Below are 144,179 nucleotides of genomic sequence, written 5' to 3'. Positions count from 1 at the left end.
TAGGATGGACGTGGATCTGAATGGGAGTCTGAATGGGATGGACGTGGGTCTGAATGGGATGGACGTGGGTATGAATGAGATAGACGTGGGTCCGAATGGGATAGATGGGAGTCTGAATGGGATGGACGTGAGTCTGAATGGGATGGACGTGGGTCTGAATGGGAGTCTGAATGGGATGGACGTGGGTCTGAATGGGATGGAGGTGGGTATGAATGGGATAGACGTGGGTCCGAATAGGATGGACTTGGGTCTGAATGGGATGGACGTGGGTCTGAATGAGATGGACGTGGGTCTAAATGGGATGGACATGGGTCTGAATGGGATGGACGTGGGTCCGAATGGGATGGATGTGGGTCTGCATGGGATGGACATGGGTCTGAATGGAATGGACGTGGGTCCAAATGGGATGGACGTGGGTCCTAATGGGATGGACGTGGGTCTGAATGGGATGGAAGAGAGTCTGAATGGGATAGAAATTGGTATGAATGAGACGGATGTGTTTCTGAATTGGATGGATGTGGGTCTGAATGGGATGGACGTGGGTCTGAATGGGTTGGACGTGGGTCTGAATGAGATGGACGTGGGTCTGAATGGGATGGACATGGGTCTGAATGGGATGGACGTGGGTCCAAATGGGATGGATGTGGGTCTGCATGGGATGGACATGGGTCTGAATGGAATGGGCGTGGGTCCGAATGGGATGGACGTGGGTCTGAATGGGATGGACGTGAGTCTGAATGGGATGGACGTGGGTCTGAATGGGAAGGAAGAGAGTCTGAATTGGATAGAAATTGGTGTGAATGAGACGGATGTGTTTCTGAATTGGATGGACGTGGGTCTGAATGGGATGGACGTGGGTCTGAATGGGATGGACGTGGGTCTGAATGGGATGGACCTAGGTCGGAATGGGATGGACGTGGGTCTGAATGGGATGGACATGGGTCTGAATGGGATGGACGTGGCTCTGAATGGGATGGACGTGTGTCTGAATGAGATGGACGTGGTTCTGCACGAGATGGACTTGGGTCGGGGCCTGCATTAGATGGACGTGGGTCTGGGTCTGAATGAGATGGACGTGGGTCTGGGTCTGAATGATATGGACGTGGGTCTGGGTCTGAATGGGATGGATGTGAGTCTGAATGGGATTGACATAGGTCTGAATTAGATGGACGTGGGTCTGAATGGGATGAACATGGGTCTGAATGGGATGGACATGGGTCTGAATGGGATGGACATGGGTCAGAACGGGATGGACGTGGGTCTGAATGGGATGTACATGGGTCTGAATGGGATGGACATGGGTCTGAATGGGATGGACGTGGGTCTGAATGGGAAGAACATGGGTCTGAATGGGATGGACATGGGTCTGAATGGGATGGACGTGGGTCTAAATAGGAAGGACGTGGGTCTGAATGAGATGGACGTGGGTCTGAATGGGATGGACATGGGTCTGAATGGGATGGACATAGGTCTGAATGAGAAGGACGTGGGTCTGAATGGAATGGAAGTGCGTCCGAATGGGATGGAAGTGGGTCTGAATGGGATGGAAATGCGTTTGAATGGGAGGGACATGGATCTGTATGAGATGGACATGGGTCTGAATGGGATGGGCATGAGTCTGAATGGGATGTACATGGGTCTGAATGGGATGGACATGGGTCTGAATGGGATGGACGTGGGTCTGAATGGGAAGGACGTGGGTCTGAATGAGATGGACGTGGTTCTGCACGAGATGGACTTGGGTCGGGCCTGCATTAGATGGACGTGGGTCTGGGTCTGAATGAGATGGACGTGGGTCTGGGTCTGAATGATATGGACGTGGGTCTGGGTCTGAATGGGATGGATGTGAGTCTGAATGGGATTGACATAGGTCTGAATTAGATGGACGTGGGTCTGAATGGAATGGGCCTGGGTCCGAATGGGATTGAAGTGGGTCCGAATGGGATGGACATGCGTCTGAATGGGATGGACATGGGTCTGAATGAGAGGGACATGGGTCTGAATGGGATGGACATGGGTCTGAATGGGATGTACATGGGTCTGAATGGAATGAACATTGGTCTGAATGGGATGGATATGGAACTGAATGGGATGGACATGGATCTGAACGGGATGGACGTGGGTCTGAATGGGATGTACATGGGTCTGAATGGGATGGACATGGGTCTGAATGGGATGGACGTGGGTCTGAATGGGAAGAACATGGGTCTGAATGGGATGGACATGGGTCTGAATGGGATGGACGTGGGTCTAAATAGGAAGGACATTGGTCTGAATGAGATGGACGTGGGTCTGAATGGGATGGACATGGGTCTGAATGGGATGGACATAGGTCTGAATGAGAAGGACGTGGGTCTGAATGGAATGGACGTGGGTCCGAATGGGATGGAAGTGAATCTGAATGGGATGGACATGCGTCTGAATGGGAGGGACATGGGTCTGTATGAGATGGACATGGGTCTGAATGGGATGGGCATGGGTCTGAAGGGGATGTACATGGGTCTGAATGGGATGGACGTGGGTCTGAACGGGATGGACGTGGGTCTGAATGGGATGTACATGGGTCTGAATGGGATGGACATGGGTCTAAATGGGATGGACGTGGGTCTGAATGGGAAGGACGTGGGTCTGAATGAGATGGACGTGGGTCTGAATGGGATGGACGTTGTTCTGAATGGGATGGAAATGGGTCTGAATGGGATGGACGTGGGTCTGAATGGGATGGACGTGGGTCCGAATGGGATGGATGTGGGTCTGAATGGGTTGGACGTGGGTCTGAATGGGATGGACGTGGGTCTGAATGGGATGGACGTGGCTCTGAATGGGATGGACATGGGTCTGAATGGGATAGACATGGGTCTGAATGGGATGGACGTGGCTCTGAATGGGATGGACGTGGCTCTGAATGGGATGGACGTGGGTCTGAATGAGATGGACGTGGGTCTGCACGAGATGGACTTTGGTCGGGGCCTGCATTAGATGGACGTGGGTCTGGGTCTGAATGAGATGGACGTGGGTCTGGGTCTGAATGGGATGGATGTGAGTTTGAATGGGATGGACATAGGTCTGAATGGGTCCGAATGGGATGGAAGTGGGTCCGAATGGGATAGACATGCGTCTGAATGGGATGGACATGGGTCTGAATGAGATGGACATGGGTCTGAATGGGAGGGACATGGGTCTGAATGGGATGGACGTGGGTCTGAATGGGAAGGACATGGGTCTGAATGGGATGGACATGGGTCTGAATGGGATGGACGTGTATCTGAATGGGAAGGACGTGTGTCTGAATGAGATGGACGTGGGTCTGAATGGGATGGACATGGGTCTGAATGGGATGGACATAGGTCTGAATGAGATGGACGTGGGTCTGAATGGGATGGACATGGGTCTGAATGGGATGGACTTGGCTCTGAATGGGATAGACGTGGGTCTGAATGAGATGGACGTGGGTCTGCACGAGATGGACTTGGGTCGTGGCCTGCATTAGATGGACTTGGGTCTGGGTCTGAATGGGATGGATGTGAGTCTGAATGGGATGGACATAGGTCTGAATGAGATGGACGTGGGTCTGAATGGAATGGACCTGAGTCCGAATGGGATGGAAGTGGGTCCGAATGGGATGGACATGCGTCTGAATGGGATGGACATGGGTCTGAATGAGATGGACATGGGTCTGAATGGGATAGACATGGGTCTGAATGGGATGTACATGGGTCTGAATGGGATGGACATGGGTCTGAATGGGATGGACATGGGTCTGAATGGGATGGACATGGTTCTGAACGGGATGGACGTGGGTCTGAATGGGATGTACATGGGTCTGAATGGGTAGGACATGGGTCTGAATGGGATGGACGTGGGTCTGAATGGGAAGAACATGGGTCTGAATGGGATGGACATGAGTCTGAATGGGATGGACGTGGGTCCGAATAGGAAGGACGTGGGTCTGAATGAGATGGACGTGGGTCTGAATGGGATGGACATGGGTCTGAATGGGATGGATATAGGTCTGAATGAGATGGACGTGGGTCTGAATGGAATAGACGTGGGTCCAAATGGGATGGAAGTGGGTCTGAATGGGATGGACATGCGTCTGAATGGGATGGACATGGGTCTGAATGAGATGGACATGGGTCTGAATGGGATGTACATGGGTCTGAATGGGATGTACATGGGTCTGAATGGGATGGACATGGGTCTGAAGGGATGGACATGGGTCTGAATGGAATGTACGTGGGTCTGAACGGGATGGACGTGGGTCTGAATGGGATGTACATGGGTCTGAATGGGATGGACATGGGTCTGAATGGGATGGACGTGGGTCTGAATGGGAAGGATAAGGGTCTGAATGAGATGGACGTGGGTCTGAATGGGATGGCCGTGGGTCTGAATGAAATGGACAGGGTCTGAATGAGATGGACGTGGCTCTGAATGGGATGGACGTGGCCATGAATGGGATGGACATGGGTCTGAATGGGATAGACGTGGGTCGGAATGGGATGGACGTGTGTCTAAATGGGATGGACATATGTCTGAATGGGATGCACGTGGGTCTGAATGGAATGGACACGGGTCTGAATGAGATGGATGGGAGTCTGAATGGGATGGACGTGAGTCTGAATAGGATAGACGTGGATCTGAATGGGAGTCTGAATGGGATGGACGTGGGTCTGAATGGGATGGACGTGGGTATGAATGGGATAGACGTGGGTCCGAATGGGATGGATGGGAGTCTGAATGGGATGGACGTGAGTCTGAATGGGATGGACGTGGGTCTGAATGGGAGTCTGAATGGGATGGACGTGGGTCTGAATGGGATGGAGGTGGGTATGAATGGGATAGACGTGGGTTCGAATGGGATGGACTTGGGTCTGAATGGGATGGACGAGGGTCTGAATGAGATGGACGTGGGTCTGAATGGGATGGACATGGGTCTGAATGGGATGGACGTGGGTCCGAATGGGATGGATGTGGGTCTGCATGGGATGGACATGGGTCTGAATGGAATGGACGTGGGACCGAATGGGATGGACGTGGGTCCTAATGGGATGGACGTGGGTGTGAATGGGATGGAAGAGAGTCTGAATGGGATAGAAATTGGTATGAATGAGACGGATGTGTTTCTGAATTGGATGGACGTGGGTCTGAATGGGATGGACGTGGGTCTGAATGGGATGGACGTGGGTCTGAATGAGATGGACGTGGGTCTGAATGGGATGGACATGGGTCTGAATGGGATGGATGTAGGTCCGAATGGGATGGATGTGGGTCTGCATGGGCTGGACATGGGTCTGAATGGAATGGACGTGGGTCCGAATGGGATGGACGTGGGTCTGAATGGGATGGGCGTGGGTCTGAATGGGATGGAAGAGAGTCTGAATGGGATAAAAATTGGTGTGAATGAGACGGATGTGTTTCTGAATTGGATGGACGTGGGTCTGAATGGGATGGACGTGGGTCTGAATGGGATGGACGTGGGTCTGAATGGGATGGACCTAGGTCGGAATGGGATGGACGTGGATCTGAGTGGGATGGACATGGGTCTGAATGGGATGGACGTGGCTCTGAATGGGATGGACGTTGGTCTGAATGAGATGGACGTGGGTCTGCACGAGATGGACTTGGGTCGGGCCTGCATTAGATGGACGTGGGTCTGGGTCTGAATGAGATGGACGAGGGTCTGGGTCTGAATGATATGGATGTGGGTCTGGGTCTGAATGGGATGGATGTGAGTCTGAATGGGATGGACATAGGTCGGAATTAGATGGACGTGGGTCTGAATGTAATGGACCTGGGTCCGAATGGGATTGAAGTGGGTCCGAATGGGATGGACATGCGTCTGAATGGGATGGACATGGGTCTGAATGAGATGGACATGGGTCTGAATGGGATGGACATGGGTCTGAATGGGATGGACGTGGATCTGAATGGGATGGACGTGGGTCTGAATGAGATGGACGTGGGTCTGCACGAGATAGACTTGGGTCGGGGCCTGCATTAGATGGACGTGGGTCTGGGTCTGAATGAGATGGACGTGGGTCTGGGTCTGAATGGGATGGATGTGAGTCTGAATGGGATTGACATAGGTCTGAATTAGATGGACGTGGGTCTGAATGGAATGGACCTGGGTCCGAATGGGATTGAAGTGGGTCCAAATGGGATGGACATGCGTCTGAATGGGATGGACATGGGTCTGAATGAGATGGACATGGGTCTGAATGAGATGGACATGGGTCTGAATGGGATTGACATGGGTCTGAATGGGATGTACCTGGGTCTGAATGGGATGGACATGGGTCTGAATGGGATGGACATGGGTCTGAATGGGATGGACATGGGTCTGAACGGGATGGACGTGGGTCTGAATGGGATGTACATGGGTCTGAATGGGATGGACATGGGTCTGAATGGGATGGACGTGGTTCTGAATGGGAAGGACATGGGTCTGAATGGGATGGACATGGGTCTGAATGGGATGGACGTGGGTCTACATAGGAAGGACGTTGGTCTGAATGAGAAGGACGTGGGTCTGATTGGAATGGACGTGGGTCCGAATGGGATGGAAGTGGGTCTGAATGGGATGGACATGCGTCTGAATGGGAGGGACATGGGTCTGAATGAGATGGACATGGGTCTGAATGGGATGGACATGGGTCTGAATGGGATGTACATGGGTCTGAATGGGATGGACATGGTCTGAATGGGATGGACATGGGTCTGAATGGGATGGACGTGGGTCTGAACGGGATGGACGTTGGTCTGAATGGGATGTACATGGGTCTGAATGGGATGGACATGGGTCTGAATGGGATGGACGTGGGTCTGAATGGGAAGGACGTGGGTCTGAATGAGATGGAGGTGGGTCTGAATGGGATGGACATGGGTCTGAATGGGATGGACGTTGTTCTGAATGGGATGGAAATGGGTCTGAATGGGATGGACGTGGGTCTGAATGGGATGGACGTGGGTCCGAATGGGATGGATGTGGGTCTGAATGGGAGGGACGTGGGTCTGAATGGGATGGACGTGGGTCTGAATGGGATGGACGTGGGTCGGAATGAGATGGACATGGGTCTGAATGGGATAGACATGGGTCTGAATGGGATGGACGTGGCTCTGAATGGGATGGACGTGGGTCTGAATGAGATGGACGTGGGTCTGCACGAGATGGACTTGGGTCGGGCCTGCATTAGATGGACGTGGGTCTGGGTCTGAATGAGATGGACGTGGGTCTGGGTCTGAATGAGATGGACGTGGGTCTGGGTCTGAATGGGATGGATGTGAGTTTGAATGGGATGTACATGGGTCTGAATGAGTAGGACATGGGTCTGAATGGGATGGACGTGGGTCTGAATGGGAAGAACATGGGTCTGAATGGGATGGACATGGGTCTGAATGGGATGGACGTGGGTCCGAATAGGAAGGACGTGGGTCTGAATGAGATGGACGTGGGTCTGAATGGGATGGACATGGGTCTGAATGGGATGGATATAGGTCTGAATGAGATGGACGTGGGTCTGAATGGAATAGACGTGGGTCCAAATGGGATGGAAGTGGGTCTGAATGGGATGGACATGCGTCTGAATGGGATGGACATGGGTCTGAATGAGATGGACATGGGTCTGAATGGGATGTACATGGGTCTGAATGGGATGTACATGGGTCTGAATAGGATGGACATGGGTCTGAATGGGATGGACATGGGTCTGAATGGAATGGACGTGGGTCTGAACGGGATGGACGTGGGTCTGAATGGGATGTACATGGGTCTGAATGGGATGGACGTGGGTCTGAATGGGATGGACGTGGGTATGAATGAGATAGACGTGGGTCCGAATGGGATAGATGGGAGTCTGAATGGGATGGACGTGAGTCTGAATGGGATGGACGTGGGTCTGAATGGGAGTCTGAATGGGATGGACGTGGGTCTGAATGGGATGGAGGTGGGTATGAATGGGATAGACGTGGGTCCGAATAGGATGGACTTGGGTCTGAATGGGATGGACGTGGGTCTGAATGAGATGGACGTGGGTCTAAATGGGATGGACATGGGTCTGAATGGGATGGACGTGGGTCCGAATGGGATGGATGTGGGTCTGCATGGGATGGACATGGGTCTGAATGGAATGGACGTGGGTCCAAATGGGATGGACGTGGGTCCTAATGGGATGGACGTGGGTCTGAATGGGATGGAAGAGAGTCTGAATGGGATAGAAATTGGTATGAATGAGACGGATGTGTTTCTGAATTGGATGGATGTGGGTCTGAATGGGATGGACGTGGGTCTGAATGGGTTGGACGTGGGTCTGAATGAGATGGACGTGGGTCTGAATGGGATGGACATGGGTCTGAATGGGATGGACGTGGGTCCAAATGGGATGGATGTGGGTCTGCATGGGATGGACATGGGTCTGAATGGAATGGGCGTGGGTCCGAATGGGATGGACGTGGGTCTGAATGGGATGGACGTGAGTCTGAATGGGATGGACGTGGGTCTGAATGGGAAGGAAGAGAGTCTGAATTGGATAGAAATTGGTGTGAATGAGACGGATGTGTTTCTGAATTGGATGGACGTGGGTCTGAATGGGATGGACGTGGGTCTGAATGGGATGGACGTGGGTCTGAATGGGATGGACCTAGGTCGGAATGGGATGGACGTGGGTCTGAATGGGATGGACATGGGTCTGAATGGGATGGACGTGGCTCTGAATGGGATGGACGTGGGTCTGAATGAGATGGACGTGGTTCTGCACGAGATGGACTTGGGTCGGGGCCTGCATTAGATGGACGTGGGTCTGGGTCTGAATGAGATGGACGTGGGTCTGGGTCTGAATGATATGGACGTGGGTCTGGGTCTGAATGGGATGGATGTGAGTCTGAATGGGATTGACATAGGTCTGAATTAGATGGACGTGGGTCTGAATGGGATGAACATGGGTCTGAATGGGATGGACATGGGTCTGAATGGGATGGACATGGGTCAGAACGGGATGGACGTGGGTCTGAATGGGATGTACATGGGTCTGAATGGGATGGACATGGGTCTGAATGGGATGGACGTGGGTCTGAATGGGAAGAACATGGGTCTGAATGGGATGGACATGGGTCTGAATGGGATGGACGTGGGTCTAAATAGGAAGGACGTGGGTCTGAATGAGATGGACGTGGGTCTGAATGGGATGGACATGGGTCTGAATGGGATGGACATAGGTCTGAATGAGAAGGACGTGGGTCTGAATGGAATGGAAGTGCGTCCGAATGGGATGGAAGTGGGTCTGAATGGGATGGAAATGCGTTTGAATGGGAGGGACATGGATCTGTATGAGATGGACATGGGTCTGAATGGGATGGGCATGAGTCTGAATGGGATGTACATGGGTCTGAATGGGATGGACATGGGTCTGAATGGGATGGACGTGGGTCTGAATGGGAAGGACGTGGGTCTGAATGAGATGGACGTGGTTCTGCACGAGATGGACTTGGGTCGGGCCTGCATTAGATGGACGTGGGTCTGGGTCTGAATGAGATGGACGTGGGTCTGGGTCTGAATGATATGGACGTGGGTCTGGGTCTGAATGGGATGGATGTGAGTCTGAATGGGATTGACATAGGTCTGAATTAGATGGACGTGGGTCTGAATGGAATGGGCCTGGGTCCGAATGGGATTGAAGTGGGTCCGAATGGGATGGACATGCGTCTGAATGGGATGGACATGGGTCTGAATGAGAGGGACATGGGTCTGAATGGGATGGACATGGGTCTGAATGGGATGTACATGGGTCTGAATGGAATGAACATGGGTCTGAATGGGATGGATATGGAACTGAATGGGATGGACATGGATCTGAACGGGATGGACGTGGGTCTGAATGGGATGTACATGGGTCTGAATGGGATGGACATGGGTCTGAATGGGATGGACGTGGGTCTGAATGGGAAGAACATGGGTCTGAATGGGATGGACATGGGTCTGAATGGGATGGACGTGGGTCTAAATAGGAAGGACATTGGTCTGAATGAGATGGACGTGGGTCTGAATGGGATGGACATGGGTCTGAATGGGATGGACATAGGTCTGAATGAGAAGGACGTGGGTCTGAATGGAATGGACGTGGGTCCGAATGGGATGGAAGTGAATCTGAATGGGATGGACATGCGTCTGAATGGGAGGGACATGGGTCTGTATGAGATGGACATGGGTCTGAATGGGATGGGCATGGGTCTGAAGGGGATGTACATGGGTCTGAATGGGATGGACATGGGTCTGAATGGGATGGACATGGGTCTGAATGGGATGGACGTGGGTCTGAACGGGATGGACGTGGGTCTGAATGGGATGTACATGGGTCTGAATGGGATGGACATGGGTCTAAATGGGATGGACGTGGGTCTGAATGGGAAGGACGTGGGTCTGAATGAGATGGACGTGGGTCTGAATGGGATGGACGTTGTTCTGAATGGGATGGAAATGGGTCTGAATGGGATGGACGTGGGTCTGAATGGGATGGACGTGGGTCCGAATGGGATGGATGTGGGTCTGAATGGGTTGGACGTGGGTCTGAATGGGATGGACGTGGGTCTGAATGGGATGGACGTGGCTCTGAATGGGATGGACATGGGTCTGAATGGGATAGACATGGGTCTGAATGGGATGGACGTGGCTCTGAATGGGATGGACGTGGCTCTGAATGGGATGGACGTGGGTCTGAATGAGATGGACGTGGGTCTGCACGAGATGGACTTTGGTCGGGGCCTGCATTAGATGGACGTGGGTCTGGGTCTGAATGAGATGGACGTGGGTCTGGGTCTGAATGGGATGGATGTGAGTTTGAATGGGATGGACATAGGTCTGAATGGGTCCGAATGGGATGGAAGTGGGTCCGAATGGGATAGACATGCGTCTGAATGGGATGGACATGGGTCTGAATGAGATGGACATGGGTCTGAATGGGAGGGACATGGGTCTGAATGGGATGGACGTGGGTCTGAATGGGAAGGACATGGGTCTGAATGGGATGGACATGGGTCTGAATGGGATGGACGTGTATCTGAATGGGAAGGACGTGTGTCTGAATGAGATGGACGTGGGTCTGAATGGGATGGACATGGGTCTGAATGGGATGGACATAGGTCTGAATGAGATGGACGTGGGTCTGAATGGGATGGACATGGGTCTGAATGGGATGGACTTGGCTCTGAATGGGATAGACGTGGGTCTGAATGAGATGGACGTGGGTCTGCACGAGATGGACTTGGGTCGTGGCCTGCATTAGATGGACTTGGGTCTGGGTCTGAATGGGATGGATGTGAGTCTGAATGGGATGGACATAGGTCTGAATGAGATGGACGTGGGTCTGAATGGAATGGACCTGAGTCCGAATGGGATGGAAGTGGGTCCGAATGGGATGGACATGCGTCTGAATGGGATGGACATGGGTCTGAATGAGATGGACATGGGTCTGAATGGGATAGACATGGGTCTGAATGGGATGTACATGGGTCTGAATGGGATGGACATGGGTCTGAATGGGATGGACATGGGTCTGAATGGGATGGACATGGTTCTGAACGGGATGGACGTGGGTCTGAATGGGATGTACATGGGTCTGAATGGGTAGGACATGGGTCTGAATGGGATGGACGTGGGTCTGAATGGGAAGAACATGGGTCTGAATGGGATGGACATGAGTCTGAATGGGATGGACGTGGGTCCGAATAGGAAGGACGTGGGTCTGAATGAGATGGACGTGGGTCTGAATGGGATGGACATGGGTCTGAATGGGATGGATATAGGTCTGAATGAGATGGACGTGGGTCTGAATGGAATAGACGTGGGTCCAAATGGGATGGAAGTGGGTCTGAATGGGATGGACATGCGTCTGAATGGGATGGACATGGGTCTGAATGAGATGGACATGGGTCTGAATGGGATGTACATGGGTCTGAATGGGATGTACATGGGTCTGAATGGGATGGACATGGGTCTGAAGGGATGGACATGGGTCTGAATGGAATGGACGTGGGTCTGAACGGGATGGACGTGGGTCTGAATGGGATGTACATGGGTCTGAATGGGATGGACATGGGTCTGAATGGGATGGACGTGGGTCTGAATGGGAAGGATATGGGTCTGAATGAGATGGACGTGGGTCTGAATGGGATGGCCGTGGGTCTGAATGAAATGGACAGGGTCTGAATGAGATGGACGTGGCTCTGAATGGGATGGACGTGGCCATGAATGGGATGGACATGGGTCTGAATGGGATAGACGTGGGTCGGAATGGGATGGACGTGTGTCTAAATGGGATGGACATATGTCTGAATGGGATGCACGTGGGTCTGAATGGAATGGACACGGGTCTGAATGAGATGGATGGGAGTCTGAATGGGATGGACGTGAGTCTGAATAGGATAGACGTGGATCTGAATGGGAGTCTGAATGGGATGGACGTGGGTCTGAATGGGATGGACGTGGGTATGAATGGGATAGACGTGGGTCCGAATGGGATGGATGGGAGTCTGAATGGGATGGACGTGAGTCTGAATGGGATGGACGTGGGTCTGAATGGGAGTCTGAATGGGATGGACGTGGGTCTGAATGGGATGGAGGTGGGTATGAATGGGATAGACGTGGGTCCGAATGGGATGGACTTGGGTCTGAATGGGATGGACGAGGGTCTGAATGAGATGGACGTGGGTCTGAATGGGATGGACATGGGTCTGAATGGGATGGACGTGGGTCCGAATGGGATGGATGTGGGTCTGCATGGGATGGACATGGGTCTGAATGGAATGGACGTGGGACCGAATGGGATGGACGTGGGTCCTAATGGGATGGACGTGGGTGTGAATGGGATGGAAGAGAGTCTGAATGGGATAGAAATTGGTATGAATGAGACGGATGTGTTTCTGAATTGGATGGACGTGGGTCTGAATGGGATGGACGTGGGTCTGAATGGGATGGACGTGGGTCTGAATGAGATGGACGTGGGTCTGAATGGGATGGACATGGGTCTGAATGGGATGGATGTAGGTCCGAATGGGATGGATGTGGGTCTGCATGGGATGGACATGGGTCTGAATGGAATGGACGTGGGTCCGAATGGGATGGACGTGGGTCTGAATGGGATGGGCGTGGGTCTGAATGGGATGGAAGAGAGTCTGAATGGGATAAAAATTGGTGTGAATGAGACGGATGTGTTTCTGAATTGGATGGACGTGGGTCTGAATGGGATGGACGTGGGTCTGAATGGGATGGACGTGGGTCTGAATGGGATGGACCTAGGTCGGAATGGGATGGACGTGGATCTGAGTGGGATGGACATGGGTCTGAATGGGATGGACGTGGCTCTGAATGGGATGGACGTTGGTCTGAATGAGATGGACGTGGGTCTGCACGAGATGGACTTGGGTCGGGCCTGCATTAGATGGACGTGGGTCTGGGTCTGAATGAGATGGACGAGGGTCTGGGTCTGAATGATATGGATGTGGGTCTGGGTCTGAATGGGATGGATGTGAGTCTGAATGGGATGGACATAGGTCGGAATTAGATGGACGTGGGTCTGAATGGAATGGACCTGGGTCCGAATGGGATTGAAGTGGGTCCGAATGGGATGGACATGCGTCTGAATGGGATGGACATGGGTCTGAATGAGATGGACATGGGTCTGAATGGGATGGACATGGGTCTGAATGGGATGGACGTGGATCTGAATGGGATGGACGTGGGTCTGAATGAGATGGACGTGGGTCTGCACGAGATAGACTTGGGTCGGGGCCTGCATTAGATGGACGTGGGTCTGGGTCTGAATGAGATGGACGTGGGTCTGGGTCTGAATGGGATGGATGTGAGTCTGAATGGGATTGACATAGGTCTGAATTAGATGGACGTGGGTCTGAATGGAATGGACCTGGGTCCGAATGGGATTGAAGTGGGTCCAAATGGGATGGACATGCGTCTGAATGGGATGGACATGGGTCTGAATGAGATGGACATGGGTCTGAATGAGATGGACATGGGTCTGAATGGGATTGACATGGGTCTGAATGGGATGTACCTGGGTCTGAATGGGATGGACATGGGTCTGAATGGGATGGACATGGGTCTGAATGGGATGGACATGGGTCTGAACGGGATGGACGTGGGTCTGAATGGGATGTACATGGGTCTGAATGGGATGGACATGGGTCTGAATGGGATGGACGTGGTTCTGAATGGGAAGGACATGGGTCTGAATGGGATGGACATGGGTCTGAATGGGATGGACGTGGGTCTACATAGGAAGGACGTTGGTCTGAATGAGAAGGACGTGGGTCTGATTGGAATGGACGTGGGTCCGAATGGGATGGAAGTGGGTCTGAATGGGATGGACATGCGTCTGAATGGGAGGGACATGGGTCTGAATGAGATGGACATGGGTCTGAATGGGATGGACATGGGTCTGAATGGGATGTACATGGGTCTGAATGGGATGGACATGGTCTGAATGGGATGGACATGGGTCTGAATGGGATGGACGTGGGTCTGAACGGGATGGACGTTGGTCTGAATGGGATGTACATGGGTCTGAATGGGATGGACATGGGTCTGAATGGGATGGACGTGGGTCTGAATGGGAAGGACGTGGGTCTGAATGAGATGGAGGTGGGTCTGAATGGGATGGACATGGGTCTGAATGGGATGGACGTTGTTCTGAATGGGATGGAAATGGGTCTGAATGGGATGGACGTGGGTCTGAATGGGATGGACGTGGGTCCGAATGGGATGGATGTGGGTCTGAATGGGAGGGACGTGGGTCTGAATGGGATGGACGTGGGTCTGAATGGGATGGACGTGGGTCGGAATGAGATGGACATGGGTCTGAATGGGATAGACATGGGTCTGAATGGGATGGACGTGGCTCTGAATGGGATGGACGTGGGTCTGAATGAGATGGACGTGGGTCTGCACGAGATGGACTTGGGTCGGGCCTGCATTAGATGGACGTGGGTCTGGGTCTGAATGAGATGGACGTGGGTCTGGGTCTGAATGAGATGGACGTGGGTCTGGGTCTGAATGGGATGGATGTGAGTTTGAATGGGATGTACATGGGTCTGAATGAGTAGGACATGGGTCTGAATGGGATGGACGTGGGTCTGAATGGGAAGAACATGGGTCTGAATGGGATGGACATGGGTCTGAATGGGATGGACGTGGGTCCGAATAGGAAGGACGTGGGTCTGAATGAGATGGACGTGGGTCTGAATGGGATGGACATGGGTCTGAATGGGATGGATATAGGTCTGAATGAGATGGACGTGGGTCTGAATGGAATAGACGTGGGTCCAAATGGGATGGAAGTGGGTCTGAATGGGATGGACATGCGTCTGAATGGGATGGACATGGGTCTGAATGAGATGGACATGGGTCTGAATGGGATGTACATGGGTCTGAATGGGATGTACATGGGTTTGAATGGGATGGACATGGGTCTGAATGGGATGGACATGGGTCTGAATGGAATGGACGTGGGTCTGAACGGGATGGACGTGGGTCTGAATGGGATGTACATGGGTCTGAATGGGATGGACATGGGTCTGAATGGGATGGACGTGGGTCTAAATGGGAAGGATATGGGTCTGAATGAGATGGACGTGGGTCTGAATGGGATGGCCGTGGGTCTGAATGAAATGGACAGGGTCTCAATGAGATGGACGTGGCTCTGAATGGGATGGACGTGGCCATGAATGGGATGGACATGGGTCTGAATGGGATAGACGTGGGTCGGAATGGGATGGACGTGTGTCTAAATGGGATGGACATATGTCTGAATGGGATGCACGTGGGTCTGAATGGAATGGACACGGGTCTGAATGAGATGGATGGGAGTCTGAATGGGATGGACGTGAGTCTGAATAGGATAGACGTGGATCTGAATGGGAGTCTGAATGGGATGGACGTGGGTCTGAATGGGATGGACGTGGGTATGAATGGGATAGACGTGGGTCCGAATGGGATGGATGGGAGTCTGAATGGGATGGACGTGAGTCTGAATGGGATGGACGTGGGTCTGAATGGGAGTCTGAATGGGATGGACGTGGGTCTGAATGGGATGGAGGTGGGTATGAATGGGATAGACGTGGGTCCGAATGGGATGGACTTGGGTCTGAATGGGATGGACGAGGGTCTGAATGAGATGGACGTGGGTCTGAATGGGATGGACATGGGTCTGAATGGGATGGACGTGGGTCCGAATGGGATGGATGTGGGTCTGCATGGGATGGACATGGGTCTGAATGGAATGGACGTGGGACCGAATGGGATGGACGTGGGTCCTAATGGGATGGACGTGGGTGTGAATGGGATGGAAGAGAGTCTGAATGGGATAGAAATTGGTATGAATGAGACGGATGTGTTTCTGAATTGGATGGACGTGGGTCTGAATGGGATGGACGTGGGTCTGAATGGGATGGACGTGGGTCTGAATGAGATGGACGTGGGTCTGAATGGGATGGACATGGGTCTGAATGGGATGGATGTAGGTCCGAATGGGATGGATGTGGGTCTGCATGGGATGGACATGGGTCTGAATGGAATGGACGTGGGTCCGAATGGGATGGACGTGGGTCTGAATGGGATGGGCGTGGGTCTGAATGGGATGGAAGAGAGTCTGAATGGGATAAAAATTGGTGTGAATGAGACGGATGTGTTTCTGAATTGGATGGACGTGGGTCTGAATGGGATGGACGTGGGTCTGAATGGGATGGACCTAGGTCGGAATGGGATTGACGTGGATCTGAGTGGGATGGACATGGGTCTGAATGGGATGGACGTGGCTCTGAATGGGATGGACGTTGGTCTGAATGAGATGGACGTGGGTCTGCACGAGATGGACTTGGGTCGGGGCCTGCATTAGATGGACGTGGGTCTGGGTCTGAATGAGATGGACGAGGGTCTGGGTCTGAATGATATGGATGTGGGTCTGGGTCTGAATGGGATGGATGTGAGTCTGAATGGGATGGACATAGGTCGGAATTAGATGGACGTGGGTCTGAATGGAATGGACCTGGGTCCGAATGGGATTGAAGTGGGTCCGAATGGGATGGACATGCGTCTGAATGGGATGGACATGGGTCTGAATGAGATGGACATGGGTCTGAATGGGATGGACATGGGTCTGAATGGGATGGACGTGGATCTGAATGGGATGGACGTGGGTCTGAATGAGATGGACGTGGGTCTGCACGAGATAGACTTGGGTCGGGGCCTGCATTAGATGGACGTGGGTCTGGGTCTGAATGAGATGGACGTGGGTCTGGGTCTGAATGGGATGGATGTGAGTCTGAATGGGATTGACATAGGTCTGAATTAGATGGACGTGGGTCTGAATGGAATGGACCTGGGTCCGAATGGGATTGACATGGGTCTGAATGGGATGTACCTGGGTCTGAATGGGATGGACATGGGTCTGAATGGGATGGACATGGGTCTGAATGGGATGGACATGGGTCTGAACGGGATGGACGTGGGTCTGAATGGGATGTACATGGGTCTGAATGGGATGGACATGGGTCTGAATGGGATGGACGTTGGTCTGAATGGGAAGGACATGGGTCTGAATGGGATGGACATGGGTCTGAATGGGATGGACGTGGGTCTAAATAGGAAGGACGTGGGTCTGAATGAGAAGGACGTGGGTCTGATTGGAATGGACGTGGGTCCGAATGGGATGGAAGTGGGTCTGAATGGGATGGACATGCGTCTGAATGGGAGGGACATGGGTCTGAATGAGATGGACATGGGTCTGAATGGGATGGACATGGGTCTGAATGGGATGTACATGGGTCTGAATGGGATGGACATGGTCTGAATGGGATGGACATGGGTCTGAATGGGATGGACGTGGGTCTGAACGGGATGGACGTTGGTCTGAATGGGATGTACATGGGTCTGAATGGGATGGACATGGGTCTGAATGGGATGGACGTGGGTCTGAATGGGAAGGACGTGGGTCTGAATGAGATGGAGGTGGGTCTGAATGGGATGGACATGGGTCTGAATGGGATGGACGTTGTTCTGAATGGGATGGAAATGGGTCTGAATGGGATGGACGTGGGTCTGAATGGGATGGACGTGGGTCCGAATGGGATGGATGTGGGTCTGAATGGGAGGGACGTGGGTCTGAATGGGATGGACGTGGGTCTGAATGGGATGGACGTGGGTCGGAATGAGATGGACATGGGTCTGAATGGGATAGACATGGGTCTGAATGGGATGGACGTGGCTCTGAATGGGATGGACGTGGGTCTGAATGAGATGGACGTGGGTCTGCACGAGATGGACTTGGGTCGGGCCTGCATTAGATGGACGTGGGTCTGGGTCTGAATGAGATGGACGTGGGTCTGGGTCTGAATGAGATGGACGTGGGTCTGGGTCTGAATGGGATGGATGTGAGTTTGAATGGGATAGACATAGGTCTGAATGAGATGGACGTGGGTCTGAATGGAATGGACCTGGGTCCGAATGGGATGGAAGTGGGTCCGAATGGGATAGACATGCATCTGAATGGGATGGACATGGGTCTGAATGAGATGCACATGGGTCTGAATGGGAGGGACATGGGTCTGAATGGGATGGACGTGGGTCTGAATGGGAAGGACATGGGTCTGAATGGGATCGACATGGGTCTGAATGGGATGGACGTGGGTCTGAATGGGAAGGACGTGGGTCTGAATGAGATGGACGTGGGTCTGAATGGGATGGACATGGGTCTGAATGGGATGGACATAGGTCTGAATGAGATGGACGTGGGTCTGAATGGGATGGACTTGGGTCTGAATGGGATGGACGTGGCTCTGAATGGGATGGACGTGGGTCTGAATGAGATGGACGTGGGTCTGCACGAGATGGACTTGGGTCGGGGCCTGCATTAGATGGACGTGGGTCTGGGTCTGAATGAGATGGACGTGGGTCTGGGTCTGAATGAGATGGACGTGGGTCTGGGTCTGAATGGGATGGATGTGAGTCTGAATGGGATGGACATAGGTCTGAATGAGATGGACGTGGGTCTGAATGGAATGGACCTGGGTCAGAATGGGATGGAAGTGGGTCCGAATGGGATGGACATGCGTCTGAATGGGATGGACATGGGTCTGAATGGGATGGACATGGGTCTGAATGGGATGTACATGGGTCTGAATGGGATGGACATGGGTCTGAATGGGATGGACATGGGTCTGAATGGGATGGACGTGGGTCTTAATGGGGTGGACGTGGGTCTGAATGGGATGGATGTGGGTCTGAATGGGATGGACATGGGTCTGAATGGGATGGACGTGGGTCTGAATGGGATGGACGTGGGTCCGAATGGGATGGAAGTGGGTCTGAATGGGATGGACATGCGTCTGAATGGGATGGACATGGGTCTGAATGAGATGGACATGGGTCTGAATGGGATGGACATGGGTCTGAATGGGATGCACATGGGTCTGAATGGCATGGACATGGGTCTGAATGGGATGGACGTGGGTCTGAATGGGATGGACGTGGGTCTGAATGAGATGGACGTGGGTCTGAATGGGATGGGCATGGGTCTGAATGGGATGGATGTTGTTCTGAATGGGATTGAAATGGGTCTGAATGGGATGGACATGGGTCTGAATGGGATGGACGTGGGTCTGAATGGGATTGACGTGGGTCCGAATGGGATGGATGTGGGTCTGAATGGGATGGACATGGTTCTGAATTAGATGGACGTGTGTCTGAATGGGATAGACGTGGTCTGAATGGGATGCACGTAGGTCTGAATGGGATAGACGTGTGTCTGAATGGGATCGACATATGTCTGAATGGGATGGACGTGGGTCTGAATGGGATGGACACGGGTCTGAATGGGATGGACATGGGTCTGAATGAGATAGATGGGAGTCTGAATGGGATGGACGTGAGTTTGAATGGGATGGACGAGGGTCTGAATGGGAGGATGGACGTGGGTCTGAATGGCATGGACATGGGTCTGAATGGGATGGACGTGGGTCTGAATGGGATGGACGTGGGTCTGAATGGGATGGACGTGGGTCTGAATGGGATGGACGTGGGTCTGAATGAGATGGACGTGGGTCTGCACGAGATGGACATGGGTCGGGCCTGCATTAGATGGACGTGGGTCTGGGTCTGAATGAGATGGACGTGGGTCTGGGTCTGAATGAGATGGACGTGGGTCTGGGTCTGAATGTGATGGATGTGAGTCTGAATGGGATGGACATAGGTCTGAATGAGATGGGCGTGGGTCTGAATGGAATGGATGTGAGTCCGAATGGGATGGAAGTGGGTCTGAATGGGATGGACATGGGTCTGAATGGGATGGACATGGGTCTCAATGAGATGGACATGGGTCTGAATGGGATGGACATGGCCATTCAGGGCAGCGTGCTAGGCGGCGAGAACACTGAAAGATTCTTAAAGCAGCCAAGGCTGCGCGCAGCGTGAGCACGCCGGAGTCACGCCAGAGTCCAGCCCGTCTGTGCCCGTCCGTGCACGGACGGGCCCAGGGGCCAGGACTCTTGGTCGGAGTATCACGTACTCTTCGGATACTCTGCATCGGTTACAATCTAATGAGGTGAAGTTAAGTCCGAGTATTATCGGCAAGTTAAAAGATATACATATTCTAAAACCGCTTAAGGCGAATGCATGATCTCTCCACAAGCACCATCTCAAAATATTTACCCTTCTGCAAGAAGGAGATATAGATATTTTTACTCTAGCTGAAACATGGTTAGATGAAAATTCAGTACCGGACATCATAGCATCTCTCCCTAAAGAATATGATGCGGTCTGGCAAAGTCGCGCCAACATCTCTCGAGGTGGAGGAGTTGCAATTTTATATAAGAAGTACTTGAGAGTTGAAAATCTAATTGCGGAATCGGTGGATCTGGCAGATCTACTTGGAGTAAAGGTGGTTTTTAATAACTCATGTTTTGTGATCCTTACAATCTATCGGCCCCCTAACACTACACTAGCATTTAATGATCTTTTTGACCCCATTATATCAGATATCTGTACCAAATACCAAAAGGTGGTGGTAACCGGTGACTTTATTCTACACTGGGAGAAAATTTCTAAAGACTCGGTATCTCGACAATTGGAGTTCTTTATGTCTTCAATTGGCTTGAAGCAGCTGGTAGAAGGTCCCACGCATAACAGGGGGCACACGCTTGACCTCGTTTGGACCTCGGATCCTGAAGTGACCATTCAAGACGTCTTACCCTGCGTTTGGTCGGACCATTACTTGATCAATTATGCTATCCCTATCAATGGGAAACCTATAACCCAAGCTCCAGAAATGAAGAAAGTTCGCCAATGGAAGAAGGTTGATCTACAAACCTTGACAGACACTCTTCCACAGCGCATCAACCCTCTCAGCGGCAATCTAGACCAGGATTACATGAATTTAACTCAGAATCTAACTCAAGCGATCAATCAGATAGCCCCGGAGAGGCTACAAAAAGTAAAAGGGCTGGGGAAAGGTGCGCCGTGGTTTACTCCTCCTTTGAGAGAACATAAAAAAGAGCTTCGTCGTGTGGAAAGGAATTGGAAGAAGACAAAGGTGGAAACTGATCGTGAATACTACAAAAATACATTAAACGCTTATAAGAAACTGATTCTGGCAGCCAAAGCAGAATACTTTAACACCCGAATAAAGCAGGCGCATAACGTTCAGAAAGAAACTTTTAACATCTTGACAGAATTGACAAAAAAAACGGTCAATACTGATACAAAGATCAACTGTAACACTTTCCAACAGTATTTCTTAGAGAAAGTGGAAATTATTCTCTCTGAGATCAAAAACAACACAGTAAGTGGGTTTATCCCATCGCAGAATGCTGAAATTCCTCAAGACTGTATCATCTCAAGCTTTCCCGAGATCGATTCCACAAAGCTTGAGCAGCTGATGAATGGCATCAAATCAGGTTCACCAGCTGACCCCTGTCCCCCCAGGGTCTTCCGGGTGACGCGTCCCATCCTGGAAAATCATATCATCTCCTTTCTCAATACGTCATTGTCGAAGGGCTATCTTCCATCTAGTCTTAAGGAGGCTCGGGTTAGACCTCTGATCTGCTAATCTAAAAAACTACCGACCGATCTCCCAATTACCATTTGTATCTAAAATTTTGGAACAACATGTACTGCAAGATCTCTCTGCTTTTCTGGAGTCTCACAATCTCCTCCACGGACGTCTGGCAGGTTTTCGGGCACACCATAGCACCGAGTTAGTGATGCTCTCGGTGCTGGATGAGCTTAGAGGCATGGCTGACAGTAAGAAACCAAGTGCCCTGATACTTTTAGATCTGTCAGTGGCATTTGATACTGTCAGCCATGACCTGCTCTTGGACAGATTGGCCAGATCTGGAATAAAGGGCGCGGCATTGTACAGACAGGCTTTTTGGCCCTAGTGGGCAGTGATATAGACTTTAATCTTGCTCACATCTAGGATATGTATTCTTAGCTTGTGTTGGCCCTTTTAAGCCCTTTCTTCCAGACCTAGAAGAGGCCATCTATTGCCTATTGGCTTTGGCCTGTCATTTTTGCTTATAGTAGAGGTTGGATCCTGTGGTCCTGACTTTATATCACACATTGGTACAGAGCTAAGGGTTATTTCATCCTTCTCAGGCGTACAGGCCCAGAACTAGAGGGACTCCATTTTGATGGAGCTGAGAGGCTTCAGGGGTAAAGGTAAAGTTTATAGTTAAGGCTGTTTACTGCTAGAGGAAAACCAGTCAGGACTGCTTCTTATCCGAGAAATGTGTTTGTCTCTTGGGCCCAGACGTAACAAGCAGCTGGCCACTGCGGTTGCGTAAAGAGCTCTGGAGCTGGCACAGGAATTCGGTGGGAGGCAGCCCTTTGTTGGAAATTTCCATGAGGGGAGAGGAATCCATATTAGAGAACTGCAGGAGAGGAGGAGTGGTCAGTTCAGCTTGGAGTCAGAGCAGTGTGGTTCTTGCAGAGGAGAGAACAGGATGTCTGCTGGAGCTGCATTATAGAGTGCAGTTCTGGAATGGAGAAAGAAGGCAGATGATTGCTGAAGCTGAAGAGAGAGCAGTGCAGAGAGCATCAAAGAAGGCTGTCAGCTGGAGCAATTGAACCAGAGGCGTGGTGATGTGGTGACGGAGAGAGAGACATAGAGAGCCCTGATCCCACCAGAGTCAGAGAGAAATCTTCCTTCTAATAGGTGAGGTAGTCTGAACTAGTCCCCTTTACAATTACACCTTAATCTTGTCCTTATTCCCTAGGCTATTGTATGTCTAATCCTTTTCTTTCAGCGGTGTGTTAAAGTTACTGCTAGTCATAGAGACCCCACAGATTTATGTATGTGTACTTCATCATTGTTATAATAAAGAGACTCCATTTCTTAGTGAACTAGTGTGGTGTATATCTTTTGTCCCCATACGGTGGAGGTAACCTTGTCTCCTAGTCAGTTATTACTGTTTGAACAGATGTTACCCCTGATCAGGTAAGTGATAGTGAATAATTAGGGAGATAGGAGACCTGCAACTAAGGGACAGAGATTATAATAATTAATTTGGCCATCCCATAATAATATTGTAGTAGCAAACCCTTAGTGAATAGAGAGAGAGACTTCCCAACATAGAGAGACAGAGAGCTGAAGGTATTCATAGGAAAGTGGTCGTCATTGGTAAGTGGCGTTAGTGAGAGCACTGATTGTGGTTAGTGTGTAGGTCTGCCGGATTGCGGGCCGTGTGTAAGTGAGAGCACCTAAGATAGAGGGGTGTGTAGGTCTGCCGGATTGCAGGCCGTGTGTAAGTGAGAGCACCTAAGATAGAGGGGTGTGTAGGTCTGCCGGATTGCAGACTGGGTATAAATGAGAGCACTGGGACTGCAGGCCCATGTGTGTAGGCACGCCGGATTGCGTGTCGAGTGAGCACTGAGGGTGAGCAGTGTGTATACCCGCAAGATTGCGGCTTGAGTGAGCACTGAGGGTGAGCAGTGTGTAATGGTAGATAATCAGAACTGCCCCAGGGTAGATTAGTCTGGACCCATGAGGTCACAAGACTATGAGGTATGAGTGTGGTGTAGGGCATGGATGTCCTTAGTAATCAGTGAGTATTCTTAGTATCCCTATAGATTTAGTGGTGTTTCTGATAATATGAGCTTGTATATTGCGAGTTCCCCATCCTCAAGTAGGTACCCAGGTGCCTGGATAGATGGTCCTGAGGAGGGAGGTGGTTACGTTCCGACTGGGTTAGAGGGGCTCTCAGGAGCTGATCCCATCTGGTCCGAAAATCCTGTCGGTACATCTGGCGTAGTCGTCTGTTTACGAAGCCTGTGTGACCTGGCCATGTGCTTGGAGAGGTTCCCACGTATTGTGAGGGGGTGCCCTGATCGCCAGTTCCATCTGGCGTAATCGGCTGCTTACGAAGCCTGTGTGACCTGGCCATGTGCTTGGATAGTTTCCCATGTGTTTTGGAGGAGTGCCCTGATCGCCAGTTACATCTGGCGTAGTCGGCTGCTTACGAAGCCTGTGTGACCTGGCCATGTGCTTGGAGAGGTTCCCATATGTTGTGAGGGAGTGCCCTGAGCGCCAGTTCCATCTGGCGTAGTCTTGCAGTTTATGAAGCCTGTGTGACCTATGGGCTTGAACAGTTGCAGTGTGAGGAGATTGCAGTACATCATGGCATTTGGTTTATTCAGGGTGGAAGAAATGGTTTTCGTTTTGGTGTTTGAACTGTCAGGGTTGAAGGATGACATTACATGAGGGAGCCAGTAACATCTTTGTGATGGTCCAATTGTATAAATGTGTGTGAAAAATGCTTTTAAATTGCCATTAAATTGCTTGCTGCGTCTGCTTATGCTGTGCTATGTGAAATGTGTTCAATGTGATGTGACTTGTGGAATTCCTTGTAAATAGCTTCTTGTAAATATGGCTTGTAAATAGCGCCATGTTAATGTGGCTTGTGAGGAGCATGTTCTCATTTTGACTTGCTGTGTTCCTTGTGAATTGCGCCTTGAATATATTCCTTGTGAGGAGCATGTCATTTTTTGAACTTGTTGACTTTCTTGTAAATATGGCTTGTGAATAGCGCCATGTGGTTATGGCTTGGATAGAGCATGTTATTGTTGCGTTAGGTAGGAGAGAGCTGGATCTCTTTCAAATGCTTGGGGGATTTGTTTTGAAGATGTGCGTACGTGTTATGTGAAAACGTGGAGTGATAAGTTCTCGAATTTCCCATGTACTGCAGACATTGGGGAATGTTTGTGTTTGAGCTGCCAAAGGGTTAATATCTTGAATTGAGATGGCAGTATTTATTTTAACATGCTGTTTAACATGCATGGTTATTTGAGCTGACATTAAAAGTCAGTGAGTGTTTAGATGAATGATGGTTTGATTTGACTTTCATTGGTTTCTGGGTCTGCCTATGTGCTTTGTCAGCTTGTTGACGGAAAGGTAACATCTTGCGCTCAGCGTAGGGCTGTGTTCATATAACATCCTTTTTGAAATGCGTCTACGAATTGGTGTGGGTTTGCCTTGGAACTGATGACTTCATGTGTCTGACCCTTAGAGGTCGGTAAGTTATAAATCAACCAGTCGGATTGAGATAAGGGTTTGCACGGAGGGAGCAGTGTTCTTTTAAATGTGCTACTTGATATGCATCCACAGACGTGTGGAGAATTATTTTTGAATGCATGATTTAAAATGAGTGAATGATTAAAAAAAAATGGCCCAGTTAGAGTGCACGCTACGGGCTGTTTTCATTAATTATTTCTTTGAGGGTTTTCCAACTAGAAAGGAATATGCCAACCGGTGTTTTAGAATGATCACAGATTGTGAATAATTACTCTTGCCCAACAGTGCATGGTAACATGTGCTTTTAATTAGTGAACTGCAACCGTGTGCTTTTAAAACAAATGTGTTCTCATTATTATTTTTCCAAATGCAAGCTGAACCTTTTTTCAAATGCAAATGTTTCTGATATGTAGCAGACCATTATGTGTTTTTACCCAGTTAGTTAGAAAAAATGTCTATTTGAAAAAACTGATGAATCTGGCCTGCAATGCAAAGTTATGGTGTTTTACATGTTATTTTCCAAATGTTAACTTCAATGTGTCTGCTAATATTTTTTCCTTTTGCAACTGGGAGCAGTACTGTATTATTTTTTGAAATGCTTGCATGCCACTTAATTACAAAAATATATGCCCTTATTACTTATTAATATTAGGATGCTTTTCGTCAAGTTTTCAATTTAATTTAGTTAGTTTGAGAACAGTGGTTCTCGTGGGAACAGAGTTGTTTTGACTTCCAGGGAATGTGTTTTTTGACCTTGAATTTGCCTAGCTCACAGAGAGAAGCTGCTTTGTGAAGGGAGGGCCTTTCCCTCTAGGAGCACCGAGCAATGCCTGTCTTGTTATCATTGGCCAACATCCAATTTCGTTCCACGCAAGAAATGTTTATGTAAGGGAGGGGTCAAGTCGCTCTTCCTTGCTGTCGGCGCAGACAGCTTCATTGCCTTCAGATAAGGGATCCTTGTACATGCTGGATAGTTGGCAAACTCTTGGCCCTTGGAGTTAGTTAGATACAGTAGGCCTGGGTAGGCTTCCCTGATTAGAGACTAGAGATGCTTGAACCGAGTGCTTGGCAGCGCCTTGCTCCTGCAATGAGATCAGCACTTGGCAGTGATTCAAATTACTTCACACTGTAGCCTGGCTTCTGCGTATTTTTTGGAGCGCATTCAAAACTCTGAGCACGAACATCTTTCTGAAGGGAGGGGCTGTCTCACAGAGGATTAGGGGTGTAGCTTAGCCCCAGCCCTTCTGGCTGTGTATGAAAAAATTAGATTTTGCCCAAACAAATTTCAAAGTATATCATTTTAATTATTTCTTGACTTCAGAATAATGTTTCTAATTAATTAATATATTTCTCTCAACAATGAAAAGCACTTGGGGTGCTTTTTAAATGGAAAATTTTATCTTGCTAGATTAATGATACTGGTTTTCTCGTTCTAGGTTGCTGGGTTGTGGTGTTAGGTGCGTGCGTCGGCCCACCCCCCCTCCCACTCCCTTTATTATTTTACTTTTTTATTTTCATTTTTTTATGTTAGTTTGTTATTTTTGGAAGATGGAACTAGACCAGACCAGACCGGATTGGTGGTGGATGAACGGCGGAAGAAGTGCTTCCTTGGTACCGGATACAGATGAAGATGCAGGGTGGTGACCTACACTGATGTCCCAAAATTGACTGCCTTGAACCCCAACATTATGACATTGGACTTACAACCTGCAATTGGCTGACAAAGCCAATAGTCATCTTTTACAAAAAAAAAATTATTCTAAAAGAACCCATTTTTATTGGATTTTGATAATGTTTCCCACAAAAGGATTTTATTATGTAATTCCTTGGCCTGCATTATTCCCATGTTTTTCTTTGCAATCACCACGAATAGGCCCCACATACACAGATTATAGTCCTGTTCATGTTTTAATATTTATGCAGTGCCACATAACTGAAATGTTTTATATATATTTAGCTTAGTCTGCTGTACTATTTTACGCTGGTTTATCTTTCACCTATTATAGTTTTCCTGTTTTCTGCAAAACAGTCTTGCCAATGGAGGAACGAAGAAAAAAAATAGTGGTGCACACATGTGTTCCACGGTGTGATGCACTGAGAAACTAGGTGCTAACTGTTTTATGCTTTTATGTATGCACCACATTTAGATAATTTTCTTTGATTCAATATGCATAGTGCTATACCAGCTATTTTGTAGGAATGGGGTTGTCTTTATTTTCCTGTTATTACACTTTCACTTTGATTGATCCAAGGGTGGTTATCCTAGACTTTCAGTTGTCCTGGGAGGTGTGTCTTTTAGTATGGCTATGTCCTACATTTATTATTAACGTTTGCCCAGACCTTGAGAACCGTTTGTCATGTTTATTTCTCAGATTTCACCAAATTTTTCCTTAAGTTGACCAATGTCAGTAGGCCTCATTTAGGCCCATTGTTATTTTTATTCCACAAACATGGCCCTACACCAATAGATTTCATGAGTTATCATTAGCTTAAGTTGACCGAAGTAGGTAGGCCCCATTTAGGCCCCTTGCTGTTTTCATTCAACAAATAAGTCCCTATATCACTAGATTTCATCAGTTATCACTAGAAGTTGAGGCACATTTAGTTTGAGGATGCTTTGGTTAGTTTCTGTTGTTATCAGAATCAAATCTTACATATGTTTCAGCATTCAGGTCGAGGGTGCTTTGATTTGTTTTCAGTTGGTTGTTAGATTTCTATTCCCTACATTAAGTTTCAGGTGGAATTTCCTTAAGTTGTCATTCATTTTAGAGTGTCTTTTTGGTTTTTGGTGTGTTGGTAGATTGTGTTGATGTTTGTTTACTTGCACGTTGTTGTTTATAGATGTTCGCAAAATAAAGTCTAAGGGTGGAATGTACAGACAGGCTTTTTGGCCCTAGTGGGCAGTGATATAGACTTTAATCTTGCTCACATCTAGGATATGTATTCTTAGCTTGTGTTGGCCCTTTTAAGCCCTTTCTTCCAGACCTAGAAGAGGCCATCTATTGCCTATTGGCTTTGGCCTGTCATTTTTGCTTATAGTAGAGGTTGGATCCTGTGGTCCTGACTTTATATCACACATTGGTACAGAGCTAAGGGTTATTTCATCCTTCTCAGGCGTACAGGCCCAGAACTAGAGGGACTCCATTTTGATGGAGCTGAGAGGCTTCAGGGGTAAAGGTAAAGTTTATAGTTAAGGCTGTTTACTGCTAGAGGAAAACCAGTCAGGACTGCTTCTTATCCGAGAAATGTGTTTGTCTCTTGGGCCTTGACGTAACAAGCAGCTGGCCACTGCGGTTGCGTAAAGAGCTCTGGAGCTGGCACAGGAATTCGGTGGGAGGCAGCCCTTTGTTGGAAATTTCCATGAGGGGAGAGGAATCCATATTAGCGAACTGCAGGAGAGGAGGAGTGGTCAGTTCAGCTTGGAGTCAGAGCAGTGTGGTTCTTGCAGAGGAGAGAACAGGATGTCTGCTGGAGCTGCAGAATAGAGTGCAGTTCTGGAATGGAGAAAGAAGGCAGATGATTGCTGAAGCTGAAGAGAGAGCAGTGCAGAGAGCATCAAAGAAGGCTGTCAGCTGGAGCAATTGAACCAGAGGCGTGGTGATGTGGTGACGGAGAGAGAGACAGAGAGAGCCCTGATCCCACCAGAGTCAGAGAGAAATCTTCCTTCTAATAGGTGAGGTAGTCTGAACTAGTCCCCTTTACAATTACACCTTAATCTTGTCCTTATTCCCTAGGCTATTGTATGTCTAATCCTTTTCTTTCAGCGGTGTGTTAAAGTTACTGCTAGTCATAGAGACCCCACAGATTTATGTATGTGTACTTCATCATTGTTATAATAAAGAGACTCCATTTCTTAGTGAACTAGTGTGGTGTATATCTTTTGTCCCCATACAGTGGAGGTAACCTTGTCTCCTAGTCAGGTATTACTGTTTGAACAGATGTTACCCCTGATCAGGTAAGTGATAGTGAATAATTAGGGAGATAGGAGACCTGCAACTAAGGGATAGAGATTATACTAATTAATTTGGCCATCCCATAATAATATTGTAGTAGCAAACCCTTAGTGAATAGAGAGAGAGACTTCCCAACATAGAGAGACAGAGAGCTGAAGGTATTCATAGGAAAGTGGTCGTCATTGGTAAGTGGCGTTAGTGAGAGCACTGATTGTGGTTAGTGTGTAGGTCTGCCGGATTGCGGGCCGTGTGTAAGTGAGAGCACCTAAGATAGAGGGGTGTGTAGGTCGGCCGGATTGCGGGCCGTGTGTAAGTGAGAGCACCTAAGATAGAGGGGTGTGTAGGTCTGCCGGATTGCAGACCGGGTATAAATGAGAGCACTGGGACTGCAGGCCCATGTGTGTAGGCGCGCCGGATTGCGTGTCGAGTGAGCACTGAGGGTGAGCAGTGTGTATACCCGCAAGATTGCAGCTTGAGTGAGCACTGAGGGTGAGCAGTGTGTAATGGTAGATAATCAGAACTGCCCCAGGGTAGATTAGTCTGGACCCATGAGGTCGCGAGACTATGAGGTATGAGTGTGGTGTAGGGCATGGATGTCCTTAGTAATCAGTGAGTATTCTTAGTATCCCTATAGATTTAGTGGTGTTTCTGATAATATGAGCTTGTATATTGCGAGTTCCCCATCCTCAGGTAGGTACCCAGGTGCCTGGATAGATGGTCCTGAGGAGGGAGGTGGTTACGTTCCGACTGGGTTAGAGGGGGTCTCAGGAGCTGATCCCATCTGGTCCGAAAATCCTGTCGGTACAGGCATACAAGTGGCTAGAATCCTTTCTAACAGGGAGACGACAGAGGATTCAGCAGGGAGATGGTCTTTCCGATGTAGGTATGGTGGAGTGTGGAGTCCCGCAGGGCTCAGCACTATCCCCACTACTTTTCAATCTTTACCTACAACCTTTGATTGAGTCCTTAGTGCACATGGTTTGTCGAGTGTTTAACTACGCAGACGACTCTCAGTTGCTATTTAGTATTGAGAACTCTACTGTAGCTCAGGCCCATGTGCAAGAGGTCCTCAGGTACACAGTCGGTTGGATGTCTGCCAACTTATTGAAAATCAATCCCGAAAAGACGGAAGTTTTGGTGGTGTCTACTGGTACATCACCTTGGGGTGATCTATACTGGCCGCAAGAACTTGGTCCTACTCTAACACCAGCAGCAAATGTTAAAAGTCTTGGCATAAAAATTGACCGTTAACTATCAATGTCAGCCCAGATTTCTACGGTAGTTGGATCCTGCATCGGCCTCATTAGGCAGCTGCGTAAGCTAGTTACTCTTCTCTCCCAGTCTATGCTTCATACGGTGGTTTCAGCAACAATTATATCACAACTGGACTATGGTAACGTCCTTTACTTAGGCCTGCCAAATAATCTGATTAATAGATTGCAGGTTGTCATGAACGACGCAGCACGTTTAATTTTCAAGCTTCCCAGAAGAACTCATGCCTCCCCCTTATTGCTCAGGCTTCACTGGCTTCCTGTGAAGCAGAGGGTGGAGTTTAAGAGCTTGTGTATAGCACATAAAGCAATATATGGACAAGCACCTGTCTACATAAAGGATCGTCTGAGGCCTTATAACCCTAAACGATCGCTCAGATCTTCTGATGCTCAGTTGCTGGTCTGCCCTCATTTTAAAATGACAACAAAGGGCGGAAGATCCTTTTCCATACAGATTCCACAGTTGTGGAACAAGGTGCCAGACCTTCTTCGTAAAGAGGCCAATCTTCTACATTTCAGAAAGCAGCTGAAAACAATTTTGTTTAGGGAAGCCCTTGGCCCCATTTAACCTCATGTTATCTTATTTCCCTTCTGGTTGGTAGAATTGTTGTGTTTTCCTTGGTCTAAAGCGTCTTGATACCTGTAGGTGAGTTGGCGCTATACAAACTGAAGTAACATAACATAACATAACATGTATATGGGTCTGAATGGGATGGACATGGGTCTGAATGGGATGGAAGTGGGTCTGAATGGGATGGACGTGGGTCTGAATGAGATGGACGTGGGTCTGAATGGGATGGACGTTGGTCTGAATGGGATGGAAATGGGTCTGAAAGGGATGGACATGGGTCTGAATGGGATGGACGTGGGTCTGAATAGGATAGATGTGGGTCTGAATGGGATGGACGTGGGTCTGAATGGGATGTACATGGGTCTGAATGGGATGGACATGGGTCTGAATGGGATCTACGTGGGTCTGAATGGAAAGGACGTAGGTCTGAATGAGATGGACGTGGGTCTGAATGGGATGGACATGGGTCCGAATGGGATGGACATGGGTCTGAATGGGATGGACACAGGTCTGAATGAGATGGACGTGAGTCAGCTGAGCCTGTAACCAGGCGAGGTCGCCCCCACGCACCACTGCTTCCTGCCTCGCCTTGCCTCGCTTTTTGCCGCTTCCAGACACCGGACGACCCAGCCGCCACTGAGCCGCCCTCTGACTACTTTTCCCGCCGCTGCCTCCCTGCGGCTCCACCCCCCTCCAGCCCATTCGCCGCCCTGCTCCCGCCACCCAGCTGCTCCTCCCTCCCGGCTCCTTACTTATGATGCCCTCAGAGCGACCGCGCAGCGGACACGCGCAGCGGGCGCGCCGATTGTGCACCAAAGGTGCGCCAAAGGCAAGCCCGTCTGCGCCCGTCCGCTCCTGGACCGCGCCCAGTGCCAGGAACCCTGGCCCCCGCCGAAGCAAGACCATCCGAAGGACCTACGACGCCGCCATCCTCAACGCACTCAATGCCGGCCGGAACCCCGCCTGCTACCGAGCCACCCCGAAACTCCCCCACGGACCCTTCACCTGCAAAGCCTGCCGGTACACCTGCCTGCGAACCTGCACCGCACCCGCCGAGCCGAGCACCAGTAGCAACCACCTCAAGTGCATCCTGCTCAACACCCGCTCCGTCCACAGACACGCTGTGGAACTCTGGAACCTCCTCGACACAACTTCACCAGACGTCGCTTTCCTCAAGGAAACCTGGATGAACGCCTCCTCAGCCCCCGACATCGCCATCGCCATCCCGGACGGATACAAGATCACCAGGAGGGACCGCGCCAACCAGACCAGAGGAGGCATCGCCATCGTACATAAGAACACCATCCGCATCACGACCAACTCCGACGACACCCTCACAGCCGCCGAACACCTCCACTTCCAGATGCACACCGATCCTAAGACCACCCTCAGAGGCACCCTCATCTACAGACCCCCGGGACCACGAACACAATTCAGCTAAGACATCGCAGACTTCATCAGCCCACACGCCCTCCCCTCAGCTGACTACATCCTCCTAGGGGACTTCAACTTCCACCTGGAGAACAACAACAACACCAACACCACCACCCCACTGTACAACCTCGCCAACCTCGGACTCAAGCAACTGGTGAACACCCCCACCCACTACGACGGCCACACGCTCGACCCCGTCTTCTCCTCCAGCAAGCACATCTCCTTCAGCCACTCCACCAGACTCCATTGGACGGACCACAGCTGCGTCCACTTCAGCTTCAGAAGAACCACGACCCACCACCACCCGCAACAGGCCCCTCGCAGGAGCTAGAACAAGATCACTTCTGACCAGATCACCACCTCCCTCAGCCAGAACCCTCCCACCAACACAACGGACCCCAACGAAGCAGCCCGCAACCTCACACAGTGGCTCACCAGTTGCGCCAATGACCTTGCACCACTGAAGAAACCTCCCAGCAGACCCGGCAGCAAGAAAGCCTCATGGCTCACCTACGACCTCAAAAACTCCAAGCAATCTTGCCGCACCCTCGAGAAAACCTGGCGCCACGACCAGTCAACAGAAAACATGACAGCCCTCAAGAACGCCAACCGCAAACATCACCAGCTGATCCGAACCACCAAAAGGGCAACATTCAGAGAACGACTAGACAACAACACCCACAACAGCAAGGAACTCTTCAACATCAGTAAAGAGGTCTCCAACCCCAGCGCCTGCAACAACGACATCGAAACCTGGGGTCAAGCGTGTGGCCGGCGTAGTGGGTGGGGGCTTTCACCAGTTGCTTGAGTCCGAGGTTGGCGAGGTTGTCCAGCTGGGTGGTGGTGTTGTTGTCATTGTTGTTTTCTAGGTAGAAGTTGAGGTCCTCTAGGAGGATGTAGTCTGAGGAGGTGAGGGCGTCCGGGCTGATGAAGTCTGCAATGGCTTAGCTGAATTGTGTGCGTGGTCCCGGGGGTCTGTAGATGAGAGTGCCTCTGATGGTGGTTTTGGGGTCGGTGTGTATCTGGAAGTGAAGGTGCTCGGCGGCAGTGAGGGTGTCTTCGGAGTTGGTCGTGATGCGGATGGTGTTTCTGTGGACGATGGCGATGCCACCTCCGGTTTGGTTGATGCGGTCCCTCCAGGTGATCTTGTAGCCTTCCGGGATGGCTATGGTGATGTCGGGGGCTGAGGAGGCGTTCATCCATGTTTCTGTGAGGAAGGCGACGTCTGGTGATGTTGTGTCGAGGAGGCTCCAGAGTTTGACGGCGTGCCTGTGGACGGAGCGGGTGTTGAGCAGGATGCATTTAAGGTGATTGTTGCTGGTGCCTGGTCTTGCGGGTGCGGTGCAGGTCTGGAGGCAGGTGAATTTGCAGGCTTGGCAGGTGAAGGGTCCGTGGGTGCGTTTCGGGGTGGCTCGGTGGCAGGCCGGATTCCGGCCGGTGTTGAGTGTGTGGAGGGTGGCGGCGTCGTAGTTCAGACGGGTGGGCTGGTGTCATTGAGGTCCTGGGGTCCTGGTGCTGGGCATGGTCCAGGCATGGACGGGCGTAGGTGGGCTCGCCATTGGCACGCCGGTGCGCCCGCTGCACGTGATCGCTGCACGCTCGCGTGGTCTCCACCATAAATGGCGAAGTGGGAGGGAGGAGCAGCTGGGAGTCGGGAGCGGGGCGGCGACTGGGGAGCGGGATCGGGTACAAAAGAAAAAGGGGGCGTGGTCGCAGGGGAGCAGCGGCGGGGAGCGGGGCGGGAGCAGGAGGGGAAACAGAGCGGGAAAAACAATCACGGGGAGAGCGGCGAGGGGGCAAGCCTCGAAGTAGGCAGTGGCACAGGAAGGACAGTATTTACAAACAGTATAATAAAAAACAATGTCACAGAAATCCACAACCCAACCATAGATCCTCGTAAAAAAGGAACATTCTGAATCCACAACCCTACTATACATCATCATGCACAGGAACATTCAGTATCACTATTCAACCATGCATCATCGTGTGAATTAACATTCAGAATCCACAACCAAACTATACAACATCGTGTAAAGGAAAATTCAGAATCCACAACCCAACTATATCTCATCATGTAAAGGAACATTTAGAATCCACACCCCAACTATACGTCATAGTTAATGGAACATTCGGAATCCACACTCCAACTATACGTCATGGTCTAATGGAACATTCAGGACCTGATTTACTAAAGTAATCTGAGACAAAATCCTAACTTTACGACTTTCGGTATTCAAAAGGGGCATTTAGGAGTAGTAAAGTTAGGATTTTGTCTCAGTTAAACTTAAGTTTTGGTCTTAAGTTAAACTTAAGACCAAAACTTTGTCTCAGTTAAACCCACATTTTGGGATTAAGTTAAACTTAGGGCCAAAACTTAAACTTAAGACCAAAACTTTGTCTCAGTTAAACCTAGGTTTGGCTACTTTCAAGAAGTCCAGATGAGGGATCTGTTCTGTGGGCGTCTACACTGACCAGGACTATTGGCCGCCACACTGGCCTTCGGAATTCTGAAATATTGAAAGTGATTATCCTTTGCGACTCAGCTTTTTTGTGGATACGAAGGATTTGGACTAACATTTTGGGCCATCCTTTTTTGGAAGATTGTGGGACACTGGAATTGAATAGTTCGACAGTCTTTGTTTCTTGCGAACTTAGGCTTCTATTTACCTTGATTGAGCCTTGGGAAATATTGACCCACGTACACAAACTAATCGGACCAAGATTAAGATATTTGAGCCCTGACGAAGTTCCATTTGGAACAAAACGCATTGGCTGATGTCCAATTTTAAACTTCTGCAAAACTACTCCAATTCCAAACTTTAAGTCTGTCTTAAGTTTGTCTTAAGTCAAACTTAAGACAAAATCCTAACTTTACTACTATTAAATGCCTTCTGTGAATACCAAAAGTAGTAAGTTTAGGATTTTGTCTTAAGTTAGTTCTGTGTATCGGCCCCTAGGATATTTTTGGGATATATTTGAAGCTCACTGACTTCTTTCTGGTGAACCTTCCTTCTCATTACAAACGTAATCCCCCGACGCTCGATGTTGCTCTCTCCCTCCTGTGCTTCTTTTCCCCTCCTTCTTTTTTCCTTCTCCCCACACCCGGCTTTATTTTTATTTTATCACTTCTGCTCATCCTGTCCGCTTCTCCATTGATCACCCAGTCATTGCAGTCTTTTTAATATGTATTTAAAAAAAATTGCCATTTCTTGGAGTGCCGCTTAGCTCACATTTGGTGTAGTGCGTAGCGCACTGGAGAAGTTTTTTTACCATGCCACGTGACACCCACTATCTCTGGATCGGTAAATAGATAAAATGGAATCTACATCATTCAGTAGCTGCACGCATGTGTTGTGACACAGACATATGTCATCATGCATGCGTGGGCCTGCTGAGTCACACGGGCGCCAGTAGCGTCATGACACTTGAATGCCACTTCATAATGCTTTTAATAGATGCTGCACAGCATCAGTAAAAAGCATTTTGCTTTTTACGCTATGCTGTACAGTATAGCCAATAAGCATTGTCAAACCCATTAGGTCCCAAAGGCCAGGGCTATTGGCGTTGCCAATACTTGATCCTGTAAAGGAGCATCATGGAAAGCCTGGTTGTCCAAACATTATTTGTTTATGTATTCATTATACAGCGCAACATTCATCCGTGTGGCGATCACAGCGAAAAGGAGAGCCCAACCTAAGTGGGAGTGGAGCACTGAGAGAAGGTCTCTAAGTTACTGATCAGATCTTAGGAAACAGATGGGTTTTCGATGTCTTCCTGAATACCAGGTAGTCATCAGTAAGTCGAAGTTCTAGTGGTAATTCATTCCAGTGAGTTGCTGCTAGATGTGAAAAGGAGCGACCCCCTGCCTTGGTCTTCTTGATGAGATTATTTTTTGCCCGTGCCTGGTACCACGACCTCAGGTTCCGTGTGGGTGCGTAGAATTCAACTCCATCTTGTAGAATTCTAGGGCCAAGGGGGTGTAAGACTTTGTGGGCATGGCCTAACAGTTTAAATCTAGCCCCTTGTTGCACAGGAAGCCAATGGAGCTCCCTCATGCATTCTGATGCCGAGCGGTACTTGCTCTTATTGCGGACCAGCTTGGCAGCCGCATTCTGGACCACCTGCAGGCGAGTGAAGAGGTAGACCGCCATGCCCACATACAGTGCATTCCCTTTAGTCCAATTTGCTCATGAGCAAAGCTTGAATAATGGGTTTCCTACACACCAGAGGGATCCATAAAAAGAGTCTCTTTAGCAATTTTAGTGTCGCAAAGATTTTCCCACAAAGTGTACGGACATGGTCCTGCATGGTTAGTGCGTTGTCATTGAGAATGCCTAGGTTTTGTGCAACCTGTTTAGGTGCAGGTGCGTTACCTAGCGATGGGGCCACCAGGTTGTGTCCCAGATTAAGTGTGCTCCTCCAAAGAGTAGAATCCCTGACTTGTCTGTATTCAGTTTCAGACAATGGTCAGCATCCTGGCCACCATCTCCGATGGACAGCTGGTTAGCCTGATCCTCGGATTTTCGTGTCCATCCAGAGCTATCAGCACTTGTGTGTCATCTGCATAAGAGCAGATACAAACTCCCCTTTTTTTGCTGATCTTGGCCAGTGAAGATACGTAGACATTATAGAGGGTGGGGCTCAAGGAAGCTCCCTGTGGAACACCACATTGAATGATTTTAGGTTTATGGAAAAAGGGCCCAGTTGTATTGTCTGTGTTCTATTGCTTAAGAAGGAGTTAGGCTACTGAAGGGCTTTAGAATGTATACCATTTTCATAAAGAATTTTCAATAGAAGGTCGTGTGAACATTAAACAAAATAAAGGACCACTGGGAGAAAACTCCAATTGCGTCAGGGTGATTATTATTAATCATTTTTGATTATTATTATTATAAGTCCAGCTTTGGGAGTTTGTTACTGAAAAACAAACATGGATGCTGCAATGATCAGGGGTCTTCTCAGCAAAGCTTCAGTGTCATCAGTAGGGCCAATTCTTGGCAGCTCTTCTGAAGGCTGACTGACTCCCCTCCTGCCCGGCTGCATCTCTAAACATCTGAATATTGAGTGTGGTCTTCCAGGAGTGGCGCGGAGGCCGTCGCCTCTGATGACCGGCTAGGACAGCTGGACACTGGCCAGACCCTTCAACACTCCCACGTCTGTAGCTGGACAGAACAAGTTACCCCTCATCGATGAACCAGGTCTGAGAGTAAAGGTATCATGTGGTCCCTCTCAACTGGAAAACCAAATCTGGGACTGGTCAAGCTATAGCACTGGTCCCCTTTCAGTTGACGGACAGGTCTGCATCTGGTCACAAAAGAGGACAGCTTCTTCTGTGAACTGATGACCCAGGTTGCTAAGGGCCCGATTCACAAAAGTAACTTAAGATAAAATCCTAAACTTACTACCATTTTGGTATTCACAGAAGGCACTTACTCATTTTGTTATTCACAGAAGTTGGGAGTCCTAACTTTAGGACTTCTAAATGCCTTCTGTGAATACCAAAAGTCTTAAAGTTAGGATTTTTCTCAGTTAAGGAGTAGTAAAGTTAGGACTCCTAACTTCTGTGAATACCAAAATGAGTAAGTTCCTTCTGTGAATACCAAAATGGTAGTAAGTTTAGGATTTTATCTTAAGTTACTTCTGTTAAGTTACCCGCACAGGCACGAAACCGCGCATGACAGCGCGACTCCGGGAGGTGATGCAAAACATGGGCTTCGGCGACGTGTGGCGCCTGGGTAACCCGACACAGAAACTGTATACGTGTTACTCTCCCACACACAATACGCATAGCCGACTCGACAGGGTGGGTTCTTGCAGCCAATGTTGACGCGTCTCTTTCATTAACGGTCAAGCATCAGGCCCGCTTCCTGTCTGACCACTCGCCGGTGACATGCGTTGCACAGTGGAAGTACCAGCCCGCCCACCCTCGAAACTGGCGGATGCCAGTGGACCTCTTGCAGGATCCAGTGGGGAGGGCTCACGTGGAAACCGCCCTGACCAATTACTTGGATCTGAACTGGGTGGGGGAGAACTTGCCTACTCTACTAAATGGGACGCCCTGAAAGCGGTGATACGCGGCGAATGTATGGGCCTCACTTATGGGGTCCGGAAGCAACTGCTTGCTGAATTGGGAGTAGCAGAAGATGACCTTCTGCGTCGGCAGATGTTGGCAGAACCTGATGACTCAAATCTGGAGTCGGAGCGAGCAGCCCGAGCGTGTGTGCACGATATATTGAATCGCCTGGACAAATACACTCTTGGTCAGTATCGGCAGCGTCTCCACCGTGAGGGGGATAAGTCGGGCCGGTTATTGACCTGGATTCTTAAGCACGAGTCTACCCCGGAGAGGATAGTTGCCCTGAGGAGGCCTACGGGAGGCATGGTACACTCGGAAGCGGGTATTCTCCGAGTCCTCCAGTCCCACCTACAGAAGGTATACGCCGCAGATCCGTCGGTCACGGAGGCTTCCTATCTGTCCTATCTTCAGGAGCTGACACTCCAGACCCTCCCGAAGGAGACCGCAGAGGAGTTGGATGTAGTCTTGTCGCTCCGAGAGGTGAGGGTTGCAATGGCAAGCCTCCCGAGGGCTAAGTCCCCAGGGAGCGACAGGTTCCCCCTTGAATTTTACCAGGCATTTGAGGATGTCCTTGCTCCTCTCCTCTTTCAGGTGTACCTTGAGGCGTTTAAAAGTGACTCCCTCCGGCCTACTATGAACCAGGGCGAAATCTGCATGATCCTAAAGCCGGGTGGGGACAGCCGTGACCCTGCAGCGTTCCGGCCCATAACCATGATCAATACGGACGTGAAAATCCTGACCAAGCTATTGGCCACCCGGCTGGCGCCACACATGGCCAGTCTAGTGCACCAGGACCAATGTGGGTTTATACCGTACCGCAATACCGCCATGAACCTGAGACGATTGAGCCACATTATCCACAAGGTGCGTGGCAGGGAGGATCAACTGGTCCTGGTGTCGATTGACCTAGCTAAGGCGTTCAACACCGTCGACTGGGGGTACCTGTTGGAGGTCCTCCGGTTGGGGGGGTTGGGCCCCGCCTTCTGTCGCTGGGTCCGGATCCTATACAAGGCCCCTCGGGCCAGAGTTCGGCCTGGGTCGGCGCGGTCGGCAGAATGGTCCTTGGGCAGGGGCACTCGGCAGGGGTGCCCCCTCTCGCCGCTCCTTTTTGCCCTGGCGATTGAGCCCTTGGCGGTCTCCGTTTGAACTGAAATGGCACAGTGGGGGATCACTGTGGGGGACACGCAAAACGTGGTCTCCTTGTACGCAGATGATGCCCTCTTTTACCTGATGACCCCGATGGAATCATTGCCCATCTTGCTCCGGCATTTGGACCGCTTTGGTGCCGCATCGGGTCTGCGAATTAATCACGGGAAGTCCTTGATCTTCCCCCTGGTGGGTTGCACCACGGGCCAGCTGACGGACCTGCCGAGTCTGGGGCTGTGCTGGGAGCTGGAGGCCTTCCGGTAGCGTCTGATGCGCAGTTATTGGCTCGTAACATCGACCGGGTTCTCAGATCCCTGCAACAGTCCGTGTTCTTCTGGAACTCCCTGCCACTCTCCCTTATGGAACGGCTGGCTGTCGCCAAGCTGGTGATGCTCCCAAGGACGTTATACGTCCTGCAAAATTCTTTGTGCCCGATCCCTCCGCGAGTATTCCGCACGCTTAACACACTGCTCACCTCTTTACTCTGGGCGGGCCGCCGCAGCCGGGTTGCCCTCCATACGACTGTCCGGAGCTGGGAGGAAGGAGATCTGGAGGCGCCGAGGTTTGATCTGTACTACTATGCGGCACAGCTACTGCGGGCTGCTTGGTGGTTTGCGGACCCAGATAACTGGGAGATGCGACTCCTAGCCGGTAGGGCGGACGAACCGGCATTGCAGGTGGCCCTGATGTGAGGACGGGGGGCGGACGAGGCCCTGCCGTATGTAGTGCGCCACACTGCAGGGGTCTGGCAGCGGTTCGTTGAAAAGATCTTGCGGCGGGCCCCCTTTCATAGGGAGTTGCCGGTGTGGATTTTGGCCCCCATAGTCGCCATGGAGGAGCACATGTCCTTTCGGGACTCGCGCGCGGGAGGCTGCAAAACTTTAGCAGACCTTTATCCCGACGACTCCTTTGTGTCCATGGAACAGGCCACGGAGGCCTTCGGGCTGGGAAGAGGGCAGTATTTGCACTACAGGGGCCTACAAGGGGTGACGAAAGAGACTTACCCCAGTTCCCGGAGGTGCCCCCGCTGTCCCACACCCTAAACATCCTTCTCTCCTGTGGTAGAGGACGGAGACTAATATCTTTGCTGTATTCGACCATGAGGTGGGACTCTGCCCCGCCGGTCCCACCTTCCTGGGAGGCTTGGGAGACAGACCTTGGGGTCTCCCTGGACCCGGGGCAGCGCAAACGTATAGGAACCCTTACGCGCAAGGTGTCGTGCAATGCGCGGTTTAAACTGATTCATTTTAATTTTATGCACCGTACGGCTTACTTGACCCCTGTCTCCTTGCGGCGCATTTCGGAAAACAGAAGAGACGACTGCCCCAGATGTGGAGTGGGGGGAGTGGGGTTCTTGCATCTGGCCTGGGAGTGCCCATTGGTCTGAGGAAAATCAGCCCAGATTACAACCGATGCCCAGGCTGCTGGCACAAGACGCCTCTTAGTTCCCATCTTTGAACAGTTACCAAATAAAGAGACAGGCGCTGGAAGCAGGGACGCAAGAACAGAGTTTTATTTCTCATGAGGAGAACCTGTCATTTCAGACACGCACACAGTGTCTTCAAGAGGTGCTCTAACAAGTTTCTCTGAGGCTTTGTCTTTTATACACAGGTTTATGATGGACAAACATTCCTTATTGCAATAAAAGACACTTTGAAGTCCGTAAAGGCATGTTTGGAATCCCAGCTTCAGGCCTATTCCCATACCAGTCGCTCGGATGTCGTTCCCCCTCCTGAATGTAACAAGCGATTGCAATCTTGCAGCCGGACATTCCAACAGGACACGAGGGCGAGAGGGGGTGATCAGGTCAAAGGTTGGGCAGGCGATAAGATCGGGCACTTCGGTTGGTGCATCACGTTTTGTTATGCTGGGCAAAAAGAGGGGGGGTGTACATCCACGAGGCTCGGTCTTATGACTTGGGACCGGGTCGAGAGGCCAGGTGTAGCCGGGAGGGGGGGGTCATCAGAAGAGGGGAAGGGTGTTCCTGAGGGGAATTACAGGGGGTGTGGGCCAGGCGGAGGGGTGTCACTTCCAGAGTAGGGTCGCGCGGAGGAAGGGTTTTATGGTCTATGCATGAGAGAGCGGGGGGGGGTGTTCAATGCGCGGGGGTGCTGGGGTTTTTAACAAACGGGCAGAGAGGCCATGGTGCCTAAAATGGCTGTTGCGTACGTGCGTGCATGGGCCTACGCGGGCGGGATGATGCAGTCAATGCTTCGCGGTATTCGTTTTGCTTACAGAGAGGGGTATGGTGAACACAAATGAACGCCTATGGTGAACACAAATGAACGCCGCTAATGTACATACATATGTCATTTTCCACAGTCGCCGCTTTTTAACATAAGTTAGTTCATTTCCGTGATTATCCTAACTGACGGGGTGTGCATATAGCCATGTGTGGTCAATGAAATAGTGTTTGTCAATACTGGCGGATCGCGTATAACCATGGGCAGTCGATGCAATAGACGAGATGCAGTACATATGAGGTTACATTTGTTGGGTTATACATACAAGTCTTAGTGATAGGTATATTACTCAGTCGGGGTCAAGCAAGGAAAAGCTCCGACACATTATAGAACCATGTTCTGACTTTCTCTCTGGTGGTATCAACGTACAGTTAAAAGTGACCGATAAACATTTGAAAGCAATACAAAGTGGTAGAGGGAGGAATCCAGTTCACTACAAGCAATTAGTCACATAGAGGGGTGGGGGGTCTTCGTCACAGTGTCTTTTTAGCAGTGATTTACAAAAGGGGGTGGTGATGAACAGAGTGTCTGAATTGAGCAGACCACTCTTACCCAGTCCAAAGATCAGGGCTTGATCCATCACCGTTATTTATCTCACTGCCCCATCCCAGCTCAGAACCTGGCTATATGCAAATCAGTCTGTCCCTGGCCCAGTGCATCATGGGAACAGGGCAGACTAAACTACCAAGCCAATTCTTCACCAGAAAGGAGACAAGCTACCGGGGACCGGTTTCTGGCATTTCAGCCTTCTTCGGCCCGGCTTGCTTGTTTCCTTCCCAGTGTAAGAATTGGCTTTTGTAGTTTGGTTTGCCCTGTTCCCATCATGCACTGGGACAGGAACAGACTAATTTACATACAGCCAGGTTCTGAAACTGGGATGGTGCAGTGAGCTAAAAAACGGTGGTGGATCTAGCCCTGATCTCTTGACTGGGTGAGAGCTTTCTGCTTAATTCAGAGACTCTGTTCCTCACCACCCCTTGTTGTAAATATTTTTGTCCACCCTAAGCGTGGAAGGGTATTCTCAGATGTGAGACCCTTGCTCATTGCACCATCAGGATTCAAGCAAACCGGGCCGAAGACGGCTGTAATGCCAGAAACCGGTCCCCGGGAGCTTGTTTCCTTCCCAGTGTAAGAATTGGCTTTTGTAGTTTGGTTTGCCCTGTTCCCATCATGCACTGGGACAGGAACAGACTAATTTGCATACAGCCAGGTTCTGAAACTGGGATGGTGCAGTGAGCTAAAAAACGGTGGTGGATCTAGCCCTGATCTCTTGACTGGGTGAGAGCTTTCTGCTTAATTCAGAGACTCTGTTCCTCACCACCCCTTGTTGTAAATATTTTTAGCAGTGAGCCATCACTGGTAGGCTCTAGTAGTCCGTCTTCTCCCGTTGGCGCTGTTGAGCACCAGCGTGGAGCTATAGGTCCAGCTCGGATCCAACCTTACGCATTGCAGGGTGCGATCTGTCCTCTGCTGTTAGACCACAGTCCTGTTTCCTAACTAATCTTCTTAGGGGTGCCTCATGCTGGGCACCTGCATTTCTTTCTCCTTCCGTGGCAAAACCCTATTCTACCTAAATGCTGTTCTTCTTTTCGGAGTCAAAATCCATATGGAAAAAAGGGGGGGGGGGTGTTGCTGGATAACCGAGGGAAGAGAGGGCGGAGTGAGATTAGATCTTTGAAGCAAACCAAGGGAGCAAAGGATAACGAGTAGGCAGGCCCATTGATCGGGCTCAGAGGGGCGGGGGACTTCTGGCACAAGTGGATCAGCATAACAGAGGGCTTCAAGGCAGCCCTTCATCCTTTTATTTTCTGTGTTTGAGAGTGGTGCCTCGTCCCGCGTCTCGTTGCTCTGCGGCTCCACCTTTGGTCGAGGTCACATGTGCTTCACGATCTGTGGCCAGGCTGAGCATCACATCCGATCCCTCCCCTCCGGTGATTGTGTATCCTTGAGTGGGTACAAAACAAGCTTTAGAGAACTGGTAGGAGAAGACATTTATACATTTCAATTCCACCCCCAATCCTTAAGTAGTTGGGGATATGTTCATCGGTCACGGTCAGAAGTTATCACTATGGAGTATGTAGGAGGGCATTTCTACTGAATTCATACGTCTATTTGGCGTTCATTCGTGACGTATATGGAGAGAAGTCAGACTCCTATCGACTGTGTATTCTATCAACCTGAAAATCGAATCCTTTGGTAGAGACTCGTCTTTCTAACCCAAGTCCGGACAGTCTTACATTTCCCTTCAGGGTCGGCTACTCTTGCAAACAGGGGGGGGGGGGGGGGGGGGGATTCTATCGTCATGAGAGAGGGACAGAGGCTAAACATTCCTGTCTCGGAGAGCGACGGTTAATCAGGGTCATCAATTATACTCTGGGGACAGCTGATATGGAGCTGGGGTCAATCGGGAGAAGCGAGGATGCTTTGGACATCCTGTACTTGGGTGCAGAGAGGTGGGGCAATCTGGACATTGGAGATTGTTTTCTAACGAACTGAAAAACAGAAAGCCATTGACGTATAGTCCCCTTATAAAAAGGCCAGATATGGGGACATCAGTCGTCTTACCTGTCCTTTCCTTCTTTGCCAATTCAAGTTCCATCATTTTGCAGAAAGGAGAGGTAGTAATATGGCAAGTTATAATCGTTTTAGTTCCTGTCCATTTTTTTTTTTTTTCCGAACACCTTTGTGTTCAAAAACCAATTAGGCTGGTGCCGGCGGGGCACAATGTTACCACACAAAGGAAGAGGGAACAGGGGACCCTCAGAGAGAGAGAGAGAGAGAGATAGAGAGTCGTCCGCATTGTAAACGAGCTATTCGGTACACGTACGACATGGAGAGGGAGAGAGAGAGAGAGAGAGAGAGAGAGAGAGAGAGAGAGAGAGAGAGAGAGAGAGAGAGAGAGTCATGTACAATAATAGGCCGTTTGGTGCGCACACAACACAGAACAGTAGGGGTCAAGATGTGGTAAATATTTGATTTACCGTCTTAATTTCTATGCAGGTAAGTACTTAATCAATAATAACTCAATCGGAAAGAAAAAGGCAGAGTCCGTGGTGTTAGAGTTCTTAGGGGGTTTATTCCTTAAAAAGGAATGGTTCTAGAACTGGATATCATGTTCCTGCAACCACAGGGGTTCAGGAAGGGATAGAGCAATATTTTATTGACAATACATAGCTTATATACTTAAATCACATCATAGAAACCAATATAGTAGGCGTAACAGCTGAGAGAAGACAAGATAACAGCATCCACGTGGTAGTGATACGTAATTAGAAGGCGTGAACTAGGCGTGAACTAGAGGTGTGTGCTAGAAACGTCACAGGTAGGTGTCACAAGTGGGTGGCACAAAGCAGAAATCTTGTAATGTCAGCAGAAATCTGAAGCTTGGATGCGCGCGCGGCTGCATGACGTGTAATTGACGTGTAACCAGAGGGTGCAGGGGGACTTGACATTTACACTGGCGGAAAGAGACAGAAGTCTGGCATGTCAGATCAACTCGTACTTCTATCATATCTGATATCTGATGTTTGGGAACCATATTTATCTAAACGGAAAAGGTCTCTGGGGCAGGAGCTATTCTATACTGACTGTGAGTGCGTGTATAAGCGCCTAAGTGTCTACATGAGAATGCGAGGGGCATGGGCCTTCCATGGTAACAGGGGCTATGAATTACTTGCACGGAGACAGTGAGGCCGGGCCCTTCGCTCTGCAGCTGGGAGGATGTTTACTTAAACTAGTAGGCAGGAATGCATTTTCGAGGAGCGGAACAGATAATTCGAAGGTTGAATTCAGTCTTGGCAGGCAGCAGGCTGAGCTAAGCGCGGTGGGCCGCACAGAAAGTAAGTCAGAGGTCACGGGTACAGAGACAGCCTGGGCTGAGGCTTTCAGAGTCAGAAGCCAGGAAAAAGGCTCGATGGCAGAATTCAGGGCCTACTTTGCCAGAGCTGAAAAACGTGTAAAGTACACCACAAAAAGACGTTGGCATGGCATACTTAGAAACGGACTATTCAACCCATTCAGGGTGGGTCTGAAAGAGGACATGTTAACGTTGGACGCAAATGTATTTGCGTCTTCATAGCTGGCACAGGAGGGAAGTTACATGCACTTTAAGCTGGTACATGGAGACGGTGGGGTACACGATAGGGAACATAACTTGACCAAAACTTTATATTTCCTCATTCCCTCCTTGTTCCCTACGGACCCTTCATGATATATCGATCCTCATGAATCGATCAGTCTGTTCTTGTAACATCATTTGCTCGTCTTTCTTCCTTTGGCGGGTTGAAAGAAAACTGGAATGTTTAATGCATGATGTGGCACACAGTCCACAAATCGCTGGCCCACACTGTAGGCACAGGCAGCAACTGAATACTAGGACTAGGCCAATGCCTAGGAAGGATAGGATCTTCCATCCCCAAGCAGTTAACGTTGTCCAGAACCAACCGGACCAAGTCCAGGTGCCTGGATTCTGATGTATCAAACTGGCAATCTTATGAAGACGTGTAATAGCTTTGTATACGGTTGGCGCGTTTTCTGGAATGAAAACACAGCAACTTGACCCGATGACCTTACAGGCTCCACCTCTATCTGCCAAGATGACGTCAATAACAAGACGATTTTGAAGGACAACAATCCGCATAGCAGACTGCTCCTCTGTTAAGTTACCTAAGGCGGAGGCAGTTTCATTCACTACTGCTTCAAGTGTTCTAGTTAATCTGCGTATTAGTTTACTATTTTGGACGGGGCCTGTGAAGAAAAAGAATCCTTTATTAAAATCTGTGTACTGTTCCCATGCCGTTTCAGTGTAGTCGACAATCGGGAGATCTCTTCGGAGTCTATTCTTTACTAGATTTGTATTTCTGTGATAATCAGGAGGGGCTAGAAAAACAGGTGGCAAAAGGAATGCAATGTAACAGGTACCATCCCAATCTGGAGGTAAACGTATGTATGCGGTATGACCACAAACAAAGTAGGAATGACGGGTAGCTCTAAAGGAAGATTTACCTTGATCACTGAATTCGACCACAGTAGTACATTCACTATGACCTAAGTGTACTGAACCTTTCTTACTGACACATAAATCACCAGTGACTGGTAATACTGACATAGCGGGGAGAACTGGTGCAGCTTCGGATTCAACAGTAAGAATCATAAGGTTAATTGTGTAATTACCTAATCCATATACTTCATTTTCTAGATCAGTTCCTATTCTAGTGGGGAGTCCCTTCTTATCAGGGTAACAGACATTAAGCAGAACTAAGTTCAAGTTTCCCCAAACCCAGCTCCCTTTGAAAACAGCGATATCAGGATCTAAGGAATTAATTATTCTAAACCATGCACCACAGGAGCCATTGTGAGTGAACGGGTGCGGAAAGAGGGGCAGAACTCCCTTGTATTTCTGGTAGGGAGGGAGTCGGCCACATATCCAGCAGTTTGTAGCATTGTTAGTCTGATGGGAATGATGTAACATACTAATGAATGTGTTGTTGCGCAGCGCAAGTCTGTAAGAAAGTTCATGGGGAGGTAATTCACTAAAAGAATGTTCAGCAGTGACATTGTAAGCAGATTGTTCACGCTTGAAAATAGGGTAGTATATAGGAAGCAATATACTAGCAACAATAATCAGAAGACTCAGAAAAAACATAATCAATAATGTCACTATACAGTGACTACGGAGTGATTTGCAATATGTACGTTTCTTGAGTTGTCTCTCTCTCTCTCTATCTCGATCTAGGGGATACATGTCAGAAACTATTTAACCGATTCACCTAGGGGAGGACTTAAACAATTAAACTGTCTGACTTGCTAGATCGGAGTTTCAGTTTATACTCCTCTTGGGGAGTTTTCTCTCGTTCAGGAACTTTAAAGTCACTTGGCTCAATACAGTCTGTGGAGGGGGTGGACGAGTCTGGGTCTGGTTTCAGTTCGTTGCACCTTTTAATATGACTCGTATGTATCCACCCCTTTCTGCCTTCCACCTTTATTGCTGTCCTCGTAGTAAGAAGGACGGTCTTCGGCTCTTTCCAGCGGGGCTCCAGCGGACTTTTCCTGTCGAAGTTCCTAATCAGGACCAAATCTCCTGGACGGACATCATGCGGCTTTACATCAGTGTTGTCAGGGAAAGCTGCGGCAACCTGTGAACGACATGATTGGAGTGCAGACATCAAGGCGGCAAGGTAATCTGTCAGCATATTACAATCGACATCGGTAATTTTCTTAGGAATGGGCGTCCCCCACATATTCGGTGGTCTGCCAAAAACCACTTCATAGGGGGATAGTCCTGATCTCGAGTGGGCGACCATCCTCATATAGAACAATGCAACTGGCAGGGCGACTATCCAGTCGACCCCTTTCTCTTTACAAACTTTGGCAAGGCGGGTCTTTAGTGTCTGGTTATGCCTCTCTACAAGGCCTGCGGCTTCGGGATGTCGGACACAATGGAATTTCCACTGATATCCTAGCAGCAAGGAAACTTGTTTCATTAATTCGGATGAGAATGGCTGTCCGTTATCTGAGTACACAACACGAGGCAAGCCGTATCGTGGGAAGAATTCTCGAACCAGCTGCCTGGCAGTGGTCGGAGCAGTGTAATCTGGGACTGGATATGCTTCGGTCCAACGGGAAAGTGCACAAACAATTACGAGGACATATTTGAATCCTCGACAACGGTCCATCTGGATATAATCCATCTGGAGGACTTCAAAAGGGTGATCGGGAGGATGAAATCCACCTTGCTCTACGGGGACACTTTTACCTGGATTGAACTGACAACAGATCATGCAAGTACGCACTTTCTGTTTTGCTGCTGCTCGTAAGTGTTTATTGTGCCAGAGATTCTGTAAACTGTCTAGCATCGCTTTCTCTCCTAGATGTGCCGGACTATGTGCTGTATTGATTATGACTTGAACCATAGAGTCGGGGAGAAACCATGTAGATTTTCCCTTCGTCATCCAACCTTGATCTGTCTGGATCCCTCCTAGTTCAGTCCATTTCTTTATTTCATCTGTAGTAGCATGTGTCTGAATATCGATTACATCTAGTGCGGGATCCCTGACTGTCATACAATGTGTCGGTACTATTGTCTTTGTCACGTCAGTTGTCTGGGTGTGAGTCAGCGCTGTATGTTTCGCTGTCTGGTCTGCCAGGTCGTTACCCTGGGAAACAGAATCTGTAACTTTAGTATGTGCTTTACACTTCATGACGGATATGCCTGAAGGCAGATGTATCGCTTCTAACAGTGCTTGAATGAGGGGACCGTGTTGAATCTTGGCACCATGAGAGGTCAAGAAACCTCTTTCTTGCCATAACATGCCGAAGTCGTGTACGACTCCGAACGCATAACGGGAATCAGTGTATATGTTAACATTTCTGTTCTTGGCTAGTATACAAGCTCGGGTCAGAGCAATGAGCTCCGCCGCTTGAGCAGACAGTGTATCAATACGATATGTTTCTTTAACTTCGGTTTCAGTGGTCACTGCATATGCGGCCACTAATTCTCCTGTACTTGTTCTCATACATGAACCATCCACGTAAAGTGTCAGGTCTGGATTTGTCAATGGAACATCTGTTAAGTCTCGTCGGGGCTTTGTTACTGCATTAATGATCTCTATACAATCATGCGGGGCTGGATCTGTCATAATTGTAGGTAACAATGTTGCGGGGTTCAGAATGCTACAGCGTCTGATTTCTATGTGTGGCTGGAATAGCGTTAATTCATAACCTGTCAGTCGTGCTATAGTCAAGTGCTGAGTCTGGGTTCTGTTTAAAAGAACCTCTACAGAATGTGGAACTTGTACTGTTAACTGATGTCCTAAAACAATTGAGTCGCTCTGTCTAATTGCTAAAGCTGTTGCTGCTACTGACTTTAAGCACGCAGGGAGTGCCTGGGCTACTGAATCCAATGTACTTGAAAAAATAAGCGCAAGGCTTATGTGAACCTGCTTGATCTTGGGTGAGGACAGACAACGCTGTACCATCACGTTCTGTAACAAAAAGTGTAAAAGGTTTGCTGTAACATGGTGTCGCTAAAACTGGTGCTTGGCATAAAGCTTTCTTTAATTCTTCAAAGGCTTGTGTATGTTCCTGAGTCCAAGGGAGGGCAGTTGAAGTCGCTGCCTCCTGTGTCGTTAACTGAATGATTGGTTTAGCTAGAAATGCATATTGAGGAATCCATTGTCTGCAGTACGAGGTGAGGCCTATAAAGGCCCGCACTTCCTTTTGTGTCTGGGGTTGTGGCATATTTACAATTAACTGAATGCGATCGGGAGTGAGCTGTCTTCCCACTTTGGACAGCAAGTGACCCAAGTACACAACTTGCTGAACACAGAATTGTAGCTTCGAAGGAGACACCTTGTGTCCCTTGTCGGCCGAAAATGTAACACTGTCAGTGATGCTTGTTCACATTCGGGCTCACTTCGTGCGGTGATCAGCAGATCATCGACGTATTGCAGTAAAGCGGTGTTAACTGGCATTATGATACAATCAAGTTGTCTTTTCAGTGCTTGACTATAGATGCTGGGGCTTTCTGTGAATCCTTGAGGTGCGCGGGAAAATTTGAAACTTCGTCCATTTAAACTGAATCCGAAGAGGTATTGGCTCTCTGGGTCAATAGGTACACTAAAGAAGGCGTTCTTGAGGTCAATTACAGTAAAGAACGTTGCTTCAGAATCAATAGCAGTCAATGGGGAAGAGATGTCGGGGACCACAGGGTACTGTGGTACAATGCATTTATTCAGTTCTCGTAAATCAATCACCAGCCGATATACTGGCGGTGCATTGGGATCAGTACGTTTAAGAATTGGAATGATAGGTGAATTACAGATATTGGAGTCGGTTTCTACGACCACTCCTTGGGCAATGAGCTCTTCAATGATTTCCAGTAAAGCCACTACAGCATCGGGTGGTAACTTGTATTGTCTGATTCTGGGTAGAACAACACCTGGTTTGAGTGTAACACGGTACGGTGTGATATGCATGCAACCTACATCAGTTGGGCCTTTTGCCCACAAGTGATCTGGTACATTTTTCAATCTGACATCAAATTCTCGTAATACATAATGACCCTTGAAATCCCGCAGAAAGAGTCTAACTCCCTCCGGGGAACAACATATAACAGCTCCTAGAGCCTTCAATGTCTTTATTCCTAACAGATTTTCTGGACATGATTTCGTCAGTAACAGGTCTGTAACTCGTGATAATGGACCCACAGCCAGGGGGACTGGTTCTGATACCTCATTTACAATGGGCTGTCCTGAAAAACCAAGGGAAACATTCTGTGAGCCTGAGAGGGGTGCCCCTGGGACTTCGTCATGGCTGATTGTTGTGCGGCTTGCCCCTGTGTCAATTAAAAACTTTCTGTCTTTTCCCAATACTTGACTGTGTACATAAGGACCCTCTTGATCTACAGGAATTTCAATAAGAGGCAAGCCAAACTCCCTCTCTAGGCTGTTTCATGTGTATCGTTGATAATCGGGGTAAGCGGATTGGGCATACTGGTACATCTGTTGGGATACTTGTTGAGTCGCGGCAATGGGCTGTGGCTGTGATACCGCTACTGTCTGTGCTGCATGTGGTGAAGCATGCATAGGCTGTGTATTCTGTGCAGTCTGTTGCTGGGCCTGATCTTGTCTTGGTGGATGCGGTCTCTCTTTAGTTTTACCTGTTGCTATGTTATGTTTCAGAACTGGACATTCATGTACGTAGTGGCCTGGCTGCTTGCAATAGTTGCATGTCCCTTTAACGGGAGCTGTGGCGTGACCTGTCTGGGTCGTACCCTTTCTCTGGCCGTCGGCTGGAACCGATTGGGCCACTAACATTTTCATTTTCGTGTCTTTCATACGTTTCTGTTCATGATCCTGTTCTTCTCTAATTCTGTTCTGATGATATTGTAACATCTGTAACATCTGTGATGGCGTATTTGCTTGCCATGTACTCTCGACCTTGTATACACGGTTTTTAACTGCTAACAGGGAATTCTCCACTAATTTTGATACAAAAAGATGCGGGTACGACTCGCTACTTGGTTTAAGACCCCTATTAATAATAAAACATTTCTCGAATCTTGAATAGAAGTCACTAGTATCTTCATCTGGTTTCTGTTTACAGGCCGAAATTGCGTCCCAATCTTCCTTTCTAGTTGTCAGTAATCTTGGCAGAACCTGTACTATCAAACCTGGTAATGCTTTAGTTTTCTCCCCAAGGCCTAGCCCTGGGATACGTTTTTCCTCCTCGTCTTCTATTTCTGCCCATACAATCTTTTTCTCTCCCACCTCCCATTCTTTTTCCTTGAGTTTCTCGTAGATGCCGGTAGGCAACAATACCTTTAACATTTTCATGATATCTTCATATGTGTAATCCCCCATCAGTAACATGTCTTTAAGTTCTCTGTGAAAACCTGCAGGGTCTTTATCATGACACGGTACTAGTTTCTTCATTTCTAACAGTTCTAACTTGGTCAGAGGCGTGTGTACATACACATGTTTCAAGTTATGATCGGCACCCATAACTGGATGTACTTCTCGTAAGGGGTTCTGACTTTCAATGCCATGCAGACGCTCCATATGATACATTTTCCTTTCTGGGGGCGGAGCAGGAACATATTCGGAGCTTACGAAAGTGTTATATCTGTGTCGTTGTTCTAGAATTATTTGTATTAACTTGGTACTTAGACCTCTCCATCTATCCATGAGTAGTGCTTCTAATGTATCATGTAAGGGACCTGGATCGGAGTGTTGGTTTCTGTATAACGTGAGGAGGTGCTGAATCATGTATACACCTTCTAATTTCTGCTCGTCTGGGGAAAGGTTCAGAAATGTCTGCGCTACTGTGTCATCATTGTATATGTTCGGATTGTCAGCCCATAATACTGCTGACCGGGCTAGTTCTTGTTCATCCATAGAATTGAGTACGTGGTACCCTATTCGGTCTCGAAGCCTTTTATCAGTCTCTTGGAACTGATGTTCAGGAGAATTCGGTTTGGTTATGCCAGAGAGAAAAACTCTCTTGCTTTCTGGACGAATGCCTTTCCTAAGGTAAGTTCCCTTACCTACATACGCTATCGTGTCTGTGGTCTTTTCTGGTTCTTCGGGTTCTTCCTCCTCCTCGGAGGAAGCTTTTTCTTTCTCTTTTTCGTGTATTTCTATCACTGCTTTTCTTATTCTCTTGTACATACTGGCTATGCAACCCCCTTTATCATGTTTTCCTTCGGATATATTTTGACCCCACTTGTTGAGTCCATCTAGTTCCTCCTGTTCTGTCTCAGGCCTGTCTCGTTCTCTTATCAGGCAATTTATAAAAAAACGTAGTATATATGCTTGAGTGTCAACTTTCTGATGCGCCATGGCATCCTTAATACTGTCTGGGTCTTCCCCAGTCTGGACAAAATGATATATTCTATCTAGGCGCTCTTTCATTCCTGCGAATAACAGTAGATAATCTGTAGCATGTCGTAAGCGTAGTGATGCCATCATCATTCTATCATCTTTGCCGGGTACTGGATCATATCTGCAAACTGCAAGCGGTTCTTTGAGTATGTCGAGGCGGGGTGATTTGAGCTTGAAAGGGTTCTGCATATCCCTAAGGTGTAATCTGTGTGTTGGTGGCGGGGTCCGAAAACCCCCTGTCGCACCTCCTGAGGCGGAAGCTTGGACATTATCTCTCTGTGGAGTCTGTATCTGTACTTGAACTTGTCTTTTAGTAGGATGAGGTAGAAGCGCTTTCGGTATATCAATTTTAAGTGCGGGAAGTGGTGGAGGTGGAGGAGCGACAGGCTGTCAGACGGGAAAACCTGATTGCAGTAATGGCGGGATATGGTCTGGAGGCGGGTTGCCACCCCCGTCACCGTCAGTAGGCGGGACGCGGACAGGCAGATTGGTGTAAGCGGGTGCTACATCCTCTAGATAGGAATTCAGGAATATGTCTTTAGTGGTCCTGTGAGTTACTTTAGTTGGAACCAATGGTGGCGGCAGATTTTTTGGTATTTCTGAAGTGGCCTCAGGCGAACCCTCGGCCACCAGTTACATACCATTTACAAGATTGTTTCGTGCGCGGTCTATTTGTTCTGATTTTACTCGGATCCCTTCAGTAACTAATTCGTTTTCTTGGGCTTTATCTGATTCTTTAAGTCTGTCTTCTCTACGGAGTGCTTTTTCAGCACGCTTATGTGATTCCTTACGCCAAAATTCTATGGCGTCTTTCTGAGATTGTCTGGCTTTCTTTTTCCATAGTGCTTCCTCTACCTTCATGATGCACTCGGCATCCCATGTTCCGGTAACAGGCCATCTATGTCTTTCGTCTAGATGCTTAGTATAATCGGCCCATAAATCTAGATACAATATGGCATCTAAGCCATGCTTGTGGTACATAAAATTTCCAGGAGTGTCCCTAGGGGGGATAGGAATTTCTTCCTCTAGTATCCCTTTCCTAGTTCCTATCTGCTTTAACTTGTTGAAAAACGGCATCTTGTTTACTTAGTACTGAATGCTCAATCCTTGCTACTTAATACTGAATACAGCTAGTTACACAAGAACACAATAATGCACATTAAAAACAGTCACACTCATACCACGACATTAATCACATGAAAGACATTTGAGACATATATGACTACCCCTATACCGGATGTACTGCTAAACAGCACAGATACACTGTCAGAGACAATGCAAAAACTTGAATAACTGATGTACTGCTAAACAGCACAGATACACTGTCTAAAACAGTGCAGACCGGACTTGTGTACCCAAACCCGTCTAGATACGTCCCAGCAATGGTACTCACCGGGAAGCACGGAAAACAGAAGGCCTCGGAAAACTCGACTGGACTGGACCGGACTCGACTCGACTCGACACGTGGATACTTCGGAAACTGGTGGGCCTCTTGACACCTCGGACCTTGCTTCTTTCGGCTAGGCTCTGGTCGGGATCCTCCGCACTCCTCACCGCCTCGTCTGGGTGCTGATTGCAGTCTTCGTCACCTCCGTGGGCCAGAGGGAGATACAGGAAATCCTGCCGGTACGCGTAGTTTCCGTCTAACTGATGGCAGGGGACAGAGTTTGCAACGCACCAACCGGCGCGTGGGGTGGGGCAGGGGTCCCTATTCGGGCGCCAAAATAATGTGGTAAATATTTGATTTACCGTCTTAATTTCTATGCAGGTAAGTACTTAATCAATAATAACTCAATCGGAAAGAAAAAGGCAGAGTCCGTGGTGTTAGAGTTCTTAGGGGTTTTATTCCTTAAAAAGGAATGGTTCTAGAACTGGATATCATGTTCCTGCAACCACAGGGGTTCAGGAAGGGATAGAGCAATATTTTATTGACAATACATAGCTTATATACTTAAATCACATCATAGAAACCAATATAGTAGGCGTAACAGCTGAGAGAAGACAAGATAACAGCATCCACGTGGTAGTGATACGTAATTAGAAGGCGTGAACTAGGCGTGAACTAGAGGTGTGTGCTAGAAACGTCACAGGTAGGTGTCACAAGTGGGTGGCACAAAGCAGAAATCTTGTAATGTCAGCAGAAATCTGAAGCTTGGATGCGCGCGCGGCTGCATGACGTGTAATTGACGTGTAACCAGAGGGTGCAGGGGGACTTGACATTTACACTGGCGGAAAGAGACAGAAGTCTGGCATGTCAGATCAACTCGTACTTCTATCATATCTGATATCTGATGTTTGGGAACCATATTTATCTAAACGGAAAAGGTCTCTGGGGCAGGAGCTATTCTATACTGACTGTGAGTGCGTGTATAAGCGCCTAAGTGTCTACATGAGAATGCGAGGGGCATGGGCCTTCCATGGTAACAGGGGCTATGAATTACTTGCACAGAGACAGTGAGGCCGGGCCCTTCGCTCTGCAGCTGGGAGGATGTTTACTTAAACTAGTAGGCAGGAATGCATTTTCGAGGAGCGGAACAGATAATTGGAAGGTTGAATTCAGTCTTGGCAGGCAGCAGGCTGAGCTAAGCACGGTGGGCCGCACAGAAAGTAAGTCAGAGGTCACGGGTACAGAGACAGCCTGGGCTGAGGCTTTCAGAGTCAGAAGCCAGGAAAAAGGCTCGATGGCAGAATTCAGGGCCTACTTTGCCAGAGCTGAAAAACGTGTAAAGTACACCACAAAAAGACGTTGGCATGGCATACTTAGAAACTGACTATTCAACCCATTCAGGGTGGGTCTGAAAGAGGACATGTTAACGTTGGACGCAAATGTATTTGCGTCTTCATAGCTGGCACAGGAGGGAAGTTACATGCACTTTAAGCTGGTACATGGAGACGGTGGGGTACACGATAGGGAACATAACTTGATCAAAAATTTATATTTCCTCAAAGATATATAGAAACACAGGCTGAAGGACGATGTAGAACCATACATTACGTACACACGAATTCAGGCGGGGAAGATAGTACATATGTATATACAAAATCCAAGACAAAACATAGAGCAGTTTCTGGCCCAAAAAGTTTCTACCTGCATGCTGCGCATCCTTAGTATCCTACTTAATTCATCTGGGGGCTGAGCTTTTTACCTTTCTCTTCCTTCTTATCGTAGGTTGCCCTTGCTGGTGGATTTGGTTGCAAATACTTACACCTTTGTCAATTGGTCGGAAACTAACCTGGTCGGGCTAATACTCACGGTGGGATCTTTGAGTCATTTTTAGCGAATGTGTTTCCAGGCTGGGGCAACGGAGGGTGTCAGTCGGGAGAACAATGGGACAGCTTCGAGTTTCATGTCTACGAGGGTGCAAGAAGGAGGTGGTAAGTCTTAAACGTTGGCAACCTTCCTAGTCTTCCAGGTGGGGGGTGCTTGGGTAAACCTCACCCCAGAATATTCCTTAACCTTTCCCTATTTAGTTAACGTATTATTTTACTCATTGGTGCACGTCATTCTTGGTTGCCTTATTTGGGGTGCCTAGTGAAGTCATATTTTGTCATCCTGTAATAACCCGTCAAGTTTCTGCTTCAGGCTGCCCTCCCAATCGCTGGGTTCAGAGAGAGAAATAGTCATTTCTAAGTAAGGGAGTGCTATCTCTTTGTTTGTTCGTCGTGTATAGGCACCATGTTCAAACCCCCTTTTTCCATTCCATCGGCCGTTTCGATCATCACTTAAGTTTATACATAAAACATTTCTCTCATCAATCCAGACGTGTACGACGTATATTCAGGCGAGTCATACACATCAGGGCATGCACGCGTGCATTCATATCATTCAAATTCGTCACGTTCTCAGGGGCAGTCCCCATAGATAATATACATTTTTCGTAGTGCTAGCCTGACTTCCGCGCGGGACCATGACGTGTTGCTTAAGTCTTTTCCGTACTTTAGTCGACATTCCGATGCGACCTGCAGAAAGAAGGGAAGAAGAAGGGGTGGGGGCAGCGTTTTAAAACATATCAGCGCGCATAAACCCGAAAATGCTTTTACTTACCACATACTCGACCTGTTCTCCGAGGGATGCAGTCCCTACCATCTCGGCGTTTAAGCCAAGAGGGACCGGCAGTGTGGGAGAGATAATTATTGATGGACTGTGTATTGCATAGATCGCCCAAGTGTGGCATTACGGGTCGTGTGTAGGGAAGGGTCAAAACAAAAGGGCAGTCGGTGTAGAGTGGGGGCGAACTCATGTTCTCCTCTGAGGAAGAGGGATGGTCTACAGTGGTACAGGGTCGTTTTTGTTCGTACTAGAGGGGCCTGGTAGCAATCCTTCGGAGTGGCTTAGGGGCATCTAAAACCACTTCCCTGATACATGTGGCATATAAAGTAAAGGCTAAATACCGGGATCTCTATCGATTGTTTTACGTTGCACAAAAATGAAAAACACATACAACAAACCTGAACCATTCATATTTGCAATATTTCCGTGCACTATATTTTTTAACCCTAAATTAATCGAGCTGCTTCATTTCACAAACAGTGGGCAATTATTTGAAACTTACCAATGTAAGCGCTACAATTTATGTTTGCTTTTTCAAACAAAAAACCTTTAATAAAAATGTTGATGCACAAATACGGGCCTACAATCACGTGGGCCGGCCACGGAGCAGATTGGAACTGTACATGAGGGGATATTTATTTGTGGAAAGCGTAACGGAGTCGGTGGTAATTGATTTCATAATAAAAGTGCGACAAGTGCAATAAAATCATATCGAAAATTTATTGTGAGCAAGTACCATAAGTGTCGAAAATTCGAGCTTTCAACAACATGATGCGTTAAAACTTAATATCAATTCATTGTCCGAATGTTCAATCAGTACCCATCCTATATCAATTCATTGTCCGGACATATAATCAGTACCCATCCCCTCCCGCCATGTGCTAAAAACTGCATACATATCTCATGATATCAAGGCTGAGCAACCGGGACACAACAAGGAGTTGCGAGTTTCATTTGCACCGGCGCCATTTTGGGTGAGGTCAGGCATATCCAAGTATAGTCAAAATGTCTCCACCAACTCGTGGTTGGACCAGAACCTCCTTCGGCAGTCCAAAAGTTTCGTTAAAGGGCAGCAGAAGGGACTGGCGATATGAACCATCAGTCAAAGGGGGGAGGGAGGCAACAATCTTTCCTACCGGGTCATACTGGTGTCCCACCGGAACTGATCAAATTGGTAGTCTGCAGGATTTCGGTCATTCAAACTGAGGCTGGCGCCGGCATGAGAGCACCAATGTCTCGTGGCTACGTCGTGGTCGTTCCGTGGACGATCATGGCAGTCATTCCCCATCGGGGGGTGCCCGCGGGGGTGGGGCCCCCACGCGGCTCTCATAGAATCTTCAAAGTCGAGGAGAACACTTCTGGTCGTGGGACTCATTTTCTAGCTGACAGGCGACCGGGCCATCCTTTCACGCCGGGCCCGCTCCTGCAGGGTCGACCGCCCATTTCATGAGCTCAGCTGGTTCGGGCGAAGCGTCGCTGTACCGCAGCAGTGGACGAGGCCCTGCTGAGCGAGTGGAGCGCCGCTGCACCGCAAGAGTGGACGAGCTCTTGTCGGGTGAGTGGAGCGTTGGGGGTGCAGCTGGGGGCCTCCACCTGGGGAGGTGGGAGAGGCTCGTCCGCGCCGCCTCTCCCTCCCAGCGCACCCCACGCCGTTTCCCGGCTCCGACATTCGTGATGGCCGGACCAGGCGATAAGAGTAGGGGGGGGGGGTCGGAGGCAGAAGCAAGACATCCCCCCCCGTGGCCTGCAGGGCGCCAGAAGAGGATGGGAGGACCAGTACATTCCGGGCCGACCATCCCACGACCTCTCCGGCTGATGGCGGTTAGCCGGGCCCCGCCCTGCACGTGTCGAGGCCTCATCTTCCGGATGGGCTAACCATGGACCTATTGTACTTCGGGAGCTTCCGGAATGGGGGTAGGTATCTGCTGATTTGTATCTATCTCATGTTACCGTTTATTGGGCGTGGCGGGCGGTGGGACAGACATGTTTGGAGCAGTGAGGGGCGGCAGAGCCTAGGTACCTCGTGGCTGCCGTGATGTCAGGCTTGGCTTCTCTCACCACTTTCGTGTTTCTTATTGCGGGCTATTTCTAACGTTTCTTATTTCTAGCGAAGTCGAAAACTCATCAGTGGCCAACTGATTTTGCTCGATTTCTCTTTCCTTCCTTTTGTAGTGTGTTTCATGCTAAAGTTTCTGTTAACAGGGTGACGTGATTACTTCGTATTTTACATATGTCCTTTTTATTAGGGGTGCCCTCCGGTTGAGCCAGATGATCTACCTCTAATAAATGGTCCGGGTGGAACTAGTTTACCAATCAGATAGGTATGACAGATTACAACGGGGGATAAAGGTCGCATTACCTACCCTTCACTACTTGCAAAGACTAGACAGAATATTTCTATTCCACGTTATTTGCAAACAGGGAATACCTCAAAAGAACTATTCCTTTAACAATATATGTCCAGACAATCAATCAATCAGTGGGGAGAAAGATAGGCATGACGGATTACAATGGGGGACAAAAGTCTGCATTACCTATCCTTCACTATCTGCAAAGGGAGACAGAATATTCCTATTCTTCCCCGTTTGTAGACAGCGAATGTCTCGAAGAGCAATAGAGCGACCAATCAAACAGTGGGGAGAAAAATAGGCATGACGGATTACAACGGGAGACAAAAGTCCGCATTACCTATCCTTCACTATTTGCAAAGAGAGAGGAACGTTCCTATTCGTCGCTGTTTGCAAACAGAGAATGTCCCAAAGAGAACCAATACTTCAAGTAGCAACCAAGGCTAAATGAACCAATCAATGAACAATACCAGTATTTAAATACCGATTCCAATACAAACAATCAATCAATCAATCAGATGGATAAAGCCATCCTACCAATCAGACGTAAAAGACGTCCTACTTAACCTTACCCGGACCGGACCGTGCGGACAGTTCTTCGCCTTCCCTTTCCAGCGCCCGATCGTTCTCTTACTCCATGTTTTTACCGCAGCATTCCTGTGGGATTCCAGTCAGGACAGTAGGTCGCTTGAGAGAGGTCCGTTCGGAATCGGTGAAGTTCATTCAATCGGCAGCCGGACGAGGGTCCTCTCAAGGCAGGTATACTCCAATCGTTTAGATGTTCACCCCATCGTCTGGACCTCTCTTACCGGACCTTATGTCGCTGATGGGCCCCGCGTTGGGACGCCAATTGAGGAAAATCAGCCCAGATTACAACCGATGCCCAGGCTGCTGGCACAAGACGCCTCTTAGTTCCCATCTTTGAACAGTTACCAAATAAAGAGACAGGCGCTGGAAGCAGGGACGCAAGAACAGAGTTTTATTTCTCATGAGGAGAGCCTGTCATTTCAGACACGCACACAGTGTCTTCAAGAGGTGCTCTAACAAGTTTCTCTGAGGCTTTGTCTTTTATACACAGGTTTATGATGCACAAACATTCCTTATTGCAATAAAAGACACTTTGAAGTACGTAAAGGCATGTTTGGAATCCCAGCTTCAGGCCTATTCCCATACCAGTCGCTCGGATGTCGTTCCCCCTCCTGAATGTAACAAGTGATTGCAATCTTGCAGCCGGACATTCCAACAGGACACGATTGCGAGAGGGGGTGATCAAGTCAAAGGTTGGGCAGGCGATAAGATCGGGCACTTCGGTTGGTGTATCACGTTTTGTTATGCTGGGCAAAAAGAGGGGGGTGTACATCCACGAGGCTCGGTCTTATGACTTGGGACCGGGTCGAGAGGCCAGGTGTAGCCGGGAGGGGGGGGTCATCAGAAGAGGGGAAGGGTATTCCTGAGGGGAATTACAGGGGGTGTGGGCCAGGCGGGGGGGTGTCACTTCCAGAGTAGGGTCGCGCGGAGGAAGGGTTTTATGGTCTATGCATGAGCGAGCGGGGGGGGTGTTCAATGCGCGGGGGGTGCTGGGGTTTTTAACAAATAGGCAGAGAGGCCATGGTGCCTAAAATGGCTGTTGCGTACGTGCGTGCATGGGCCTACGCGGGCGGGATGATGCAGTCAATGCTTCGCGGTATTCGTTTTGCTTACAGAGAGGGGTATGGTGAACACAAATGAACGCCTATGGTGAACACAAATGAACGCCGCTTATGTACATACATATGTCATTTTCCACAGGTCGGGAGCTTTTGGAAGGCAGTGGTTGATCATACACGGGCCGTTACCGGCCTCCGACTCGACTTGACCCCGCTGCATTGTCTATTAGCCCTGGTCCCGAAATCTAAGAAGAGAAACCTCTCCTATAAAATGTTGCAGCCATTGCTGGTGTTGGCGAGGCGGAGGGTCGCAATTACTTGGATGGGGCAGAGGGCTCCTGAGATGTCGGCCTGGCTCAGGGATGTCAGGGAGTGGTCTTTTGCTGAGGAGACACATATGCAGCGCACACGCAGGGACGAGAGACTGCAGGAGGATTTGCTTGCATGGCGAGTTATGTGTGCTACAGGGTTGTCCAATAGTGATTCCGAGGGCACGAGTGCTGAACTGTGTTCCTCGGAGGGGTCGGGGTCTGATGGGGAGGGAGATGGGAGTGGGGTGGAAGGATCTGTTCAGGGATAGTGCCCGGCTGGGCCCGCACATGTACTTCCGGCAGCTACTGAGAATTGCTTTGCCTCTTAGGGACGCAGCCCAAACTGTGATGTCTGTACTCATGTGTTCACACTAAAGGGGTATGTTGAGTACACAATAGACATAACCAAGAAAAATTTCTCAGTTTTGAAAAACTGCCCTCACTCACATACCGAAGAATGTGACATGCTTCATCATAGGGCCTGCTACAAACGCGCTGGTGTAGCCACATTCAGGGCGGGGCATTAGGGAGGGGGAAAAAATAATAAATTCCACACTACAAGACGTACAACCACATAATATCAACACATACGAGTAACACAAATGAGGTGAAAAGCATGTGCAAAATGCCCAGTGACTGGAACTGATGGTGCGACAAATAAGTGCAGTATGGAAAAGTGATTAAAACTGGTTAGGGGTGCCACCGAAAGGAATTACTTTATTAAACACAATTAGGTACCCATACCAGGATTAAAAATAAGAAAAGGATGGGAAATGTCTTGTTGAGAAATTAAGGTTCCTCAAGACTTCCCTCCTACCACTGCTGAGGTCAACATGTTTCGACCGCTGAATTTGCGCCTCTAAAGGTAAGTAAATGTATCCAAAACGGTTCCGTAATTTTCAAACACATTACAAGTATTCCTGTTGATGGAGATGTTATAATTAAACTAAGGGCTGGGAGAGTGAGTGATTAAACTACAATGTGTGTTTCCCTCATTCTCTATCTCCTCATTAAAAGTTTTTCCCGTACTATTGGGTTCAGTCTCCACTTTTGAATGAGAAAGACTTGGAAGAGTACGGATACGACTAACCTACTCTCCTGCGAGGGGCCTTTTACCGGATTACGGAAAGGCCCACAGTGGTACTGATTGCGACAGTCTTGACGAAGACCGAAGTGACCTTTAGAGGCGCAAATTCAGCGGCCCTATGATAAAGCATGTCACATACTTCGGTATGTGAGTGAGGGCAGTTTATCAAAACTGAGAAATGTTTCTTGGTTATGTCTATTGTGTACTCTACATACCCCTTTAGTGTGAACATTTGAACCGGTTTGGGGGCCTGGGGTATTGGAGTTTAAACAGGAACGGTCCTCTCCCCTTCTTTGTGTTAAGTGTACTCATGTGTGCCATAATGAGGTGATCGAACTGTATATAGATAATGTATTATTGATGCCAATAGTGGGGTGGGGGGCGAGGGGGGGGATTGTTTTGCTGTTGCAACAAAAAACTGAAAATAAAGTTTTTTTTAAAAAAGTTACTTCTGTGAATCGGGCCCTAAGTGATCGCCCTACGTCACAGGTCCATTCTAGATGGGTGAAGTATGTTTGCACATAGACTCCCTACAGATCAACAAACTGGGTCTGTGACTTCTGACACCATAGTGTGGGTTCATCATCGTCTGATGGACCTGGTTCACAACTGGACATCTGGCAGCATGGGTCCCCCCTCAATCGAAGACTGAGATCGGTGACACGTTGCGACGCAGCACGAGTCCTTCTTCAGGTGCTGTGTCAGGTCTGCATCTGGTCATACCACACCACAGCTTTACTCTTCGGTCAATGAACTAGGCAAGTAACTAGAGGCATGGCTGCTCTCTCTATTCACTCCAGGACCAGGGCATCCTCAGACACAGGTTTCTTCCTCGACCAATCACTCAGGTCACAAACTGTCCAATAGGCAGCGGAGCTCAGTCCTACCTTGGTTTTGTTAGATTTGCCCCCCGTCACTCAGGTTTGTCTCCAAGGAAGGTGTCAGTGCAGCTGTGCACATCTGGCAGGGGCGGGGAGACGTGGGCTGTGGTACCTGATGGGAACAAAGTGCTGACAATGAGGAATCTTCCCAGCTCTTTCCACTGCCAACCTTACAACTCCGAACAAAACCTCAAACTGCCTTTTCATCTTTGGGACAGTGCCAGGCCCCGAGGCCGGGCCTTCTGAAGGGCTCCCCGGGCTGTGTCTTCCGCTGCGCACAAACACGGGCTCAAGTCGTCTCCTGACAGGTACTTGTGTCCCGCGTCACACAGGGGGCTCGGCGGGGGCGCCGGGATCAGCCGCACTTTGTTCGGGATTAGCGGGCCTGCCTGGGCAGGGCGCGGGCGCGGCGCCTCAAAGGCCCGTCAGCCTCTCGACAAAGCCCCTGTTTGAAGGCTGTTGGGCTCTTCAGAAAGTTACAAAGCACCAAAGTCATCCTGTGAAGCGTCGGCCATTCTCTCTTCCCAGCCTGTTTGTTTTTCACACACGTTACTGCATTGAAAGGCAGACTGACTTACTTTCCATTAGCTGCAGGGGTGCACCGGTGTGTCTTGTCTGCAAGCAGCATAGGCCAGAGTCCGGGCCACTGGAATTATGTGGCATGGGAGTACCCAATTGCGTGGTAGGTTTGAGTAAATTATGCGGCAAGAAAAGGCAAATTATGCAGCATTATGAAGCACATTTTGTAATTGCATCACTACTTAATTTTTTGATGTTTGCACTTGTTAACACTACCTGGGCATTACTTTCTCCACATTAATACCAGCTTAACACCCACATCAGTGACGGCCGGTGCAGGGAATAGCGGTTGGGCAGTGGGGTGGGAGAGTGTTAGTCGACAGACGATGACGAGGGAAAATTAAATAATTTAAAAAAGAAAATCACTTATCTTACTCTTTTGTTATCTGTTTTTTCTTTCCCCTCGTCATCGTCTGTCGACTCCCCCCCACCCCGATCCCGCCTCACCGCTCTTACCTGCTCCAGCTGTCACTGGCCCAAATATAGCAAGAAGCTACAGAAAGGTGACCAGTCAAACTTTCTAAAGGGTCTCCCACTGCGTGGCAAATGTGTCACTGCGTTTTTTACTAACTTTTGAACCAATTGAGCTAGAAATATAATTTTCTTTTAAAACCTGCAGATTATGCGCCAGATGATGGATTATGTAACAAATCTACAATAATAAATTCAAGTTCAAGAATTTATATAGCGCACTACTCACCCAGAGGGTCTCAAGGCGCTTGGGGAGGGGGTTTATTATTTATTGAATAGCCAGGTTTTAAGTTCTTTTCTGAAGGAGATGTGGTTCTGTGTAAGGCGGAGGTGGGTGGGGAGTGAGTTCCAGGTCTTGGCCGCCAAGTAGGAGAAGGATCTACCTCCCATGGTGGATCTTTGGATACGCGGAACTGCGGCGAGGCCTTGATTGGATGATCTTAGTTGGCGAGTGGGTGTGTAGAAGGATAGTCGAGTGTTGAGGCATTCGGGTCCTAGTTTGTAGAGGGCCTTGTGTGCGTGGGTGAGGAGACGGAACGTTATTCTCTTGTTGACGGGAAGCCAGTGGAGGTCTTTCAGGTGGCCGGTGATGTGATCTTGGCGAGGGATGTCCAAAAGGAGTCTCGCTGATGCGTTTTGGATGCGTTGGAGTTTTTTCTGTAATTTGGCTGTAATTCCGGCGTAGAGGGTGTTTCCGTAGTCTAGTCGACTCGTAACCAGTGCAGGGGTGACAGTCTTTCTTGTCTCGGCGGGGATCCAGCGGAAGATTTTTTTGAGCATACGAAGTACGTTGAAGCAGGAGGATGAGACGGCGTTGACTTGATTGGTCATCGAGAGTGAAGAGTCTAGGATGAAGCCAAGGTTACGTGCATGGTCCATGGGTATGGGTGCTTGCCCCAGATCCGAAGGCCACCATGAGTCGTCCCAGGCAGAGGGGGAAGATCCTAGGATGAGCACTTCCGTTTTGTCTGAGTTAAGTTTAAGACAGCTGTCTTTCATCCATACGGCTACTTCTTTCATGCCTTCGTGAAGATTGGTTTTGGCGGTGTTGGGGTCTTTGGTGAGGGAAAGGATCAGTTTGGTGTCGTCAGCGTAGGAGATGATGTTTAGGTTGTGTTGACGTGCGATGGAAGCGAGTGGGCTCATGTAAACGTTGAAGAGGGTGGGACTGAGTGATGATCCTTGTGGTACACCGCAGATGACTTTGGTGGCTTCTGATTTGAAGGGGGGAAGTCGGACTCTCTGAGTTCTCCCGGCGAGGAACGAGATGATCCAGTCCAAGGCTTTTCCTTTTATGCCGATGTTGCTGAGGCGTTGTCTGAGTGTGCTGTGACAAACAGTGTCGAAGGCGGCGGAGAGGTCGAGTAGAATGAGGGCCACTGTTTCTCCGTTGTCCAGTAGTGTTCGGATGTCGTCTGTTGCTGCGATGAGGGCGGTTTCAGTGCTGTGCTTGGCTCGAAAGCCGGACTGTGAGGGATCGAGGGAGTTGTTGGATTTGAGGAAGGCGGCGAGTTGGCTATTGACGGCTTTCTCAATGACTTTGGCCGGGAATGGGAGGAGGGATATGGGGCGGTAGTTTTTAAGTTCAGAGGGGTCTGCTGTGGGTTTCTTCAGGAGGGCGCTGACTTCGGCATGTTTCCAGCTTTCTGGGAAGGTGGCAGAGATGAAGGAGCAGTTGATGACATCACGGAGATGGGGTGCGATGATGGAGTCTGCTTTGTTGAAGATGTGGTGGGGACATGGGTCGGTTGGCGAGCCAGAGTGGATGGAATTCATGAGGCGGATGGTGTCTTCAGTGGTGATTGTGTTTCAGGCGCTGAGGTTGTTAGAAGGCGGTTTAGGTTCTGAGGGGAGTGGAGAGGATTGTTTTTTGGAACTGTTTTCGAAGCTGTTATGTATGTCGGCAATTTTGTTGTAGAAGAAGGAGGATAACGAATCGCAGAGGTCTTGGGAGGGAGTGAGGTCGTTTGAGGCTGCAGTGGGGTTGGTGAATTCTTTGACAATGTTGAATAGTTCCTTGCTGTTATGGGCGTTGTTGTCGGGTCGATTCTTGAATGCTGACTTCTTGGTGGCTCGGATCAGCTGGTGGTGTTTGCGGGTGGCTGCCTTGAAGGTGGTCATGTTGTCGGTGGTAGGGTTTTTTCTCCATGTTTTCTCGAGGGTGCGGCATAGCTTTTTGGATTTCTTAAGGTCATCGTTGAACCAGGGGGCCTTTTTGTTGTCTTGTTTGGTGTGGTTGTTTTTCAAGGGTGCTAATTCGTCAGCGCTGTGAGTGATCCATTGTTTGAATTTGATGGCAGCTTGGTTTGGGTCCGATGAGAGGGCGGGTGGGTTTTGGTTGAGCGAAGTGAGGAGTTGGTCGGTGGTGATTTTGTTCCATTTTCTTCGGGGGATAGGTTGTGGGGGGTTGTGGGTCGAGGTGGTTTTGTAGCTGAAGTGAACACAACTGTGGTCCGTCCAATGGAGAGCTGTGGTGCGATTGAAGGAGATGTGTTTGCTGGAGGTGAAGATTGGGTCGAGCGTATGTCCGGCTACATGGGTGGGGGTGTCAACAAGTTGTTTGAGGCCGAGATTGGCCAGGTTGTCAAGAAGGGTGGTGGTGTTGCTGTCGTTTTTCTTGTCCAGGTGGAAGTTGAGGTCTCCTAATAGAATGTAGTTCTCGGAGCGAGGGCATGTGGACTGATAAAATCAGTGCCAGTGGCCCAGGCCATAGCTCCCATTTTGGTGCCATAGGCTAGAATGCGCTTCTGATAGAGGGAACGGGCGCTTTAGTGCCAAAATCGAGAATCCACTTCTGATAGGCCAGACAGGGCACTTTAGTGCTAGAGCCTAGAATGCACTTGTGATACGGCAGACTGGGCACCTTAGTGCTAGAGCCTAGAATGCACTTGTGATACGGCAGACTTGGCACTTTAGTGCTAGAGCCTAGAATGCACTTGTGATACGGCAGACTGGGCACTTTAGTGCTAGAGCCTAGAATGCACTTGTGATACGGCAGACTTGGCACTTTAGTGCTAGAGCCTAGAATGCACTTGTGATACGGCAGACTTGGCACTGTAGGACTAGAGCCTAGAATGCACTTGTGATACGGCAGACTGTGCACTTTAGTGCTAGAGCCTAGAATGCACTTGTGATACGGCAGACTGCGCACTTTAGTACTAGAGCCTAGAATGCACTTGTGATATGGCAGACTAGGCACTTTAGTGCCATAGTCGAGAATCCACTTGTGATACGGCAGGACGGAGGCACTATAGTGCCGTAGGCTCGAATGTGCTTGTGATATGGCAGACTGGGCACCTTAGTGCCATAAGCTGAGCCCCTGAGACCTACTTCGTTAGTGGCCCAGCTGTCCCGAAACAGTCCCTGCAACCTGCATGCTCTTGACCGCGAAGCCTGTCCCTTGACTCACAGAGCCCGGGTAACTAACTTGCTCTGCACCCAGCCTGCATGGCCTGGGTACCGACGAACCAGCTGTGCTCCCATGGTCCTGAGTGCCTTGCGACCCGATCTCTCATTTGGGGCCCCCAGACTTACCTATAAGTCTCCTTGTGCAGTGTGTTTTGAGGTGGCCCCCTTCTTAGTAGATCCTGCTACCAACAACCTCAGCACTCTGCTCCTGGTTGAACCCAGGAAGCTCTAGACAATCTGCTGGTGGAACATTGGGCCTGGCCTTGCTACTACCCTAAAACAAGCAGGCCAACCCGAGAACTAACTGTACGATTTCCTATGCATTTTGCTATTTTTCTCCGTAGACATCTATTGTGCATAATTGTGCACAACAGTAAGTTATTTTCCGAACTTTAAAAATTCATAACAAAATAAATACTGACCTGGGAACAAAGTTCTTGGTCTTAAAATGTATATAAAAATAAGGATTCTTTTTTCAAATTGGTCTCGGATTTATTCTTTCGTATGTCTCATTTATTCCCTCTATGAGTAAAACACATGCTTAGCACTGCCCTCTGCTAAGTCTAACTGCTCACCCACACAACCACAAATAGAGCGTAGGTACTATCTGCCTTTGCTTCTGTAAACCTATCTGGGTCACTCTGGACTCTGCACCGTGTATTTCTTTTTAGCGACCTATATAGAGAGCCTGTCTCCTGCAAAGACATTCCAAACGCAACAAGTATAGCCACAGCAAGTAAAACCAAAGCAAGTACACAAACAACAAGCAGGCTGACCACAGGAAGTATAACCACAGTAAGCATTACCACAGCAATTATTACCACAACAAATAGAACCACAGCAAGCATGATCACAGCAAGCATAATCAAGGGGGTCAAGGGGGTCAAGAACTGATGAAAACTGGAGCCCTTCGCAGCATCATCACAGGGGTTAATCACTGCAGATGCAACAATACAATCCAAGATCATCCAGCTCAACAAGTAGAACCACAGCAAGTAGAACCACAGCAAGTACAACCACAGCAAGTATAACCACAGCAAGCATGACCACAGCCAGCATGGCTATAGTAAGAACAACGTGTAAAGAAACAAGGACCCCCTGGGTAGTGATAGCTAACGACTCCTAGGGCAGGGTAAACAAGGTGTGTGTACAAAACCTCCTAGGCAATCTGATTGGCAGACTACAGATGATTGGACCAAATAGAACAAGGAGAAGGCAAACAATCAAAAGGAGAACATTAATAAAAATTAATCATGATTTTAATCAACATATATGGTATAGTAAGAACAACCACAGTCTATGTGAGCAGTCGAGTTTCATTGCAGCCGCCAGAGGGAGCTCGTGAGCTGCTCAAGACGCCAGAACGCCATCTTCGATGTAAGGTTGCGGTCTGCTCCACTCCGTAATCGCACCTGCACCAGCTTGCTCCCGGCTTGCACCCGCCCGCAGTCCTGAGAACTGCGGAGCTTTGGATTGAATTGTTCCGGGCACTGGCACGAGTGTGCATGTGAGGTGTGAGGTGAGGTGCTCGAAAAACAGCCGTCCCCCCACTGCGCCTGCCTGCTCTCCCGTCGCTGACCGGAGACTGTGGCTTATCTGTGGGCTTGGAGAGACTCGAACCACAGAGAGAGAGGCGGAGCGATTAGTGTCGGGCAGCAGCAGCTGTGCTTGGTGTGCGAATAATTCTGCAGGAGTAATCTGAGTAATCCGTAGCACATAACCCCTTTCAGGAGCTGGGAGCCCGGCCTGAGGTAAGGGGGGTGGGCGAGTAAAGTCTGAAGGAGCCCGTTGGAGGGGGCAAGGAGGTGTGGAGCCCTGAGGAACCCAGAGAAACCGGGAGAGACCAGGGGAGACACCGGAGGAGTGGAGGAGTGGAACCTGAGCCCAAGTCTGGGGGTGTGTTGCGGAGTGTTCCGCACTGTTCAAGCGGTCAAGTGGCCAAGAATGCTATCGAGAGGCGGCGCCAGCTGGTGAGCGAGTGAGCGAGGTGAGCGAGGCAGTGTCAGGAGGAGTTGCTCGCCTTCACTCCCCGAGTGCTGCCGCATGTTTGTGCTGAACTCGATACGCTTTGGCCTCCAGGGACAACTCTGTGGTTCCCCTGCTGTGGGTTTCCTGGCAGTTTATGGCCCGAGTCTCGTGGTCATTTGCCGTACACTGTGGATACAGGAGACTGGAGTATAACTGGAGTATAACTAGTATATACTAATAACATAGCGAACATAGCGAACTGGCATTGTTATTGCTGCAAGCACTGGCAGTTATAATCCCTAGTGAAAAATAAAAATCCAAGCACCTTTCAACTTTTTAACTATCTTTAACTATCTTTTCAACGCCAGAGTGAGTAGACATCACGCCACGTCAAATACGCAATATCCTCGTTTCTCCTCCCTGACGGCAGGTGTTCCTACTTAAGGGGGCAGACAGGCTTGGGAGGAGGAGGAGGAGTAAATAGAGCGGGGTGGTGAGGGTTTGCGCTTACAGAGACTTAAAGAGACTAGGAAACACTGGTTGTTAGTGAGATCTCGCAATAGAGCACCAAGAGAGTTGCAAAACCCTATGCAAGCTCAGTAACTCAAAAGATCTCAAAGAGAAGAGGCGGTGTTGAGCGGTCCTTGTGTGATCTTGTGTGTTTTGTGATGATGAGGTCTGGTTTCCAGCGTGGAGCCCCGCAAGGCTCTAAGCGAATTAAATCAACTGAGGTGAAACAAGAAGTGATGGTAGGGACTGGAGAAAACCAAGCTGGAATTAGCTGGGAAAAGGGAAACGGAGAACAGGAGGGAAACGTGTTAAATAATGGAAGAGGTGCCCGTTCAGAGGAGAATCTGCTTATCCCAGCCAAGGAAAGGGATCTATCCGCTACCCTATGTAAAGACCATGTTCATATGAAGTCTCCATGTGTGGCGCAGACGTCTATAAAGAACTACTTCTTTAAGTACCATCAAATACAATCAGATAAAGATATTCACAAAGAAAACCATAAAAGAAAGTTTTCTGAGAGGGACGAACTTAGCGGGGGGTTTAGTGAGTGCACATTATCCTCTCCCCTGCCCTCCCCATTGTGTAAAAAAGAAAAAGAAAGTTGCCCTGTTAATGATCTGACCAAAACTATGCTGTCCGAAAAAGTGGATGTTGTATTGGTTAAGCAGGACATGAAGATTCTAGTCGCAGAGGTTGTGACAGAAAAAGCGCTGACACCCACACTTGCACCCTCAACCTCACCCCATCCCTTAATTTTAGCAGGGCAGTTACAAGCTCAGGCGCAAATTCATGACTGTGCCTTTACAGCGCAGGTGGAGCCTCGGCAGGCTATTGATTCTCAAATGGTCAGTCAAGAGTTGAGTTTTGAGGGGGTGAATGTAGGGTGCCATTTGTCTCCGCTGAAGGCACCGATTGAAAATAAATACGAAAGTGTGCTTGGTAATATGTATGTACAAGGACCTGAAGCTGGAGAAGGAGTTGATGTTGGAATTCCTGCTCTTAAATATGGATCCAGCGAATCCTTTCTAGTTACAGAGGATTTACAGCCTGTCCCAAATAGTCGTTTAATTAAAGATGGCAATGTCAGCTTGATTAATCTGGATCAATCAAGTATTGAAATGGAGAATAGCTTTAATAGCCTCACTATTAATAAATCATTTTACAATCAAGATGTTGGTAGCTCTGAGAAGAATATTAGTACAATCGATCGATGTAGCTCAGACCTTAAAGAGAATATACCGTCATCATCTAAAGTTGAGGCCAATCAAACAAAGGGTGAGGTTAGCACAGAACAGGGCTTATAGGACTGTTTAATACATACCATGGGTTCAATTACTAATGCGCTGAATTTCCACTCAGATAAATTGGATGCTCAGGTGGATATATTAAACACTCTAGCAAACCACGTGGCTGGTATTGACACAAAACTCCTGCATTTAACCAATCTTGTTACGAAAGTTCAAGCAGATAAGAATACGTCATATATAACCTGCACATGTGCACAGTTGATTGATAAGATCTCGGATCTGCCTTCAGTAGTTTGTTCCATGGTGCAAGAAGTAAAAGCATTGTCGGGTAGAAATGGGCAAGGTAGGGATGAAATGACTGCACCTTCTAATATTCTAGGCAGACTGAGTGATGATGTTATATCTCAATCTGTGAAAGATGTTAGCAATCCACAAGCTAAAACTGAAGTCCATCATTTAGTTTCTTTAGAAGACAGCTTGGCAATAGAAGGGGAGCTGTGATGTCTCTGGTGGAATCAATGACTCAAGTAATCTGGAAAAAGCATGTTCGAAACAATGCAAAGAATCAAGGGCTCCACCAAAAATGACAAACTTGTCAAAAAGGGCTAGGAAAAGGCTAAGGAAAACTCACAATAAAAAAGCTTATGAACTACAAACGCTTAGTAAAAAAGTGAGTATAGATCCTAACCCATTGAAAGTAAAGGGATCTGAAATAAATTCATACTTTCCGATCTTTGGCCCCAATAAAAAATCAGGACTTATTGTAAATGAAAGCCAATTATTGGAGTGTTGTACAAAAAACCCAGAGGAGGTAGAGGGCACATCCGGTGCAGTCCCCATAGTCGGTGCACCAATAATAATAAAGGAAAAAGTATCCGATAAAATGATAAGTGTAAGTGCAGAAGTCCATAATCTGCAATTTGGCCAAATTAGGAATCCAGCTAAGTCTAACAGTTATTTAACAAGTCAGAGTAATGATCGAGGTATTGATTTAAGACGTATATCAAGTAATGAATTAGAGGTTAACCAAGAAGACCAAAACAACATTGTTAAGCAGATACTAGTAAATCACACTGTCCAGCAAGGTGATAATAAAATTATTCAAGAGGTCCATTTAGGGACACAAGAGCTATTAATCAAGGATGTCAAAGAAGGCATTTTGCCGACGGAAAGAGATGGGTCGCCAGTAATGGAAAATATATGCCCCCCTGTTATTATGAAGAAAGAAAATAGTGAATATTTAAACCAGTCGCCCGAAACAAGGAAAGTAGCCTTCAGCCCCCAATACATATCTAGAGGCCCGCACGATATTTTAAACCGTGGTAATATTTTGAAATTACTACGTGTTATTACAGATCTTAAAGATGTGGTAACTACGGATCTCGATTCAGTGGAATTTAAGGAAGAAGATGCATACTCCGATAAGGAGATAACAATTACAACTTGGCTAAACAGGGACATTGCAGACAAAATAATGGCGAATGTTAGTGTATTTGAGAAATGGGGTATTAAAGTTTGGAGACCACAAGAATCTTGTTATCCAATGGTGTTGATTCCAAATGAGCCCCATGATATAATGCAGCAAAAAAGTGATGAGAATAAAATATGTCTGGCTAGTCAAAAACGAGATGATAAAAAAACAACCAGAACAGAACAGGTTAGAGTTTTAAAAAATGCATCAGGCGCAACTAAGGAATTAAACATAGCATACGGCATTAAGATAAGGAGTAGCCAATCTGGTTTGCGGACCTGTGAAACATTGAAGAAAGTCCCAGAGTTACAAGACGATTGGAGTTGGCTTCCAGGAATATTAATTAAGCAAAATCATGAAAAGAAGGATTGATGTAGTTCAAATCCTCTGACTCTATGTTCCTGGAACACCAATGGCTTAAAATCACTAATTGAAGACCAAGGGGTAATGGATTTCCTGAAAGCGTCTAGTATAATAATGTTGCAGGAAACCTGGTCGATGTCTAATGAACCCCTTATCGGCTACATAGAATACTGTAATAATGCAACACATGAAGCCAACTCAGGTCGCCCACGTGGGGGTCTTTCTATATACATCTCTGCAAATCTTAAAGCATCTCACTTTGAAATTGACCTCCATGTTAAATGGCTCCAGTGTGTTAAACTAATAGCCAGTCACTCAATTATCTTATTAAATGTGTACTTAAGTTGTAAAAAGAAAGTTAGATCTTCTCAAATAATCCTGCTTTGGGGAATGGTAAAAACTTTATATTATGAGCATTTGGATTCAGTATTTATTATTTCAGGTGATTTTAATATGCACTTTGATCCTTTTAATGGGCAGACTCTTGACTTAAAACGGTTAGCTCAATGGACAGAATATGAGTTCAAAAAATACAACTTAAAGATTCTGCATGATTCTGATAATATTCCTACATTTAACAAGGGTGAATGTTCCTCTGTAATAGACTATACTATACTGTCTGAGAAATTAAATCATTTAGTAAAAAATTACGAGATTGTCCCGAGGATCGAAAGCGATCACAATCCACAAGTCATTCTCTTTGACATTGAACCGGAGTATCTGCCAGAAACTAGGACTATGATAAAAGTTCCAACAGCCTTTAATCTTAAAAGGTTAGTTTGGAATGGAAAAACTGAGGATAAAATGCTGGGCGTTCTTGGCTGTTTAATTCAGGATACGCACTCTGCTTATGCTGAAGGGCAGTCTATGGTTGAGCTTTGGTCTCATTTGTGTGATAAATTAGTAGCTAAATTTGCTAGAGATGAGCCCTGTAAGGGTATAACACTAAATCCCCGGAGACCAGGATGGTATTCTTTCCACTTACTTGAACAAAAAAGAAAACTTAATAAAGAAATAAGATTACTTTACAGGAATAATACCAGGCTACCACGTCTCAATATATCATGTAAAATTAGAGAGTTAAAACAGAGATACAAGAAGGAAATATGGATAGCAAAACAAGCCTATTATGAATCAATTTGGGCAAAGGTCCATCATGCATGTAAATCCAAAGATCTTCGGTTATTCTGGAGTATCATTAATGATATTGAGAATGGTAATAATAGAGGCAGCAGTGCTAATGTTGATGAAGTGAGTTGGGTGAGCTTTTTTAATGAAAAAATGGATACAGAATATTTAGATGATGATAAATATAGTAATAATAGGTTAGATGACATGCATAAAGTAAAAGATAGGGGGAGTGGGGGTGGCATCTCTCCTCCTCATTGTACAGTGGATACGAAACCCTGGTCGCTCAATAAAGTAAAAAAGGCGATAAAAAGGATCAAATCCAACGGAGCACCGGGTCCAAATGGTATCCCAAATGCAATATTTAAGGCTGAATTGAGTAATTGGCCTGAGTTATTAATGCTTTTATTTAATGAGATTCTTAAATCAGGTCTTCTTCCGTTATCCTGGCACGGGAGCATTATACAGCCGATTTACAAATGTGGCCCGCAGGATAATCCGGCTAATTACAGTTTAATTACACTCACTGACGTAGAGGCAAAAATATTTGCTAGTTGCTTGCTGGAAGAGTTAGAGACTTGGGCCTCACAGGAGGAGCTGATTCCTAAATTTCAAACAGGGTTTAGAAGGGGCGAATCAACCCATACAAATTTGATTTTATTAACGTTATTAGGTGAGAGAGCCAAAAGTAGGAAGCAAAGATTATATGTTTGTTTTATTGATTTAAAAGCCGCTTTTGATTCTGTACCACGAAATAGACTTTGGAGGAAGCTACAGAACTGGGGTATTCCAGAATCTCTATTAAAAATGATTATATTGCTATACTCCAACACCTAGGTGCAAATCAAAATAGGCGATGGCAAACACATGACCCAACGTTTAGCTACAAATGTGGGACTAAAACAGGGGTGTGTCTTGGCTCCTTGCCTTTTTAATCTTTTTATGGCTGATTTACCAGCCCATTTTAACAATATAAATTCGCATTCGCCTTCTATTCATGGCCAGGAAATCAAATATATGCAATATGCAGACGATACGATCTTAATGAGCCAAACAGAAATAGGATTAAAAAGATTAATTAACTCTTTTAATGGTTATGTTACACAAAATGGTCTGACAATTAATATAAAAAAGACAAAGATAATGACTATGGGAAAAGGGAAGCCTAGGATTAATGAGTGGAATATTAACGGTATGATAATTGAAAATGTGAAATTATACAAATACCTTGGAATCATGTTTGACGATGGTTTGATTTTTAGACAGCATTTTAATAGTTAATAGTCTTGAAGCTAGGGGTTGCTCACTTGCATTTGCTTTTAGAAAATTAAGAGACAAACTATTATGCCCCAATTACGACCATCTGATAAAGGTGATGCGAGCAAAATTAATGCCATCTTTGGAATATTGCTCATTCATCTTCAGGGGCAAAGACGCCAAAGTGCTCGATGATATAGAGATTAGAATATATAAAACTGTTTTTAAAATCCCCAAATATATTAGTCGAGCAAACATAAGACTGGAATTTGGTTTGAAAAAACAATCTCTGGCGCGTCAATCTACATTCTTGAAGTCTCTTTTAACATTAGTCCGTTCAAAGGAAGGCTCACTGGCAAATTTATGCTGGCTTGAAATCTCAGAATGGGAATATTCAAAAAATTGGCAGCTGTATTTTAATGAATGTATAAGTAAATTTGACTGCTCTAATTTGGCTGATGAACTGAGGAGCAGGATCGTTTTTAAAAAAGAGATGAATCAAATGGCCGCATTATTAACGACTATAGCGGACAAGGAGGAATTAAGAAAAAGAAGTCATTTCTGGACAGTTGCAAACTCTTTCGGTAGGCTGTCGCCTCAATCTTACTTGTCTTATCATTTAAAACCTAGGCTTGAGAATAAATTTATGTATTTAAGGCTGGGAAGATATCCGACAAAGGATGGTATACCAAAATGGGAAAATCAATGGGAATCTAGCATCTGCAGGCTTTGTAGTCAAAGGGAGGAAACACTAACACACATCGTAACCTTATGTCCAGCTTTGGCAGAGGCTCGGAAGTTGATCCTAAAACCAATTTTTAATGAATTAGGAATTAGAACATGCAGGCAAGCAATTATTACCTGTTTGAGTGGGGCCAATATCAAAGTTACCTACCACTTTGTTAAGTTCATTATTATTGTTGAGAAGAAACTTAAAGACGAAGAACAAGTAAATAACGGTTTATTGTGATCCAAAGTAAAAAAAAAAAATAAAAAAAAAAAAAATGAAACCTATTTTAGGAATTGTTTAAATCAAAATGTATGCCAGTTGAAGGGTCTATTAGTTTAATTTACTATAGTTATGCATATTGCACTTTACTATAGCTAGCAAATGAAAAATAGCAAAAAATGTATTATACTAGTATTTCCTACTGCTAACACTGTCACTTTAAGTTAAATGCTGCTATAATAGTGATTGCTGCTAATATATTGTACTCTAGTTAATACCTGTATTTTAATAGTGTGTAAACGCTTAAACATTATTATGGAATTGACTGTATTAATGCAATTTTAGATGATTATTTTAATATGATTATAACTTTGTGCATAGTATATGTTTGTTTATGTGAGTTGCTTTTATCTATTCTTGTTTGTAATGATTTTAATTAATCAACAAATAAAATAAATACTTACTTACTTACTTGCACAGCAAGTACAACCACATCAAGCATTAACACAACAAGTATAACCACAGCACATATGGCCACAGCAAGCATGGCCACAGCAAGTACAACTACAGCAAGCATGACCGCAGCAAGTATAATCACAGCAAGCATGACCACAGCAAATATGACCAAAGGGTGCCTCACAGCATCATCACAGGCGTTAATCACTGCAAATGCAACAATCCAATCCAAGAGCTTCGAACCTCAACATATAAAACCACAGCCAGTATGTCCGAAGCAAGTACAACCGCAAGTACAACCACAGCAAGCATGACTATAGCAAGTACAACCACAGCAAACGTGACCACAGCGAGTAGAACCACAGCAAGCACTACGACAGCAAGTACAACCTTAGCAAGCACAACCACAGTACAAATAACCACAGCAAATACAACCACAGCAAACTTGACTACAGCAAGTACAACAACAGCAAGCATAACCACAGCAAGTGCAACCACAGCAAGCATGACCACAGCAAGCATGACAATAGCAAGTACAACCTCAGCAAGCATAACCACAGCGAGTAGAACCACCACAAGCGTAACCACAGAGAGTACAACCACAGCAAGCGTAACCACAGCAAGCACAACCATAGCAAGTATAACCACAGCAAGCATGACCACAACAAACACGATCATCGGGCACCAAGAACTGATGAAACTTGGAGCACTTCGCAGCATTGTTAGGAGTTAATCACTGCAAATGCAACAATACAATCCAAGAGACGCCAAACTCAACAAGTACAACCACAGCTAGAGTGACAACAGCTAGTACAACCACAGGAAGCATGACCACAGCAAATACAACCACAGGAAGCATGACCACAGCAAGCATGACCACAGTAAGTGTAGGACAGTATGGTCTGCTTTTATGGTTACCCCACTTTTTGCTGGTGTCATACTGTTTTTCTGACTAGTCTGACTGGGATCCTGCTAATCAGGACCCCAGTCACTGTGCTTCCTCCCTAAATTGCCCATGGTGAGTACCGTGGTACATTCCTGATTGGTTGCTGGTGTACCCTAGTAAGTCCCTAGTATATGGTACTAACTTTCCTAGGGCCTGGGTACACCAGGGGTCCCCTATTGGCTGCAGCATGTATTATGCCACCCACAAGGGACACTCCAAACTCTGACTACAGACCTACAATTGCAGCCTGTGTGAGTTGGTGCTTTCACTTCTCACGAAAGATGTAAGTTTCCTTATATCTAACATCACTGCACTGAAAACCTCTAAGTCACCCCTCTAGTAGGCCTGTAAGTACCAAAGGCAAGGTGCTTGATTATAAGTGTGAGGGTGCACTTGCATAAGCAGGACACCCCTGCAACTTTCGGAGTCCTTTCTCCTGGGTTGTCAGTAAATCAGACATTACGATATATAGAGTGGTCATGCGTCACTATGCGATGTCTATCTATAAACTGTCTGTAACGAACCCTGTCAGGTTTGGTATCAACCATGTTGGAATCATATCCTCCTTATCGTAAACGGTGTGGGAGGTATGATTCCATGCACTTTGAATCTCGTTTGGGAGGCCCTCAGTGCTCCCGGTACCAGGCTTCCAGAATCAGACAGCAAGCTAGGGCTGCTGTCAACCTGAGACATGATTCTGCCCTCCTGCTGCTGAGCCAAACTCAAGCAGGGGAAGGCAGAACGATAAGTATCCTGTCACAGGGAGGTGGGACCACCTCCCAGACAGGGTTTAGTGTATTGGGACAGGGTGGGAATTCTTGCCAGCGCCACTCAAACTGCTTGAAGGGCACATTTGGTGGGGCCCTTGCATACTCCAGCTCAAACCAGTTCGGGGATCCATTGGCTCCCGCTCTGGCGTGAAACTGGACTAAATACATAGGAGTATCCTCCACACTGTCCAGCCCCTCCTCTGGGAAAGACCCCAGAATCATACTAACCCTTTCCTTAGGGTACCTAAGGGCTAACCTGAGGGTGGGTCCCTAGATTCGTCATGGGATTCGATTCAAGTCAAAAAGGCTTTATGTTGATAAAAATTATCATAAAAGCTTCATAATAAAAAATATACACAAGTTCATTGGAAAAAAGTACAACAAGTTAATTGCATTAGGTTTAAAAAACCTTGCTTTTCCATTAAAAGAAGCATTTCATAAAAGTTTAGGTTTAAAAAGAAGATTAAACTTTTTCTTTTAGCCTTTTGCTCCTAATGCGCCAGGCCCACAATAGAAATTTTGAAAGAGTACAGACATAGAGTGAAAGTGAGTCCGACATTAAAATACGGAGTGCCTCAACATGGTACCTAGTCCCCAACATACGACACAAATTCTTAAGCCATTTTCTTCTTGGTTTGGTGTATTCTTGACACTCAAACATAAAGTGTCCCACTGACTCCTGTTTGTGTGGGCACGCAGGGAAGAGATCTGTGGTCAGAGTTGGCTGTTTCCACCGGCATGTAAAGGAATGCAGAGGTAATGTTCCTGTTCTAAATTTAAAGTATAAGGACCTATCAAATGGTTTCTCAATAATGTCTAAATAGAGTTCCCGAAATGGTAAGTCCTTAAAACTCAAAAAGTCCTCTGTCAATCTGCCCAATGTGTGATCAGTGCTCCTTTTATTCAGAATCCAACTCCAATACAAGTTCTTGAGTACTGCCTTTGGCGGAGATGATTTGTTAGTCCAGGCTTCGCTTATACCCAGGTCGCACAAAAGGGATTTCATGTCTTTTAGCCATTTGATTTTATGCCATCCTGGCAGAGACATTATTTCAGAAAGCCCTTTTGCATAGGTCGCGAGCTCCGGGACTCGCCACAACCGGGCACATAGAAGTAGAGGTCTGAACCTTGCTAGATCTTCAATAGGTCGACAACCTAGGTCAAGCATTAGTGGAGTTGTGGGAGTGCCTTGTGGGAGTGACATGATTGCCCTACAGAACTTCCTTTAAGAGCTTGCCAGTTCGTTGATTTTGCATGAACCCCATAGTTCTGCCCCATACAGAGCAGAGCTAACTCCCTTTGCTACGTATACGTCAATGACAGGAGCTATGGGTCTTATGGCACAAGAATGTTGTTCCTTCAGAAGGGCCCCAGTTACCCTCTTGTGGGCTAAAAACATTTTGTCTATGTGAGGGGCCCACTGCATGTTGTGTGACAGGCGGATTCCTAAGTAATCAAATACGTCTACCCTCCCCAGAGGTACGCCATTCAACTTAGGGGGGCGTACAGATTTTTTGGGGGGATTCATTACAAGGTATTTTGTTTTGTCGGTATTGATTACCAGGCCCCGCTCCACACAAAAGGTCTGGAAGTTGTTGAGGAGTTTTTGGAGACCCATTGGGGATTTAGACAGGAGGAGCGTATCATCAGCAAAGAGAAGAGTAGGGATACGCGCCCCACCAGGGATGGTTCATCTGAAGGGTCTTTAAGCAGGTGCTCAACCACTCCGTTGATGTACAAAGAGAAAAGAGTGGGAGCCAGAACACATCCCTGGCGAACTCCTCTCTCTACTGGAATGCTGGTAGTTTTTTCTCCCCCTGAACCCCATCTAATCTGGGCAAAGCTGTTGTCATGGAGCCTTACAAGTAGGGATAAAATATAATTTGGTATCCCCATATCACTAAGGACTCTCCAGAGGGTCTCCCTAGGTGCAAGGTCAAAGGCAGTCTTTAAATCGATAAATGCGAGATAAAGACTGCCTTTGCCTATGACCACCACCTTCCAGTACACTAGCATCAGTCTAAAGGCTTGTTCTATTGTGCCAGTGCCTGTTCTAAACCCTGCCTGGAAGTCGGAGAGGACATTATTTTCATTGATCCAATCCAGTATTCTGGTCAATAATACCTTACCGACTACCTTTTGGCTTATATCTAGCAGACTAATAGGCCTGTAATTGGACGGGTCATCCCTAGCGCCTTTTTTAAAAATTGGGACGACCTCCGCCCCTTTCCAGGATGTAGGGACTGGGGCGCCCCTCAGACGGCAATCAGTAGACTGTGGATACATTTCCCCCATGTCGTGATGTCAGAACGCAACAAATCCCCGGTGCCTTTTGGGGCATGATGGTACTAATGGCATATTCAACCTCTTTTATAGAGAAGTCTGGGTCTATTGGGTCTGCTTCCCAGTCCTTTTGTATCATAGTTGGAACCACTTCCCGTACCTGATCTTTCTTGGATGAATCTAGGGTATTATGATCAGATTGGCGAGTGTATAGCTTGGAGAAGTGGTTAACCCACTCTTGACTAGTAATGTTGCATGTTATAAGGTCACTATCTGGTCTGTTTCTTGTTCTAATGATATCCCAGAAACACCTTGAATCTTTCCTTGCACTAGCCTCTTTCAAAGTGCACCAGAAGTCCTCATCCCACTCCTTTTTAGCTATTGCCAGTGTGCGTCTGCACCTTTTCCTCGCTTCTTGTATCTGGGATTGTATTTTGCCTTTGACACTTTCAATTAGGAGGGATTTGGCATGTCGGCATGCAGGAGTGTACCAATCATGCATACCCATAGGCAGCCGTGATGCCATGTTTCTTTTCACACACCCCTTTTTCAAGAATATTTCACCTATGGACCTAAGAGTGTCTTCGAAGATTGCTGTCACCCCATCTATTGCCAAGACTGCGTTGGTGGTATCTAATTCCGATTGTGAGGACACAAGTAGTTCTCTTATATTTTTGAGTTTGGCCTCATCAGTGGAGATTTGGTTCCATTTTAGACGTTTCCCACAAGTGGATACAGAAATTTTGTGGGCATGGTTGGGAGGTTTCTCAATTGATTTGTTAGGCCAGGGATTTGATAAAGAGATAGAGAGCGGATTGTGATCGCTTTCCACAGTAGACAGGACTACCATGTCCTTAACTAGTCCCCATAGCATGACATCTATCAAAATGTAATCAATCCTGGAAGTATGATTGGCTCTATTATATGTGGCGGCACCCATGGGGTCAGATGGTGTTCGGCCGTTCACAGCTCTTAAGCCAAACTCCACTGTCAGAGCATTTCGTTGGATCGCACTATGCGACCATCTTTTAATCAGGCGAATATTTAGGAGCGGAATGCCCCTTCTGGCGTCGTCCTCACACAGGTCCAAAATATCATCAGAGGAGAGTGGCTCATAAGTACAGTTAAAATCACCCTCAACAATAATTTTGGCACCCTTGGTTTTTTCTCTTAGTTCCACTTCAAGGGTGGTTACGATGGAGGACATAGACCTATGTTTGGTACCTCTCACGTAAATGTTAAACAGGTCCAATGTGAACCCCCTGCAAGGACCATTTAAAGAGAGTCCTAGGATGTCTGGGCTATTAATCTGCTTGATTTTTATACGACAATTAAGAGAGATGCTAATCCAGGTAAGCAGGCCACCTGAAGGGCGTCCCTTCCCATTTATATGTCTCTCTGCAGGCACAAAGTATGTTACATAGCCAACTCTATGGAGTGGTTCTAAGCTCCAGGTCTCCTGGAACAGGCAGATCTTGTGCGCCTCCACTAGAGGGTTCCATTCAGGCGATGCCAGTTTGCGGTGGATACCCGCTAAATTCCAGCTAAGGATTGTTAATGCGCCCTTTGGGTCGTGACCATTGCTCTTTTCAGGACCCAAAACTTTATTTAAAGGCATAGTCGCTGATATTGGTGTTAACGCAGCGTAACTAGCCATTCGTGCAGGGATGGGGCTGGGACTAGAGTTCATAGTTTCCACTAGAATATTCCCTACCTCATTTAGACACAAGTATACTGGTGAAGTATTGATTTCCTCAATATCGAGTCAATCCACCTCATCCAGTGCGCAAAACCTGTTCCAGTGTGAGTATTGTGATAGGAATGGGTCAAAATTAGGGGTGCCTTGCCAGGAGGATTGTCTTTGCAGAAATCTTAACTGGGGAACTTGTTGGATTGCCCTGTTCATAGGAATTCTATTTCTTTGGATTTGTCTTGGGTGCATTAACGGATAGAAGTATGAAAGAGGTAGGGGATGGATCTGTGTGTTAGAGGCACATGTTGGAGTGCTACATATGTAGTCAACCGCAGCCATGTCTCTAAAATTGATGGTTATAATATCCCCTGCTATTGTTTTAATGTTTCTTCCTATCCATTCCCCTCGTCTGACCGCTAGTATTTCTCCAGAAATGTTGGGGGGTAAGGGTCTATTTAACTGCAACCATTGTACGCATTTGTTCTTTAATTCAATTTGCGTTTCCCTTTTTCTTCCTTCAACAGTGGTACTCCTGTTAGCACGAACACAAAGGGTAGGGCTTCAGGGGGGAGATTAATTGTCCTGAAGCGTGTCAATCTCATCTCCTCTACTTGATTTTTTGACTGGGCAATTTCTTTATTTGTTCCCTCTACACGGTGTTGTTCAGTCTTGTCTGCCAAAGATGGAACCCTACCCAGTCCTTGACCTTGCTTTGGTGAAACCTGTGTGTTGGTAGTAGGTGCACTAGGCTTCAAGGATGCGGGAACTTTCTTCCCAGGCAAAGTATTACTTTGAATTGTATCCTTTGATGTGACTAAGGGTTGTTTAGCTATAGTGACCTTAACATTCGAAGTGTTGTTAATAGTACCCCCTTTTGACCCCCCCATTAGATGGTGTACTATCCTTTGCAGATTGCCTAATGGGGCCCATCCCTTTGTTGTTTATTAGGGACGTCAGCCTGTCAATTTTTGACATGAGTGGTTTGATATGGGCAATAATAGTATCTTCGAGGTCTGCCTTAAGGTCAGCTACCATGTTTGCTACCCAGCATGGTATTCCTGGTGTAAGATTAGGGATTGGGGCAACAAGATTATGATTTTGCGTAGTACTCTGGCCCTTTTTCTTCTTCTTAAGTGCCAGGGGATCGCTATTCTTTTTTAGGTCTAGATTGCTTGGAGTTGACTTTCCTCCGCCCGAGGGTTACTCAGATTACTCTGGGGGGGTTCAGTGACCCTTAGTGGCTTAGTTGGAGCTTGAGCACACGGAAGATCAGCAAAGGAGGAAGTCACGCCAAGACTAAAATCTAAATCAACAGTGGGATCTATAGTGATAACCAGGGGGTTTGTGACTACATCTTGCGAATCATGTAGAAATATAGTAGGTGGTAGCGACATCCTTCTTTCTGTGTTAGCTATAGCAGTTGACACCAACCCTATGGTCTGTTGCAACATTTTATCGATTGCAGTAAGTGTAGGAGCCGGTTGAGGGGCAACCGCCTTCTGCTTAGTGCTTGACCTTAAAGTAGGCATCCTGCTTGGTTTGGCAGTCTTTCTCATATTGCACGGGGGAGGGGTAGGTAGTGCCTAAGGGATAGTAACTTGGGTAAATAAAACTAGCAGAGGACCGCACACACACAGGAAAGTGGATAGAGTCAAGGTTTCCAGTAGTATCTGGATGTAGTAAATACCTTCGTCGATGGTGTACAGCAGTTAGGGGGGTGGCCCAGCCCGGCCTCTTCTGGCCTTGGAGGGCCGTAGAGGGCCCGCCCTTTGCCCGGGCTTCGCCCGGCGTCCCGCTGCGTGGGGGTGCGTGGATTAAAAGCGCCTCCTGGCGCCGTTCTGGAGGTCAAAGTGCGGCGCGTGTAGTTTGCCAAAGTTGACTCTTGGCGGTGTTGGCAAAAATGTCCTGACTCGGATAACCCAGACACTGCAGCCCCCGCTTGCAGGCTGTGTCCGGTTTCGCTGTCCTCACTGGTCTGCTCCACTGGTAAGTTTAAGTTTGGAGTTCCTCGCTCTTGTCAGGGGGTGCGTGGATTAAAAGCGCCTCCTGGCGCCGTTCTGAGGTCAAAGTGCGCGCCGCCGCTTAGCCTGCCGGGAGATGTAGTCCCGGAGCGGCGGCGCGTGTAGTTTGCCAAAGTTGACTCTTGGCGGTGTCGGCAAAAATGTCCTGACTCGGATAACCCAGGCACTGCAGCCCCCGCTTGCAGGCTGTGTCCGGTTTCGCTGTCCTCACTGGTCTGCTCCACTGGTAAGTTTAAGTTTGGAGTTCCTCGCTCTTGTCAGGGGGTGCGTGGATTAAAAGCGCCTCCTGGCGCCGTTCTGGAGGTCAAAGTGCACGCCGCCGCTTAGCCTGCCGGGAGACGTAGTCCCGGAGCGGCGGCGCGTGTAGTTTGCCAAAGTTGACTCTTGGCGGTGTCGGCAAAAATGTCCTGACTCGGATAACCCAGGCGCTGCAGCCCCCGCTTGCAGGCTGTGTCCGGTTTCGCTGTCCTCACTGGTCTGCTCCACTGGTAAGTTTAAGTTTGGAGATTCGATTCAGATCTAACTCTGCGTCCTCTTCAACCATCTCAACATTCTGACCGAGTCACACTGACTGTGTCGGACTGACAGCATCTGACTTCGCTTTGGGAACCGAGATTACAACTGGGAAGACCCTATCTGCCCCTGATCTCTTCGTTCTGCAAGTTCGCAGCACCGTCAGTGTCCATGCTCCATACAGGTTCCATCCAGGACCTGTGGACATTCAAAGATACCTGATGGAATCTCTCTTGGAGTGAAAGAGTCACTCCCCTGCATCCGCAGGCACCACAACGTAGCTGACCGATTTGCTGATCCTGTGCACCTACGGCCTCCAACAATCTCTGTAACACAGTTGTCGGTTCTACAAGTCTCTTGAGGACTGCACTGTCGTCAGACCAAGTCTGAGGCCAGGATCCCTTGTTGACACCGCCAGAACCGAGTCCCTGAGCACCGCATAAGCTGTCCGTTGCTAAGGCTGGGTGACTCTCGTCTCCAGAAATCTTCAGGCTCTGTCGAGAGTCTTCGTTGATCCCAGTGGGCTCCCCTGCTTGCTCATGGCCTACCCTGACTCACTTGAATGTGGTGAGTCTCTTGGACCTTGCGGGTCCTGACACCATTTTTTCTGGTCTTCTGCCACGTGTTGCCATTGCCAAGGCCTGTGGGTGCTCCCGCTGGACACCGACCCTTGGGTAGCCAAATCCGACGTGAGACAGCTCGCACATCATTCCTGGTGGTCCACAGAGGTACCTGGTCCACATAGCTGCAGAGACAGGGGCACCATCAACTCTCCTGCAACCGCCGACATTGGTGGTTGGCAGTCAACTCTTGTGCCTCCTGGTCACTCCTGAGTGACATAGACTCTGTCCCCTCTGCTTGCAGGTACTACTCTTCTTGATAAACACCATTGGATTCCACCGGACTCTTCCAGCTTCTTTGCAAGCAGCATCTTTCTTGAAGTCCTCCCTTGGGGTCTATGGGGACGCCACTTCATACCTATGCACCTGGCATCCCTGGGGCAGGTAACCTGGTCTCCCGGGTATCCACGGGTCGGGTGACTCTCAAACCGTCCATCTTCCATGGGGTGTCTTCCAAGTCCTCTGGGAAGGGTCCTTTTTCATAAGAATTGCAACTGCGATTTTCCATTAACTTACCTTGAGCACCATCGTCGTGTGTTCACTTAGCAGTTGGCCTCTGTTGGATTCGTGGGTCCTTACCTTGGGCGGTTCCTTGGTGTCTCAGCTCTTTTAAGTCTTCTGGGTCCACTCCCTACGTTGGTTGTTAGTTGCATCCCACTATTTTTTGTATATGGTTTTGCCTCCCCCTGGAGCCCACTGTATTTTCGTGCTACTTACCTGTCGTTTCATCAAAGTATTGTGTATATTGTAATTATATTTCCTGGTAGGAGATATTGCATTGGGTTAGTGAGTGTCTGTAATAAATACTATTTTTATAACTACACTGTGGTCCTTTTTCACTTAATCTGCACTATACGATTAGATACTGGTAAAACGAGCTGCTTTACACTCCTCCTAGAATAAGCCTGAAGGCTGCTCTCCACAGCTACCACTTAGAGAACTTTCTAAGGTTGTCTGAGACCTCTTAAATCACCATAAGGGTTGTCTGGATCAGTGCAGGGTGCTGCACTTACATAAGTGCGCGCCATATATCAAGCCAGCCTCCTACAGTAAGCACGACCAAAGGGCGCCAGGAACTGATGAAAACTGGAGCACTTTGCAGCATCGTTACAGGCGTTAATCACTGCAAATGCAACAATATATTCTAAGAGCTTCCAAACTCAACAAGTAAAACCACAGCAAGCACGACTTTAGCAAGCAGGACCACAGCAAGTACAACTACAGCAAGCGGGACCACAGAGAGTACAACCACAGCAAGCACGACCATAGCAAGTACAACCTCAGCAAGCATGACCATAGCAAGTACAACCACAGCAAGCGTGACCACAGCAAGTACAACCACAGCAAGCGTGACCACAGCAAGTAAAACCACAGCCAGCATGACCACAGCAAGCACGATCACACCACTTACAACTACAGAAAGTAAAACCACAGCAAGCGTGACCACAGCAAGTACAACCACAGGAAGTGTGACTAGAGCAAGTACAACCACAGCCAGCATGACCACAGCAAGTACAACCACAGCCAGCATGACCACAGCAAGTACAACCACAGCAAGCGTGACCACAGCAAGTACAACCACAGGAAGTGTGACTAGAGCAAGTACAACCACAGCAAGCACAATCACACCAAGTACAACCACAGCAAGTACAACCACAGCAAGCATAACCACAGCCAGCATGACCACAGCAAGTACAACCACAGGAAGTGTGACTAGAGCAAGTACAACCACAGCAAGTGTGACTACAGCAAGCATGACCACAGCAAGTAAAACAACAGCAAGCGTGACCACAGCAAGTACAACCACAGGAAGTGTGACTAGAGCAAGTACAACCACAGCAAGCGTGACTACAGCAAGTACAACCACAGCAAGCATGACCACAGCAAGTACAACCCCAGCAAGTGTGACCACAGCAAGTACAACCACAGGAAGTGTGACTAGAGCAAGTACAACCACAGCAAGCATGACTACAGCAGTACAACCACAGCAAGTGTGACCACAGCAAGTAGAACCACAGGAAGTGTGACTAGAGCAAGTACAAACACAGCAAGCACAATCACACCAAGTACAGCCACAGCAAGCACAATCACACCAAGTACAACCACAGCAAGCACAATCACACCAAGTACAACCACAGCAAGTGCAACCACAGCAAGCACAATCACACCAAGTACAACCAGAGCAAGTACAACCACAGCAAGCATGACCACAGCAAGTACAACCACAGGAAGTGTGACTAGAGCAAGTACAACCACAGCAAGCGTTACAACAGCAAGTACAACCAAAGAAAGTATGACCACAGCAAGTACAACCACAGCAAGCGTGACCACAGCAAGTACAACCACAGCAAGCGTGACCACAGCAAGTACAACCACAGGAAGCGTGACCAGAGCAAGTAAAACCGCAGCAAGCATGACCACAGCAAGTACAACCACAGCAAGCGTGACCACAGCAAGTACAACCACAGCAAGCGTGACCACAGCAAGTACAACCACAGCAAGCGTGACCACAGCAAGTACAACCACAGGAAGCGTGACCAGAGCAAGTACAGCCCCAGCAAGCGTGAACACAGCAAGTACAACCACAGCAAGCATGACCACAGCAAGTACAACCACAGCAAGCACAACCAAAGGGCATCAAGACCTGATGAAAACTGGAGCACCTCGCAGAATCATCGCAGGGGTTAATCACTGCAGATGCAACAAAACAATCCAGGAGCTTCCAAACTCAACAAGTTCCAGTCAGAAGCCATTGTACTCTACAGAAGTGATTGGAACGGTCACCTAGAGGTCACGGGCCATGTTTCGCAGGGTATCATGCAGCCCTTCCCGCATTGGCCATATACATTCAGCCGTGATAAGATGCACAAGGCTCTGCCATGCTCGGACAGAGGGTGGGGTTGAAGGCCCCTGGCATCGCTCACCCCTTCATTTATAGGAGAATCCAGATAAAAAGAGCACCACGTTGGTGAACTTGCCTTGTGAGGATGTCTTGTGTGAGCCCAGTCCGTGTCAGACCAGGATACCCTAAATCTTTACGCGGACCAGGCAGTCTTGGGGTGTGGACACACCTCACCCCTGAAGACTCCTTCCCTGGCAGAAGCAAGCTAGATGGGGAGGAAGATCCTTCCGGGCACCTGGTTCCCAAAATTTGGAGCTCACTGCCCAAAGATGTAAGCATGCTCACTGACGAACTAGCCTTCAGGAAGAGACTTAAAACACTGCTCTTCCCCTAAAATCCCTTCCTGACGATCTGACTTAACCCACCTCTGTTATTTTCTCCTAGCGCTGGGAAGCCTACGGGCAGCTACACGCTCTATAAATCCATAAACATAAACATTTAGAGCCTATATACCATGTCCAAAGGTCATATTTTGGGATGCTTGATATTTTTCTGAAATTAGAGTACCTTTTACGCACTATTTTACTGATTTTGATATTAGGGTGAGATGCAATGCCCAGAGGCACTGTGTAGGGCACAGTGGCATAAACATCCAGGCTGATGGGAGAGGTGGCAGCCAGGTGTGAAGAAGGACCGGAGTGGGCAGTTTGCAGAGGTGAGTCGGTGTTTAACATGAAACGGTGGAGGGACCTATACCCCTGAACACTTGTCAGAATTCTGAAGGATATTACCCCATCATCCTAAGGTAGTGTAGCCAGAATATTGAGCATATCAATATACTGAAGGTGAGTATATCTAGCAAGATATAGACTTTAATATTCTTAACTCCACGTGCGCGTGCCTTGATGACATGTATGTATCTTCAATGACATATATGTGCTCTTAAGAATAGCACATATGTTCTTACCTGCATATAATCCCTTTTCAGATACGTGGTAGTCGATTTTCAGGCTTCGATATTTTGCCAGGACAATCTTTCTGTGCTCAGTATTTTGAAATGTGAGCGATGCGCCTCCGCAGAGGTGCAGCCCCAGCGCCTGTAAGTTTGGCAACACTGCTCCCCCCCACCTTACTTCATGGTATCACTGGGGCTCCGGTCTCTGGTGAGGCGCTACGAAGGTTTGCAGATTGCTGTGTAGTGTATCTTTACATGTACATATATTTTACGTACAGCAGGACCTTAAACTGTCACCTCTCCTTACGCGGTGCAGCTGCCAGCTATCATTCCCTTTGGGGGAGGGCCGGACTGGACATTTATCCCATCAGGCATTTCCTCTGTGGGCTGGAATCACTGGAGCTGCTCCTGGTGCCTCTGTCTCTTACTCCAGAGCCCAGAGGTTGATTAGTGCAGGCAAAGGGGCAGTGCTTAATTTGTAAAAGAATAAGTGGCGGGGCCCAATGTTTTGCTCTGAAGCCCACTGCCTGCGCGATCATATTAGGATCAATCCCGCAGATTCTTCAATCCACCACCACACTCTCCCCGCCCGTTTCTCTCACTCATGGGTCTTTAATCCACCAGCAGACTCTCCCCCCTCTCTCTCTCACTCATGGGTCTTTAATTCACCACCACACTCTCCCCGCCCGTTTCTCTCACTCATGGGTCTTTAATCCACCAGCAGACTCTCCCCCCTCTCTCTCACTCATGGGTCTTTAATCCACCACCAGACTCTCCCCCCTCTCTCTCACTCATGGGTCTTTATTTCACCACCAGACTCTCTTCGCCCCTTTGTCTCACTCATGGGCCTTTAATCCACCACCAGACTCTCCCCTCAACTTCCTCTCACTCATGGGTCTTTAATCCACCACCAGACTCTCCCCGCCACTTCGTCTCACTCATGGATCTTTAATCCACCACCAGACTCTCCCTGCCTCTTTCTCACTCATGGGTCTTTATTCCACCACCAGACTCTCCCCGCCCCTTTCTCTCACTCATGGGTCTTTAATCCACCACCACACTCTCCCCCCTCTCTCTCACTCATGGGTCTTTAATCCACCACCAGACTCTCTCCGCACCTTCCTCTCACTCATGGGTCTTTAATCCACCACCAGACTCTCCCCGCCACTTCGTGTCACTCATGGATCTTTAATCCACCACCAGACTCTCCCCGCCCCTTTCTCTCACTCATGGATCTTTAATCCACCAGCACACTCTCCCCCCTCTCTCTCACTCATGGGTCTTTAATCCACCACCAGACTCTCACCGCACCTTCCTCTCACTCATGGGTCTTTAATCCACCACCAGACTCTCCCCGCCACTTCTTGTCACTCATGGATCTTTAATCCACCACCAGACACTCCCCGCCCCTTTCTCTCACTCATCAGTCTTTAATCCACCACCAGACTCTCCCCCCTCTCTCTCTCACTCATGGGTCTTTAATTCACCACCAGACTCTAACCCCTCTCTCATGGGTCTTTAATTCACCACCAGACTCTCCCCCCTCTCTCTCACTCATGGGTCTTTAATCCACCACCAGACTCTCCCCCCTCTTTCTCACTCATGGGTCTTTAATTCACCACCTGACTCTCCCCGCCCCTTTCTCTCACTCATGGGTCTTTAATCCACCACCAGACTCTCCCCGCCCGTTTCTCTCACTCATGGGTCTTTAATCCACCACCAGACTCTCCCCGCCCCTTTCTCTCACTCATCAGTCTTTAATCCACCACCAGACTCTCCCCCCTCTCTCTCTCACTCATGGGTCTTTAATTCAACACCAGACTCTCCCCCCTCTCTCTCACTCATGGGTCTTTAATCCACCACCAGACTCTCCCCCCTCTCTCTCACTCATGGGCCTTTAATCCACCACCAGACTCTTCCCGCACCTTCCTCTCACTCATGGGTCTTTAATCCACCACCAGACTCTCCCCGCCACTTCGTGTCACTCATGGATCTTTAATCCACCACCAGACTCTCCCCGCCCCTTTCTCTCACTCATCAGTCTTTAATCCACCACCAGACTCTCCCCCTCTTTCTCTCACTCATGGGTCTTTAATTCACCACCAGACTCTCCCCCCTCTCTCTCACTCATGGGTCTTTAATCCACCACCAGACTCTCCCCCCTCCCTCTCACTCATGGGCCTTTAATCCACCACCAGACTCTCCCCGCACCTTCCTCTCACTCATGGGTCTTTAATCCACCACCAGACTCTCCCCGCCACTTCGTGTCACTCATTGGTCTTTAATCCACCACCAGACTCTCCCCGCCTCTTTCTCTCACTCATCAGTCTTTAATCCACCACCCCCCCCTCTCACTCTCTCACACCACCCCCGCCTCTTTCTCTCACTCATCAGTCTTTAATCCACCACCAGTCTCCCCGCCCCTTTCTCTCACTCTTCAGTCTTTAATCCACCACCAGACTCTTCCCGCCCCTTTCTCCCACTCATGGGTCTTTAATCCACCACCAGACTCTCCCGCCTCTTTCTCTCACTCATGGGTCTTTAATCCACCACCAGACACTCCCCGCCCCTTTCTCTCACTCATCAGTCTTTAATCCACCACCAGACTCTCCCCCCTCTCTCTCTCACTCATGGGTCTTTAATTCACCACCAGACTCTCCCCGCCCCTTTCTCTCACTCATGGGTCTTTAATTCACCACCAGACTCTCCCCGCCCCTTTCTCTCACTCATCAGTCTTTAATCCCCCACCAGACTCTCCCTGCCCCTTTCTCTCACTCATCAGTCTTTAATCCACCACCAGACTCTCCCCCCTCTCTCTCTCTCACTCATGGGTCTTTAATTCACCACCAGACTCTCCCCGCCCGTTTCTCTCACTCATGGGTCTTTAATCCACCACCACACTCTCCCCGCCCGTTTCTCTCACTTATGGGTCTTTAATCCATCACCAGACTCTCCCCACCCCTTTGTCTCACTCATGGGTCTTTAATCCACCACCAGACTCTCCCTGCCCCATCCTCTCACTCATGGGTCTTTAATCGACCACCAGACTCTCCCCGCCCCTTCCTCTCACTCATGGGTCTTTAATCGACCACCAGACTCTCCCCGCCACTTCGTCTCACTCATGGGTCTTTAATCCACCACCAGACTCTCCCCGCCCCTTTCTTTCACTCATCAGTCTTTAATCCACCACCAGACTCTCCCCGATCTCTCTCACTCATGGGTCTTTAATTCACCACCAGACTCTCCCCGCCACTTCGTCTCACTCATGGGTCTTTAATCCACCACCAGACTCTCCCCGCCACTTCGTCTCACTCATGGGTCTTTAATCCACCACCAGACTCTCCCCGCCCGTTTCTCTCACTCATGGGTCTTTAATCCACCACCACACTCTCCCCGCCCGTTTCTCTCACTTTTGGGTCTTTAATCCATCACCAGACCCTCCTCACCCCTCTGTCTCACTCATGGGTCTTTAATCCACCACCAGACTCTCCCTGCCCCTTCCTCTCACTCATGGGTCTTTAATCCACCACCAGACTCTCCCCCCTCTCTCTCACTCATGGGTCTTTAATTCACCACCATACTCTCCCCGCCCCTTCGTCTCGCTCATGGGCCTTTAATCCACCACTAGACTCTCCCCACACCTTTCTCTCATTCATGGGTCTTTAATCCACCACCAGACTCTCCCCGCCACTTCGTCTCACTCATGGGTCTTTAATCCACCACCAGACTCTCCCTGCCTCTTCCTCTCACTCATCAGTCTTTAATCCTCCACCAGACTCTCCCCGCCCCTTTCTCTGACTCATGGGTCTTTAATCCACCTCCAGACTCTCCCGCCCCTTTCTCTCACTCATGGGTCTTTAATCCACCACCAGACTCTCCCCCCTCTCTCTCTCACTCATCGGTCTTTAATTCACCACCAGACTCTCCCTGCCTCTTTCTCTCACTCATCAGTCTTTATTCCACCACCAGACTCTCCCCCCTCTCTCTCACTCATGGGTCTTTAATCCACCACCAGACTCTCCCCGCCCCTTTCTCTCACTCATGGGTTTTTATTCCACCCCCAGACTCTCCCCCCTCTATCTCTCACTCATAGGTCTTTAATTCACCACCAGACTCTCCCCCCTCTCTCTCACTCATGGGTCTTTAATCCACCACCAGACTCTCCCCTCCCCTTTCTCTCACTCATGGATCTTTAATCCACCACCAGACTCTCCCCGCCCCTTTCTCTCACTCATCAGTCTTTAATCCACCACCAGACTCTCCCCCTCTCTCTCTCACTCATGGGTCTTTAATTCACCACCAGACTCTCCCCCCTCTCTCTCACTCATGGGTCTTTAATCCACCACCAGACTCTCCCCCCTCTCTCTCACTCATGGGCCTTTAATCCACCACCAGACTCTCCCCGCACCTTCCTCTCACTCATGGGTCTTTAATCCACCACCAGACTCTCCCCGCCACTTCGTGTCACTCATGGGTCTTTAATCCACCACCAGACTCTCCCCGCCTCTTTCTCTCACTCATCAGTCTTTAATCCACCACCAGACTCTCCCGCCACTTTCTCTCACTCATGGGTCTTTAATCCACCACCAGACTCTCCCCCCTCTCTCTCTCACTCATCGGTCTTTAATTCACCACCAGACTCTCCCCGCCTCTTTCTCTCACTCATCAGTCTTTATTCCACCACCAGACTCTCCCCCCTCTCTCTCACTCATGGGTCTTTAATCCACCACCAGACTCCCCCCGCCCCTTTCTCTCACTCATGGGTCTTTAATCCACCACCAGACTCTCCCCCCTCTCTCTCTCACTCATAGGTCTTTAATTCACCACCAGACTCTCCCCCCATCTCTCTCACTCATGGGTCTTTAATCCACCACCAGGCTCTCCCCGCCCCTTTCTCTCACTCATGGGTCTTTAATCCACCACCACACTCTCCCCCCTCTCTCTCACTCATGGGTCTTTAATCCACCACCAGACTCTCCCTGCCCCTTTCTCTCACTCATGGGTCTTTAATCCACCACCAGACTCTCCCCGCCTCTTTCTCACTCATGGGTCTTTAATTCACCACCAGACTCTCCCTGCCCCTTTCTCTCACTCATGGGTCTTTAATCCACCACCAGACTCTCCCCGCCCCTTTCTCTCACTCATCAGTCTTTATTCCACCACCAGACTCTCCCCGCCCCTTTCTCTCACTCATGGGTGAAGTGTGGCTCAGGGGTTAGAGGCGGCAGACCCGGAAGCTGAGATCGGCCCTGGACCAGGGTTCAATTCCCCGCCTCGGCGGGTCTTGGGCTAAAAATTCCATGGACTCGATAATTCTCGCCCCGGTGCCTTCTCGACTCACGGGTTCACACTCTACGACTCTGGGCAATAGCTTGCTTAATCTCCACAACGGCCCCTCGCGGCGGGATGCCTGGCTTTCACCTTGTGGATACCCTGCCGGGGTTATCTCACAGGGGAATACCAGGACGGGTTCCCTAAGCAAGCGCCGGGAAACCCACTGCGGGTAGCTGTGCGCTATATAAGCTCAAATACATTTACATTTACATACATGGGTCTTTAATCCACCACCAGACTCTCCCGCCCCTTTGTCTCTCTCATGGGTCTTTAATCCACCACCAGACTCTCCCCGCCCCTTTCTCTCACTCATCAGTCTTTATTCCACCACCAGACTCTCCCCGCCCCTTTCTCTCACTAATGGGTCTTTAATTCACCATCAGACTCTCCCCACCCCTTTCTCTCACTCATGGGTCTTTAATCCACCACCAGACTCTCCCCGCCCGTTTCTCTCACTCATGGGTCTTTAATCCACCACCATACTCTCCCCCCCTTTGACTCGCTCATGGGTCTTTAATCCACCACCATACTCTCCCGCCCCTTTGTCTCTCTCATGGGTCTTTAATCCACCACCAGACTCTCCCGCCCCTTCATCTCACTCTGGCAGGTTATTCCTCATCCCTTCTTTCTTTCTAATGGTTTTACATCTTTCTCTTCCTCCTTCTTTCCTCCTTTGCTGTTCCCACTCTTACTTTGGAACAAGATCTCTCCAAAAATTAGACCTGTCTTATACAACCTTGAGGGTATGCACTGAGAAATCCACCCAGGATAGGCATAGACCTGTCTTATACATCCAGTCTTGGTATGCCCTGTGAGGAGTCCACCCAGGAGAAGAACAGATCTGTCTTATGCAACCAGTCATGGTATGCACTGTTAGGAGTCCACACAGGAGAGGCATAGACCTGTCTTATACAACTATTCAGGGCATGCACTGTAAGGAGTCCACCCAGGAGAGGCATAGACCTGTCTTATGCAACCAGTCATGGTATGCACTCTGAGGCATTCACCCAGCAGCTGCTGGGTCCAACCTTATGCAACCAGTCATGGTATGCACTCTGAGGTGTTCACCCAGCAGCTGCTGGGTTCAACCTTATTCACTCAGTATGCACAGTAACACTCCACCCACGAGTGGCACACACCTGTCCTATGTAACCAGTAATTGTATGCACTGCCAACTTCACCCTGAATGGCACTTTCATCTACAGACTACCAGGACTGTGTACAAACTTCCTCGACACCATCTCGGACCTTGTCATACCACTCACCTTCGATGCTATCAATTATATCCTACTCGAAGACATTAACTTCCATCTGAAAGACCACATCAACCCCAACTCAAGAGCACTGATCAAGACAGAGGAAGCCTGGGCCTCATCTAAAAAGTAAAGTGACCTGCCCATGTGACCAGACACCTCTTGGATCTGATTTTCAACAACTTGGACAACATCAGATTCGATTAGCCCGCACTAGTCTCCGGGATAGACCACACCTTCGTCAAGTTTAGGATCCCCGTCCGAGGCACACGCAACAATACCGAACAGGCCCAGCAAAACTGCAATAGCATCACTTACAAGGACTGGAACAGCTCTCTCAACACCCACCGACCAGAACACAGCAGCAGCCTTACCAAAGCCATCAGAATTCCAACATTTTGATCACCTCCTGTGCGGACTCCCTGGTCCCTTGAAACACAGCAATGCAACAAGATGATGCACAGAGGAACTCAAATGGCTGAAACATCACTACAAACAATTGGAGTGCAAATGGAGAATGATCTAGAGCAATGCAGGCAGGAGCATGTTCAAAACCGTCCTAAAAGACGTTACCACCAAGTGATCCGGACCACCAAATGCACCACTCTGGTGGATTGCATCAATGCCAGAATCAAGAGAAGCAAAGAAATATTCACCATTGTGAAAGATTTCCCCTCTCCAGTGGCCTCCCCATTATAATCATCCCTTGCAGGATCCCTGCAACAATCTCCCTCAATTCTACAGCAACAAAATCACTACAATATACAGAAAGTTCAACACGCAACCGGACCTGACAAGCCATATCAAATGCCTACTGATCTTATGGAAAAAAAACAATGTTAACCACATGGCCCATCATCACCTTAGTGCAAGCCACCACCACTATGAAGTCCATCCACTCAGGAGCCCCATCGGACCCCTGCCCCACCACACATACTCCAGAGGACTGCAACCCATCAGCGCCATGCTCACACCCATTCTGAATGCCTCCATCTCTTCTTCTGTGACCTTCACAGATGCTTAGACACACACAACTGTCCTCCCATTGCAGAACAAACCCTCTGCGAACCCTTCAGCTGCTACCATTCCCGGTCAAGGTCCTAGAGAAAATCATCAACAGATGCCTCACCAAATACCTCCACAACCACCAACCTCTCAACACCGCTCAGTCTAGTTTCAGACCCAACCAGAGCAGGGAGCCTGCCTTCATCACCGCCACGGGTGACAACCGCATGACTGTGGACAGAGGAGACATGGCAGCCCTCATCCTCCTAAACCACCCTGCAGCATTTGACACAGTCTCCCATTTCATCCTCATTTAACGTCTACAGGAAATTCGAATCCAAGGACACGCCCTCCAATGTACCTGCTCCTTCCTGGCTGGAAGTATACAGTCAGTCAGCCTGGCACCGTACATCTCGGATGCCTGCGACCTCCTCTGCACAGTTCCACAAGGATAATCCCTGAGCCCGACCCTCTTCAACACATACATGATAACTATATCCAACATCATCCACTCTCATGACATCAACATCCCCTCCTACGCTGATGACATGAAACAAATTCCCTCTCTCACGGAGAAGACGACCAGCACCCAGATCAAGTTCAATGCCTGCATGACTGAAATCACCCAGTGGATGGAGATCAGCTGAACACCAACAAGACCGAAATTGTGATCTTTGGGAAGAGATCATAACCGTGGGACTCCACCTGTTGGCCAACAGAGCCACCACCCATAGCAAGAACCTTGGTATCATAGTCGACAGTAAACTTGACATGACCGCCGAAGTCGATGCCGACACCGCCTCATGCTTTAGGGTACAGAATAAGGGATTTTGATTTTGGTCCATTTTGTATCACATATATAAGTACTTTTTGATTGTACTGAACTTTTGTCGTATATTTATGGATGATTAATATATGGAATTTGAATGGTATGTATGTAGTTTGATTGATAGTCTGATTGTTTTGTTGGGTTGATCTGTGTTTGGGCCTCTCCAGGATAAATATACTGTCATCAGTATTGTAATTGTTGTGCTGGCATTTAAAAAGATATTGTATAGGCTTACCTTTTTTGAATATGCCTTAAGAAATTGAATATTTCAAATAAATATGATTTGTATATTTTTGTGGTTTGAGGTTTGTTTTTTGTTTGTGCTGATTCACTGGGCTCAATTGCAACTCATTGAGCTTTGAAATTATTGATGAGCTATTTTGCTTTATTGAATATAGAAGGCAGGTTGTTTCTTGTTTGAACTGTGGTGTTGCAGGGATTCTGAACAAATACAGAACTATGCGCAGGAAAACGGGACCTCAGTGCACAGGGGCTAAGCCTTCCTACCGCCTCAGTACCCAAAATCCCAGAACCAACTAGCTATAGTGTCTCATTCATTCTACATAATCACAAAGCTACAAATGATTAAACAACCCAGAACACAAGAATCCCGACTCTCTCAAGAATCGCGATAGCAAGATCTACCCTTTCGCTCACTCACTCGTACTTGTCCACAATAAGAATTGACCGAGACACGAATATATTTCAAAATGTTTGTTTCAACTATCGTGCTCTATAACAAAGTATATGAGCCACAATTAACAGCAAAATGCACAAACCTAATATAATTAGCATTTCAGCAATGCCATATATCATAAAGGGAGATGTCATTTTATAAAGGCAGTGGATAAAGGACTATAAGGCCTAACAACCCTCCCCTTGGTAAGAAGAAGTATTATTATATATTAGAAGATCTCTGGGCATTGTCAGCAAACCCCATACCTAGCCTATAGATGGCATTTCTACATCATAGGAACAGCATGGCTCTTCTCCCTGGAAAGTTCCCTCTCCAAGTGTATGTTAACCAAACATCAAAGCACGGGTTTCAAGCAGCAACAGCTGTGTTCGCATGTTTTGTCTAGGTGCTAGGGACTGACCAGAACAGAATACTAAGGGGTGTTGTTTATCGACCTTGCTCACAGTGTTCAGACTAAACTCCAGGAGCAGGCAGGGAACGCACAAAGCAGACGGTTCTCATGTGAAATGCCTAAACAGTCTTGCAAAAATAAAGACATGTAGTAATGTGCGCAAAAGCAGCATCATGGCAGCAGAGCTCATGTTAACTTAGCGATGTCGACAATGTCCGAATGGGTAAATGACAGTGGTTTTCCTTCTCCGGCTCCCAATTGTGTTTTTTTCAGGGGGCCTCTTTCCTTTGATAGATTGCTTTCTGAGGAGGTACTGTAAAGGTGAATAGCATTAGACATTTTAAGGCATGAGCTAAGTGGGCTCGGGCCCAGGGCCCCAGTCTTCCAGGGGGGCCCCTGAGAGAGTCTTTACCTTGAATATAGCCTTAGCTGGGCTATACTGGCTATTAAAGCCCGCTCCAGCGTTAAAGGCCCAAGCTGAAGGTTACGAAGGGCTATAAGGCTATTAGAACATTCTGTCACTAGAGGGCACAATGTTCCAACAAATAAAACAAAGGCTTCTCGGAGTTCGAGGGGTTTAAAGTCCCTCGGGCTCCGAGAGGCCTTTGTGAAAACAATGGAATGTTGCTTTGAGCCTTTACATTGCATGGACATTGTTATAAGGATGTTGTCGGTCACAGGTGTGGTTCTCTACTGCAGGTCTTTGAACCGGTGTCCAGGGCTTTAAGTGGGCCGGGTCTCAAGGGCTCTGAGCACCGGCAGTTTTTTTAAAGGGGGCTCGAAACGGGTCTCTATCGGGCTCTGTTTTGAGCCTTGGCACAGGCTGGCCGTTTTTTTTCCCGAACTGCAGTGACAGCAGTTTGCTGTCACTTCAGTCCGGAAAAAAGTTCCAGGGCGCAAAACAGCCCGATAGAGACCCGTTTTGAGACAGCAGGCACGTCGATGTGCGCTGCCCACACTGCTCACTTCTCACTAGTGGAGAAGTTACGGCATGACGTCATGCCAGGTGAGCGTTATGGGGGAAGGGAAATCCTTAAAGAGTCAATTTCTTTCTGGATTTCCCTTCTCTTTCTAAAACGCTAAAGCAGCAACATTGTGGTAGGGTCACCAGGACTTTAATTTGAAGCTTTTTCAATATTATGTGTAACAAGAAATAGATGCAGCTTATTTATCTTATGCAACTAATAACCATTGACAAAGCCAATAGTCCTTACTTGTTGTAGGTATGATGTTACTTGTTGTATCACATATCTGGATGCAATGACAGAAACAGCAAAATACAAGTCGGGCGGCACACTATGCCAAGCACAGATTTGTAGCATGTTTTAAAGCCACGCCCCTAATTACACTGGCCACGCCCCTTTGAGAGACACCCCCCCAGTTTTTTCATCCCACTTAAGGCCCTGCCGGTGTCTCTGGGTTTCTGCTAACAGTGGTGTGTGGCTGAGGAGGGAAGCTTCTGACCTGGGACCCTCTCAGGACCCAACCAGGCCCATGCTGCCGAGTCTTCTCGAGGCGGCCTGTACCCCAACCAGGGCCATGCTGCGGGCTCACCTCAGGGAGTCAGTCTGTACCTTCAGACGTCCTTTATCACATGATGCCAGGCATGGCACGCCTGGGGCTGTTTAGGGTGAGCAGTTATTGGTTTTTCATTGAAAAGAATCGTAGTTAGTAGCACTTATTAAAGTGTTTACAGTCCAATTGCCGGGTCAGAGTGTAACTAGAGGACGATGAAGCACGTGCGTCACCATCGGTTCGACTGGTTTATGAATAGGGAAAAAGCGCCTTGCTCCATTTCTGGTTGGCGTGTGCCACCCGGTGTCAGGCAGCGGTAGTACCACGATGCGACATTTCTTGCTTCACGGAGGGAGATAGGGGTGTTTACAGCAGGGACGTGAATGCAGCGCGGCCATTGATGTCGGTATAACAAGTCTTCTTGCATTTGCCTTTCCCAGGTTAAATGTAGCCGCATCTGTTAATAAAAACGTTCTTTGTTTTCCATTCTCGTGATAATAACGCAAAGACGAGGCAACAGCTTCCACACAAGCCCGAGAAAAATTGTGCTGGGACTAGTTACCATATAAAATACATGTGTAAGTATTAATATCTAAACCAAACATATGTTTAAATGTTTTAGACAATAACCAGGTCCAACTGTAAAGCATTGTCCATACGTACCTAAGCATATTTTTTATTTACATGGTATGAAATAATGGAGAAACCTACATACTTGATTTCCAAATAAATATAATATTGATAAATGCAGATATTATAAGATACATTTGCTCTCAAGGCTGTCATTTATTTTTTGAATATTGTTTGAAACCAATTAATTTGGTATCAAAGTAGACATGATATTTGTGGTGCATTAAACGTGACAGGGTGCATGAGGTTTCTGGTCACGTCCACAAAACTTACGTGGTCACACAGAAATGTGAACATTTCGTTTTTTTAAATCAATTTGACTTTTTATAAGCCACAAGTATTTCAATACATCAAAGGGTAATTGAGCTTAAGAACAGCTCAAAGTTAGGACATTTTGTATCAGACCTGTGGAACTTGGTAAGTGTATTTGTAAACTGCTTATACAGAGGAAATATAAAATGCTGGGTGGTTTTTAAAGTGTTAGCCAAGTGTTGTTAATTTGTTTGTTTCCTGCAGTCACATCTTGTTTATGGAAGAGTTAGTGGTGAACAGTCCAGCGATCCACAACTAACGTCCTTTTGAGCCTTTCTTTCAGATTAAAAAAGATGCTGCGAAGCGGACTGAGAGCGGAATGAATGAATGTTATTATATGCAATTACTTAGAATCGTTATAAAGTTTTAGAATAAAAACAGTATAAATGGAAAACAGCTAAAAGACCAGTAAAGTATTCAATATGATAAAATTAGTAAAAACGTATAGCTTCAGTGTTAGATCAGATATATACCATTTATTTTCATGCACAACTTGTTGCTGGCGCATTTTTGCTCAGACCATACTTGGACTTTTAAAATATTTCCTGTAAAATGTTCATCATTTAGGGCCTTATTTATATATTGATGGATTGCTCATTGTTCCGCCAGGGCGGAGGAACCGCTTGCCAGATTTATAAATGGCCGCCAAGCTGGTGGTCATTGTCAAAGCGCTGCAGGTAGCTCCATCATGGCGGTTCTTTTCAATGCATTTCCCTTTTTGGTGCAGGCTTCGCCGGATGGAGCCCAGAGCCAAACAGGTTCCTTTTTGTATTTTCAAAAAGAAAATCCCAAAATAAAAAAGGCAATGCTCTCCCATGGCAAAGGGAGCATTAGCAGTGTTATTGCCCCTTACTGCCAAAGGTTTCCTGGCGGTGACTGGCAGTGAAAACTGACCTCTCATTCCACCCATCTAAATTAGCTGGGACCGGGAACTAACAACTCAGCCTCCAATGGCCTTTAGTCTCTAAAGTCAGTTAAGGGGTGCTCTCTGAAACACATTCTTGACTTAATGAACTGGGTGAGGATGGATGTGGCCTAGTGACTACGGTGTAGACTTGGGAGAGAAGACTTCTAGGCTTATATCTCATCTACCCCACTTCATTATTTTCTTTTATCATGTGATCTTGGGCCCCTCATTTTATCTTATTATGCCTGAGTTGTTTTGCTAACAGTTAGAAGCATCAAGTTCCAGCGTGCCACATTCTGTACATGACAGAAAGTCATTTATTTTTATCGACATCTTCCACTGGAGCTTCCACCCTAGTTCCTTTTGACCGTGAAATTCATAATGCGGTCTTGTTGTAAAACTTCTGAGAACTTATCGTTCCTTGAGAGGTCACTGAGTTATGCTTTTGAGACATTCCATTCAGCAGTCCAGTGTAGGGATATCCATTTTAAATTAAAGGAATGTTAACCTTCATCAGAGGGTGGCCTGTTGGGGGCTTCATTGAAACATATAGAGATAGTGCATGGTAAACAGTGGTTAAGGCTGCGTCTGTCAGCATCTCAGCGCCCTGAACTGCAGCCGCTGCCTCCTCTTTTGCCTCTCCTCATCGCCTGCTGAGTCTTTGAAGGTGAAGCAAGTGGGAAAAGAGGTTCTATGGGCCCTTCTTCTCCCACCACCATGTCAGAGGGTACAAGAAGGTTGTTTGATGGTGAGATTAGGACAAGCATTGGTGAACTTCCCCCCTCCCTCCTTCTGTGGCCCCACTGATGCTAGATGTGTCCAGCAGCCTTCATGGTCTGGGCTACATGTGGCTTCAGATGACAGTGGGGTCCATGGACAGAGGAAGATGAGGTCTCCTAACACCACAGGGGGGTTCTGCAGTTCCTGTGACTCACTCATGGGTAGTTGTGTGGGTGGGAGTTTCTGGGTGTGGGTGCTACAATTGTCAGGGCCCAATTGTGTTGTGGCACATTCCTCACAAAAGGCTTCACCCAAGACCCATTGTAGGGGTAAGTATAGAGGAAAATGGAGGATTGTGCCCTCACAATTTGTCAGCAATAGTCCAGAAGAAAATTCAAACGTTCTTTCGGACCGCAGATATCTAAACAACGGCCTTTATTAGAATCACAAATTCGATCTGACTGAACATCTGATTTTGCCTTGAAAAAGCCCACGGCCTAAATAGGCCTTGTTGGACAGGCCTCGTGGAAGGTCCGCTCCCTCCCCGCACGACAGGGCCCGGACCCCGGCTCTCCCTGTATTCCCAGCAAGCACCATTCCGGCAACCCACCGAGGCAACCCACAACCCGTCCCCAACGGGACTCCAGCTCCCGAACACCCCAGTATCGGCTGGCCCGGGCCCCCGACAGCACCATTGCTCCGGCCCCGCCGCCATCTTTGGACACTGCATCACGCGGCCGCGTGGCCTCAGCTCGACCCCAACCCTGGGCCTGGCCAGGCCCCGACATCGAGGCACCACCATCCTCCCAGGAGGTGAAGAGACCACTTGGCAGGTCAATGGGAGAAGGAGCGTCAACGGCTCTCCCCCGCCAGGTGTCGATCGCCCCGGCCTCCCCGGGCGCTGGCTCCACCCCCCTGCTGGGTGTCTGGACTCCCTCATCCCGGACCTCCCGACCTCCAAGCGCGAGGGTCCGGACATCAAAGGAGACCAGACCTATAACTGGGGCAGCTCCAGAGCAGGAAGGCAGTTGTATCCTGGAGTCGAGAGACACCGAGAAGAACTCATCCTTGACGGACTGCTGGCGCTGCCGCAGCCCTGCCTTGTGAACCCATCTCTGAAGCCTGCTGGCGCTGCCGCGGCCCTCTGCAACGTGAACCATCATCCTAGCCTGCTGGCGCTGCCGCGGCCCTCCTCGTTGTGAACCATTCATCCTGGCCTGCTGGCGCTGCCGCGGCCCTCCTTGCTGTGAACCATCCTCCTAGCCTGCTGGCGCTGCCGCGGTCCTCCTCGTTGTGAACCATCGTCCAAGCCTGCTGGCGCTGCCGCGGCCCTACTTACAGAGAACTATCATCCAAGCCTGCTGGCGCTGCCCCGGCCCTCCTTGCCGAGAACTTTCATCCTAGCCTGCTGGCGCTGCCGCGGCCCAACCTTGCAGACCCCTAAGCTCGAGGATTGTGAGCTCCTTCTTGCCGCCCCTGTACCGGACCGGTACCAAGACTGTCCCGCTACCCCTTTCCCTACAGAGACTAGAATTGGGAGGATCCTCGTGTCCTGATCCCACTGTATCGTTGATAACCTTGCCTCAAGAACCTTATATAAAGTGTGTAGACCTTAACCTTGTGTGGTGTCCATCTGTGCGGGGGAAGTTACTTGTCTGTACTATCGCTGGAGACGGCCCTCACCGGAGGCCTCTCCCCCTGTCCTCGGCCGACCCTCCGGGTCCCCGTCTAACATTGGTGGCCAGTGGCGCGATCCGAACCAACGCATAATCGTACAGAGAGTAACTCACCCCACGACACAACCACAATGTCAACAAAAGAGAGCGGAACAACGGAAAAATTCTAGATGGAAAAACTAGAAGAATACAACCACAGAGAACTGAAACAATTCTGCATAGAACTAGGCATCGCTACCACAGGACTGAGCACGAAAGAGGACTTCAAACACGCCCTGGAATCTTGGGCGGAGACGGGTACGGCTGTACCCCAAAACCAAAGCCTCGAGGCACCCGAAACAAGCACCACGCCGATGGAAGAAAGAAGATCGGGCCTCTCCCCAGAGGAGGTCCGAGAATGGGAAAAAAGCAGGCTCCATGAATTGGAACTGGCTCGACTTCGTTTAGATGGAGAACTCAAATTGGCGGGACAAAAAATAACGTTGGACCACTTGCAGCTCCGAGAAGAGCGAAAAGAGAAACAAAGACAGAGAGAGTTAGAGGAGAAAAAGCTAGCCTACGAACATGAGCGCAACCTAAAAGAACTAGAGATTCGGAAACAGAACAAAGATCTCAGGGTCCCCGAGCGCCCGAACCCTCCTGCTACTACAGACCCCAAGGTCCACATCCCCAAGGATGTCGTCAGAGAATATTACCGGAACGATGATATCCAGCAATGGTTCAAAGCATACGAGGTAGCCATGACCTCCCACCGGATTCCCCGGAGCGACTGGGGAGCCGGGTTATGGGGGAGGCTTGTCAACGAAGGGCGAGACGCCCTGCTGCAACTCCCGGATCATCAGATGACATCCTACGACCACATGAAAGCCGCCCTCCTCACTCGATACGGGCTCACGCCCGAGATGTACCGCCAACGGTTCCGAGACTGCAAGCAGATCCCGGGTACAACCTGGGTGGAGTACGTGAACTTCTTTAGCCGAGCCTTCGAGGGGTCGATCAAGGGCAGCAAAGTGACCTCCTACGAGCAACTCTTCGACCTTATTGTGTGGGAGCACCTTTCTAACAACTGCTTCGTCGAGCTCAGGCAGCACCTCCTCGACAGTAAACTGACTGAACCTCGGCAACTCGCCGTCGAAGCTGACCGATGGGAAAGCACCCGAGTTGCCCGAAGCGGGCCCAGCGAACAGAATAGAACCACCCAAGGGCCCCATCGCCCCCGAGGGGGAGGAGGAGGCCAGGGTCGGGGCAGAGACGCCGTCCCGGTGGCTCCCGTCAGCAACGCCCCACCCCCGGCCGGCAGGGGAAACCCCCCAATGCGTCCAGGTTTCCGGGCCAACGTTACTTGCCACCGATGCCAGCGACCCGGCCACTACGCCAATGATCCCAATTGCCCGAAGAACCAGAGTCCTATGCCCCGCCAGGTCGCTGCCGCCGCCCTGGCGGAAGAGCAAACCCCAGAAGACACTGAGGAGTACGAGCCCGACCAGCCCGAGTGGGAACCAGCCGCCATGTCCCTGGTCTGCCTAGGGGAAAGAGACATGATCCCGCAGGCTCCCCTTCCCGCCAACACGCAGAAATACAGCCAGTGGGTCAGCATTAATGGGCGCCGGGCTGAAGCCCTCAGCGACACCGGGGCCAGTGTGACCGCTGTCCGCTGTCATCTGGTGACCCCGGACCAGATCTTACCAAACATCCTTTGCCCCGTACGGTCGGCCGACAACTCAGAAAGCCTGTGTTGGATGGCCTGCGTCACCTTCGAGTGGGGAGGAGTGTCCGGAATGCTGAAAGTAACTGTCCGCGATGATGCCCCCGTGGACTGCCTCCTGGGGAACGACCTCGAAAGTTCTCCCTGGGCAGCCGTCGAGAGAAGAGAGCACCTGGGGATGCTGGGCCTCCCCGAATGGGTCTGCGTAACGACCCGGTCCATGGACGCCCGCGCCGTCGCCAGTTCCGAAGAACCCGAATGGCCATAACCCCCTCCACCGATCGTCCCCGAAGGAGCAGCCCCGGAGCCCAGTTCCCCAGAGTCCAGCGAAGAAGCACTTGATCGGCTCCGGGACCTTCCAGAACTGGCCCAGTGTCGTCAAGAGGGTGGCCCCACCCAGGAACAATTCCGACAAGAGCAGAGAACCTGTCCCTCCCTCGAGGGACTCCGGCAGCAAGCCCTCGCCCAGAGCGCAGGAGACACCTCGGGGGCCCACTGGATTTATTGGGACAATGACCTGCTCTACACTGAGCAAAAGATTGCTGAGCTGGGGGCCAGCCGGGTGCTGGTGGTACCCCTCCGCTTCAGAGACTTCGTCTTGAACTTGGCACACGATGTGCCTCTTGCCGGACACCTGGGGCAAGACAAAACGTACAGCCGCCTGGTGACCCACTTCTACTGGCCCAAAATGCGAAATGATGTCTCCAACCACTGCCGGACCTGCCCTACCTGCCAGGCCAGCGGGAAGAGCGGCCGAAAGACCAAAGCACCCTTGCAACCCTTTCCCATCGTCACCACCCCGTTCGAACGGGTGGGAATAGACATTGTGGGGCCCCTGGACCCCCGAACAGCACAAGGGCACCGATTCATCCTGGTCCTGGTGGACCACGCCACCCGCTATCCTGAGGCCATCCCCCTTTGGACTGTGACAGCGCCCGTGGTAGGCCGAGCCCTGATGGGGATCTTCTCGCGGGTGGGCTTCCCCCGAGAAGTCGTCAGCGACAGGGGCACGAACTTTATCTCGAAGTACATGAAGTCCCTCTGGCAACAGTGCGGAGTCACCTACAAATTCACGACCCCCTATCACCCAGAAGGAAATGGATTGGTCGAGCGGTTTAACCGCACACTCATGGGAATGATCATGGGCCTAGAAGAACCCCTAGGTCGCCAATGGTACATGCTGCTCCCGTGCCTCCTGTTCGCCTACCGAGAAGTCCCCCAGAAATCCCTGGGCTTCAGCCCATTTGAGCTCCTGTACGGACACCCCGTCCGGGGTCCCCTCAGCCTGGTCAAGGAAGGGTGGGAGGTGGCCCCCCAGAAGACTCCTCCAGATGTATATAAGTATCTCCTGACCCTTCGCAACCAGACCCGGCGATTCAGGGAGCTCGCCAAAGCCAACCTTGAAGCCAGTCAGGAGGACATGAAGAAATGGTATGATCAGCATGCCTCCTCCATCGAGTTCGAGCCGGGACAACAAGTCTGGGTGATGTCCCCGGTCGAACCCTGTGCCCTACAGGACAAATGGACAGGACCCTTCAAGGTGATTGAGCGCAAGGGTCCCGTCACCTACCTAATCGACATGGAGTCCTCCCGGAACCCCCTACGGGTCCTCCACGCCAACAGGCTCAAACCCCACTTCGTACGCTCGGAACTCAGCCTTCTGATGGCTACCGATAGTGGGACGGAAGAAGACTCCGAGCCCCTCCCTGACCTACTGAGGACCCTTGAGCAGGATGGCTCAGTGGAAGGGGTCAGACTCTCCGATGCGTTGTCCCCGGAGCAACGCCAAGACTGTCGAGGTCTCCTGCTTCAATTCGCAAACCTGTTCTCCCTCACACCCGGGGTCACCCCCTGGTGCCTTCACGACGTGGACACCGGAGATAGTCCACCTATTCGACACAGGGCGTACCGGGTGACCGATCGGGTGCACGCCTGCATCCAGAACGAAGTCACCAAAATGCTGGCTCTGGGATTGATCGAGCCATCTGACAGCCCCTGGGCCAGCCCAGTCGTACTGGTCCCCAAGGCTGCTGCCCCGGGCGTTGCCCCCGAGCTCCGGTTCTGTGTGGTCTATCGGGGCTTGAACGCCGTTACCAGAACCGACGCTCACCCTATCCCCCGGGCGGATGAGCTCGTTGACCGCATGGGGGCCGCCCGCTACCTGAGCATCTTCGATCTAACAGCGGGCTACTGGCAGATCGGCCTCACCCCCGGGGCCCAAGAACGATCCGCCTTCTCTACCCCAGATGGCCACTACCACTTCAAGGTGATGCCATTCGGCATGAAAAACGCTCCAGCTACCTTCCAACGGCTCGTGAACCAGGTACTGGCGGGCCTCGAAGAATTCAGCGCCGCCTATCTGGACGATATTGCTGTGTACAGTCGCCACTGGGCAGACCACCTCCACCACCTCCGGGAAGTCCTGCACGCCCTCCGGCCGGCTTGGCCTCACCATCAAAGCCAGCAAATGCCAGATCGGCCAAGGGTCCGTGACCTACCTGGGACACCAAGTGGGGAGCGGTCTGGTGGCCCCCCTCCAGCTCAAGATCGCTGCCATCCAGGCCTGGCAACCCCCTACGACCCAAACCGAAGTCCGGGCCTTCCTGGGGCTCACTGGGTACTACCGGCGGTTTGTGAAGGACTATGGCAGCATTGTGGGGCCCCTCACAGAACTCACATCCAAGAAGAACCCCAAAACAATCAATTGGACTCCAGACTGTCAAGCGGCCTTCGAGAAGTTGAAGGCCGCCATGTGCACCGCCCCCGTGCTCCAGGCCCCCGACTACAGCCGGGAGTTCATAGTGCAGACGGACGCCTCAGATCATGGCATTGGGGCGGTCCTCTCTCAACTCAACGCCGAGGGAGTCGATCAGCCAGTGGCCTTCATCAGCCGACGCCTGCTGGCCCGGGAACAGCGCTGGAGCACTATCGAGCGCGAGGCATTCGCCGTGGTATGGGCCCTCAAGAAACTCCGGCCCTATCTCTTCGGTACCCATTTCCGGGTACAAACAGACCACCGACCCCTGCAATGGCTGATGCAAATGCGGGGGGAGAATCCAAAACTATTGCGATGGTCCATCTCTCTGCAGGGGATGGACTTCACTGTGGAGCATCGTCCTGGCCAGGACCACGCCAACGCAGATGGCCTGTCACGCTTTTTCCGCCTCGGCGAGGAGAGTACCCAAGAGGATGGGTGACTCTCCCTGCCTTCAGCTGGGGGGGACACGTGTTGGACAGGCCTCGTGGAAGGTCCGCTCCCTCCCCGCACGACAGGGCCCGGACCCCGGCTCTCCCTGTATTCCCAGCAAGCACCATTCCGGCAACCCACCGAGGCAACCCACAACCCGTCCCCAACGGGACTCCAGCTCCCGAACACCCCAGTATCGGCTGGCCCGGGCCCCCGACAGCACCATTGCTCCGGCCCGCCGCCATCTTTGGACACTGCATCACGCGGCCGCGTGGCCTCGGCTCGACCCCAACCCTGGGCCTGGCCAGGCCGCGACATCGAGGCACCACCATCCTCCCAGGAGGTGAAGAGACCACTTGGCAGGTCAATGGGAGAAGGAGTGTCAACGGCTCTCCCCCGCCAGGTGTCGATCGCCCCCGGCCTCCCCGGGCGCTGGCTCCACCCCCCTGCTGGGTGTCTGGACTCCCTCATCCCGGACCTCCCGACCTCCAAGCGCGAGGGTCCGGACATCAAAGGAGACCAGACCTATAACTGGGGCAGCTCCAGAGCAGGAAGGCAGTTGTATCCTGGAGTCGAGAGACACCGAGAAGAACTCATCCTTGACGGACTGCTGGCGCTGCCGCAGCCCTGCCTTGTGAACCCATCTCTGAAGCCTGCTAGCGCTGCCGCGGCCCTCTGCAACGTGAACCATCATCCTAGCCTGCTGGCGCTGCCGCGGCCCTCCTCGTTGTGAACCATTCATCCTGGCCTGCTGGCGCTGCCGCGGCCCTCCTTGCTGTGAACCATCCTCCTAGCCTGCTGGCGCTGCCGCGGTCCTCCTCGTTGTGAACCATCGTCCAAGCCTGCTGGCGCTGCCGCGGCCCTCCTTACCGAGAACTATCATCCAAGCCTGCTGGCGCTGCCGCGGCCCTCCTTGCCGAGAACTTTCATCCTAGCCTGCTGACGCTGCCGTGGCCCGACCTTGCAGACCCCTAAGCTCGAGGATTGTGAGCTCCTTCTTGCCGCCCCTGTACCGGACCGGTACCAAGACTGTCCCGCTACCCCTTTAACTACAGAGACTAGAATTGGGAGGATCCTCGTGTCCTGATCCCACTGTATCGTTGATAACCTTGCCTCAAGAACCTTATATAAAGTGTGTAGACCTTAACCTTGTGTGGTGTCCATCTGTGGGAGGGAAGTTACTTGTCTGTACGATCGCTGGAGACAGCCCTCACCGGAGGCCTCTCCCCCTGTCCTCGGCCGACCCTCCGGGTCCCCGTCTAACAGGCCTCTTAGGGCGAAACACGTGTCGACTGTCCTTTTTTACACAGATGTAACACGAAATAAAATTCATGCAAGTAAAAATCTCAAAGAATGTTTGAATTTTCTTCTGGACCATTGCTGACAAATTGTGAGGGCACAATCCTCCATTTTCCTCTATACCTGTGACTCACTCAGTAGGGAACAGCAAGTGCTAACACAACGCCTGCTGGAGATGAGGAACACGTAGTCCACACACAGGTTGGCATGGCTTGCTTCTGGCAGTATGGAGGGTACCGCGGAGGCCTGTGGGCTCTCCAGGATATTCATGCCCCATGGCTTTGGAATTTGTGGTCTTCGTTGCTCGGCTTAGTGGGGGACAGAGGCAGAGGCTCTTGTATTTTCATCAAGGTCCCAGTCATGAGAGGTGGTGTGATGGAGAGTCCTGCAGTGACTCCAAATGGCCTAGTAAGATAACAGTCCAGTGGAAGAGTCTCTGTGTATACTCAGGTGCTGTGAACTAGCATCTCGGAACAGGGAGGCAAGTGGGTGGATATGGTGATGGAACAACAATTAGGAAGTAAACATAAAATAACAAGGCTGGAGCACAAGGTAAGAATAAAGGTCACACAGGAGGATAATGCTGGGTCTTCTTGGGAAGCAATTTAAGCAAACCACCTGTAGATCACAAGCCTCCTCCCTCGAAGCCAGCACCCTCACTGAGAAATGGTGCAAGGAGGCCACCAAGCAAGCATTTGCACAAGTGCTGCCAGGCATCGAGCAGGGATCAGGGTCTCCATAGCATGATGTGTGCCCACAGTCCATCCTTGATAACCTGTAGGTGTACTCTTTGTAGTCCTTCTTCTCTTTCAGATCTTATGACTGCAAACATATGATTGGACACTTGCTGTTGGGTCAGATCACTATACAGGAACAAACCAAATGCCCGTCTCAAGACCAGCTAAAACTAGAAGTGGGATCTGCCAGATCCCAGAATGCTTTAGGAGATTGCCACAGCCCTCAAAATACAACATTACGTGATGTCAAACTGCAGACCCTGCACCTTTTGGGCATCCTAAATCTTTGAGCTGATGAATGCTGGCCCCACTTTCAATCAGCTGTGCTCGTATCTGTTTTAAGGCCCTCCTGGAGTGGTTCATATCGCTCATATTTTTGTACTTTTGGAATATTAGAAAATCTAGCTGGACTTGAGAAGGGCATTTGGTTTCTAGGTATATAACGAGCTGAGACGACAGCTAGGTTCCAATCATATGTGTTGCAAGCCTTCATCCCATCACGTGTTGGGTGTTTGATTGCCAGTGGCATGCCTAGAAACGTGAGACTTGGGCAGCTTGCCAAGCCTATGACTGCCAATGTTTGTGAATATTAAAAAGCTGTAAATTCTCACCCATTTAAGGAGTACTTCTGTGGGTGCAGATTTACTACTTTTTTGATAAACCAGTCATTGTATATGTTTAAGATCCCGATCCAAAAAATGAACAAGTAAAAACCTCCTAGTGAAATGAGAACAATGAGAAAAACAGACTCAGGGCCCCAGGCCCAACTACCAAACCAAGAATGCATTTGAGGGGTGAGACACCCCAAACACCCCAGCTGAAGCTGCTCCCCTGCCCAGCCCACCTGGGCATGGTACTTCTCCATGGGAGCTTATGATTACAGTCACATATAACAGAATGGCCTTGAGTCCCTGCCGTGGGATCACATATTTTAAATGCACTCTAACTGCACACACTCTACTTCCTCTTTGCTACAGTAAGCCTCGATGGTAGAGTTGTCAAATCAGTTCATATCTCTAGTCCTCACCTCTTATAAATAATTTTATCAAGTGACTAATGGCCCCATGTACAAAGTCCGAGTCACAGATAAAGGAGGTCCCACAAGGGAATGGTACTCAGACGACCGCAGCCACCATTCCCAGGAACATCTTGACTTCTCTCTGTGTCGTGGAGGCATTCATCTGCAGCACTGTGGCGATACGTCCTTTGGACGCTCTCCTAGCTTCCGTCTCAATGTGGTGCCTCAGATGGAGAAAATCCTTCTGGCAATATTGGAGATTTGTAGAGGGCACCTTGCGTTTCTGGAAGGTGATTCAGCAAACCAATTGTGTCTTGCTTGCAGGCGTCTCGAGTTATAAACACCAGCGATGAGTCATCTATCTACTGCATCAGAACCAAACTGCAAGGCATCCGAAGGGTCCCCAGACTTTTCTTCAATATATGATTAATTATTAAGGGACCTTCTCTGCACCCCTGTGAGACTCAACGCCACACAAGGATTTTCCCTTATGATTCAAAAGCGAAAAGAAATTGGCTATCCTCATGTAAGGTAATGTATAAGAATGCTTGACACAGTTCAGCGACCGAGAACTACTCTGCATCACATTGAATCTGAAAGAATCAGGGCAGGATTCAGTATTACATGACAAAATCGAACTATAATCTGATTCACCTTTACGAGGTCCTCACCTATCTTACATTTCTTGTCCAACCTTTACAAATCCGTCACTGGCGAGCTACAGAGACGTCCTAGCACTTCCTTCAAGGTGCCCATTCTAAGATGGATTCAAGGGCTGGCGTCATTTCTGCCACTCCCTCAGCTGTGTGGTTATTTATTTATTTATTATTATTTATTTGACAAGTTTTATAAAGCACAAACAAGACCCAGACGGGTATCAGAGCACTGTACAAAGAGGAAAACTAAAGTTGTCATGAAGACACAGTATAAGTACAATAGAATCCGGAACATAAGAAGAACCTGTCACATGAGAGTAAATGTGGGTAGCAAGTGAACAAACAAGTAAAAGCCCAGCTCGATGGGGTCGAGCAGTTTTAGCATCTAACTGTTTCCAAAAAACGATGGAATACATTTTACGCCCCAAGTAAAAATGATTGTCAAGCACATATATCAAACACATAATTGTTACGCATACATTTCAACACACAAAGTGAAAATGATTGTCAAGCACGAAAGGGCACTGTCTAGCAAATGACATAGGGGCTATTGTTGATGAAGTTCTTCCAACAGTAGCCATTTGCCCTGTTTTTTTAATGAAGCAGTCGAGGGGTTGGCTCTGATCTCCGTTGGGAGGGCATTCCAGATTCTTGGAGCCAGCCCTGAGAAGGCACGATTGTAAGTTCAGTTTTTTGTTGAATTTCGGTGGTTTCAGATGTAGGGTATTGGAGCTTCTTAAGTTTCGCCTGGCTCCGAAGAGCTATAGTGTTTTTGCCTGGTAAACAGGACTATAGAAGTGTATAGCTTTATGGGTCAGACAGGGCATTTTGAAGTGAATCCTTGCTTCAATGGAAAACCAGCTAAGCTGGATTAAGTCAGGTGTAATATGCTCATGCTTTCTAGTACCTGGGATTAGTTTGGCAGAGGCGTTCAGAGTAGCTCTCAGCGGAGGTAATCTAGATTTAGGAAGCCCAGCTAGGGTCACCAAGCCATATTCTTGTTGTGAGATAACTAAAGATTGGACTGCTGACTGTATGTCCTCGGGAGGTAGGAAAGGTTTGATTTTCCTCAGAGTGTTGAGCTGATGATTGGCACTCTTAATGGTGGCACTGATGTGGCCTTGCTTGTTTAGAAATGTGTCCAGGGTCACACCTAAAGAACAAGCGGAGTCCACCATATGCGTGGTGCAGTTGAGTGCAGTGATTTCTTTGATCCAGTTTTAAATGAGTGTGGCCAATGGGTCATTGGATACATCCCTGAGGCACTCGAAATGATATTGTTCAAAAACAATTAAATGAGCAGGCTTAATTCTTTGTCTATGTGGTTCTTTTTATTTCTTTGTTATTCCATCATTGGTATTATTATCATATCCATATGACGTGTTATATCCAAATGAGTCTTTCATTTTCACAAACGAAACATTTTATAATCCGCTCCAATGCATTTCGGGCCACCGCCCTTCATCGGGGAGCATCTACAACAAAACAGTATATATAGGTGTAATCCTTATTCCAATGGGTGATTAAAAAAGCATTGAAAAGCATAACTATACATTCTAGAAAACCGGCGAAAATAAAACTAAAAAGCCTGGTATTTAACTTACACCAACGTGTGCTTTTTGTGGTGGGTATGGCATAATGTCCTGATGGTGAAGAAAAAGTGCTCAGTTAAGATACCAACAACGTAAAAACGTTAAGACGGAGGTAAAGGCATGCTGTTCATGCAGCTGTGACATCGTATAAACGCGGTATGTTTGTCCGGAAAGGAATTTAAAATAGTGGTTAAACGGTCCCAGGCGGGGCTTGTAAACGGAGGTTAACCCAAGTGACTGCGCGCATGATATGCGTTGCATTTCGATTCAGTCTACTTACATTCAGTGAAGTTTCAAATCTTCCCGGGCGCCGGAGACGGCTGTTCGCGATGTGTGTCTAAACGCGCCAATGTTTTGGAAGGTCATATGATCATTGGCCGTAAACATTGAAGAAGGACTATTTTCGTCCCTCATGGAACTAGGTGACAGACTACAATATTTACATGCAATGCGATGGTGATTAAATAAAGCTCTAAATTGATGAAATAAAATTAAAATAAAACATCGTGTAAAGTGAACCGGGTTAGTGATGAAAAGGAACAATAAAGAATTCGCAATTCAGAATAAGGTCAACAGAACATACATCAGCTGGGTTCAGAGCAGAACAAAAGGCATAAAATTGCCTTGGTTATAGTTTATAGGTAACATGCAAATTCCACGCGTTCATTTAAGCCCGCAGGCTTGGTTGCATTCAGTTTATAAATCCAGTGGTTTTCTCGCTGTAGTAACATTTTATTATTGTCTCTGCCTTCTTTTTTCTGTATGATTTCCAATGCCATGAATCTCAGTTGAGAGATGTTGTGGTTCATCTCCAAGAAATGAGCTGCAACTGATGATTTGAGATTGTGAGTGCGGATGTTGGATTTATGTTCATTCAACCTAGTCTTTAGTTTACGTTCTGTCTTTCCGACATAGACTTTGCCGCACGGGCATTTGAGAAGGTATATCAAGTTGTTGGAGTCACATGTTGCTGTCACTTGTAATTTGATGTTGTTTCCTTTCATAGGATGGGTTATGGTGTTGCCTGGTATAATGCTGTGACAGTTATTGCAATTATTGCATGGTCTCGTTCCTTTTGCAATCCTGTTGGGTTCTGTAGGTTGTTTCAATATTTCACCCAGATTTTTGCTCCTGGTGTGGGCAAAGATTGGTCTATCTTTAAACATGTCTTTGAAGTCCGGTTCTAACACTAACATTGGCCAATGTTTCATTATTGTTTTTTTGTACTCGGAGGTGGCATTAGAATATTTTGACACGATGACCATCCGGTCACTCTTTTGTTTTCTTGTCATAGAGTGTAACAAAGTGTGTCGGTTTAATTTCTCCACGTCTTTAGTAGCTTGTGTTAGAAGTTCTTCCGGGTATTTTCTATCTCTGAATCGGTCTTTCATTTCTTCCATTCTCATTATTGATAGATCCGGATCTGATGTTATGCGTTTGACTCTCATCAACTGTGATTTCGGTAAATGTTTTTTTAGGGAGGGTTGGTGAAAGCTATTATAGTGTAACATGTTGTTACGATCCGTCGGTTTGCGAAAGATGTCAGTTGTTATTTTGTTGTTTTGTACAGTGATTTGTACATCCAAAAATGTAATGGTCTTGGAGTCTATTGTCCAGGTGAACTGTATTCGTGGATTGGCCACATTGAGGGTTAATAACGCCTGTTCCAAATTCTGACGTGTGTTGTTCCAAAGAATAAACAGGTCGTCAATATACCTGCCGTACATCTTTAGGTTATTTTTCCATTCTGGATTTGTCCAAATGTGGGACTGTTCGAATTCTCCCATAAAGATGTTCGCGTAGACTGGGGCTGCGCTGTTTCCCATGCTGGTGCCCACTAGTTGTAGAAACCAATTATCTTTATATACGAAATAGCTGTGGTATAGCGTAAACATGACTAACTCCATTAGGAATGTTTTCATCGAGTCGTCTACTTCAAGTTTCAAAATGGCTTGTTCCATGGCTTCAATGCCTTCTTGATGTGGAATGGTCGTGTACAACGAATTAACGTCGGCAGTACATAGCCACAATTCTTCGTTAGGGTCTATGATGACCGTCTCCAATTTCTTTAAGAAATCCGTTGTGTCACGAATGTAACTCGGTAAAGCTTGAACTGTTGATTGCAGATGGCGGTCCAAAAATTGACCTATTGGTTGATGTATGCTGTTGCGGGTGGATACAATGGGTCGGATTGGGGGATCCATTAGATTCTTATGTATCTTAGGAACAGCGTATATGTTCGGGCTTCTTGGGTTGGATTTCAATAAGAAGTTTTTAGTCTTCTGGTTAATCACTCCCTGTATGGTTGCTCTGTTCACTATTTCAGTCAAAAGTCTCATATATTCTGAAGTAGGATTTGCTGGGAGCTGTAGATAGGTGGAATTATCTGATAAGTGCTGCTGAATTTTTTTGTGATACATATTTGAATTCATGATAACAAGGGCACCGCCCTTGTCTGCCTTGGTGCACATTATGTTGTCGTTGTTTGCTATTTTCTTTAACGTGTCACGATCTTTTTGTGTGACATTCTTGTATTTGTTTTTCTCAAAGTTGATTGTTGACAGATCTTGTCTGACCATTTGTTCGAATAAGTCTATAGTTTTGTGACTTTGGGGAGCCTGGAAGGAGCTGGAGGTTTTGAGTCCCATTAGTGGATCCGGTTCATTTACTCCAGTTGATGGCATTATGTTAGTAAAAAAGTGACGTAGTCTCAATTTTCTAGTCAGTTTAAATGTGCTAACTTCTAGCTCAAGTAAATCAGTTCTTGTTGTTGGTACGAATGAAGTGCCTCTTTGTAATAGTTTCATTTCTTGATCTGTGAAGGAGTAGTCAGATATGTTAATGACTAGTTCGGTTTTTTCTTGTCTTTTTGTGTTGTGCTCCTTGTTTGCGGTGGAACTGTTTTTTGCTTTGCTCCTCCTGGATCGTCGGGTTCTCCGACCTGGTCTAAAAAATCCGTGTTGAGTGAACTGGTAGACGTACTTGGTGTTTGTTCGGTTGTGGTTCCTGATGTAGTAGGACCACTTTTCCTTTGTCGGTGAGTAGTATCACTATCTGAGGATGAGGTTTCGGTGTTCTGAGTGTAAGGGCGATTCCTCCTTTTTTGAGCGTACACTTCCGCCCAGGTGTATACCTCACCTAACTTATAACCCAAGGTGTCCCGCCGATATTTTCTCAATTTCCGTTCATTGATATCGTTGGTATGCTTCTCCCTACGACCCTAACGAAGAATTGTGGCTATGTACTGCCGACGTTAATTCGTTGTACACGACCATTCCACATCAAGAAGGCATTGAAGCCATGGAACAAGCCATTTTGAAACTTGAAGTAGACGACTCGATGAAAACATTCCTAATGGAGTTAGTCATGTTTACGCTATACCACAGCTATTTCGTATATAAAGATAATTGGTTTCTACAACTAGTGGGCACCAGCATGGGAAACAGCGCAGCCCCAGTCTACGCGAACATCTTTATGGGAGAATTCGAACAGTCCCACATTTGGACAAATCCAGAATGGAAAAATAACCTAAAGATGTACGGCAGGTATATTGACGACCTGTTTATTCTTTGGAACAACACACGTCAGAATTTGGAACAGGCGTTATTAACCCTCAATGTGGCCAATCCACGAATACAGTTCACCTGGACAATAGACTCCAAGACCATTACATTTTTGGATGTACAAATCACTGTACAAAACAACAAAATAACAACTGACATCTTTCGCAAACCGACGGATCGTAACAACATGTTACACTATAATAGCTTTCACCAACCCTCCCTAAAAAAACATTTACCGAAATCACAGTTGATGAGAGTCAAACGCATAACATCAGATCCGGATCTATCAATAATGAGAATGGAAGAAATGAAAGACCGATTCAGAGATAGAAAATACCCGGAAGAACTTCTAACACAAGCTACTAAAGACGTGGAGAAATTAAACCGACACACTTTGTTACACTCTATGACAAGAAAACAAAAGAGTGACCGGATGGTCATCGTGTCAAAATATTCTAATGCCACCTCCGAGTACAAAAAAACAATAATGAAACATTGGCCAATGTTAGTGTTAGAACCGGACTTCAAAGACATGTTTAAAGATAGACCAATCTTTGCCCACACCAGGAGCAAAAATCTGGGTGAAATATTGAAACAACCTACAGAACCCAACAGGATTGCAAAAGGAACGAGACCATGCAATAATTGCAATAACTGTCACAGCATTATACCAGGCAACACCATAACCCATCCTATGAAAGGAAACAACATCAAATTACAAGTGACAGCAACATGTGACTCCAACAACTTGATATACCTTCTCAAATGCCCGTGCGGCAAAGTCTATGTCGGAAAGACAGAACGTAAACTAAAGACTAGGTTGAATGAACATAAATCCAACATCCGCACTCACAATCTCAAATCATCAGTTGCAGCTCATTTCTTGGAGATGAACCACAACATCTCTCAACTGAGATTCATGGCATTGGAAATCATACAGAAAAAAGAAGGCAGAGACAATAATAAAATGTTACTACAGCGAGAAAACCACTGGATTTATAAACTGAATGCAACCAAGCCTGCGGGCTTAAATGAACGCGTGGAATTTGCATGTTACCTATAAACTATAACCAAGGCAATTTTATGCCTTTTGTTCTGCTCTGAACCCAGCTGATGTATGTTCTGTTGACCTTATTCTGAATTGCGAATTCTTTATTGTTCCTTTTCATCACTAACCCGGTTCACTTTACACGATGTTTTATTTTAATTTTATTTCATCAATTTAGAGCTTTATTTAATCACCATCGCATTGCATGTAAATATTGTAGTCTGTCACCTAGTTCCATGAGGGACGAAAATAGTCCTTCTTCAATGTTTACGGCCAATGATCATATGACCTTCCAAAACATTGGCGCGTTTAGACACACATCGCGAACAGCCGTCTCCGGCGCCCGGGAAGATTTGAAACTTCACTGAATGTAAGTAGACTGAATCGAAATGCAACGCATATCATGCGCGCAGTCACTTGGGTTAACCTCCGTTTACAAGCCCCGCCTGGGACCGTTTAACCACTATTTTAAATTCCTTTCCGGACAAACATACCGCGTTTATACGATGTCACAGCTGCATGAACAGCATGCCTTTACCTCCGTCTTAACGTTTTTACGTTGTTGGTATCTTAACTGAGCACTTTTTCTTCACCATCAGGACATTATGCCATACCCACCACAAAAAGCACACGTTGGTGTAAGTTAAATACCAGGCTTTTTAGTTTTATTTTCGCCGGTTTTCTAGAATGTATAGTTATGCTTTTCAATGCTTTTTTAATCACCCATTGGAATAAGGATTACACCTATATATACTGTTTTGTTGTAGATGCTCCCCGATGAAGGGCGGTGGCCCGAAATGCATTGGAGCGGATTATAAAATGTTTCGTTTGTGAAAATGAAAGACTCATTTGGATATAACACGTCATATGGATATGATAATAATACCAATGATGGAATAACAAAGAAATAAAAAGAACCACATAGACAAAGAATTAAGCCTGCTCATTTAATTGTTTTTGAACAATATCATTTCGAGTGCCTCAGGGATGTATCCAATGACCCATTGGCCACACTCATTTTGATCTATTCACACTCGCCCAGAGTGATGGGCGACACCTGAGAGCACCTACAAACTTGCTACCTTTCGACTGAAATTTACTAATCGCAGTGCCTGGCTCTCTCTACTTTCAGTTTGATCCAGTTTTGCCTGGGGGCCTCGTGGCTGAGGGGGATCATCAGGGGAAATTCTGTTTTGAGGGAATTAAGTAACAGATGGTTATGTGTTAGCCATTGTTGAGTTTTTTGAAGCGCTCCATGAAGAGTTTTAATGTCATCTGGAGAAGAGATCTTCAGATATGACTGCAAACATATGATCGCGTACATGTGGTACTGAATGTTTGAATCGTTCAGAATGGCAGTTAGAGGTTCCATGAATAAATTGAAGAGCGTGGGCGAGAGTGCAGATCCTTGAGGTGCACCAATAGAGACCTTGGGGCTGGCAGCCAAAGTTGACTTTGATTCTTTGTGTTTGCTTATCCAGGAAAGATGAGAACCAATTTAGGACAGGGACAGATAACCCCATCCAATACTGACGAAGGCCAATCAAGTTATCATGTTTGATAGTGTCAAAAGCAGAGAACAGGTTATATTGAAGGGTTCAGGGATGATCTACTTTCAGTCTCACTGTGAATCTCACTGGTTCAACATTCTTAATCAATCCAATGTCTTTGCCTGTAGAGTCCCAGATTTCCTCTTTCACCAAACATTAAGTTAGGAGGTAAACTTCCTTGGTGAGGACGGAGAACAATCCAACTGTTGCTCCTCGTGATTTCAACGTCAAGTCTACATCTTTTAGTGCGTCTGAAGTTCCGAGACTGGTTTCGTACCCTGACTATTAGATATGTCTACAACTTGGACTTGTTTTCCAGAGAAGGGTAGGATTTGGACCACAATTGTTCTCACAGTAGAGCGGGAAGCTCCAGAATCCGCTAGAAAGGATTCCATCTACTTCTTCATCCACATATGGCCTACTCTGGTCTACTTCTACAACTGGGTCAAGCACACAATCCTCCTCCCGTCTCAATCACTGGCATCAAGACTGATCAGGGTTCAGTCCAACGGAACTGTCAAAAATTGGGAACTGTTGGAGGTTGTCAGCATTTAGGAAATGGTTCTGCTGAATCTTGGAGTTTGGATTCAAACTGTACCTTCTGTTTGCCATTTTGTGTTGCATCATTGGGGATTGGGGCATATTAGCATTACATGACCTATGAACTTGCATATTTTGCATTGTTTTCACATTCATATATTGCATTTGAAAATCATTTTGCACTCGATTCATATTCAATCTACATTCTCAATTCCAGTGGCCAACCTTATTCCAAATATGACAAGCAGTGTTTTTTCTTTAACATGTATTAAACCCTCAACCTGCCACATATGACATCCTATCTGTGCCAGCTTAGTCCGTGCCAACATGAATTTCTCCTTAATCTTCTGCTTTGCTTCCAAATTGTCATTGTAATATTTTGCATATTTACAAATTTAATCTAAAGACGTTGACTGCTAACATATCACATTCTGCTGTATGTGAGAACTAATTTCTGGACTCAAAACAACTACAAACTGAGATAAGAACCCACTAAGAGTTTCTCATTCTGTGTTTTCAACACCACTATGCTACCTGAAACCTTGCATCAATCTCTCATAATTTGCATGTATCGACTCTTTGGACTCGAGTAGTTCTGATTATTTTGAGACAGTCCGCCTCTTTCTGCAGGACCTTCGTTATAATGCTCCTTGATAACAGGAGAAGAAGCATGTCTCTGATCATCTCTCTGCGACTCATCGTTGAGCCAACCCAAAAATGCATTAGAGTCTACCTAAAGCGCTTTCAAAAAGTTCATAATCCTTTCCACCCCGGTCCATTTGTCAGGATTCTCTCCAATTTGGAAATGATGTGTGAGAGAAAAAAGATCACTGTGACTCTAGGGCACGAGAGTGTGTGCAAGTCCATACACTTCGCTCAATGTGAACTCTCTATCCTCTGAGCACTAAATCTAGGTCTCTCTCCCATTCAACTGTGTCTCCCCTATTTTTGTTCTTCTTACTTTCACATTTTGTCCATCAGTTCTTACATTTTATTTACTCTCTCCAATGCTTTCCCACACCTCATTAACATGCACTTTCAAACATAGCAATCTCATTTTCTTTAATCCATCCTCCATCATTGTAATGTCGTGACGAGACGACACCGTCACGTCGCGACGTAAGGGTCATGTGACCCAGAAGTAATAAAAGTACGGGGCGGGCTCACGTCAGCCAGTTGGCGACAGAGACGACCACATTAAGTCAACCACTACACTAGTCTCCTGTGGTTATTGAATATTAGGCCCCCAGCCCCCCAAAACATCTTTGAGCCCTACGAGTGTCGGCGCTGCCCAGTGCGCCCGACACAACATTTGGCGACGAGGGTGGGCGTGCCGTTGCAACCCGGTGAGGCAGCCGTGAGCGTGTCCTGTTGCTCGCGGCGCTCGTTCCCCATTGACCGGCGCCATCTCGGCTTGACACCCGTCGCCCTGGTAGGCGCTCCGGCCCCGTGCGGGTATCTGTCCTGGTGAGGCCCGGCATGGCCGTGAGGTGAGGCTACCGCTTTAAGGCGGCCCGAGGTGCTGCCTGACGCGTGCGCTGTCCCCACGGCTATGCGAGGCCAGGCAGCTGCGCCCCATGTGGTGCTTCGGCGGCAGGCGCAGCCCCGCCCGCGAAAAAGACAAGCGCAGCCCACTCCGTAGGCCGGAGGACGCCCAGCGTGTAGACCTGCCACGTGGAGGGAAGAAGAGATCTCGGAAAGGAGACCAGGAAAGGCTGTGTGCCAGACCCCGCCCCCAGCAAGCCCCAAGGTGGCAGTGACGAGCACTACGAAAGGCAGCAGGCAGGCTAAGGTCAAGGCCCAACTTGCAGAGCCTGGGCAAGAGCATAGTGCGTCACCATTCAGGTGGGGGTCCCCTGCCCTAAAGACATAAAAACATTTTTTTTTTTTTAAACGGATTAACATTGCATACACTTTTGACACCGGGGTGCAAGACCAGAGTTTACCCAGCTAATTTGAGGGCCTGACTTTACTCCTCAGACGCCAATCAGGAGCCGAAGGGAAGGTGGAGCACCCGTCCCAGCCAGGGGCTCAGATTTGGAAGGTTTTTGCACAGCGATAGCATTCCGTGAGGACAGAGTTGCTCGCGCGTGAATCAAAATATGTCACAAATACCTCCGATAGAGCCCTTCATAGTGGAAGGATCGCCATCCTCCCTTGCGCCCAAATGGAAAGACTGGGTGGACCGCCTACAAATTTTCTTTGAAGCCACCAAGGTGTACAAGGATCAAAAAAGAGCAATGCTGTTACACCTCAGAGGAAAGGACATACACAACGTTGCCAAAACAATCGTGGAAGCAACGCCGAAGAACCACCATACCCTAATAAATGCGCTCAATGGGAATTTCGAGCCGATGGCCAACCAGGACTATGAGAGATTTATATTTAGACAGGCGCAACAACTTCCAGAGGAATCCTTGGACACGTACCACGCACAGCTGAAAAATCTGGCCTCAATGTGCAGGTTTCAGGACGAGACGGAAGAGATAAGGGGTCAAGTGATTCAGGGGCGATGCCTCCGCCAAACTTCGGGAACGTATCCTCGAGGAGTCTGGCAAACCTCTCGCCAAAATCTTGACCCTGGGGCATACCAAGGAGCTGTCCAAAGCTCGTGCAGACCACATGGAGGCAGCCCTCCAAGTCCCTGTGAAGACGGAACCGGTTAACGCTGTAACCACTAAGCCCGCGACGAAATGGAACAAGAAAGGATCCCGCAATGCTGCGACGGCCACAATGTGTGGATACTGTGGCAGGACCGCCACACCAGCCAGCGGACTGTCCTGCCAAAGGGAAAAGATGCTCTGGATGTTGACGATTTAATCACTTTGAAAAAGTGTGTAGGGCCAAGAAATACCGCAAGCCACGACAGAGGGTCAACACGGTACCCGAGGGTGACAAAATGGCAAGTGACATGGATGATGATGAGAAGGAAGAGCGGGTAGTGCACAAGGTGCACATGATTGGCACTGCCACCCGCAAAGCGCGACGCCTGCCCCAGTGCAAGATCCGGGTGGGGGATCAAGAAGCCATGGAGATAGTAGACACCAGGGCCACCATCAACATTATGGCCACCGCACTCCATCGAACATTGAGACCTGCACCCCTGCTGCAGCCATCAGCCATCATAGTGTTTGCATATGGTCAGGACACCCCTCTGAAGATCCTGGGGCGTTTCAAAACGTCAGTGACTCACGGAGAACGGACCGTCCACACCAACATATACGTCACCGAAGACGGCCAAGGCATGCTCCTGGGGTGTCGGGCTGCAGAAGACCTGGGGGTAGTAACATTTGCCTTCAGCGTGCATCAGGAGTCCATGCAACATTTACTTGAGGAATTTTCTGAAGTATTCGAGGGCATCGGAAGGTTCAAAGGAAAAGAAGTCTATTTACATGTTGACCCCACGGTTCAACCTGTTGCTCTGCGGCATCGAAGAATAGCATTCCACTTAAGACCACAGGTCGAGCAGGAACTGAAGAAACTGGAGGCCACTGGGATCATTGAGAAGGTCACCGGTCCCACGCCGATGGTATCCCCCATTGTAGTCACCCGGAAGCCTAAGCAGCCTGGCGCGGTACGCATCTGTGTTGACATGCGCCTACCCAATGCCTCAATCAAACGTGAGCTCCATATTACCCCAACAATTGACGACCTCATCGGAGAGATGACGGGAGACTGCTGGTTCTCCAAACTCGACTTACGATCTGGATGCCACCAACAGGTGCTTGATGAGGCGTCACGGAACATAACCACATTTTCAACTTATGTGGGGTTACGACATTACACTCGTTTGAGTTTCGGAGTATCCAGCGCTGCGGAAGTGTTCCAGAATGTCATACAAGAGTTAATTATGGACATCCCAGGGGTAATTAATGTAAGAGAGGACATCATGGTTCACGCCAAATCGCTGCCTGAACACAATGCCCGTCTCATGCAAGTACTGTGACGGCTGCAAGATGCTGGTCTCACGTTGCTTAGAGAGAAATGAGAGTTCTTAAAGAAGAAGCTCCAGTTCTTCGGTTACACCTTCTCCACGGAGGGAGTCAACCCGGATCCTGAAAAGGTGCGGGACATCAAAAATGCAGTTGCACCCGCAAGTGTGACGGAAGTTCGTAGCTTCCTAGGTATGATCAACTACTGCGGTAGGTTAAAAAAAGACCTTACCACCCTCAAACTGCCATTACGAGAGCTGACCAAGGACTCTGTCCCGTGGAAGTGGGGTCCAACTCAAGAGAAGGCATTCAAGGACATTAAAAACACCCTCTCGGAAGCGACCACATTGGCTTTCTTCGACCCGGAGAGAATGGCCCAAATTGCCGTTGATGCGGGCCCAATGGGCCTAGGAGCTGTACTCTTGCAGAGACAACTTCGGGAGGAAGACTTGGCCCTTGTGGCGTTTGCAAGCAGATCCCTTCACAGAGACTGAGCAGCGAGCGGTATTCTCAAATAGAGAAAGAGGCCATTGCCATCCATTGGGGGTGTCGCCACTTCCACTTATACGTCTATGGAAAACAGTTCATTGTCACGACAGATCACAAGCCTCTAGTGGCCTTAATTGCAGGGACATCCACGAAGCCTCTGCCAAGAATCGAAAAGTGGATGCTATAACTCCAAGACTACAATTGTCGAGTGGAGCACCAACCCGGATCCCGCAATCAGGTGGATTACCTATCATGACATCCCCGAGCAGCCACGGACAAAGAGATGGAGGACGCTGCTGACACTGAAGAATACGTCAAATGCATCACAGCCCGGTCCTGCCAATTCCTCTGTCCATGCAGGATCTATCCGAAGCCACCGCCAGAGATGAGTGCCTCCAAAGGGCCAAGCGGATCTTGCAACATGGAAACTGGCACAAGGCCAAAGAAGAATGGAAAATTCTGACAATTCCTGCCCAAAGGATTATGGAAAGTTTACACCATGTGAAAGATGAACTCACTGAAGACCCTACAGGGTGCCTGTTAAGAGGGCATTGTCTGGTCATTACCACAGCGCTAACAGATCGATGTGTACAATTGGCCCATGTGTGGCATCAAGGCATGGTAAAAACAAAGTCACGACTCCGCACCAAGGTGTGTCTTCCCCTCATGGACGAACTGGTGGAGAATGCGGTTCGATCGTGTCCGGCATGTCAAGTCACTGGTGACCTGCCTCAGACTGCCCCCATCATAACAGAACCTAGACCGCAATCACCGTGGTCCTGTGTAAGCATGGACTTTGGCAGCCTACCCAATGGCCATCACACACTGGTGGCAATTGATGACTATTCCAAATATCTATAGGTGGAAATTGTGATGTCTCCCAATGCTGCTGAGGTAATACCTAAAATAGAGAAAATCATGGACACCCATGGCTTGATACTGGAGTTACGCACGGTTTATGAGGACCCTCAACAAGGTCATTCGAATTGCCCTTGACAATAAACAATCTATCGAGCTGGCTATCTTCACTTTCCTTCGTAGCTACCGGCAGACACCTCACACCACCACTGGGGTGATGGGTCGGGTAGTCACTGATTCCATACCCCATCATCCCCGATGGCAGCCGGAGGACCCCGATGACCCTCGGATTAATGCTCGACGGAGAAAGGCTAATGCCCACGGAAGCCACAGACGGAATGCGCAAGAGAGCCGGATCAAGGAAGGGGACTTAGTCTTGCTGAGAAATCGCTGTCATACTGGTAAATTCCAACTCCCATATGAAAAATTTCCCTGGACTGTGGTGAACATTAAAGGAACCAGAATCATTGTTACTAGAGGACGGGAGACAGTGACCCGCAACGTGTTTCATTTAAAAAAGTTTCACCCGGAACTGCTGACATCTCCTGCCGCCACATCAGGAACTGAGGATGGTGGCCGTGAGTCCATGGAACCTGCTCCTGTGGAAGATGCCTGTGGTAATGGCGACCTGGATGACTCCTGGGTTGGTGACACTGGTTCAGAGTAAATAAGTGGTGCGAGTCTCAGAGCACAGACAGGTTGGAGAGGGGAAGCACTGCCCTCAGGTGATTCCGGGTGTCAAGTGAAGACATCCCCAGTTGCAGGCATCGCATCATCCTCCCCGTGGCCCAAAAAGCCGAAACCAGGGCAGGGGGTCTGAGAGCGGAAAACCGGAAAAGTGCGGCAGATATTGCAGACCCCGGTAGGGAATCGGAGTAGACCGGCAAAAGGAAAGTAAATTGACAGCAAGACGGGTCCCAAAGTGAATCTGCATACATAACGCTAAATCTACTCGACTTTTCCTTACCGAGGACAATTTAAGACTGACCCAGGACATACAGGATACCGTACCCCAGTTCTGGGCGCATAATAACTGCGTCCATAATGGTGACACCAAGGGGGGGGGCAGAAACCCTAAGCAAAGGCGACGGTGAATACCCTCTTTCTTTAATAAACCCCCTCCCTTCCACCCAGAAGAGTCATTGGTGGCAAGTCCCTACAGCGGACATTGGATGTAACCATAATGGTGGGCAGCAATGGCCACAAAGGCGCCCAGCAGACAAAACTGGACCAGTTTGTTTTCACAGAAGATGGGGAGTCCGGTTAATAAGGTCCGAGACCAAGCGGCTGCAGTGAGCCCTACCCCCGCAGATGGAGCCTCCCCAACATTACAAGATATAAAGGCAGCAATTCAGAGTATAGGAATCTCCCTTGAGACTCAAATGGACACAGTCACAATGGAAGTGTCACTTATATGGACAAATTTCTGTAATGTAAACTCCAGAGTGAAAGAAATCACAGACACTACTACCTCCAGAGACCAAGCCACGAAGACCCTTCAGAAGCAAGTCCAAAATCCTTGAGAAGATAGTGCTACAATGGAGACCCGTCTGGAAGACTTCAACAGGAGAGCGACACGCAATAACAGCAGCATACTAGGGGTCTCACAACTAGTATGAGGGACCCTCAGCAGACCACTTTGTGGAGGACTTGGTGACCAAGAAACTGCAGCCCGAGGACTCTCCAAATATTTTTCAGTGGAAAAAGCCCACAGAATACTAGGAGGGTGCCCACGACTGGTGCGGCCTCCATGCCCACCAGGATATTCCATTTTAGGGTCAGAGATGTGATCCTACAGACAGCCCGGAGTGTGCCCCCAAAGCTCTATGAAAATGCATGCATAACCTTTTTCCAGACTTTACCCTGAAGGTACAGAGACTATGGCAAAGTTTCCAGGTAGTCAAAAGAGAACTGAGGGTCAAGGGAATTAAGTATGCAATGCTCTTTCCCGCCCAATAGCGAGTGGAGGTGGAGGAAAAAACGTGTTTTTTTGAGTCGCCTGGGAGTGGCTGGATGGATGGAGAACCGTCGGAAACCAACGAGTCAGGACCCAGCGAGAATGACAGTGATGCCGGTCGGGAGAACCATCAAGACAACTTCCCCGAAACACACAACAATAAGAGGCGAGATAGTCCCCTGAACACGATCCATTAGCAGGAAACATGAACTGCTCAATCCAACCAGCTGGATAAATAGGTGACAATGTATACGGTGCGAAGGGGACCTGCTGAACAGGCACCAACATGCATGGTAAGATGCCAAGGATGAGAGACTGGAAGGAGAACTGTGATGTCCTGGATATGAGGGTAATATATAGAAATTAGTGGAGGCAGATGAATGGTTGTGATATGACCCCCCAGGATTGGAACTGATGGGTGATCTGGACACTCTTGACAGTACTACTATTAAGGGAGGTCGGGGTGAAAGATAGGAGATGGTCCACGTTCACTTCTCTAGTGTAATGTTGTTGGGTGGACGATAGGCACTCTGCAGAGTTTGGGGGTCGGACAGTTTGGAGTTCACTGGGCAGGGAGGTGGGTTGGGGAGTGGCTCAGTTTGGAAAGGGAGGGACTGAAGGGTGGAAGAGGGGGGAGTTGAACGTTTTATCACTTTGTAGGAAGACAGAGAAAAACGAGAACTTGGGATGCACTCTGTATGTAGGTCAGTGTAGATGTAGGCAGGCTTGTTACCAAGCAACCAGTGACCACTGTAAAGAGCAGAAATGGGAAGACAGGCTAACCCAGAGATTCGTTTCCTCTCCTGGAACGCGAATGGGCTGGGCAACAAGATAAACAGAGGAGTAGTGTTAGAATTTATTAAACAACAATCACCCGGGGTGGTACGCCTCCAGGAAACACACCTAATGGGCAACATTTGCAGGGCCCTAGATCAGTGGGGGTCTAAAATGGTGGCACATGCAGGATTCACGGCAAGCTCCAGAGGAGTGGGCTTTCTACTAAAGAGTCAACTACAGTTGACGGTACAGGTCTCCTGGATTGACCCCCTAGGCCGATATGTGGCCCTCTCAGGAATTTAGGAAACGATCAACATACTGTCAGTTTACATACCCCCAGCCTTGCATAAGACCACCCTATCAGACCCTGGTAAACTCCTATTTGAGTTTCCACCTGGCAAACTCCTCATAAGGAGAGATTTCAACAAGACGATTCGTTTGACCTTTCACCCCCAATAACCACCAGGTCTTCCCCCACTCACTTGACAGATTTCTGTATAGCATTGGGGGTAACAGACTTATGGCGCACTCAAAACTCGACAACTCAGAAGTTCACATTTCACTCAGGAGCCCGCCGGAGCCTCTCTCGGATGGACCTTCTGTTCACTTTGGCTCACGACTGCAGAGATTCCATGGGGTGCAGCACCTTGCGCGAGGGATATCTGATCATTCTTCTATATGGCCATATATAGTGTAGACAAACAGTGAGCCAGTAAGGGAATTGCACTCAATCCATGGTACTTTAAGGTCCCACATATTAGAGAGGGCCTGACGAAAGTCATGGAAAACTTCTTTAAAGAAAACAAAAGCTCAGTGAATTCCGCCCAAACTCTCTGTGAGCCTATAAAATCGTAACCGAGTGAAGTATTATCGTTGTCTGTTGGACACAAAAAACAAACTAGGCTAGTAGTCAAACTTGTATAGAAATCCTCCTCCTCCGCTGCCTCCCTCACGCTTGCCATCTCACCCAAGAGCCTACCCCATGTGGTATCATCTGGTATTGAGAGCAACATCCTGATACCCTTAAATTGAAAGTCTGTTAAATACAAACTGATGTCCGGAAGAGCCAACCCACCTTTTAATAGTTTTCTTCTCAGTTTTTTCCAGAACGTCCTAGCGCTTTTATGTCCCCAAATAAAGGTGCCAATTTCCCCCTGGATCTTACTAATAGTCTTATTGGGGAAGGTTAAGGGAACTGCGTTAAATAGGTATGTCAGCTTGGGAAGAATACTCATCTTCACCAGATTGACCCTCCCATAGATCGTCAAAAGGGAGATTCCTCCATCTGGCGAAGAGGTAATTAATTTCCCTTATGATTTTCTCCAGATTAATCAAGGGTATATTATTCAGGTCCTTAACAATTTTTATACCCAGATACTTAAATCCATTACTAATGGGGTCTCCCCTATAGTCAATATTCCAACACATGACTTCCGTTTTTGCCGAATTAGCTAGATACCCTGAAATTGAACCAAAATCCTCCAGCAGATTTTCAAGCCGTGGGGTGGACGCTTCTCGATCACTAGTGTAAATTACAACATCGTCAGCATACAATGCTATTTTACACTGATAATTTTGTGATTTAAAAGGACAGATTGAGTCATCTAGCCTAATAGTTTTTGCCAAGGGCTTAATGTAAATGTTAAATAAGAGAGGGGATAAGGGGCACCCCTGTCTAGTCTCTCTCTGTATGTCAAAACTGGGAGTCGGGGTACCATTCAGCAGGATCTTCGCGGAAGCACCCTGGTAACAATTCCTTAAGGTCTGGACAAAGACAGGACCCATGCCCATATCCTCGAGAACCCCCCAGAGATACCTCCAACACACCCGGTGAAAGGGCAGCGTCTAAGGCCACTACTGCTAAAGGATCCATCCTCACCTCGGCTAAATCAATATTCCCTATCAAAAGTTGAGTCTGCTGGATGTATCTCCCTACCATGACACCTTTCTGATCTATGTTAATCAGACTCGGTACCAGTTTTGCCATTCTCCCTGCCAGAATGCCCAGAAAGAGCTTATAATCGGCATTCAGCAGGGAGATAGGGCGGTTGGAATCAGCCTTTAGGGAGTCTTTCCCTGGCTTCAATATTAAAACGCTTATAGCTTCCTTCCAGGATCTAGGTACCACTCCTGTAGGGATATAAACTGAATTAAATAGGGTATGAAGTACCGGGGACAGTTCATCCAGAAGAAGTTTATATACTTTGTTCGAAAGATCATCCAAACCGGCAGCTTTATTGTTTTCAGACCTCCTTATTTGATCCCTAATCTCTTCAATAGTTATGGGAGCGTCAACGGCGTCCCGACTGGATTCAGTTAGAGCAGGTAGAGATTTGTCCCTTAACCAGGAAGATATTATATCCTGGGAAGAAGCCAGATTTTCCCTACACAGATCTGAAAAGAGAGAAAGAAGACATTTTTGCAAATCTTCAGCCTTGCTAGATTTATCTCCCTTGTCATTAATAATTAGTTCATTGATGTTATTTTTCGAACGATCGATCCTATACAAGTTTAGGGCCCCAAAATTCATTAAACGTGTGCGTCTCAAGGTCCTTAAGGCTGCCCTGTCGATATGGTATAAAGTGAGATGCAGATGGGGTAAAGGATATTTCTCCGATTTTGCTCCCATATGGGATTCCCCTGGGACCCCACTCTGCCTTTGTGATAGCCTGGCGATTCCAATTAAGGGAGCTGGTGTGGCTAAATGGTCGGATTTGGTGGACATAGATGAGATTCTTCCATGGGAGGTCTTAAGAGCTAAGATAGGCCCCACACTCTCTAAGTTTAAGTATCTTCAACTTAAATCATGGCACGAGGCAGAAGTTGGTGAAAAAATCTGGGAATTGGGAACTTGAGTGGTTATTGCAAAATGGCCAGCCAAAAAAGAAAGAAATATCCATGTGGTATACAAGGCCTCTTGAAGCAGAGACTGGGATGTTCCCCTTCAAACATCGGTCTGGAATCAATCACCCCTTGCTCACGACATTGAAGATTTTTTTAACCATCCTTTAAATGACTTTATAAATACGTCAAACCAGCTAGTTTGAAAAAGAATAATTTCTTTGTGCTTAACAGACTTTACTACACCCCGGCTAAGATAACTAAGTTTGCACTGCTGCCCCCCCCCACAAAATGCCTTAGATGTAAACTACCCAATGCCGACAATATACACATCTTTTTCGAATGCCCGGAGTTAAGATCCTTTTGGAAAGATGCGGGGGACTCTCTATTGTTCATTTCTTAAATTAATATCGAGACTAATCTCCATCTGGTGTTTTTTAGGGTTAATGATTTTACTAATGGGGTGTTATCACAGATTCACAAGGGGCTGCTGTTATACCTTATACTGCTAACTCGGAGGGAGATTTGTATAAATTGGAAAGACCCGATCCCCTCGAACAGAGAGTGCTGGCTCAAAGCTGCGTTTCTCATGGCACGCCTAGAACAAGAAGGCAGCAAGGAAACCTCGCACAGCATCTGGCATCCTCTGCTATGCTGGGGACTGCGCTTGCGATTGCTAACTTTTTAAGTGATGGTCTCCCCCCCTGGGTCCTATGATTACACCAAGCCTCTACTGCCTGAGGCAAGTCGGGACGGCCTAGGCAAATGCAGTTAGCCGGGAGGTGCCCAGGTGTAAAGTAGGACGGCTTGTTAAATCTGCAGATGTCTTTTGGTGAGATGGCTAGGAGTCAAAGAAAAATTGAACAAGACATTTTGGCGCTAGAGGCTTAGCTTGGCACAGACCTCACAACTGACGTGAAACACGACTGGCTCTTAAGAAGCAGGCATATAGAGACGTGACCACAGATGGGGCAAGACGTAGCTAGTGTGCGAACCAAAACCATATATATGAGATGGGAGACAAGGCAGGGAAACTGATAGTGTGGCCTGACAAGAGAGAAAAGGCTAGCAAATGGGTCATTGAAATCTCTCAGGAGGAGAGGGGATCCCTCAGAGACCCCCAAGATATAGCAAATGCTTTCGCTGACTATTACGAACAACTATATGCTCCGACGAGTACTGCAACAGAGGTCACATCCCAGGAACTTCTCCGAGGCCTACATCTCCCCACCCTCACTATGGAAGATAGAGACCTCATGGAAACAAACCCAACAGCAGACAAAATAGCCCAGGTGATCCAAAAGACTGCATCGGCTAAGGTCATATTTGTATATATTTGTATATTTGTGGGGTATTTATAGAGCGCGACGTTCGCTCCGGAGGGAGCATCTTGGCGCTAGTAAACCTAAGTGAGCCAGTCCAAGAGGATTAGATGGAAGCTTTGGAGTGATCGTCCGGGAGATTAAAGATCCAGGTCTTTAGCAGTTTTCGGAAAGGTTTTTCCTGGGTTTGTTGTCTGAGGGTTTTGGGTAGTTTGTTCCAGGCTTTAGTTGCAAGGAAGCTGAGGGTCTTCTCACCCTTCGTTTTCAGATTGTATTTGGGGAGAAGAATGAGGTTGTCGTTGGTTGAGCGAAGGTGACGGCTGGGCAGGTAGTGGGGGAAGCGTTTGGTGAGGTATTTAGGGCCTGTTTTGTTGTAGGCACGAAAGGCTATAATCAGGATCTTGAAGAGAATCCTTTTGTGAAGGGGGAGCCAGTGAAGTGAACGAAGTGCTGCAGAAATAGAGGATCTGCGGGGAAGGCCCAGGACAAGACGGGCGGCTGCGTGTAGTACGCTCTGCAGTTTTTGGATGGTGTTCTTTTTGGCTCCTGCGAGCAAGCCGTTGCAGTAGTCCAGTCGCGAGATTATGAGTGCTACTGTCACCGTCTTTCTGGCATCGATGGGAAGAAAGTCAAAGAACTTTCTCATGGATCTGATCATTCCGAAGCATTTGCCTGCGACGGTTCTGGCATGCTGATCGAAGGAGAGGTCGGAGTCAAAGGTAACGCCGAGGTTCCTGGCCGACGAAACTGTCTGGGGGGGGGCAACAGAATTGTCCGGCCACCAAAGTGCTGGACAAAAGGAGATATTTGTGCCGATCGGAAGGATCTCCGTTTTGCTCGAATTGCATTTCAGGTGGTTATTGTCCATCCATCGAAATACTTCAGTCAGGCAGTGTTTCAGGTTGAGTTCAGCTTTGGTAGATAGTTTGTCCAATGGCACAATGAGCTGTGTGTCATCGGCATACGAGGTAACAGGTATGCCGAATGATTCTATTAGATTAAGGAGGGGAATGAGGTAAACGTTAAAAAGGAGAGGGCTCAGGATGGAGCCTTGCGGGACACCTGAGGAGACAAGTTTGTCTTTGGAGTGAAATGGGCCCAAAGAAACGGTTTGGGAACGGTCGGAGAGAAAAGACGAGATCCAGGATAGGGCAGAGTCAGAGATGCCGATGTCCCTGAGTCTGCTGATAAGGATGGTGTGGGAGACAGTATCGAACGCCGCCGTTAGGTCGAGAAGGATGAGGATGGAGTTTTTTCTCTGATCTTGCAGGGTTTTTATAGTGTCAGACAGTTCAATGAGAGCGGTTTCTGTCGAGTGCTTGGGGCGGAATCCGGATTGTTGAGGATGGAGAAGGTTGTTTTCATCTAGGTAGTGTTTCAGTTCATTGTGGACTAGATGTTCCGTGATTTTTCCCAAGGCCGGGAGTAGCGAGATTGGGCGGAGGTTGGTGAGATCCGTCGGGGGTTTATTCGCCTTCTTCATAAGAGGTTTGACGATTCCTTTTTTCCAGCGGCTAGGAACTGTGCCTGAGCTAAGCGAGGAGTTGATTAGGTTGTTGATGGTCAGGTTAACCTCATCGATTAGTTGGTGAAGTATCTTGGGAGGACAAGGATCAGACGGGGAGCCCGATTTACAGGCCAGGATGGCTTTTTTCGACTGCTCAAGAGTGATAGGGGAGAAGCGACTTAGCGTACAGCTTTGGGGGGCCAGTGGGGGGGGCACTGGGAGAGTGGCGGGGGGGGGAAAGTTGATCTGGATCGAGGCAATTTTTTCCTCGAAGAAGTCAGAAATTTGATCGCAGAATTTCTGGGAGGGGGGGATTTCAGGCAAAAGAGCCTTGGGTTGCGTAAATGATTTGACTATCGCAAACAGCGCCTTTTGTTTTTGGCCTGCGTTTTTTATGGCGTTGATGTAGTAGTTTTTCTTTGCCAGTTTGATTTCCGAAAGGTAGTTTTTCCTTGTTGCGATATAAGAGGTACGATAAGTAACCTCGTAGGTCTTCCGCCATTTTCTTTCTGCCTTTTTACAAAGCAGATGTGCATTAGCGAGTTCTGGTGTAAACCAGGGGGCATTGGGTTTAGTTTTGCCCCGGGAGGTGCGGGGGCGTGAGGGCGGGATTCTGGATTTTATTTCTTGGGTGATCCAGTTGTGAAAAAGATCGGCGTCGGTATCAATATTACCGGAGAGGGTGGGAGCTTGAGTTTGTATTGACGGATTGAGAGTAATGTTATCCTGGACCTTTTTCCAATTGATGTGATTGGCGGGGAGGGAGGCAGACTTGTTGCGGTTGGATAGGTTTTCGTTCAGGATGTGAAATGGGGCCTTCAGGTCTCCCAATAGAGTTATATAAGACCACCAATGAGCTGATCACACCCCACTTACTGAAAATGTATATGGAGAGCCGGGAAGTGGGAGGACTTCCCAGAGATCAAAGACTGGCATCTATAGTAGTCATTCACATAGCGGGCAGATCGCCTGAGAACTGCCCCTCTTACAGGCCGATCTGCCCCCTTAATGCTGAAGTAAAAATATTAGTGAAGCTTCTAGCCCTGTGACTGATCCAAATTCTAAATAAATCGGTTCATTTGGATCAATCTGGCTTCATGTCCGGCAGGAACACGGCCCTGAATTTGTGACGTCTTCAATGGGTACTGGCTCAGGTCCAATCTAGCCAAGAGGACGACGCAATCCTGTCACTCGACGCCCGTATGGCATTTGACATGGCGGAGTGGTGATAGCTTTTTGCAGTGTTGGAACACATGGGCTTTGACCCCAAGTTCTTGTCCTGGGTATGTCTATTGTTCACTGAACCATTGGCCAGAGTAATAGTTAACAGAAAAACCTCTAGATAATTTCCACTAAGACGGGGGACCCGACAGGGCTGCCCCCTCTCCTCACTCTATTGTTCACCCTAGCCCTGGAACCATTGGTGATTTGGGTCCGTGCGGACCCCCTGATACGTGGCCGGCGATGAACAGAGGAGTGGGAAGACAGAATATCCCTTTATGCGGACGATATTTTGCTATGTGTGGCATCCCCATGTACCTCCCCGAGTCGGATATGGGATATATTCACATCCTTTGGGAAGTACTCAGGATACACCATTAATTGGTCTGAATCAATGCTGTTTGTCCTCACGGTGTGTTCCGCGACAATCTCAGGGTAATGAAGAAAAGGTGACTAGTGATGGCTTCGGATATCTGTGGATCTTTGTCACCCAGAGGCCTTTAGCAATCATAATCTCCAGGGCCCATTGAGGAGCCTTAAGAAGGATATCTGCCATTGGAGGACACTGCCTCTATCCCTACTGGGTAGAGCAGCGCTATTTAAAGTGATGGCGCTGCCCAGGTTTCTATATGTGCTGTAAAATACGCTATTCCCAGTCCCCGATGTATACTTTGGTGCAATTGAATCTGAATTGAGGGCCTTGCTGTGGGACGGGAAAGCTCCGCGTATAGAGCTCACAAAACCTGCGACTGGTATGATGGGGGCATAGCGCTGCCAGACATTCCCAAATATTACCAAGCTGCACAGCTTTCCACAATCAACCAATGGATGCACTGGATCGTCAATTGTTGCAACCACACGCTACAAACGGGCACTTTACTCTCCTTCCAAACATGCAACACTCACGGGACGAACAGCACAAACGGTCCAAATATGGCACAGGACCTTCAAAACACTAGGTTGGGAGGGAAAAATTATACAATCCACAACCATGTGGGATTGCAATACATTGGGGACTTTGAGACTCAAGCCTGGATTTGATAAATGGGACATGATTGGTAATTCCAGGGTTGGGAATCTCTGGAAAGGAGGGAAAGTAATATTGTTTCCCGAATTACAACTTGAATATGGTCTAGCTAGGTGGGAAAGTTTTAGATACCTCCAGGTATGACATGACATAATGTCAGCAGTGCCCAGAGGCTGGAAACGAGATATGAACTGGTGTATGATGGTGGAAAAAGTAATTTATGAAGGCCGTGGGTGACAACGAAAGTGGGGGAAGATCTAGGCCAGCTGGAATGAATACAGAGGGCGCCTTTGTGCTGAACTGTGGGGAAGACCTGTGATGCTAGCCATGGGTGGGAGAGTGGACAGAGAGAGGATGGGGACGTAAATCTGTGATATGGCCAGACTGTCAAATAATGGGAATCGAAATAGGGAAACTGTATTCACCTTGTATATGTGCAATACCCCAACACTGCTGATTACATTGTGTACATGCTGTCGAAATTCTTTCAATAAAAAAGATATGTCAACAAAAAAAAACATACAAGAGTTCAGCCTCATTATATGTGTTTACGAAATCTAGTTCAAGAGTCCCCTTGACAAGATCCTAGAATTCCAGTCTTAATTTTACATTAGTCTCTTAGGAGGACGCTTCTGATTGAAATTGTAATCCTGAAGATAAAGTCATAGTGACGACAGAATTAGTAGGGGCTACCAGAGAGTCTGATCATGCAATTAAAGTTGTAGTGGCAACAGATGTACTGGCGACTTCCAAATACGGACCTTAAGTGGCGGGGGTATCGCATCCTCTGGTGGCCGTACGCGACAGGTGCACTTGCACCTTCTACGGAGCCTGCCCCCCTCCTACAGCCACCAACTGCAATGGAGGTGGCACTCTAGGTTGAGGGACAACGTTGTATGGAGGTGGTAGGGATTTTAACAATGGGTAGTATAGGATGATAAGGCAATACAGAGGCAGCTTTTTACAAATTGAAAGAATATCTCAAAGGAGTCATGGCTTGGATGGAGGCTAAATGGCTAAAATAAAATTCCAATATTTGTGATATTTGTGATATTTGTGAGGGTATTTCTAAAGCGCAGCGTTCGCTCCGGAGGGAGCATCTTGGCGCTGATAAAACTGGTGTCTTGGTTTTTGACCAAAGTAGACCCCCCACCACCCTCAACACTCCTAGTCTAGAAATCTGGGCATCATTTTTGACTCCTCGCTCTCCTTTGCTGCTCAAATTAGGCAAGTATCTTCAGTCTGTTTCATGAAGTAAAAAATCTTTAAAAAGTTCCTTCATCTGGTTCCTGAGGAGATGAGAAAAATTGTAGTCCATGATTTAGTCACCTCCCACCTTTTCCTCCTTGATTGGTGGGTGCCTGGGAGCCTGTGATGCAGCAACCGGTGTATATAGGGCGGCTTCCATCTCTCCTGCCCTGGCGTCTGACAGTTCGTGGGAGCGGGCTAGGACCAGGATCTCGTCCAGCGAGATTCCAGGTTGTTGGAGTATTAGCTTCCGCAAGAGTTTTGAGCGGCATCCTAGCATGATCTGGTCCTGGATTTCATCTCTCTGGTCCGTGACGGGGCACGTGCTAGCCAGGCGGCGTAGCCGGGCGTAAAACATAACGACGGATTTGGCATCGGTCTGCCACACTCTCTTGAATTTGAACTTTTCGAAGTTGTGGTTTAGCTGTGGGTCAAAATGTCTTACTCGCCTACTTTTACAAAAAAAAAATGTCGTACTCATCCTCGTTTGCGGCGTTGGAGAGCGTCTTGAACAGATCATAGATCTCCTCGCCCCCGTAGTAGATGAGGAGTGACTGTTTCATGGTGTCGTCCGTCTCCCTTATCCCCCTTAAGTAGTGGTTGAGTCATCCGACCCAGGCCTTCCATCTAGGATCTGCTGTGGCGGGACTGAGGCTTCACTAAAGGGGGGTTGCGGTGCAACTTCGGTGTGAGTATGCACTAGTGGTGGTGGGTTGGCACCCATGGCTGGATTGCGCCCTCTATCTTGCTGGGTGGCAGCCCCTGTCGCCGGTGATTGCATGAGTGCTTAAGCGCAGGGGCGCGGCTTGCGTGCTGACATGCGGCTCAGGGGTGTGTTTCTCAACACGTGTTCTTGTGTACCTGATCGTGCTGTGGCCACTTGTGCCTCTAGGTGGGGGCACGATATACCCTCTTGCACACCTCTGTGTGGGCGGCGAAGCGTGAGCAGGCTAGTCCCCTCTGTGGCGTGATCCTGCAATTGACGCTTGCTGTCCCTGCAAAACTATGCTGTCCTTCCTCCAGCTCTGCACCTCTTTACTTTTCACTTTCTGTTGTCCCTCCTTTGCAGCTGCCAGTGCTTGTTTCAGGGACCTGAGGCACTCTTTCCAACGCTCCCCTCACGTGTAGCCACACGGGGGCCCCCCCACGAGGAGATAGAGGAGCGAGAGCATGCTTGGGCAGCCGGTGCAGCAGTGGGCACAGGCAGCAGAAGGGGCAGCCCCTGACTCGGGGCCTCGCTGCTCGGAGGCAGGCGTGAGAAATCTTGGTCCTGCAGGCCTCGTGTGGTGTTGGCACGGTGGAGAGGCAGGCGCTGAGACTGCCACGTGAGAGGAGCGGTTTGTGGGCGGGGCAGCAGGCACTTACCTCCCCTTGACGAGCGCCGCACCAGCGAGCTCTGCCGGCTGAACACCCTCCAGATGGCTAGGGAGGCGCGTGGGCGGGCTCGACCTGGCAGCGCGCAGCAGCCTCTGCCCATGTCAGGCTCACAGCGGTTGCGGACACCGGCCCGCTTGGAGCTCTGCGGGTGAGCTCTGCAGTCTCTTCCTCGTTCTTCCACCAGCGAGAGCCAGGCAATACGGGTGGGCACCGCGCGCTCTCCAACTGAAAGCACCAGAGGTAGGCGGGCACGCGTGGGGTGCGACTGGCCTCATCGCCAGTGCAGCGTGGTGGGGCCCAGGTCATGTAGGCCTCAACTACGCTGTAAGAAATGCACGAGAGACAGTACTTTCACTCTCGGCCAGAAGACCACATGCGATCTCCGGCCCCTTTATTTATACCCCCGCCCGAGGGGTGTAGGAGTGCGTGTGTGAACTGCAACAATGTATGAGAGGGCCCGGATGGCTCTCTACAGGGGGTAAAACAAGGGTTCAGCCAGGAAAGAGGGTGACACACTTACTTTGTATTTATGAAGTGGAGGCAGGCTCAGGTGGCGGCAGGCGACCTATTCACTCTGCACTTTACCACTGCTTGCTTGCTTGCTGCCTGGATGGCTGGCAGCTGCCTTTCCCTTCTACTCTGTCTGCGGCCGGTCTGTGGTGCCCAGGCTGCGCGTGCATGTAAGAAGCTATAGGCAGAAGTAACCTGCGCATTGTGCACCTATGCATAATGCAGCAGGCTGCCGAACTTGGGGAGGGAGCGCAGATCATTGGTCAGACTCGTGCGTCTCGCTGAGTCGGACCAATGATCTGCGCCCCCTCCCCAAGTTCGCCCGCCTGGCTCGTTGTGTGGCCGCACCATAGGGAAGGGAGGATCAGGGGTCTCTCTGGTGACATAACAGTCATCCATCACTCCTGTGACGAGCCTGCTAGGGTCTTGAGTTGTTGTGGGGCCAAAAGTGAAAGTGCCTGACCAGTGGTGCCAAGTGAATTAATTTACTAGTGCACGCATGTAGCACCCTGCACACATGCACTAGTAAATTAATTCACCCATACACACAGTCAGACCTGCACACGGTCAGGCCTGTAAGCATCACAATCATTGCCTCACAGGCTGCCTGCCCCGGGTGCACCTGACCCCACCAATAGCAAGTCTGCTTTTCCCCCGCATGGAGCGGAGATCAGAAAGCATACTAATGCAGAGAGACTGTCTGACTCCAACTCCGTCACAGACCAACAATCATCCCCAGCAACAAAAAACCGGTCCCCACCCCATCCGGCCTCCCGGGGGATTGCCCGGTGCCTGGAATCACTAGTCCGGCCCTGACTCGAACCAAGCAACAGCCTCCCCAAAGCCATCAAGAATTTCAACAAACGAACCACCTCCTGTGCCAAATCCCATGCACGCTCAAACACAGTAATACCACAATATCTAGACACCAGGCCAGTTGGTGCATGGATGATGTCAGACTGATGAAAAGTCCCGGCAACAACTGGAGCGCGCATGGAGAATGAGCCGGGACGATGCAGGCTGGAGCATGTTCATCTCCGCCCAGAGATGCTACCATTAAATAATCTAGACCACCAAATACATCACTACGGTGGACTGCTTCAATGCCAGCACCAACAGAGGCAAAGAAATCTTCACAGTCGTGAAGGATTTCACCTTACCAGTGGACACCTCCAACTTCATCCCTCTTGGAATGACCTCTACCAGAATCTCTTTCAATTCTTCAGCTACAAAATCACCACCATTTACAGCAAACTTAAACCCAGCCAGACCCTACAGACCTCACCAAATGCCTCCCAATCTTATCCTTTGAACCGAGGGTAACCACATGACCCGTCATCGCCCCCAGATGAAACAGTTGCCACCATGAAGTTAAACCACTACAGCGCTTACTCCAGAGGACTGCAACCCATCGGTGCCATGCTCACACTCTGTGCGAATGCCTCCACTTATGTTATGTTATGTTATGTTATGTTAATTATATTTTTGTAGCGCACAGATGCCCCAGCCAAGGGGCGTCCTGGCGCTAGACAGGTACTATAACATAACACACAAAGGGAAAAAGAAGAAAATGGCAACTACTCGGAGGCGGGAAACAAAAACGTTTTTATTGCACGTCTGAAGGTGGACAGATCATTCAGGGCTCGAATGTGCACCGGGAGCGAGTTCCACAATCCCGCCGCAAGCACCCGGTAAGAGCGGCCACCCAAATTCAAATCAAATTCAAAAGATACTTTATTCGGTTTAAATCACAAAAACCATAAAAGTGTACAAGCATTAAAACAATCCACAACCCACCCAGGATAAAATATAACATATAACATGGATAAAAAACAGAAATGTACAGAGTATAATGGCAGGATATTTTTTCCTTTTAAAAACAACAGTGTACACATCAGTGACCTTAATTAAAGTTTTAAACAGTAGTTTATATTTATAAGAAGTCCTCTAAGGCCAAGCAATCTTTTTGCCAAGTCTCGTTGCGATGGTTAAAAATTTAGCCACATTGAAAATGACCCAAATCTCTGCCAACAATTGAAGGTACAGCAGGCCACCCATTCTGCTAAGTTTAAAACGGGTTCCACGGCGCGATCGTGCACCGGGACATCTCCTGTCGTTCCATCGAGGACGAAGGTAGGAAGCCACTCAGCTCCACTAATAGCCGCAACCGAGGGTCCCCCACTCCCTTGGACCCCGATCGGTGCCTCCCAAATTGAGACGCGCTACATCCCAGGTCAACTCCAAGCGCCAACTGCAATAACTATCACCCTCAGTTATAGCGCTACCAAGATCCCGGCAGCACTACCCTAATAAATTAATTCCAGATCCTTTCTATTGCGGTGCTGATCCCCTGTTCCTTTCTACTGCGGTGCCGATCCCCTTGCCTCATCCTCGCCTGGGTACTCGGCATAAGCACGCCAGCCTTCCACGGTTATCCGGCTGTGAGCAATTCTACCCCAGCGCGTTTGGACTTATCGTGGCAGCTCTACTTGTCCTAATGCTTTTATTCAGGCAAACAATGATAGTCCTGATGAT

The sequence above is a fragment of the Lissotriton vulgaris genome, chromosome 11 (genome assembly GCF_964263255.1).
Source record: "Lissotriton vulgaris chromosome 11, aLisVul1.2, whole genome shotgun sequence".
Lineage (NCBI taxonomy): Eukaryota > Metazoa > Chordata > Amphibia > Caudata > Salamandridae > Lissotriton > Lissotriton vulgaris.
Note: the sequence above shows the minus strand (reverse complement) of the source record.